At 40.0% G+C, this 144179-nt stretch overlaps 2 protein-coding genes across 5 annotated transcripts; one reads left to right on the top strand and one right to left on the bottom strand.

Moving 5' to 3' along the window:
• Window positions 1-25143: 25143 nt before the first annotated feature.
• On the bottom strand, window positions 25144-125274 carry GPAT3 (glycerol-3-phosphate acyltransferase 3). 4 transcript variants are annotated; one of them, XM_022599477.3, is made up of 13 exons: window positions 124937-125274; window positions 124064-124350; window positions 116415-116481; window positions 87141-87411; window positions 83842-83916; window positions 83222-83311; window positions 80590-80683; window positions 76062-76177; window positions 74926-74981; window positions 74292-74377; window positions 73298-73426; window positions 72727-72806; window positions 67484-68718 (listed from the first exon to the last, which is right to left on the bottom strand). In XM_022599477.3, the coding sequence occupies exons 2-13, from the start codon at window positions 124202-124204 to the stop codon at window positions 68607-68609; spliced, it is 1317 nt and encodes a 438-aa protein (XP_022455185.1). In that variant the 5' UTR covers window positions 124205-124350; window positions 124937-125274; the 3' UTR covers window positions 67484-68606. The 4 variants fall into 4 exon arrangements, with proteins under 4 accessions (XP_089768315.1, XP_022455185.1, XP_089768314.1 ...); XM_089912188.1 differs by lacking the exon at window positions 124937-125274 and adding an exon at window positions 124565-124865; XM_089912189.1 differs by lacking the exons at window positions 67484-68718; window positions 124937-125274 and adding an exon at window positions 25144-25322 and having other exon boundaries at window positions 124064-124865.
• Window positions 124806-135688, top strand: LOC149749191 (uncharacterized). The gene is made up of 2 exons (XM_089912197.1): window positions 124806-128372; window positions 128593-135688. The coding sequence occupies exon 1, from the start codon at window positions 125120-125122 to the stop codon at window positions 125477-125479; it is 360 nt and encodes a 119-aa protein (XP_089768323.1). The 5' UTR covers window positions 124806-125119; the 3' UTR covers window positions 125480-128372; window positions 128593-135688.
• Window positions 135689-144179: the final 8491 nt, after the last annotated feature.

Below are 144179 nucleotides of genomic sequence, written 5' to 3'. Positions count from 1 at the left end.
CAACCTCATCTCTAATGACATTTTGCACGGGATAATTCAGATAATTCTTTGTTGCAAGGGGTTGTGATGTGCAGTGTCTGATGTTTAGCAGCATCCCTGGTCTTGTACCCACTAGATGCTAGCAGCACCCCTTCCCAACCACAAATGTCTCCAATCATTATTGAATGTCCCCTGCAGGCAGACTAGTCACCACCACCACCCAGTTAAGAACCACAGCCCTACATCTTTTTCTAGCCATGTAACTAACACCACAAAACTACTTCTGACAACACTACCATCCAACCTTTTCAAAATGCCTAAATGGCCACAGTTTGTCTCAACTTCTGTCTTTTAGAACACCTCCCCTGCTCCGAGGAATAGGGTAATTCCTGTCCAAAAGTCTCATCTATGTGTATTCCCAAGCATGAGATATTCTGAAAAGTGTCTAAAGGAGACTCATTCCCTTAGATGTCTCATCATTCCTGAAAATATTAAGCTAGGAATGCTTAAATAGATTTTGAGGTGGGACTTATGGATGAGATATAGATAAAAATCAAAACTGACTAGAAACCTTCACCACAACTCAAAATGAATCTTGCCAAAATCCTTTTAGAAAACTAAAAAAAAAGCTTTCAGAAATCAAAACATCTTAACCCAATTTCAGTAAGAATTAAAGAGCAGGAAAATACTCCCTGTGTGTCAGACCCTATATCATAACCCTCCTAAACATTTCTATCAAAAGTGGATTCTTTCTATAAACCATTCCCAACTCTATGTGGCAAACTTGTCTGCTTTCAGTCTGACTGGAAATAATTTTCTGCCCACTTTCTCCCTGAGCCCAACACCAGCTTCGTAAATCTCAGATAGTCCTTGAGAGACTACAATGTGATTTTTAAATATCAGAAAACTTGAGACTTCAGGAAACTGATGTAAACTGTTTAATGTTTACCCCTCACTTTCAAATTTCCCAGACTGTCTAATGAGCTTCTCAGGGTGTTTCTTCCAATCACTTGCCAAGGTAAACATGGCTACACTGGAGGGAGGGAAAGAGGGGAAAGATATTTCTACAATTCTGGGTGTTTTCCACCTCTGCCACCTGATTAGGCCTGCAAATGGGGGAAACATCCATTTTGGGGGAAAGTAAGATAAATCTCCTAATTTTAAATACCATGACTATATGACCTAAGGAAGTACAATTTTTTATTATGTAAAACATAAATTCTTTTAATTATTTTAATTTAGTTAGTAAGTATCCATTGTGTTTTCCAAGGAAAAAATATAAGCAGACAAAAGTCCAAGAGCTAAAATTTCAATTCTTTGGTCTCAACTACCTATCACAAAGTATTAGTGAACAGAAGCTGAAACCGTGTGCTTAAGCCCAGACATGTATTGTTAAATGTGACATGCTCAATTTATCATTAGTTATGAAGTGAAAACGGATGAATACACATTCAATTTAGTTCAGCTGCTTTCTTCATTTATCACACTCTTTCATCATCCATCATCTTCCACCACCCTTTTGATTTGAACAAATAACACACTTTCATAAGTTTAATCTAATTAATCATAATTGTAAGGTAATGTTCCCTTAATGAACCATACATCTGATTTTATAAAGTTTGTTGCAATTTTAATAAAATGTGTTCCAGATAGAATCTACAAATGTTCTCTTTGAAGCCCATCCACCTAACCATTCCTCTGCCTAACTTATGTTTCTCAACTCTGCGTGGATGCTCATGCATGCACACAAACACACACCAGCATATTCTTCTTTCTGGGGTTGATGAAGATATAACAATACTGAGAGTCATTGGAGCATGCTGGTCTTCTACAGAATAGCAGTTTCAATAAATTGGAAAGTGTTCATTATTTTATGAGGTGAGATAGGAAGTTAAGAAAATTAATTGCAGAGTGGAGAAAAAAAGCAAGGAGGAATGGAAAGAATTCCTCCATTATTATCATTTTATTATTATTATTATTATTGTCGTTGTTATTACTACTACTACTATTATCAATATGAGTCTAGGCCTGGATGGTAACTACAAAGACCACTACAGAAATATAAAGAAGAAATTGTGGGTACTAAATTAAGCTACAAATCCCAAAACCCTCTCTTTCTAGTGTAACTCCAAAAAGAATCTCATAGGAGAGATGACAGTCTATAAACTGTTGAAAGCACATATCATTCCCCATATTTGAGCAGGGGAAATAAGATAAGCCTCCATCTGAGCCTACACAAGCTTTAGTTTAGGGGACAAAGTGTCAAAGAACAGTTAAAGCCAGAAGAAAACTTAAAGCCATTTTGCTCAAATCCCTTGCTTTAAAAATGAGGAGACTGAAGCCATGAGAAGTTAAAAGGGACTTGGCCAACGTCATGGAAGTAGGTGGCAGTAGAATGTGACTATAAGACAAGCCCACTGATTGGCATTCCCGCATTGTTTCCCACCTGATCCACATTCCTTTCCACATCAGAGAAACCTCACAAGCCTGGTCCCTGTTTGATACCAGTTGCTTTCTCTTTTATATGAAAAAATCTGGCACATTTTAGAAAGAAAAATAGAATCTCTTTAGAGCCTAGACCATAATATTCTTATGAAGTAGCAATCTCACAGCTCTTTTTAAGCCAAGTGCCACAACGATACCATCAGAGAGGAAATACAACCCTTCTATTGTCCTCTTGTGGGACACTTTGTTTCACGTGGGCATGTTGCCTCTAGCTTCACACTTTGATTTCCTGCCAGGGAAAAGTTCTTCTTGACTGACTAGCTGCTCTTTGCACTCCTTCTCATGGGCACCTGGTCTACTTCTCCTTTGCAATCACATTAGCGACACTGGCACCGTCTGCCCCGGCTCTCTCCTTGTGTTGCCGACATTCTAGCCCAGGTTAATTCTTAAATGCCCTCTCTCCATGTGGAGACAAGATGATGGCCAAACTGAAGAATCAATTAACGTAAATATAAAGAATAAGGCCTATTAGTCATTCTCTTGCCTTATGATTTAAGGGCTGCAACCATCCAACAGTCCTGACAACCGCCTTGGCAAATGCTTCTCTGCCTGAACACTGATTACAAATTTCATTCATTATGCTTTGAAGCCGATCTCATTAGAGATCAATGCACAAGAAATGATAACACACAAACAAAAACACACAGACAAGGTTAATTTCTTTTTAAATGCCAAAAAAAATGCTGATGTTGATCTTCTCACACACTGCTAGTAAAAGTGCACGCTGTCAGTAGACAAGCTGAGTGAGCAGGCGATAGAGTCATACTCATCAACAGCTGTAAATTTTTGCAGACTCTGATAGAAAAACTCCAATCCCAGTAATTATTTCTAAGTAAATAATGTATATCACAGTTTGAAAGTTTGGAACATTGTTAAAACAAAATATGGGCAGCTATATAAAATGTTGTTGTAGAATAATGTTGAAAGACCTGAAGAAATAGTCACAAAATTTATAATGTTATAAAGGCAGATTAGAAAATACTATCACGGTATTAGTTAATTTTTAAAAAAATTTTTATGACTATATTGCTTTTATAAATAGCTTGAATAAACATATACTAAAACATTACCTTTAAATCCAAGGAAGAAGGGATATATGTATATGTGCGGCTGATGCACTTTGCTGTACAACAGAAACTAACACAACATCATAAAGCAACTATACTGTGACAAAAAATTATTTTTTTAATTAAAAAATGTTGCCATTAACTATCTTCATGTGTAGGAACTATGAAATATTATATATATATGTGTGTGTATACATATATATATATTTTTTTTTTTTTTTTTTGGCCATGCCATGTGGCATGTGGGATCTTAGTTCCCTGACAGAGGATCGAACCTGGGCCCCCTGCATAGGAAGCTCAGAGTCTTAACCACTGGACTGCCAGGGAAGTCCAATTATGGAAATTATAGTTCATTAATTAACTGTGTAAATTATAACCATCTATTTAATTTCTCTCTTCTATGAAATTCTGAAAGCAGGACTTGGCCTGTCTTATTAACTCTGTTTTTCTTTCCTATGCAGTTATTTATTTTTTATTAAATTTTTCCATTGAAGCATATTTCATTTATTATATTAGTTTCAGGTATACAGTTTAGTGATTCAGTATTTCTACAGGTTATACTCCATTAAAAGTTATTACACAATAATGGCTATAATTCCCTGTGCTATAAAATATATCCTTGTTGCTTATCTATTTTATACATAGTAGTTTGTATCTCTTCTTTTTTTAACATCTTTATTGGAGTATAATTGCTTTAAAATGTTGTGTTAGTTTCTGCTGTATAACAAAGTGAATCAGCTATATGTATACATATATCCCCATATACCCTCCCTCTTGCGTCTCCTTCCCACTCTCCCTATCCCACCCCTCTAGGTGGTCACAAAGTTTTAATCTCACTCTATATGAATGCAACTGAAAATACAATGTTGACTATTACATTGTTTTGTATTAAATCATAATATTTTTAGCATCAATGAATCTAGCTTGATTTAGAATATGGTTATATAAGAGGAACCACAAATTAATTTGAAGGTTAGTAGTTAAATATATCAAAACCACAATGTTACAGACTAATAGGCCCTTCTATACTATGAATTGTCTGTGTTATTATTACTGAGACTTCTATTAGCTCTCTTCTAAGGATACTCATTTGACTGGAAAATTGGTTCGATATTAACGCATCACCTATTATGTTGTACTTTAAGGAAAGGAATGTCATACTGGTATAGGGCCATTGTGAATAATAAAGATGGAATATATGGTTTCTTATACGAAGTCTGAGGTGATGTAGAAAAATTAATTTTTCTCATATCATAAGTGAACACATTACTGAATGGTGTCCATGTGAACGACTGCTTTAGTCAAATTCACTTTAAAAAATAAAAACAAAAGCTATTTAAAATATACAATTATACATCGTGAAAGAGATTTTATTTTTTTAACATCTTTATTGGAGTATAATTGCTTTACAATGGTGTGTTAGTTTCTCCTTTATAACAAAGTGAATCAGCTATACATATACATATGTTCCCATATCTCTTCTCTCTTGCGTCTTCCTCCCTCCCACCCTCCCTATCCCACCCCTCTAGGTGGTCACAAAGCACCAAGCTGATCTCCCTGTGCTATGTGGATGCTTCCCACTAGCTATCTATTTTACATTTGGTAGTATATATAAGTCCATGCCACTCCCTCACTTCATCCCAGCTTACCCTTCCCTCACCCCGTGTCCGCAAGTCAATTCTCTACGTCTGCGACTTTATTCCTGTCCTGCCCCTTGGTTCTTCAGAACCATTTTCTCTTTTTTTTTTTAGGTTCCATATATATGTGTTAGCATACGGTATTTGTTTTTCTCTTTCTGACTTACTTCACTCTGTATGACAGACTTTAGATCCATTCACCTCACTACAAATAACTCAATTTTGTTTCTTTTTATGGCTGAGTAATATTCTATTGTATGTATGTGCCACATCTTCTTTATCCATTCATCTGTTGATGGACATTTATGTTGCTTCCATGTCCTGGCTATTGTAAAGAGAGCTGCAATGAACATTTTGGTACATGACTCTTTTTGCATTATGGTTTTCTCAGGGTATATGCCCAGTAGTGGGATTGCTGGATCATATGGTAATTCTATTTTGAGTTTTTAAAGGAACTTCCACACTGGTTCTCGATAGTGCCTGTATCAAATTACATTCCCACCAACAGTGCAAGAGGGTTGCCTTATCTCCAAACCTTCTCCATCATTTATTGTTTGCAGATTTTTTGATGAGGGCCACACCCGTCAGATGACCTGACTGGTGTGAGGTGATAACTCATTGTAGTTTTGATTTGCATTTCTCTAATGATTAGGGATTTTGAGCATCCTTTCGTGTGTTTGTTGTCAATCTGTATATCTTCTTTGGAGAAATGTCTGTTTAGGTCTTCTGCCCATTTTTGGATTGGGTTGTTTGTTTTTTTGATATTGAGCTGCATGTGCTGCTTGTATATTTTGGAGATTAATCCTTTGTCTATTGCTTCGTTTGCAAATATTTTCTCCCATTCTGAGGGTTGTCATTTCATCTTGTTTATGGTTTCCCTTGCTGTTCAAAAGCTTTTAAGTTTCATTAGGCCCCATTTGTTTACTTTTGTTTTTATTTCTGTTTCTCTAGAAGGTGGGTCAAAAAGGATCTTGCTCTGATTTATGTCATGGAATGTTCTATGTTTTATAGTGTCTGGCCTTACATTTAGGTCTTTAATCCATTTTGAGTTTATTTTTGTGTATGGTGTTAGGAAGGGTTCTAATTTCACTCTTTTACATGTAGCTGTCCAGTTTTCCCAGCACCACTTATTGAAGGGGATATCTTTTCTCCATTGTACATTCTTGCCTCCTTTCTCAAGGATAAGGTGACCATATCTGTGTGGGTTTATCTCTGGGCATTCTATCCTGTTCCATTGATCTATATTTCTGTTTCTGTGCCAGTAACATACTGTCTTGATTACTATAGCTTTGTAGTATAGTCTGAAGTCAGGGAGCCTGATTCTTCCAACTCTGTTTTTCATTCTCAAGATTCCTTTGGCTATTCGGGGTCTTTCGTGTTTCCATACAAATTGTGTGATTTTTTGTTCTAGTTCTCTGAAAAATGCCATTGGTAGTTTGATAGAGATTGCATTGAATCTGTAGAATGCTTTGTGTAGTATAGTCATTTTCACAATGCTGATTCTTCCAATCCAAGAACATGGTATATCTCCATCTATTTGTATCATCTTTAATTTCTTTCATCAGTGTCTTATAGTTTTCTGCATACAGGTATTTTGTCTCCTTAGGTAGGTGTCTTCCTAGGTATTTTATTCTTTTTGTTGCAATGGTAAATGGGAGTGATTCCTTAATTTCTCTTTCAGATTTTTCATCATTAGTGTATAGGCATGCAAGAGATTTCTGTACATTAATATTGTATCCTGCTACTTTACCAAATTCATTGATTAGCTCTAGTAGTTTTCTGGTAGCATCTTTAGGATTCTCTATGTATAGTATCATGTCATCTGCAAACAGGGACAGTTTTACTTCTTTTCCAATTTGGATTACTTATATTTCTTTTTCTTCTCTGATTGCTGTGGCTAAAACTTCCAAAACTATGTTGAATAATAGTGGTGAGAGTGGGCAACCTTGTCTTGTTACTGACCTTAGAGGAAATGGTTGCAGTTTTTCACCATTGAGAACAATGTTGGCTGTGGGTTTGTCATATATGGCCTTTATTATGTTGACATAGGTTCCCTCTATGCCTACTTTCTGGAGAGTTTTTATCATAAATAGGTGTTGAATTTTGTCAGAAGCTTTTTCTGCATCTATTGAGATGATCATATGGTTTTTCTCCTTCAATTTGCTAATAGGGTGTATCACATTGATTGATTTGTGTATATTGAAGAATCCTTGCATTCCTGGGATAAACCCCACTTGACCATGGTGTATGATCATTTAATGTGTTGTTGGATTCTGTTTGCTAGTATTTTGTTGAGGATTTTTGCATCTATGTTCATCAGTGATATTGGCCTGTAGTTTTCTTTTTTTGTGACATCTTTGTCTGGTTTTGGTTTCAGGGTGATGGTGGCCTCATAGAATGAGTTTGGGAGTGTTCTTCCCTCTGCTATATTTTGGAAGAGTTGAGGACAGGTGTTAGCTCTTCTCTAAATGTTTGATAGAATTTGCCTGTGAAGCTATCTTGTCCTGGGCTTTTGTTTGTTGGAAGATTTTATTCACAGTTTCAATTTCAGTGCTTGTGATTGGTCTGTTTATATTTTGTATTTCTTCCTGGTTCAGTCTCGGAAGTTTTTGCTTTTCTAAGAATGTGTCCATTTCTTCCAGGTTGTCCATTTTATTGGCATACAGTTGCTTGTAGTAATCTCTCATGATCCTTTGTATTTCTGCCATGTCAGTTGTTACTGCTTTTTCATTTCTAATTCTACTGATTTGAGTCTTCTCCCTTTTTTTCTTGATGAGTCTGGCTTTTGGTTTGTCAATTTTGTTTATCTTCTCAAAGAACCAACTTTTCTTTTTACTTATCTTTAAAAATAAATCTCCTTCATTTATTTTTTGTTTATTTCTGATCTGATTTTTATGATTTCTTTCCTTCTGCTAACTTTGGGGGTTTTTGTTCTTCTTTCTCTAATTGATTTAGGTGTAAGGTTAGGTTGTTTATTTGAGCTGTTTCTTGTTTCTTGAGGTAGGATTGTATTGCTATAAACTTCCCTCTTAACACTGCTTTTGCTTTATCCCATAGGTTTTGGGTCGTCATGTTTTCACTGTCATTTGTTTCTAGGTATTTTTTGATTTCCTCTTTGATTTCTTCAGCGATCTCTTGGTATTTAGTAGTGTATTGTTTAGCCTCCGTGTGTTTGTATTTTTCACATATTTTTTCTTGTTATTGATATCTAGTCTCATAGCGCTGTGGTCGGGAAAGATACTTGATTGATTTCAATTTTCTTAAATTTGCCAAGGCTTGATTTGTGACCCAAGGTATGATCCATCCTGGAGAATGTTCCATGAGCACTTGAGAAGAAAGTGTATTCTGTTGTTTTTGGATAGGATGTCCTATAAATATCAATTAAGTCCATCTTGTTTAATGTGTCATTTAAAGCTTGTGCTCCCTTATTTATTTTCATTTTGGATGATCTGTCCATTGGTGAAAGTGGAATGTTAAAGTCCCCTACTACTGTTGTGTTACTGTGGATTTCCCCTTTTACGGCTGTTAGCATTTGCCTTATGTATTGAGGTGCTCCTATGTTGGGTGCATAAATATTTACAATTGTTATATCTTCTTCTTGGATTGATCCCTTGATCATTATGTAATGTCCTTCTTTGTCTCTTCTAATAGTCTTTATTTTAAAGTCTATTTTGTCTGATATGAGTATTGCCACTCCAGCTTTCTTTTGATTTCCATTTGCATGGAATATCATTTTCCATCCCCTCACTTTCAGTCTGTATGTGTCCCTAAGTCTGAAGTGGGTCTCTTGTAGACAGCATGTATATGGGTCTTGTTTTTGTATCCATTCAGCCATCTATGTCTTTTGGTTGGAGCATTTACTCTATTTACATTTAAGGTAATTATCAATATGTATGTTCCTATTAACTTTTTCTTAATTGCTTTGGGTTTGTTTTCGTAGGTCTTTTCCTTCTCTTGTGTTTCCTGCCTAAAGAAGCTCCTGTAGCATTTGTTGTAAAGCTGGTTTCGTGGTGCTGAATTTTCTTAACTTTTGCTTGTCTGTAAAGGTTTTAATTTCTCCATCGAATCTGAATGAATTCCTTGCTGAGTAGAGTAATCTTGGTTGTAGGTTTTTCCCTTTTATCACTTTAAATATGTCCTGACACTCCCTTCTGGCTTGCAGAGTTTCTGCTGAAAGATCAGCTGTTAACTTTATGGGGATTCCCTTGTATGTTATTTGTTGCTTTTCCCTTGTTGCTTTTAATATTTTTTCTTTGAATTTAATTTTTGACAGTTTGATTAATATGTGTCTTGGCGTGTTTCTCCCTGTATTTATCCTGTATGGGACTCTCTGCACTCCCTGGAGTTGATTGACTATTTCCTTTCCCATCTTAGGGAAGTTTTCAACTATAATTTCTTCAAATATTTTCGCAGACACTTTCTTTTTCTCTTCTTCTTCTGGCATCCCTATAATTCGAATGTTCATACATTTAATGTTGTCTCAGAGGTCTCTGAGACTGTCCTCAATTCTTTTCATTCTCTTTTCTTTATGCTGCTCTGTGGTAGTTATTTCCACTATTTTATCTTCCAGGTCACTTATCCATTCTTCTACGTCAGTTATTCTGCTGTTGATTCCTTCTAGAGAATTTTTAATTTCATTTGTTGTGTTGTTCATCATTGTTTGTTTGCTCTTCTTCTAGGTCTTTTTAAAACATTTCTTGTATTCTCTCCATTCTATTTCCAAGATTTTGGATCATCTTTACTATCATTCCTCTGAATTCTTTTTCAGATAGACTGCCAATTCCTCTTCATTTGTTTGGTCTGTTGGGTTTATACTTTGCTCTTTCATCTGCTGCATATTTCCCTGTCTTCTCATTTTGTTTAACTTACTCTGCTTGAGGCCTCCTTTATGCAGGCTGTAGGTTCGCTGTTCCTGTTGTTTTTTTTGTCTGCCCTCAGTGGGTGAAGTTGGTTCAGTGACTTGTGTAGGCTTCCTGGTGGAGGGGACTGGTGCCTGTGTTCTGTTGGGTGAGGCTGGATCTTGTCTTTCTGGTAGGCAGGACCGCATCTGGTGGTGTGTTTTGGGGTGTCTGTGAACTTAGTATCATTTTAGGCAGCCTCTCTGCTAATGGGTGGTGTCGTGTTCCTGTCTTGCTAGCTGTTTGGCATGGGGCATCAGGCCCTGGAGCTTGCTGGCCATTGGGTGCAGCTGGGTCTTAGTGTTGAGATGTAAATCTCTGGGAGAGCTCTCGCTGATCGATATTATGTGGGGCTGGGAGGCCTCTGGTTGCCCAATGTCCTGGACTCAGCTCTCCCACCTTGGAGGCTCAGGCCTGACACCCAGCCAGAGCACCAAGACCCTGTCAGCCACACGGCTCATAAAGAAAGGGAGAAAGAAAGAAAGAAAAAATAGTAATAATAAAAAGTTTTTTAATTTTTAAAGAGTTATTAAAGAAAAAAAATTTTTAATTAAAAAAAAAGAAGAGAGCAACGAAACCAACAAACAAATCCGCCAATGATAACAAGTGCTAAAAACTAACCTAAGTTAAACATAAAAATTAGACAGCAAACCCCAAGTCTATAGTTGCTCCCAAAATCCACGGCATCAATTTTGTGATGATTCGTTGTCTATTCAGGTATTCCACAGATGCAGGGTACATCAAGTTGATTATGGAGATTTAATCCACTGCTCCTGAGGCTGCTGGGAGAGATTTCCCTTTCTCTTCTTTGTTCGCACAGTTCCTGGGATTCAGCTTTGGATTTGGCCCCGCCTCTGCGTGTAGGTCGCCTGAGGGCATCTGTTCTTCGCTCAGACAGGACGGGGTTAAAAGAGCAGCTGCTTCGGGTACTCTGGCTCACTCAGGCCGTGGGGAAGGAGGGGTACGGATGCGGGGCGTGCCTGCAGCGACAGAGGACGGTGTGACGTTGCACCAGCCTGAGGCGCGCCGTGCGTTCTCCCGGGGAAGTTGTCCCTGGATCCCGGGACCCTGGCAGTGGCGGGCTGCACAGGCTCCCGGGAGGGGGGTGTGGATAGTGACCTGTGCTCGCACACAGGCTTCTTGGTGGTGGCAGCAGCAGCCTTAGCATCTCATGCCCGTCTCTGGGATCCACGCTGTTAGCTGTGGCTCACGCCCGTCTCTGGAGCTCCTTTAAGTGGTGCTCTTAATCCCCTCTCCTCGAGCACCAGGCAGCTCCAGACTTTTGCCTGGCCTCCCTCCCGGCTAGCCATGGCTCACTAGCCCCCTTCAGGCAGTGTTTACGCAGCCAACCCCAGTCCTCTCCCTGGGATCTGACCTCCGAAGCCTGAGCCTCAGCTCCCAGCCCAGCCTGCCCCAGCAGGTGAGCAGACAAGCCTCTTGGGCTGGTGAGCCTTGGCCGGTCGGCCCTGATCCTCTGTGCGGGAATCTCTCCGCTTTGCCGTCTGCACCCCTGTTGCTGTGCTCTCCTCCGCGGCTCCGAAGCTGCCCTCCTCCGCCACCCACAGTCTCTGCCCGCGAAGGGGCTTCTAGTGTGTGGAAACCTTTCCTCCTTCACGGCTCCCTCCCACTGATGCAGGTCCCATCCCTATCCTTTTGTCTCTGTTTTTTCTTTTTTCTTTTGCCCTACCCAGGTACGTTGGGAGTTTCTTGCCTTTTGGGAGGTCTGAGGTCTTCTGCCAGCGTTCAGTAGGTGTTCTGTAGGAGTTCTTCCACATGTAGATGTATTTCTGTTGGATTTGTGGGGAGGAAGGTGATCTCCGCGTCTTACTCCCCCGCCATCTTGAAGGTCCCCCCTTATTTACTCATATTCCCAGTGATTTGCATGTACCTAGAGAGTCATAAGAGCTCAACAGATATATTTTGAGTGAATGATAGTGATTTTTATCTTCTTGTTTATGCTCATTTATATTTTCTCCACTGAGGATGTATTCTTTTACAATGAGAAAAGAAATAATAAATATATTTTTATTGATGTTATTTTTGTTCCCAGTGCCTACTGTTATTTCCTTCCAAAGTCTTAAGTGTGGAACACTTTCCTAAGAAACAGTCACAAAGAATGTCCTAAGGAAACTAGTGAAAACTCCATTCATCCGGATGTTAACCGAAATTAGATAAGAAGTGTACACATTTGCAAATCAGATGAGCATGCTTTAAGGTGTCTTTCTTTCAATCAGTAATTAATTAAACAGCAACCATGTACCAGGAATTCTAAAATTCTTTGGAATGGAGAGAGGAGATGAATACTGTGAAGAAGAGAGTAAAAAGAACCTCTTTGTCTCAAAAGAAACTACAAATTTTATTGGAAAACCAGAGCCAATAGGCATGTAATTCCATATAAGGCAGAATGAAATATGATACAAGACAGCTATAAATTAAATTCCATGATAGAAGAGAAAGGAGGGATTAAATGCAATTGGGGGATGGGAGGTCAGAGGAGGCTTCAAAAGAGGGGCTGACACCCTTAAAAGATCCATAGTTGAATTCTGATAGAAGGAGAAAAGGGAGGTCTTGTCTATATTTAACCTTGAATTAGAATAAAACTAATTCCCAATAGCCTGGCATTTAATCACTGCATAATCAAAAGGCCAAGCCGCCTCACTAAACATTCAGGGACATATTTTTTCTAACCCAGAGGGCATGCAGCAGCAACAACAAATTACCAACTTTGCTCCATAGTTGGATCCTTGTCCAGCCCTCACCTGCCCAGCCTGCAGAGGAACAGCAACAGGTTCTGGGCATTAATTTTTTTTTTCCAGAGCATTTATCACCACTTGATTATCATATTGTTATGTGCTCGTTATCTGTCTCTCCCAGGTAGAATGAAAGCTCCCAAAGGGCAGGGATTTTTGTCTACTTTGCTCACCACTGTATCCTTAGCACCTAGAACAGTGCCTAGGATATGGGAGGCATTCATTAAATATTTGTTGAATCAGTGAAAACCTTGTGGAGTGGTATGGCACATGCAAGGTATGCTGCACCCTGGGGACACCATCACCATCATCACTACCACTCCCAGGTGAAGGGTCAACTAAGACCCTGAATCCAAGATGCATGACCACTATAGGCATGTGGATTTGGACTGGTAGACTCAGGACACTTCAAGGATGCAGCAACTTCAGAGGTTTCACGTTCATTACCCTAGAAAAGACCTTAGAGTGCCTGGTTCATATCCCTCAGAAAGCCCATCAAATTCATTCATTTCCTTATTCATTCCTCCATGTGTTCATTTAACAAGCATTTATTGATTATTGACTTATATGAAGTATTGTTGCAGTGAAGAATTTGTCTTTGTCCCAGATTCCTGGGAGAGAGATTCAAAACACCTCTAATTCCTTGAGGGATAGGAGTGTCTTTATTATTCATCATGGGTCCTTGGATCGTTTCTGGGTTTATGCTAAGGAAATGACTCAGGATAGGGGCTGGTCGTGCCAGAAAAAACAACGATAGGATGAGAAGTTTGGGGCTTTGAGCTAGGTGATATCATCCCAACATCCACAAAGAAAAGGGTGGTTGGAGATTAAGTTCAGCCACATGGCCAATAATTCAATCAATAATACTCCAATGAAAATTCTGGATACTGATGTCTGTGTTAGCTTCCTGGTTGGTGAACACAATGATATGCTCAGAGAGTGATGTGTCTTGATTCTATGTGTCAAGGACAGTTTGGAAACCTCCCCGACTTCACCCTATGTATCCTTCATAATAAAACTAATTATAAGTACAACACTTTCCTGAGTTCTTTGAGTCATTGTAGTGAATTCTCAAACCTGAAGGGGTCATAAGAACCCCCAAATTTATAGCCAATTGGTCAAAAGTTCAGGTGGCCCAGGGACCCCCAAACTTGCGGCTGCTATCTGAAGTGAATGCAATCTTATTGGGTACTGTGCCCTTAACCTCTACCCTATGACCCAACTCAGACTTAAAAGGCTTAAGGTATTCTCCCTTATTGCCAGTAGAACAGGGTAGAAGTAGATCTTGGTGATCGATTAGTTGTATTACAAAGTAGGGAGACTCCCTCTGGCAGAAGCATGATTTCCCCTCCTGGTACCACCATACCAATAAGAGGACAGGGCACAGAGAAGCCACTCCAAGTTCACCCAAAGCCAACAACCCATGATTTGGCTTAGGGCTGCAGCTCCAGCATTCCCGTGTGCGTGTGTATGGGTGTGTGTATCTCAGGAGATATAATTATATATATATATAAAATCTCCTGCAGAAGAATTAATTGTTGTAATACTAGGGGAAATTCCAGAAACTAAAGTTTTTTCAATTGTAACTGAAGTGTTTCTCCCCATCAAAATTTGCAAGTACCCTCTTCTATGTAGAAAAGACAAAAAATGCCCTCAGAAAATTACCTGTGACAGTAATGTCAGTGCAATACAACAGACCCAGAAATTGGCATTCTTATCTTCAGTAATGATACATATGGTGCTATGTATAGATCATTAGATAAGAGAACAATTCTGACATTAATTTCTTCGATGAAACCTTAAGCAGTCTCTTTAACTTTAGGAGCCAGAGTTTTCTTGTCTGTAGAATGGGGACAACAACCCATGCCCCACATGCCTTAAAAGTTTGTTGTAAAGGAACTAGAAGCTATTGAAAAGTATGCTTACTGTCAGATGTGGGTTGTTATTATGATACATCCCAAGTAACTATTGAACTTGAGTTTGGTATAAAAAATAGTTTCTTGGGCTTCCCTGGTGGCACAGTGGTTGAGAGTCCGCCTGCTGATGCAGGGGACACGGGTTCGTGCCCTGGTCCAGGAAGATCCCACATGCCGCGGAGCGGCTGGGCCTGTGAGGCATGGCCGCTGAGCCTGCGCATCCGGAGCCTGTTGCTCCGCAACGGGAGAGGCCACAGCAGTGAGAGGCCCGTGTACCGCAAAAAAAAAAAAAAAGTTTCTTTTGGTTGGAGCATTTAATCCATTTACATTTAAGGTAGGTATCTATATGTATGTTCCTATTATCATTTTATTAATTGTTTGGGGTTCGTTATTGTAGGTCCTTTCCTTCTCTTGTGTTTCCTGCCTAGAGAGGTTCCTTTAGCATTTGTTGTAAAGCTGGTTTAGTGGTGCTGCCTTCTATAAGCTTTTGCTTGTCTGTAAAGGTTTTAATTTCTCCATCGAATCTGAATGAGATCCTTGCCAGGTAGAGTAATCTTCGTTGTAGGCTCTTCTCTGTCATCACTTTAAATATGTCCTGCCACTCCCTTCTGGCTTGCAGAGTTTCTGCTGAAAGATCAGCTGTTAACTTTATGGGGATTCCCTTGTATGTTTTTTGTTGCTTTTCCCTTGCTGCTTTTAACATTTTTTCTTTGAATTTAATTTTTGATAGTTTGATTAATATGTGTCTTGGCATGTTTCTCCTTGGATTTATCCTATATGGGACTCTCTGCACTTCCTGGAGTTGATTGACTCTTTCCTTTCCCATATTAGGGAAGTTTTCAACTATAATCACTTCAAATATTTTCTCACTCCCCTTCTTTTTCTCTTCTTCTTCTGGGACCCCTATAATTCGAGTGTTGGTTCATTTAATGTTGTCCCAGAGGTCTCTAAGACTGTCCTCAATTCTTTTCATTCTTTTATCTTTATTCTGCTCTGCAGTAGTTATTTATACTATTTTATCTTCCAAGTCACTTATCCATTCTTCTGCCTCAGTTATTCTCCTATTGATTCCTTCTAGCAAATTTTTAATTTCATTTATTGTGTTGTTCATCACTGTTTGTTTACTCTTTAGTTCTTCTAGGTCCTTGTTAAACATTTCTTGTATTTTCTCCATTCTATTTCTAAGATTTTGGATCATCTTTACTATTATTACTCTGAATTCTTTTTCAGGTAGACTGCCTATTTCCTCTTCATTTGTTTGGTCTGCTGGGTTTTTTACCTTGTTCCTTCATGTTCTGTGTGTTTTTCTGTCCTTTCATTTTGCTTAACTTACTCTGCTTGGAGTCTCCTTTTTGCAAGCTACAGGTTCATAATTCCAGTTGTTTTTTGGTGTCTGCCCCCAGTGGCTAAGCTTGGTTCAGTGGGTTGTGTAGGCTTCCTGGTGGAAAGGACTGGTGCCTGTTTTCTGGTGGATGAGGCTGGATCTTGTCTTTCTGGTGGGCAGAACTGTGTCCAGTGATGTGTTTTGGGGTGTCTGTAACCTTATTATGATTTTAGGCAGCCTCATTGCTAATGGGTGGGTTGGTAGTTCTGTATTGCTAGTTGTTTGGCATAGCGTGTCCAGCACGGTAGCTTGCTGGTTCCTGAGTGGAGCAGGATGAATGGATACAAAAAAAAGACCCATATATATGCTGTCTACAAGAGACCCACTTCAGACTTAGGGACACATGCAGACTGAAAGTGAGGGGATGGAAAATGATATTCCATGCAAATGGAAATCAAAAGAAAGCTGGAGTGGCAATACTCATATCAGACAAAATAGACTTTAAAATAAAGACTATTAGAAGAGACAAAGAAGGACACTACATAATGATCAAGGGATCAATCCAAGAAGAAGATATAACAATTGTAAATATTTATGCACCCAACATAGGAGCACCTCAATACATAAGGCAAATACTAACAGCCATAAAAGGGGAAATCCACAGTAACACAACAGTAGTAGGAGACTTTAACATCCCACTTTCACCAATGGACAGATCATCCAAAATGAAAATAAATAAGGAGCACAAGCTTTAAATGACACATTAAACAAGATGGATTTAATTGACATTTATAGGACATCCTATCCAAAAACAACAGAATACACTTTCTTCTCAAGTGCTCATGGAACATTCTCCAGGATGGATCATACCTTGGGTCACAAATCAAGCCTTGGCAAATTTAAGAAAATTGAAATCAATCAAGTATCTTTCCTGACCACAGCGCTATGAGACTAGATATCAATAACAAGAAAAAATATGTGAAAAATACAAACACACGGAGGCTAAACAAAACACTACTAAATACCAAGAGATCGCTGAAGAAATCAAAGAGGAAATCAAAAAATACCTAGAAACAAATGACAATGAAAACACGACGACCCAAAACCTATTGGATGCAGCAAAAGCCGTTCTAACAGGGAAGTTTATAGCAATACAATCCTACCTCAAGAAACAAGAAACAGCTCAAATAAACAACCTAACCTTATATCTAAAGCAATTAGAGAAAGAAGAACAAAAAAACCCCAAAGTTAGCAGAAGGAAAGAAACCATAAAGATCAGATCAGAAATAAATGAAAAAGAAATGAAGGAAAGAATAGCAAAGATCAATAAAACTAAAAGCTGGTTCTTTGAGAAGATAAACAAAATTGATAAACCATTAGCCAGACTCGTCAAGAAAAAAAGGGAGAAGACTCAAATCAGTAGAATTAGAAATGAAAAAGGAGAAGTAACAACTGACACTGCAGAAATACAAAGGATCATGAGAGATTACTACAAGCAACTATATGCCAATAAAATGGACAACCTGGAAGAAATGGACACATCCTTAGAAACACACAACCTTCCAAGACTGAACCAAGAAGAAATATAAAATATGAACAGACCAATCACAAGCACTGAAATTGAAACTGTGATTAAAAATCTTCAGCAAACAAAAGCCCGGACAAAATAGCTTCACGGCAAATTCTATCAAACATTTAGAGAAGAGCTAACACTTATACTTCTCAAACTCTTCCAAAATATAGCAGAGGGAAGAACACTCCCAAACTCATTCTACGAAGCCACCATCACCCTGATACCAAAACCAGACAAAGATGTCAAAAAGAAAGAAAACTACAGGCCAGTATCACTGATTAACATAGATGCAAAAATCCTCAACAAAATACTAGCAAACAGCACATTAAAAGGATCATACACCATGATCAAGTGGGGTTTATCCCAGGAATGCAAGGATTCTTCAATATATGTAATCAATCAATGTGATACACCATATTAACAAATTGAAGAAGAAAAACCATATCATCATCTCAATAGATGCAGAAAAAGCTTTTGACAAAATTCAGCACCCATTTATGATAAAAACCCTCCAGAAAGTAGGCATAGAGGGAACATACCTCAACATAATAAAGGCCATATATGACAAACCCACAGCCAACATCGTCCTCAATGGTGAAAAACTGAAACCATTTCCTCTAAGATCAGGAACAAACAAGGTTTTCCACTCTACAACTCTTATTCAGCAGAGTTTTGGAAGTTTTAGCCACAGCAATCAGAGAAGAAAAGGAAATAAAAGGAATCCAAATCGGAAAAGAAGAAGTAAAGCTGTCACTGTTTGCAGATGACATGATACTATACATAGAGAATCCTAAAGATGCTACCAGAAAACTACTAGAGCTAATCAATGAATTTGGTAAAGTAGCAGGATACAAAATTAATGCACAGAAATCTCTTGCATTCCTATACACTAATGATGAAATATCTGAAAGAGAAATTAAGAAAACACTCCCATTTACCATTGCAACAAAAAGAATAAAATACCTAGGAATAAACCAACCTAAGGAGACAAAAGACCTGTATGCAGAAAACTATTAGACACTGATGAAAGAAATGAAAGATGATACAAATAGATGGAGAGATATACCATGTCCTTGGATTGGAAGAATCAACATTGTGAAAATGACTATACTACCCAAAGCAATCTACGGATTCAATGCAATCCCTATCAAACTACCACTGGCATTTTTCACAGAACTAGAACAAAAAAAGTCACAATTTGTATGGAAGCAGAAAAGACCCTGAATAGCCAATGCAGTCTTGAGAAAGAAAAATGGAACTGGAGGAATCAGGCTCCCGGACATCAGACTATACTACAAGGCTACAGTATTCAAGACAGTATCATACTGGCACAAAAACAGAAATATAGATCAATGGAGCAGGATAGAAAGGCTAGAGATAAACCCACGCACATATGGTCACCTTATTTTTGATAAAGGAGATAAGAATATACAATGGAGAAAAGACAGCCTCTTTAATAGGTGGTGCTGGGAAAAGTGGACAGCTACATGTAAAAGAATGAAATTAGAACACTCCCTAACATCATACACAAAAATAAACTCAAAATGGATTAAAGACCTAAATATAAAGCCAGACACTATAAAACTCTTGGAGGAAAACATAGGCAGAACACTACATGACATAAATAACAGCAAGATACTTTTTGACCCACCACCTAGAGAAATGGAAATAAAAACAAAAATAAACAAATGGGACCTAATGAAACTTAAAAGCTTTTGCACAGCAAAGGAAACCATAAACAAGACGAAAAGACAACCCTCAGAGTGGGAGAAAATATTTTCAAATGAAGCAATGGACAAAGGATTAGTCTCCAAAATATACAGGCAGCTCATGCAGCTCAATATCAAAAGAACAAAAATCCCAATCCAAAAATGGGCAGAAGACCTAAATAGACATTTCTCCAAAGAAGATATACAGATTGGCAACAAATGCACGAAAGGATGCTCAACATCCCTAATCATTAGAGAAATGCAAATCAAAACTACGAGGTATCACCTCACAGCAGGCAGAATGGGCATCATCAAAAAATCCACAAATAATAAATGCTGGAGAGGGTGTGGAGAAAATGCAACCCCCTTGCACTGTTGGTGGGAATGTAAATTGATACAGCCACTATGGAGAACAGTATAGAGGTTCCTTAAAATACTAAAAGTAGAACTACCACATGATCCAGCAATCCCACTACTGGACATATACCCTGAGAAAACCGTAATTCAAAAAGAGTCATGTACCACAATGTTCATTGCATCACTATTTACAATAGCCAGGACATGGAAGCAACCTAAGTGTCCATCAACAGATGAATGGATAAAGAAGATATGGCACATATATACAAGGAATATTACTCAACCATAAAAAGAAGCGAAACTGAGTTATTTGCAGTGAAGTGGATGGACCTAGAGTCTGTCATACAGAGTGAAGTAAGTCAGAAAGAGAAAAACAAATACCATATGCTAACACATATATATGGAATCTCAAAAAAAATGAAAATAATTCTGAAGAACCTAGGGGCAGGAGAGGAATAAAGACGCAGACTTAGAGAATGGACTTGAGGACACGAGGAGGGGGAAGGCTAAGCTGGGATGAAATGAAAGAGTGTCATGGACATATATACACTCCCTGATGCATCAAGGGGAAGGAGAGACAAAGGGAAAGCCTGCACCCCAAGGCTCCTCCTCTTCACGGGCTGCATGCGCAGTCCCTGTCCTGTTCCCACACCACTCCCCAGAGTCATCGTCTTGTCCTGCTTGGAGGGACAGAGTGCTTAGGAGACTTGCTGAGTCTGGATTTTCCTCTGGGGCATAAATAAATCTTCAGGTTTTTTCTGTATATCTCAAAAATCATTGTCAGCTCCTATATTTGCTGCCTTTTCCTACTGGAAATGAGAAGTGAATGAACTGATGAGGGTCATGGTCATAGATAGGTTTTGTACCCTCCGTCTATTTCTTCCTGTTGCTGGGATTAAAAATCCTTAGAAAACTGAAATAGCTCTGAAGTAGATATGATGGATAGGCACTCAACATTGATTCCACCCACCTCCTAGTGTGTCTTCCTACAGTGCAAAGCCTGAAAAGCTAAAAAAGCACAATTGACAAACTAGTAACTAGAGTTCTAGATGCAATTTTGATTTGATCCATCCAATGAACTTGTGCAATATCTGGATGGTGGAAGTAAGTGGAAACTCAGCTATTGCTTTCTTCTGCAGATAAGCACATCATGGGGGTTCAGCAAAATTCCCCATAATGTGAAAAGTGGGTCCAAAATTTTCAATCATGCAAGCTGCTGTTATTACAAGATGAATGTAGTGACTGGAGCAAGCCCACATAGCTGGGAAGCTCTGAGGCTCTAGCTGCACAACTAAAATTTTTCTGTCCCACCTCAAGCTTAGCGTCAACAATGACAATTGTTTTTCCAGCTTTAATATCAATGATAATTCCAAGATAGTAGCAGCAATTTCAGAAATTTCCTGATTAGTTAGTATTCATCTTTGTCATCTCCATCCAGAGAAACTGGGTTAGGAAGAATACGAAAGACGCAGGGGTTATCCCTGTAACCACCACATTCTCAAGATACCATTTCCTGGATTTCCCTGCCTGGCCTTACCATCCCCTCATCCCTACCTGCCCCAAGAGAGAATGAAGACTTTAGCGCACTTCTATTCTCACACAGGGGTGGGTAGAGGATGACTGCCAATCACGTTATATCCATATTTTTGTTAACGTGAGCTACGTCATCATTGGTGTTATTGGATTTGGTTTTTCCATAGCTGCATTAGCAAGGGCCCTGTCACTAGCTTTATGGGACTTAAGAGGCAGGGCATGGGCACTATTTTGCTGGTGTGAATCATAGCGAGTTCAACACAGTTCTGGTACAAGAGACAGTAGCAGTGACGACCCAAGCATTGGGTAGCAGTGACAACCCAAGCATTAGGCTTCATCACCAGTTAGACCTACAGGAGATCCCCGCCTCCCTCACTGAACCACTTTCCTCACCTCTTCCCTGTTCCCCTTATTCCCACTACTTCACCAGTTTTGTTAGGATTCTTGCCCAAGGCAAGCAGCAAGGCAAACTCCTATTTCAATTGTCCCCAAAAATGGAAACATCCGTGTAGGGGTCCCTTGTTTCATTTCTAGGCCTTCTATTGGAGGAGATAGGTTTCTGGAAACATTTTCCACACATAATCACTACAATTCATGGTCATGAGTCACTCTTGGTTTTACACTTTAGTAAGGTATATTGCTTTACTTGTATATTAGGTTGAACCATATGAAGTGGCCTCTTTTGTAGGGCAAAAAGTGGTGAAACACTGGCAATTTCATGATTTAATCTAACACTTTAATAGATTTTTGTGGTCTAATCTATGAAACATGTATAATATTGTCTATATAGTTCCAAATAACTGACTTACAAAAGAATTTCTGACCAATATTGCTATACTAACTTGTAAGATGCTTCAGAGCAGCTATAGTGTTTTATGCATGTTTGTATCCCTTACAATACACACCATAATACCTTACACACTGAGTGCCTCAATAAATGTTGAGTGAAAGGAGGATGTGGCTGTTTATATCTATACCTTTTTCCTCAAAGGATATAAGGTCTCAATTTAGAGGCTAGAACCCATCCTAATAAGGACTGATAATAACCAAAAGTTATATATAATAATTTCAAAAGAAATTTTAAAAAGGAGAGATTGACATGGAACTAAACATTTAGAAAGATTTTAGTTATAATCAGTTCAAAATTCCAAGCTACTCTATCTACACAGGATGGCCTGTCAAACACCTCTACTCACTTTACTGTCCCAAGCTCTAGGGTAACCAAATTAGACTGAAATTCCCTTGTCTGTTTCCCTAGGGTTGTGGCCAATCTGGACCAACTTGCCAGGTCTCAAGAAATGAAGGACAAAGGTGGAAGACATCATTCATTCAGATTTAATTAACTTACAAAGAACTTATCAAACACTGGAAGATAGGTGGATGGATTCAAAATGCATGGATAGGTAGAAGTATGGATAGATGGATAGATGGAGAGAGAGGAAAGAAATGGATAATATGCTCACATGAGGAGTAATATGATGAATGGAAAAATATTATGCATGTCTCATTCTCTGTATACATGTATACACACTGTTGTCTCCAATCTGCACAGAGATTTCTTTAAAAATAAGAAGTATTATGTATGGTATCCATTTGCCTAGCTGAAGTACCTATGTTAAAGCATTCCTGCTTTAGCAAAGTCCAATTCTGTTGAGCACGTTCTCCTGCTAAGAAACAGGCTGAGCCCTGATGATTACTAAATAAGAACATAATTAATTATTTCTTCAACTGAATAGTCCTGAATTCTACCACAAATCAATCAGTTCTTCTAGCCTAAGAAGCTCTGACTCTATTTTAGCTCAATGAAAACAAAATCAATGAAGACCAATTATAGCCCATCTCGTTAGAGTATGCAAATGGTGTGCCATACAAATTCCCAGCCATTGCCTCCAGAGCATCAGAGGAGGCTGGGGAAGCCAACGGTGGGCTGCTGCTGGCCCCTAGCTACTCAGGCCACACAGTACAGGTATACCTGAAGTCTGTAAGTGGGAGACCAAGGGTAAGCATTCTTCATTTGTTCCTTTAACAAATAAGTATTCATAGCAAGTCTTCAGGGTACAGGGAGCAAGTCTAAGCAGATACCCCAACATTCAAGGGTATGGATCTATATTCTAGTATAATGGCATTCTGCATATGAAAGCTGATTTCCTTATAATTCATAAGCTTGCAACCTGATTATGCAATGCCACAAAATTTCTGAGCGAGGATAACATATATGTCACAAAGGACCAGGCAAGCCTCAGGGACAGACACAGGGTTGATAAGAACAGAGCACTGAAGGGATGTAAAAGAAGGCTACCTTGCTCCCCAGGATTTCCTTGACACCCACCACAACCCAGCCACAGGGCTGACATTTCTACCACTGTTATCACTCTTAGGGCTAACGCTTTGCACCTTAGAGAGATCCTATTAAAATACAAAGGCACCAGGGCTTCCCTGGTGGCACAGTGGATGAGAGTCCGCCTGCTGATGCAGGGGACACGGGTTCGTGCCCCGGTCCGGGAAGATCCCACGTGCCACGGAGCAGCTAGGCCCGTGAGCCGTGGCCGCTGAGCCTGCATGTCCGGAGCCTGTGCTCCGCGACGGGAGAGGCCACAAGAGTGAGAGGCCCACGTACCGCAAAAAAAAATATATATATATATAGATATATAGATATATATATATAAAGGCACCAGATGGAAAGAGTAGGTCACTAAGCTACTGTTTCCTATATTTCTGGTACTTTTTCACCAAATCTCCTTTCTTTCCAAATCATATTTATTTACCATATTTCATTGAATCTAAAATGCTCTGATGTTGATCTTTCTTGATTCGACCATAGGTGTCACCAGAAGGTTTACACCACTCTGAGTGCACTGCCTGACCTAGTCCACAGGCATCATAAGATGACACCAATTGTGTACTGTATCATGATTTCAGAGAGGTTAAAAAATTGGGGGGAAATTTGAATCTTTAGAATCTATGAAATAACGTGATTTTTTTCCCTAAATCAATTTTTACTTAGTAAATTGCCTTAAAAAAAAAAAAACTTTGTTTTCACGGCCTTAGAAAACCAGTAGCACTAACATAAATAAAATGGAAACGTGTAGACGAATACAATGATAATTTTAAAAATAATTTTAAATTGGAGGTAATATAATTAATCAAGGTGTACAGTTTTTACTTACTCTCCTTTCTAGTGTATATATTATACTCAATACACACACAAAAAAGACGCTCCCTGGTGGTCTAGTGGTTAGGATTCAGCGCTCTCAATACAAAAAAAAAAGTCTAAGAAATAATTTACCTCCCAAGGCTTTTAGCCTGAAGACCATAGTTGCTTTGTCAAAAGGGGAGATTAGCAATTGTTAAAAGATAAAACTTTGTTAAAACCACCAAAATGAAATTTTCCCCTTGCCTTAATTAGAAAGATTTGAGAAGAAATTAAAAAGGGAATAATTTTCACTCTATGCGATTCAATGTTATATAGTGCCACATTCATATGCCACTTAAAATGTTCTCCCTTGTACCATTAGTCCTACACGCCACTCGTTAAAGGACACTGAGGAACCGCCATTAACCCCTCTAGAAAGAGTTATCAGTGTTAATAAACTGTCAATTTGGAAAGCCAAGTAGAGGTTTCTAGATAACAGAACAAAGGAGAGGGAAGTTTTGACAAGTATGTGGGGAAGAAGAAGCCCAAGACATGAAGGGCCATCACAGAGACACCAGTCCAAGGGAAAATATTGACGTGAGTGAGGAGGAGGGTGCTGAACTGGCAGAGAGGGGCAATTTAAAAGTCCTGGGCATCTGGGAAAGAGATGTTCTAGGATGTGTACATGGAAAAAGGGGGCAATTAATGAGTAATTGGGAGAAATAAGAAGCAAATCTTACCAGTTTAGCAATTTCAGCATCACACCAGAATTCCCATTGAAATAGGTGCCTGTTTATCAATGACTCTTGTCAAATCACTGCTCTTCCACTGAATCAAGGAACAGAGGGTGCTATGACGACACGAGAAAGCAGTACGGTCAGCCCTCTGTATCCACAAGTTCCACATTCACAGATTCAGCCAACCGTGGATCCAAAAATATTCTGAAAAAAAACAAAAAAAAATCCAGAAAGTTCCAAAACACGAAACTTGAATATGCCGTACATTGGCAACTATTTAAATGGCATTTACATTGTACTAGTATTACAAGTAATCTAGAGATGACAAAGTATACGGAAGGATGTACACAGGTTATATGCAAATACACCATTTCATACAAGGGACTTGAGCATCCACAGATTTTGGTATCTAAGGCGGGGGGTCCTGGAACAAATCCCCCTCAGTTACCCAGGGACCACTGCATATGCTTAAGGACCATGGATTATTATGCTAAGGATTTGTGGGAAAAACGAGCCCTCCATTCTGGTACATAATATTGTTAGTTTAGGGGTTTTTTTGGTCTGGCTCTCGTAATACCAGTATATCCCAACTCTCTCACACTCTCCTTTGGAAAATAAGAAAAATTAGCCAGAATGGTTTTCACGATAATCCTTCTTATACATTAGCTGTCTCTTTTCTAAACAAAACAACCCACGTCCTTTAACCTGAGATATGGCTACTGAGATATCAATCACTTAAGATGCAAAGGCTGGGTGTTCCAAGTCAGTGTGACCTGGAAGTTGGTATTCTTAACCAAAATGACGTCAGAGTGGAGAATTTAACCATTTACCCCCACTGTTAGTTTTTCTCACTTATTTCTTATTCCGTTCATCATTTTGTACTTCTTTCCTTGAATCTTTTCATCTTTTAATATACAGTGACCAAGATTGGTAATTATATTCTAAATAATGGTTGATCAATGCCAAGTGTATCCTTGCCCTTTTCATGTCATACTCCTGCTAATACATCTCTCAATCGTGTTCCCTTTTTTAAATAATAGCATTACAAATTGCTGACTCATATTCAATTTATGGTACACAATACTTCAGCCAATTCTTTTAGTATCCTTGCAATGCAAATGCAAATCACCAGGATCTGCACATTTAGATACAGATCTCACTTATTTAAATGATCTTCCTCCAAGTCTTCTTTTTCACTTTTCATTCTCCTAAAGTATGCATTACCTATTTCCAGAGCCCCATTCACTTGATCATGCAGAAAGGTCTTTTAAAAAGACATTGAATGCCCCGTGGCCCTTTGATGTCATCATTGAGTCACTTGCTGTCCTATCTAATTAAAGAACAACCCTCAGCTTTAGTCTTTTGCTCCTGATAGAGTTTAAAAAAAAAAGTTCTAGTTCAATTTGGAATCTGCATTTCATTTCCGGCTTTCGTAATTCTGACCTTACTTCTACGAACCTCTCTACAGGTATTTGTCCTTGAAGGTTCAGCTTTCTCTAATTTTTTTTCCTATTTCGGAAGCTTCTGTAATTCTTTAATAAATCAATTAGATTTTTTTTAATCTTCCCAACTCTTTTAGACATGTATGTAAACCTGCTCTCCCTCTCTCCCTTGACAAAGTTCTGACGACGTATTTTACGAAATCTAATCTCATGTTTAAAGTAATTAGTTGAAAAAGAGATGAAAGGAAGGAGCCCAAGTGAGCAGTAAGTTTCTTAAGAAAACATGTTGTTGCGGGATTTTTTTCACCACTGAAAAAGACATGGTCACTTTATTTTAAATATTTTCTTCCTTTAAATACTCAGTAGTTCACTTTTCTAAAACATCTCCAAGAAAGATACTCCACATAGCTCCATTTACCCGATCCAAAATTTGTCCTTGACACTCTTTTTTTCTGCTCTTAAACTGAATTTCTTTACTTGCCATCTGAGCACATTTCCTCCAATAATGTCCACAGCACAGTAGGAATGAAAACTACATTGTTACTCTTCTTAATATTGTTACCATGGCTGTTAGCCTCGAGCTCCAACCTCCTCCTTCCTTGAGGGAATGTAAGCTGCTGAGAAGTCTTATCCTTGTCCTACAGGAAACCACCAGAAGAAAAAAACAAGAGTCCACCAGAACTGGTTAGAACCGGACAAATCCAAGATGGCGGACAACCAGACCTTCAGGAGACCCTGAGCCTCATTATACGCTCTTTGTAATACATTAGCATGCTAAGTGACACACCCACCAGCGCCATGACTGCTGACAATTACCATGACAATAACCAGAAGAGTCAATACAAGGACTGAAACGGAGTGTTTGCCTCAGTTCTGAGCAAACTATACCGCTGTTTCAGATAAGATATGAATATTCCTCCCTCTCTTTACTCAATTCCCTCCCTTTTATCTCGACCCTTCTATGTATTATATATGGTGTCTCAGCCCGAGTAGCGTTGAGAAGTTGATTTGCAAACTACGTTCTTGCTTCTCTGTTCTCTGGCCATTGAATAAAAGTTGGGCTGTTCAGCATTGGTTTTGCTATTGGCTGTGTGAATCCAAACGAAAAACAACCTTCCCCACCAAGGCAGGCAGCTTGGGCCAGGCTAGGGCCCAAATGGGGGGTTCCATTCGACAAATTCGGTAACAATATAATCCCAAATTCTATTTATTAATGTTCTGTGACCACTTCTCAACACTCACACTGCCAATGCATTAGTTCACACCACCCAGATAACTGCAATGGCCCCTGATTACTGGCCTGCTGCCATCCTTATCCCACCTATGGTCTATTCTCCATACAGTAGCAGAGGCATCTTTTAAAATATAAATCCATCATGTTGATTGATCCTCTGCTCTTAGTTTTCCATCGGCATCCCTTCACACCCAAAATAAAATCCAAACTCTTCATCATGGCCTAGAAAGCCTTGCATCATCTAACCCCTAACCACCCTCCTTCCTGCTCATTTTGGTAGCAGGGCCTTAGCACTTACTGTCCCCTGCCTGGAACACTCTTTCCCTTCACATCATTATCTGGTTAAACAATAGCCCTTATTACATTCATCTTGACCTGCTTTATTTTTCTTCATTCCAATGACCACTACCTGACATCATATTTATTATACGTGCGTACATGTGTTTAACATGTCACCTTACTAGAATGTAAGTTTTGTTTAGGCAGGAATTTTGTTCATTTTGTTCTTTGCTGTATTTCTAGCAACGAAAACAGTACCTGGCATCCATAGAGCAAGTACTCAAAAATAATTTGGGGATGGTTAATGATGAAATAATTTCTGACCTTTTTACCTGGTAATTTATCACATTCCTTCAGACACACAAATTAAACACCATGATGAGAGCATATTGCTAAGAACTCATGTCTTTCCTCCTATCAGAAATTTCATACAAAAGAAAAGTATTTGACTTTATAATGATAATGCAGCTTGAAAATGTCTATTGTGGAACACTATTCTGAGTCATTCATTGCAGTCTCTCTGGGGAAAATAATTTGCAATTTATCTACAGAGGAAAATTTTGCTTTGCCCACTGCTCTTTGCAAAGGTCAAATTGGACAGCATTGATTAGGGTACAGAGTGGGGAAAAATGCTGAGGACATAGTCATTCTGGGGTGAATTATGAAATCTAGGAAAGCATGAGAAGCATGTAAAGTACTGAAAAGAAGGCTAGAGTAAGGATGCTACTGGGAGAACTTGTTCCTTCTCTTGTGTCCACAGCTATATCTTCCAGGGAATGAAAAGCTCAAAGCATAATCACCATGTGAATTTCATTTATCATTGTGTCTATTCCGGAATAAAAGTCAGAGGGAGAAAAAAATTGTCTGTGATATATATGTACTGTTTTCATAAGCATTCTTGTTAAAAAAAAAAAAAAGAAAAGAAAGGCTGAACAATTGAACTGTGAAATCAAAAATACTTTGCCAAATCAGAAAATCTCTATTATGTTTCCCAATGTTCACCACTGTTTGAAACCAAGATGTGATCTCTTTAGCAATTATTCGTTCCTGCTTTCCACCCTTCAGTTAAGAGCTGGTCAACAAATACTTGCACACTTGCTATGTCCATGGTCCTGGGAAATAGCATCAACAGAGGTGGGAGGCATATGGTGAGGGGGTTGAAAGATGTGGTTCCCGACCTCATAGAGGTTACAAGCCATAAATAAGTAAATAAATAAATAAATAAATAAAACAAAATAGAGATTACAAGCCATTGTGTTCATCAATTAGGCTCCAAGCACTACTGCTCTATGGTGCTCTCGTTAAAAAGAGACTTGATTATGATCCAAGCATCTAGGCATGGCCAAAGGGTCTGGAGAAGAACTATTTGGGCACTTATTTGGTCACAACCACTGGAGAAGCGATGGTTTTCCAAGTGTATTACAAAATAAACAGCTCCATGAAATTCATCATTATTAAATATGCTTGTCTGTGAGTGAGAATTGGAGTTGTTAATTATTTCTTAATGAGATTTTAATGGGTATGGGTTTTTTTAAATAGATTTAAAGGACAGGGACTGCTTTTTCCAATGATATTTAAATTGTCTTTTCTCTCTAAACCTATTTGGTGTTAGCAAAGTGCCAAACTCCAAATAATTCAGGTTTGTGTTAGAGTTCACTGAAATCAGTTATGGGATCAAGATAACAGTGTGTGTTCTAAGCTTCCAAAGGCTCACGTGCCATTCTTTGCATGCACACGCAAAAACAAGCTTAACGGAGAAGAGAAAACTGAAGCCTTCCCAATTTTCCACCGTGTAAACCACTGTGGACGGATTTGCTCAACATTTATCCTAACCTGTGTCTACCATGCCTTCCTGCACTGCCAAAGCTGAAAAGACAAAAACTCCATTTCCCTGACTCATTTGAAGATGAATTTGGGCAAGAATTGGATTCCAACCTGAGTCAAGTAGGGAGGGAGATACTCATTTTGCTGGTTCAGATTTATCAGAAGATCAGGGCTCCAGAGCCAACAATGATGGAGCCAGCTTCCTGACCCCTAGATTTTGGCCCAGGTGATGTGTTTCTGAACTGACAGTCAAGGTGGTGGCACCCTGACCCCAGACTCACAGCTAAGGTAACATGACCCCAGAGCCAACAGTGGACCAACTTCCCGATTGTGCTGAAGTCTTTGTTCCTTTGCCGTGCCCGTGTGCGTTGTTCTTTTGATAGCAGCTCCTGGAGGACCAGCTGGTGCTTGCTCCTCCAATACTTCCCATGATTTTGTAAGCACACTTACTCCCTGTGTGAAATTTCCTTCTGCTTAAAATAGCTGAAGAGGTTTCTCTGACATCCAACCAAGCCCTGACTGATAGAGCCCCTTACCATAACTCCACCCAGGAATTAACTCAGCCAAAAGCACAAGCCTTGCTTTTTCCACCTGTCTATAGAAAACGTTCTCTGAGTCTTATCTAAACCCTACTTTGTGTGGCATTTTAAGGATTTTTTCTTTTATACTACTTTAATGACTCCTAAAAAAGAACATAAAATCCCTTTTATGTCTCCTTGCCCTCTCTCCTCCTCCATTTTTAGTCAGCCTCCATTTCCTGGGTCATGGTAAGCTCCTTGAAGTAGATCTGTTAATGCAAGGGTAATAAAACCAAGACGTGCCTTGAAAACGTCGGAAAGGGGCTGGGTGGGGCCGGATGGAACGGAGAAACTTCATTTTTACTTCAGTAAGAATTATTTGCTTAAAAACTTTGCACCCGAGAAACATGAAAATCTAGGATTCCATACTTCGTTTTAAAACAGAACACTAAAGATAATGTAGTCAAGCCTTCCAAAGCTGAAAAAGAGAGGCATTTAGTTCTTCTTCATAGTTTTTAAATCAAAGAACACCTTCCATCATGTGGAGCAAAATCATTAATAATAATAATAATAATAATTGTTCCCAACTGGTGAGTGTGTATGCTGTGCAAGACTCTATGCTAGATCAGTGATTACTTCCAAACCTCATATCACCCCGAGACATCATTTCCTTTCTATTGATGAAAAACTGAGGCACAGAGAGAGTAAGGAAATTGTCCAGGGTTTTAACTCTGTTTAACTCTAAAAACAGTAATCCTTCCAGTACATTCATTCCATCCATAACTGAATAAATCTCTTTTGAACGCCTCAAATTGGCCATGCTTCCCAGGGGTCCATACCCTTCATGTGCTAACATGGGAGATGCAGCTGTGAACAGGTCAGACACAGCACACTCACTTCTTGAAACAGAAGTGGCCAGTCGTGCCACTGCCATTGCTCAAGAAACTGCGTGTGACCAGCTCTCAAAGCATCAGGGACCATCTCTTTTGAAGATCACCTTGCTTTGGTTCTGACCTTTTCAGTGTTGCTCTTCCTGCCTGAGTTTGCAACCCAGCACTGCTACTTATCAGCTACGTAACCTTGGGCAAGCTATTTAAACTCTCTGAGCCTCGATTTCTTCATCCTTCAAGTGAGCATAATAAAACTGCCTACCTTATGGGGTTATCATAAGGATTAAATAGAAGATTGTAAATAGTGCACTTAGAAGAGTGCTGGCACATAGTAACACTCAGTTTGTGTTAGCTGTGGTTGTTGGTATCATTGCTGCTCTTATTTCTGTAGCACCACGCAACATTAGAAGTACACGGAGTACTTACTATTGACTAGAGTATGAGAAAATCTTAGGGTATGCTCTTCTCAGAATGAGAAGGCCACAGGAGCAGATCAGAGCTCATTCATTTCGATCTGAGTTGCTTTAAAGCTTAGTTTGAAGACACAGTCGGCCCCTGATTCCCAGATCTGAGGGTTACCACAGTTTGCTTTGATAGTCCACACTGACTTCTATCTCCCCAAACCAGAAGTACATTCCATTGGCCCCTGAAAAATTAAGTCCTTTTGAAATAGACTCTGTTATATTACCTAAATCTCAACTGCAGGACTGAAGGAATTTTCCCCCCAACTCCTGGGCATGCTGCCCTCCAAAGCCCTCAGCTCTCAGCCCTTGGGAATTGCCCTCAAGCTGGCAGAATGCAACCACCTTAGCCAAAGTCTTACCCTCTTCCCAGGGTCAACCTGCATTCGGTGACAGGTTGATGCAGGGACATGAAAACCCAGCCTCCAAGCCCCAACTGGATGTAACTCCAAAGGTCTATTGCAGACGTGGAACTCGCCATGGGGTCGGCAACATCGCCACCCAAATCCTCCTTCTGCCTGATCCCTCCCCAGCAGGTGTGGATCACAAGAGCATGCCCTAATAAACTCTTTGCATGCTAACCTCTGATTTAAAGTCAGCTTTCAGGAATCCAACTTGCAACGTCCATTCTGTAGATTTAATTTCCACATTTGCTGCATGTCAAAACTGTTGTCTTCACAGACACCCATCTCAACTCAACACAGTGGGCACCCCCCAGCTTCTGTACTTCCCCATCAGCAGCATGGCCTTATATCCCAGGAGTTCTGTCCCTCTTATGTATGCTCTATCGTTGAAGCACTTCCAGTCTGCTTACAAACCTAGTGTAAGAATTTTAGCATCATGACTCTATCAGCTTCTGTCTTATAGCTTTTTTTTTTCATTACTCTTCCATGAGGTAGAATATGGTCAAATAGTATTCCTCCCAAAACCTTACTCTGGGCTCGGTGAGGGACTGGGCTCATGAAGCCTGGTTCCTACCTCTCCTAGGGGTGAGTCCTCTCCCACGTGGCTCTCCAGCACTTTATACACATTGACTTCTATCAGCCCCACTGAAACCCAGCTACCGACACAGCTGATGCTAATGTCGCTTGCCCAGTCCATGGGCTTCACCATCAACTGCTTAATGTTGTTTACTGGTAGGAGGTGAGCATAAATATTCACCTTCTAAGCAGAGAATAGTCTCATTCAACCCAGTCTGTAGCTGTAATTTTTTTTTGGCCGCGCTGGGTCTTTGTTGCGGTGTACAGGCTCCTCTCTAGTTGTAGTGCGCGGGCTCTCTCATTGAAGCACGCAAGCTCAGTAGTTGTGGTGCACAGGCTTAGTTGCCCCGCAGCATGTGGGATCTTAGTTCCCCAACCAGGGATCAAACCCGCGTGCCCTGCATTGGAAGGCGGATTCTTTACCGCTGGACCACCAGGGAAGTCCCTGTAGCTGTAATTTTAAAAAGACTGAATTCCTAGTTCCCTTTAAAACCAAATAAATCATCTTAGTGGCAGAATTCAACCATGTGAGGGTGAATTCAGCACATTTACTATCTGACCTGTGTACAGTTTCCAGTTTCCCAATAAGGAGGATATGACATAAATTTGCTCTGCTGGCCAAGGTAGGTACTTCAAAGTGTCTCTCTTCTCCTGGAGCACAAACCTGGCCTTCATTGTATCTGCTTCCTGCTCTCATATCTGCTAGACACTTGAGGAGGATTAACCTTTGACCCCAAGATGACTTTCCCTGGCACAGAAAGTCAGTGAACTGCTGCACTAAGGGCAGAGCAGAGCACACTGGGTGGTGTGGGTTTGTGCAGGTGAGGCTGCTTCCACTGGCGGTCACATGTACGTCCTGTGCTGACAGTTATCCACAGGGTCTGCCTTCTACTTCCCATCCCGGTGGTCAGCCGAGGAGAGCAGACAGCCATTGGAGGAGAGAATAAACTATATCTCAGAGGAGTCCCAGGAAGAAACTTATTAGTTCTGATGAAATCCTGGATCAGCTGGTTTGTCACACAAGTCAAACTTTAATCCTAAGGAATTTATCCAATGGATACTTTATGCTTTCAATCTGTGTATCAGCTAGAAAAGAGTTCTCAGAATTACAGTACATATCAATAAAAGGATGATTTTAGTTCAGGAAGAAAAAATGATTGAATGATTGTATACAATGATAAGAGAAAGAAGTACCAAGTGTTATTTCCTCATGGCAAGTGAATGAGATGGCTGCCCTACTATTAATAACGACAATGTTCATAGCTACTATTTACTGGGAACTATGTACCAGGAATTGAGCTAAATTTCTTACATTACCTTATTTAATCGTAATGACTAAACTATCTTGAAGGAATTGTGCCCCTGTTCACAAATAAGATGGAGGTTTGCAGGGATTGAGTTGATTGCCCCAGGTTACACAACTAGAAAACCGTGGGGAAAGGGCTTCCAATAAAGGACTGTCTGACTCTGCCCTTAGGCTCTCCTCATCGGCCATAGGCCATTTTTCACACCTTCAAAAACCAGGATAGACATCCTGCACTCAGCCGTGCTTTCTCCTCCTTCTAATAGTAACTATAATCTGTGCCAGGGCCTGCCCATCCTCAGAATCCACCCACACACTACTTGGCTGAATTCCCGAGGCCTCCTGTCTGAAGACCCTCACCCCACCAACCTGGCTTCTCTGCAGGTAGGATGCCTATCCGACCAAGCTCACAGTGCCCTTCCCTCAAATTCAAGACCACTTCAATTTGGACACACTTCTCAGAGGTTACAGGTGTGTTTCCTCAGGCTACTACTCACCTGATATTAGAGACAAATACATAGAAGTTCCCAACTTATTTCCACCTTCAAAGTTTTCAATAAAGCCCAATAAAGCTTTTAAGAATGCCTAAGTCTCATCTTGAATTAAGGACAAACTCTTTCTTACTCAAGGACTTTACTGGCCCATTTTTATCTTCTCAGTAAACACTGAGGTTTTGCATGGCATTTCTGAGCTGTAAGTATTTTATTTCTAATTAGAAGAGGACTATCTGAGCACAGACCACCTCCATCCTGAGGAGACCATTCCCTCCTTGGACGCTCGCAGCCTGTGTATGTGCTCCTTCGGCACTTGGTTTGCACAGGCGTGACTGCCGCTATCTGGACACATGACTCCCAGCTCCTCCAGGTAGAAAGCTCATTGAGAGCAGATTTGTTTTGCTAATCACCTGTCCTTAGAAGCCCTTTACATAGGGATTGCTCAAAAATTGATGTTGAGTTGAATTTTACCTTTCTCTCATCCATGAAACAAAGTCCAGAGAAAACCCGTTCTCTAGCTTCACCAACTCATCCAGGTTTGCAAGACTTTCCTGGGTTTGGCATTGAAGGTTGTATGTCCTAGGAACTCCCTCGGTTTTAGGCAAACTGGGATGGCTGGTCACCCTATCATCCTCTCTGACATATGTACATCTATTTAAATGTCATTCCTCCCACCAGTCTGAGGGAACACTCCAAGGAAAGAACAAAATTATCATACAAACACATCTGGGCTTTTCCAAAAAACATAAAATGGAACGTAACATAGGTGTAGACCCATAATTAGCTACAAGATAAACTTTAAAAGAAAACATGATTTTAGCCCTAAAGTTACTTATTTTTCTACTTCTTTTAAAGAAATAATTATATGTATTATAACTATTGAAGATACAATAGTTGGGTATTTTAATTGAGGATGAAATATTGAGGGTGTAGTTGAGGGAAAAATGATGGCAGAAAGAAGACGCTCAATGTATACTGTCATCTCTTTGAACACCAGCGTGATGTGAACTAAATGGCACCTGTGTAATTTTAGCAGCATACTCTGCACATGGTTAAAAAAAATCAATTTTTCTTAAGAATCAATTTTTCTTAAGAGCCAAAGGGTTAAGGAGAGGTCGCAGGCACAATTGGAGAGACTAAAAGCCAGATATTATTTTTGAGAGACTATAATAGCCTGGTGATCAGTTCAAGAAAATCACAGTCATTCAAGATGATGTCTTACATGTACTGGCTTCTCTGTAAAATGAATTTACCTTTTCATTATTTACTGAGTGAGCCAGTATTTCATTTGTATGGATTTTATCCAGCAACTAGTGGGGAGAAAACACAGAAAATCTAATAAAAAGATGAAGCTGCTGTACAATATTTTGAGTCTGTGTCCTGCCTTTTGAGGTCACATTTCTGTCTTTTTTATGATGTTCGTTTTAGAAAATGAAAAAAAATGTGTACATACGCAGGTATGCATTTTATGTATTACAACTGACAGCAAATTCAACCTGACAAGTATAGAGACATACTTATCAGGAATGACAGCAATAGAATAGTGGCAAAAATAAAATCACAATGTCACAAGCGTTTATCATTTGAGTAATAATGTAGAATCTTGTCTGCCTGGTATAAGCATTTCAGTTCTACCATTTCAGGATGGGTGATGGGATATATTACAGTTAGATTTGGCATGTGGTGCCATTCTTCATAAAAAGTTGAACCTCTAGAAAAAATGTTCATTAGCAAGTCATCTCCTCTTGAAAGGGACCTTCACTAAACCCCCAACCTTTCCATTTCTCACCATCTATGGCTAATTCCTGTGTGATAGGGAGCTTCCCAATCAAACATCTTGTTTATAAGATCATTGCATCATGCTGCCATCCAGGCCAGAGTTCACTAAAAAGTATTTTAAAATTAAAATCTCTTGGGCTTCCCTGGTGGCGCAGTGGTTGAGAGTCCGCCTGCCAATGCAGGGGACAGGGGTTTGGCCCCAGTCCGGGAAGATCCCACATGCCGCGGAGCGGCTGGGCCCGTGAGCCGTGGCCGCTGGGCCTGCGCATCCGGAGCCTGTGCTCTGCAACGGGAGGGGCCGCGGCAGTGAGAGGCCCGCGTACCACACACACACACACAAAAAAAAAAAAAAATTAAAATATCTCATGCAATGATTTCCCATCCTGTGCACCCCAAGAGGCTACAGTGTCGCTATAAAGTTCTATTACTCTATTTTGGATTTTCCCAATTAATAGATACTAAAAATATAGCTACTGGAAGCAACCCAAGTGTCCAACGTCACATGAATGAATAAGCAAAATATCGTAAATACATACAGTGGAATATTATGCAGTCCTAAAAAGGAAGAAAATTATGACAAATGCTGCAACATGGATGAAACTTGAAGACATTATGCTAAGTGAAATAAACCAGTCTCAAAGACAAATATCATAAGATTCCACTTATACAAGGTACTTAGAATAGTCATATTCATAGAGACAAAAAGTAGAATGGTGATTACAAGGGGCTGAGGGGATGGAGGAATAAGGAGTATTGCTTAATGGGTACAGAATTTCAGTTTTACAAGACAAAAATAAGTTCTGGAGATGGATGGCGGTGATGGCTGCACAATATTATGAATGTATTTAATACCATGGAGCTGTACACTTTAAAAAGGTTAAGATGCTAAATTTTATGTTATGTGTATTTTAGCACAGTTTAAAAATTGGAAAAATGTATGTATATAGCTACCATCATATAAGGTTTTTGTTGTTGTTGTTGTTTGAGGGTTTTTTTGGTTTTGTTTGTTCGTTTTGGCTGCACCATGTGGCATGTGGGATGCAGGATCTTAGTTACCGGACCAGGGATCAAACCCATGCCCCCTGAAGTGAAAGCATGTAGTCTTAACCAGTGGACCACCAGGGAAGTCGCATATAAGTGTTCTTAAACTTTTTTTTTAACATCTTTATTGGAGTATAATTGCTTTACAATGGTGTGTTAGTTTCTGCTTTATAACAAAGTGAATCAGTTATACATATACATATGTTCCCATATCTCTTCCCTCTTGTGTCTCCCTCCCTCCCACCTTCCCTATCCCACCCCTCCAGGTGGTCACAAAGCACAGAGCTTAAACTTTTTAACACAGCAGAGTCCTCATACAGAAAAAGGTCAGAACCACCAGTTTGGTGGGAAAAGTATGGGTGGGAAACATAGAAGCTGAGTTTTACCATCTCTCAGGCACTAACTAGGTTTTGGAACCTAAGCAAGTCATCTGTCATCTCTATGCCACAGTCTTTACATCGGATAAATGAAAGCAGGTGAAGGAAACTTGCTGAGCAGTGTAAACCCTTCAAAGAAGATAGCTATAACTTATCCAGCCTCCTGCCCTATTGCTAGTAACCAGTACTCCAGGTATTGAATCAGCAACATTCATTTCTCGAGTAAATACCAAATCCACCTGGAAACATATTTATGACCCCAAATTCACTAATTAGTGGTATTCATTCCAGTCCTATCACTGGTTGTCAATACCTGACCATACTGTGGTTCCCTAACTCTTCAACTGCTTTGTGAGTAGTGGAAAGTTTACCTGTCATATGACATTGCTTCAGCATCCCAATACCTGAAGCGATATTCCCTTTTCATCAGTGAACCATCTGGGTGTCTGTCCCACCCAGATCCAGAGCCACAGAAGCAGTCCTGAACCTTATGGTCCATCAGGAGATAGTCAACAGTCACTCAGTCCTCACAGGCTGCCAGAGTAGAGGGAAAAGCTGAGCCACGTGAAGCTGGTTGGGGAGATGGGGCAGGTGTTGGCTTGTTTCCCCACCAACTATTACAAAACCTCCACTCTCTATACCTATTGCTTATTTCCCCTAGTTTGAGAATTGAAGCCAAATCCTAAATCTTAGCTCAAGCTGAAAATCAAAATTCAAGTTAAAAATCAACAATAAAATCTGCAGTAATTCTGAACAACTGTGGTCTTTGAAAAAACACAGCTTTTGTCCACTTTAAAGATAAGTTTCAGAAATTCAATACTAAAAACCTATCCGAAACCACAGCTCTGTGACCCATCTAGATGGATATAAAATAACATTATTGCTTGTACGAAATAACATTAAGGAGGAAAAATGGAATATGAAATGGTATTTTTAAGACAAAGCAATTGATTGATTATAACTAGGCAGAATGTTTATATGTACATTAATAAAGAGATTATTTTGAACAATAAAAATGGTTTACTATTTATTATTTTTTGGTAAATTTAAGTTTGGAAGGAAGTTAGAATGGAAGACAGAGATGTGCAGAAAGATTCAATACAACTTAAGTGGAACCAGTTTTAAACAAGGAACCTGTGATACTAACTCATAAAAAGCTCCCTTAGAAACCTCTGACATCTTTAGGATCAAATGTCCATAATCCAGTGGCCATTTCATTATCTAAATCCAGTGGGTCTAAATGTCCATTGATGGATGAATGGATAAAGAAGATGTGGTACATATATATAATGGAATATTACTCAGCCATAAAAATAAATGAAATTGGGTCATTTGTAGAGATGTTGGTGGACCTAGAGTCTGTCATACAGAGTGAAGTAAGTCAGAGAAAAACAAGTATCATATATTAATGCATATATGTGGAATCTAGAAAAATGATACAGATGAACCTATTTGCAGGGCAGGAATAGAAACGCAGACGTAGAGAATGGACATGTGGACACGGGGCAGGGAAGGGGAGGGTGGGATGAATTGGGAGATTAGGTTTGACATAAATACACTACCATGTGTAAAATAGATAGCTAGTGGGAACCTGCTGGATAGCACAGGCAGCTCAGCTCAGTGCTCTGTGATGACCTAGAGGGGTGGGATGGAGGTGCAGGGAGGTCCAAGAGGGAGAGGATATATGTATACATATAGCTGACTCACTTCATTGTACCACAGAAACTAACACAACATTGTAAAGCAATTATACTCCATAAAAATAAAAATTAAATAAATAAAAATAAATCCAGTGTGTGCCATCCTTGTCACACGCTCCACCATCACCTTTATTTTTGTTGTTTTTTGCTCTGCCCAGATAAGAAGCTGCAGGTTGTTAGAGAACCAAAAGTGCAGCCACACTGGAAGTAGGAAACACCCCGAAATATTTGTTCAGACAGTATTACCTGTCAGAGCTGGATGGACACAAAGCAGATCAGAGAGAAGGGTCTCTGCCATATGTTAATGCTGACCTTCTCAGGAGCAACGTGCTCTCTTTAGCTTCTACACATGTCTAATCACAAGGGATTTGTCTAGCTACACGAATTTTTCATATTTGTCAGCTAAGTCAGTGCTCCAAATGCACAATGCAGCACTTAGAAACATTATGTGAATTTATTAAATTCTCTGGAGGACTTTGGGTCCATAAAGCAGTAAATTGATTACAGAGAATCGAGGCCATAATATTTTCATCAGCAACAGAAGCAGTCGGGCTCCCATATTGTCCATGGCATGTGAAGAGAAACTGTTCCTCACTTAAGCCAGCAGGCTGAGCAGCAAAGGAGAAGGCTCTGGGATGCCCCAACATGATCTGTCATCTCATCAGTTTCTTTTAGAATGCCAGCTTTCCGGTTTATTAGTTACAAGAACACATGTGAGAAATATAAATGGCCTCACTCCACTCTGGATTTGCATATGAATGCTTTCAGAATTAGCCCTTGAGATCACCTGCTCATTGGCTTTACCATGAAATTGTCTATTGACATTGCCATCAAAATGAGGAGCATTGATTACTAGTGAACCAAGAGGAACCGAGGTGTCAATGGTGACGACACAATTTTGATACCAAGCATCCTTATACATTGTTTGATGACCATGTGACTAACTACCTATACCCCCTTCCAAAGAGGGAAAAGACAATCCTAACACTCAGGCTCTTAAGAGGTCCCCAGTGGAACCTATGCAATTATTATGTTGATAGAACTGTTGGGATTTCAGTAGGCTCCTAATAATCCTAATTATAATTCCTGTTTTTAAGTGAGAAAACCAAGGCTTACAGCAGTTAACTAAATTGCCCCAAATAACAGAGCTGATAAGTGGTTAAGCTGGGATCCGAACCAGGACTGTGTGTTTTCAAAGATATCTTGTTCTATGACCCATTTCAGTATAATTGCTGCTCATTTCTTCTAAAAGCTTTGACTCTTGTAAAAAGTAATTAGGTATCTTTCTGCTGCTGCATGGGACAACTTTTACCATCTTGAATCTTTCTGGATGATGAGGAGAGGATAAACCTGGGGGCAATCTTGTTAGTGTCTTAGCACAAGAGATGTCATTTTCAAGCCTTCTCCTAGAATATGACTTTGACCATTTCGCTGTGTCTTTGAACCTTCTACAGGCATCCTGGAAAAGGATATGATTATAAAATTCAGGTATGATGAGTGATAATTTTTTAAATCTATCACTAGATTTTAATAAACATCTAAAATGACCGTAGTTCTTCCCTGTTTGAAGGGTGGTAGTACAAGGGACACAATCAGAGGGTGAGCAATTCTCACTCTTCTGTAGCCTCCGACTAGAGAATGTTTCTGTATGAGAGAAGCAGGGACCTTGCTACAGAAAGGACAACGGATTTAGGGAGTATTGACCTCCTCTCCTTGCACCACAGCCCTTGGACTGAGACCTTTAGCTGTGATGGAGGAGAAGCAGAGTCTCCATAAGGCCTGAAAACAGCTGATCTAAAGGCTAACATGGAAGGAAGGGCTCTGTTTCACTAATTTGTGGATTCCCAGCGCTTGGCCGACTGCCTGGTACATAGTAGACCCCCAATAAGTGTTTATTAAATTCAATTGAAATATTAAGATAGCTCAGCAGTTTGTCAAGTTATACAATATCAGAATATTAAAAATTACTTTATGAGGTGTTTTTAAATGTAATAATTTTCAAGCATGAATGTATTTCATATGAGGTAGTTCGCAAAGCTAAGTCCAGCACTTCACAGTTCATCTTAAAGCTGTATATTTAAGCAACTCTTGACCCTACAGCAACAGCTATCCATTATATCCGAATCTTTCCTGGCATATGTGCCTGTCCAAAATAGTCTTTCAAAACTGGAATTATCCAGGCCACACCAGAGCATACAATAGACTTAGAATTAGTCATCATTTTTGTGTATTTTTTCTTCCCCATACTATTGGCTGCAGTTGTATGAATTGCAAAGATTTTATCTCCCTCTGAATTTTTTGCTTATGGAGGGGGGTGGCTGGCTTTTCTCGCCTTATTGCTTGTCTGATGCTAAAATCCTATCAATCCTTCAGAAACTAGTCTAATTCATTTTGAGATTAATGCTGTGAACTCAATACAGTCCAAACCCAAAAAGCGTCAATTGCTTCGTGAAACAGCACCACCTACTGGCAGAAGTGTCACATTGCGCCATCATATTCTCAGCCCTGAAATCCGTCCAAAATTGCTGAACTCTCTCCCTTTGGGAAATTTTGACAAGTAACTTCACAAACAGAACCGATTAGAAAGACTTAAAACTTAATAAAATTTTTACTGTATCTTACCTTCATGGAAAGTACTCCCTGCTTACAATATTTGTTAAAAAAGAGAAAAATATCTGATCTCTACCTCTTTTCATTGACCATAAAATTATAAAAGATAAAAGTTTCCTTCAAGTCTGACACCAGCATCAGATGGGTTCAAACCAAGCATTCATGTCTTTGCGTTAAATGAGTTCAGCAGTACTATCCCATGTGTAGTAAATACAAAGTACCAAAACTAGCTTTAATAATATTCATACAGTTAGTTTTTTTGCTGTGAACATTTCTTTATTCCTGATCAGAACATTCAGTCAACAAATATTTACTGACACCACAGTGAACAACCTGGGTCTTATCCCTGCCACACAGAGATTATAGCCTAGGAGAAAGAATAGAAGGGGGATTCAAGGACAACTTTCTAGCAGGCACTGCTTGTACCCCACCCATAACCCCTCAACCCACACTGAAAGTCACTGTAGCCTCAATAGATAGTTTTAGCCACACTGATGTTTTTCTACACCAAGTACTTGCATCTCCCTAACTGAGGACTTCTGTTATGTACAAAATGGACCAGCTAAAAGTGTCAGGGAATTAACACCCCCAAAGCAACCCTCAATCTGTGAGGGATGGGAGTTGGTGGATAAATATGCCAGCTTCCTTGCCCCTCAATAGATAATCCTGAAGTGTATTCCACTCAGGCTCTTAAGAGGTCCCCAGTGGAACCTATGCAATTATTATGTTGATAGAACTGTTGGGATTTCAATAGGCTCTACAAATAACATCCATCTTTTCCACAAATGATGTTAGACGATTAAGAAAAAAGATCAGGGACTTCCCTGGTGGCGCAGTGGTTAAGAATCCGCCTGCCAATACAGAGGACATGGGTTCGATCCCTGGACCGGGAAGATCCCACATGCCGCAGAGCAACTAAGTCTGTGCGCCACAAATAGTGAGCCCACGTGCTGCAAATACTGAAGCCCGCATGCTCTAGGGCCGGTACTCCACAACAAGAGAAGCCACCGCAATGAGAAGCCCGCACACCACATGGGAGAGTAGCCCCTGCTCGTGGCAACTAGGGGAAGTCCACGCGCAGCAACAAAGACCCAACGCAGACAAAAAACAAATTAAAAAAAATAAGAAAGATCAAAGAATAAGGCAAATAAGGGACTGGATATCACGTTGTTAAAACTGGAGGATGTGGCTCATCTCTTTAGGTAAGGGGATTCCATTATACTGAACCTAAGAGTTAAACTACTTCTGAGTCACAAGCACCACTGGAAAGGGACAAGCCTCACAGAGACAGGGCCTGTCCCTGATATATTTATGGGAAGGAGGATCAGAGTAGAATGCAAGCTTCCTGCAGACAGGCTCACTCCCAAGAGAAAAGGGGAGAGTCTGGACCGTAGCGTCATAGTTAATCCTTCCACATCCAGCAGTCAGATAAGAGACTCCTCATCTAGAGAGGAACAAAGGGGCCGAAAAGGCCAAACCTATTATACCAGAGGAGCTCCCTTCACACAGGATGAAACATCAACAATGGCCAGAGTGTCCCCAACACCACCAGCCGACACCACGTCCCTGTCAACAGCACTTTAACATAGTTTTGCTAGTCCCATGATTCCTCCACAACACCACTCAGTATAATAAGTAAAAACAAAGCCTTATAATTTCCACACTCCCAATACCCTTTCCAAGTGATACTGGCCCCCAATTAAGAACAGAGTAATTGATTATATGAATAGACAATGATCATTAAATCAATGGTCTCTAAGACATTAATAAATGGATTTCAGCCATGTAGTGCCTGCCTATAAAAGGTACTTAAGAAAAGATTTGCTTTTTTCTGAGTTTTGTTTTAAAAATTGATTTTTGTTTTCTGATTTTTTTTGTACCCTAACTAGGTGCTGATACCACTACACATTTATTGAACCCTCACAATAACCTTATGAGGTGAGTACTGGTATTACTCCCACTACTCAGATCAGAAGACTGAGACTTTGGTTAGAAAATGTGCTGAAAGTCAGACAATTAATAAGAGTGGAGCCAGGATTCAAACCTTGGTCAGTATAGTGCCAAAACCCATGCGCTACCCTATTCTTCTCCTCTAATCATTAAGCTAAATGTAGGGTCTTAAAATAAATCATTCAATTTGCTTTAAATTAGAAATGCCAACAGGACAATGAGCTCTGAAACTGACTAATGAATAATGTAAATTGATTCCAATATTGTTTGATGATTAATTAGCCCTCAAGTGAACAAACCAAACTCTGCTTGGAACAAAAGACTAGAAAAACTAGAAAGAGGAAGAAAATGCTTCCATCTTTTTAGACAAACCATTGCCAAGTATCTTTCACTCTGAAATTCATCCCAGTAATATCACTAACTCTTTGAGGTTCTATCAATATTTACCCCTATTCTCTGTACAAATGAGATTCTCTTATTTCAGTGGTTTTTAATTTTACATAAGCATCACTTGTGAAATGTACAGAATTCTAAAAATGCTACAAGTTGAACATATATGCAATTCATACTGCAATTACAGCCCCTTACTACGTAGTATTGTAATTATTTTTCATGTCTTTAAGTTCAGAGAAGTCAGGGACATATTCCTAGGACCTAAAATGATATCTGACAAATATTAGGGGTTCAAATAACTGCTTATTTGAATAAATGATTGAATGTCTCTGAAGTGTTTGACTTACTAAAATAAGTTTCTCAGAGGATTCTTTTCTTTTGAAAATTTTCAAAGATATGTTAAGTGAACCCAAAATAGATCAATTCAAGTGAACTGACTTTGTGGTCAAGTTTTTTTTTTTCTCCTTAATAGAAATAGATTGTTGGACCAGGAGTAGCCACTCTATCTGGACCTAAGAGGAATGCACACTGTCTAGAAATCCTAAGCTTGGTGTTGAATTCATCAACTCAATGCATCTTTGAGTTGCCTCATCTTGAAGAGGGGGTAAGTTTGTGCTGTCGCATTGTACTCAGGAAAGTTAAAGTGTTTTGGCCCTTTCAGAGTTGTGTGCACAGGGAAAGGGTATGGATGTGTGCTGGTGTCCAAGTAGTGGAATGTAGTGGGTTGGGTTGCTCCTTTAGTTTGCTCATTTGCCCAGCAAGCATTCCCACATATTCTGTCACTACGGTAACATATTCATGTTGCTAAGGTCCCTTCTCCTCCACCCCCAACCACAGGCATGATCACAGATTCAAGGTGGCTGTTCATGGTGCCCATTCCCCATGCCAATGGCACTTGGCATGTGCCCCATTTGGGTCACATGCCAAGCCTTGTGCATGATTGGTACAAGGCTTGGCATGTGACCCAAATCAGGCCAGAGTTTGTACCTCAGTCATAATGCAGAAATGATTTGAAATCTGGACCTCTGACAACACTCTTCCCTGAAGCAAGAGAGGATAAAACCGAACAGAAATGAGAAACAGAGGAGCAGGTCCTGGTCACACTGGGTCCTGGATCTAGCCTCCAAGGCCATGGCTGCTACTTCCTCAGTTCTGTGAGATAACACCTTTTCTTATTTAAGCTAGTGTGAAATAGGTATCTGTCACCTGACACTGAAAGAAACCTGATTAATATACCAGGGCTTTGCCATAGCCAGATAATGTAATCTCCCTTCATGACACTAGTTCTATGGGGAGAGTTTTCAAGTCCAGACAGCCCAAAAGTCCTCATAAACTTTTAAAACAATCTTTCTGGCAAGCTGAAATGAGTTGAATTCAATACATTCATAATACTGACCACAAGATGGCACCTAAAGCATTCTTTCAAAGACTTCTCAGCCACTCAGGATGATTGCCAATGTCTTAGGTCCTATTTATGCCCCACATAGATTTTATTAGACTGCAAAATCATTCCATTCTAGATGATTCCATATGCATTCTGGTAGTTACAGTGTACCTCACAGAGTATCTTGCACTTAATGGTCTTCAGTGGATGGTCAAATCACCAAAATGTTGAACAAATGTAAAAAGGTGAGGTTTGGTCATTTCTTTCAGGATAACAGGTCAACCTACAATGTGTTTGGGAAATTTAGTCATATCAACAAGTTGTATGACAGCTGAGATCTCCAAACCCCTATTATGCACCCATGAAATTAGCCTGATTATCTGTTCTTTCTTCATGGCAAAACACAACTTTATATTATTTTTAAATCATTTTCCCTGTTGACAACTTAGAGTCACAAGTTTATATCCCTATCTCTAAACCAGATTTAATGTCCACCAATTGGCCCAAGAAGTCTTCTTAAAGCTTGCCTTCAGGTTTCAGTTACAACCTACTACACATAAGGTCAACACAAAAATATACTACATCTTACAGAGTGTATCACTGAATTATATTTTAATGTGAGTTTATGAAAATAAAGGACAAAGCCTCTTGGATAAAATGCAGAGTTCCTACCACCAGAATGAACGTTTGAACACTCTTTACCGGGAAAAGTCCTTCTCCATTACCTCTCCTTTGATAGTAAAACACCATCACATGTTATATCCTGACCACAATCTGTAATTTTCCTTTTTAGCACTTGTGACAGTTTATAATTATACATCCCTATTTAATGATCTGCTTAATATTATTCTCCCTCTCTCTACAGTTACTATCTCCATGAGGGAGGAACTGTATCTATTCTGTACCACTATGTACTTAGCACCAATACCAATGACTGGCATTCAGTAAATATTTATTGAATGAGTAAACAAATGAGAGTGTCACAAATTTGAGTCAATTTCCTAAATACAGAGAGTTACTATAAAGCAGGTGCAATTATTTATCAGGACACGATTTATATCTTGATAAACAATGGCAGGTTCACAGAACAGTTCCAGAGTCCAACCCAAATCCCTCTATTCCTTCATTCATCATGCCTTTGTTGAGTGACTATGCTGTTTTAACTGACATTTCCCTCTAGGAAGATCTCCCTTCTCTCCCAGCAACACATGCACGCGTGCACACACACACACACACACACACACACACACACCTCTAGGCGCTGTCTTCTTGATCAAAATAGTAGTAGAAAGAGCTTCAATCTAGAAATCTGCGTCTCTTTCATCTGTAACAGCCTAATTCACATGGATCAATTAAGAGAACATATGCAAATGTGTTTACATGCATAGGAAAATAAGGTAGCATTTTTATTGTTAATAAAGTATTATTTCCAAACCATTTTCCCATTTCAGGGCTTTTCTCCCCTTTCTCCACTCCCCTTCTTCAATTCCAGAAGGCTGATGACTAATGGGGCTTTTGGGAAGGGGGGATTTGCTTGTTTTTTGTTTTTTTACTGGTAGAACAAAGAGTCTGATAACCCAAATCCCAAGAGGAAGTTACAGACTGAAAATAGTTTAATATTTTAAAATTAATATGATACTTTAATATTAAGAAGCAGGGGACATGAGGATCTGTTCTCAGGAAGGCCCCGAAATGTCTCTCTCAGTTTCAATAGCACCTTGGATATACTCTAGTACAGCACATAACACACAGCATTCCTGGTAATTGTGTCTGTCTGTCTCCCAGACTAAGCCGTGTGGTCTATTATCCTAGTGTCCACAGGAATATAGTCCGCCAGCCCTTTTTGAGCTGTCTCCTCTCAGGCTGGTTTTGTCGCGTTCACAATTCGTCCTACCTTTCTTTGTTTCACAGGCCTCAGTCCCCACTGCATGCAGAAGTGTCTTGTGCATCCCTGCCTTTCCTTTAGTAGCCACGCCCATGCAAGTCATAGTGGGTCCGGCTCATCCTCCCTCCAAGGCTTCTCCAAGTTCCTCATTGGCTCCCATTCAGTTCCACGCCCCCGTTGGTAACTGTTCTGTGGAACTGCACACGTGCACGTGGGTGAGCTGTGGGAGGAGATTCTGCCTACGCACACCACACCATTCTGCTCTTCCTCAGCTGCACCACATTACCGTGGGGCTGGAAGAGAAGGACTTCTTTCAAGGCTTGCTGCCTTCAGGCTTCTCCTGAGAAATAAGGGGCAGGTCCTCTCTGCCCTGACATCCTCCAAGACGTATTAAAAATGTCTCTCCTTTCTCATCCTCTACCTCCACCACATGGCTCAGTGTAGGACGCCCATCTCAGACACTCAGTAGCATCAACGTCTCAGTCATGTTCTCTCTGAAACTTCGCTCCCCACCAGTCACTTAGACTTTAATGCCTGTCTGATGGGGAACCACTCCCACAGCATTGCACATCCTTCTCCGGACTACAGTTAGAAAGTAAACTCAATGCTTAAGAACTCCTTTTCTCTCTCAAAAGTCTGACTCTTCCAATAGGAAGCCTGATTTTTAAAAGTCAGGCTTTTTTAAAGTCAATTCAGAAACTCAATTTTTACACTTTTTGGGGCCAAATCAGTGAATGCTACCAATAGGCAGTAGCCTATGGGGCAACAAGAAAATTTCAGGACAGAAAAGCATTGGTTATTATTTTGTAATTTTATCTTGTCACCCTAGTCTGTGTGTTATGTGAGGACTTGGAAATGAACAACGGAGGCATTTGGATATGGTTTTCTAAAGTCAAATAATGCATTAAACTAAGTCAGCAGAAGTCTTGGGAACTATATCTAGCATCATTGAAAGTCAGAGCTGGAAAGATCTGGAGAATTCATCTTTGTCTAATCCCCTCACTACAAAGGTAAGGCACTGAAGCTTCTGGGAAGCGGGGAAGAGATGGAATCAAATGATTTGCCCAAGGACATGGAAACAGACACTCCTTTTTTATTTTTAGCTACAATCTATTCAGTGCTTGCTCTGTGGCAAGCACTCTTCTGTCACTACATAGTCATTGTCTCATTCACTCCTCCCAGCACCCCTGAGAATTGGTATGATTCAGCTCATTTTACAAAGCAGTAACTGGGGCTTACAGAGGTTAATTTATTTGCCCAATGTCATATAGCTCTTAAATGGAGAGCCAGTTTTCAACGTCATGATGTTGGATGCCAGAGCCCAGGATTCTAACCTGAACCTACTGTTTCAGATACAATACAGAGAGCTGAAAATAGAAGGAAAAATAAGGTACCCTACCTGGCCCTGAGCTGCTGGATCTGCTGACAATACAAGCTACTGTTGGTTTGCTACTGTGACCTGCAGTGATATTTCTATCAGGTCAGGAACAAGGATTTCTCCTTGGAAATCTACCAGTTGCAACTACTCACTCTTAGGCAATGTCGTTTTGTGCAAAGATGACAGGCCTTAGGGTCAGAAGGTTCTGGTTCTAACCTCAACTCTGCTACCCACTCATCAGTTATGAGTCCTGTGTTAGCCTCTCTTCCCTACCTGCAAAAGCATAAAATGCCCATCCCAGTTAGCTCATAGGACTGTGGTGAATTTCAAAGAAGATTGTAGACTAGAAAGCCCTCAGCACAAGGTGAAAAATTATTGTAAATACACATCAGGAGTCACATTGCATGTTCTCCCACAAAGGTTTTCAAAACTCTTTATAAATAATTACAGTCAGTTCATGAAAATTTTGGAAAGGAAGGCACAATGTGGTTCATAGTGGGAGGGGGAGGAGGAGGAAAGAAATGAACCACAGATAAAATGAATAGCATTAGCCGTGTTCTGGCTTGTAAGTTGATTGGTGGTCCCACAGGTGTTCAAATTATTAGTATGCTTCTTAATATATATGTTATACAGACATTCTTTTCTATTAATGTATTGAAAAATAAACGTTTGAATTTTTAACAAAGAAAGGAAGGCATTACTGGAAAAAAGCTGTAAAGCAAGAGGTTAGAAATATGTGGACTCTTTTCTGAGGAACTTTTATGTTTAGGGTTCTTATATGGAGGGAGCTTAAGACCACACAGGTTTTGTGGGTAGAGGGGGGTTGAAAACAACATCCTTAACCACTGCCTTCTCTAAACTCAGACCCCACCAAGTTTCAGCCTCAGTTCAATTAGGTGCTCACTTTCCCCATTTGAATGGAGGAGACCATCTCCTCTTCCAAGAAAAAACTCTCATCTAGTCTAGAGAGATAACATATGTGTCATAACTATAAATTTATTTGGAAGAACAACTGGGCTTTACATAGGCCATCTGGAGAAGACAAATATTTCATGTAAGCATTCGGGAAATTTCACTGACAACATAGTCAGCTAAATGAACTGTCTTCAGCATTGCCAAAATGAGAAAATTCCATCACATGTGAGGAAGGTATCTCAACAATCACCTCAAAATAAATACAAATCAATCTTTTAATTTAACTAAAACATACATAAAGGGCAGCTGTATGTCTTTTCAATGTACTGACAACCAAATACACAGCCTCTGCAGAGAGATGAATTGGGTTCAACTCCACAGGGACAGCTCCGAAATCACTGCACTCATCTACTCACGTTTAAAGAAATATGTCTTCCTGCAACCTCCCCTGCTTTGCACACCTTCCACTCCTCTGAACACTGGATGTGACATCATGGAAGAGTGTTAGACAGTAGATCAGAAGTCCTAGTCCTACCCTCACTAATTCACAGAATGACCTCAAATCCTGTTGCCATTCTGTTTTAGATTATCCCCTCTAAAATAAAGAAATAATTCCTTCCCAAACAAGTTTTAAATGATACATTAAACAAGATGGACTTAATTGGTATTTATACGACATTCCATCCAAAAACAACAGATTGCACTTTCTTCTCAAGGGCTCATGGAACATTTTCCAGTATAGATCATATCTTGGGTCACAAATCAAGCCTTGGTAAATTTAAGAAAATCGAAATCATATCAAGCATCTTTTCCGAACACAATGCTATGAGACTAGATATCAATTACAGGAAAATATCTGTAAAAAATACAAACACATGGAGGCCAAACAATACACTACTAAATAACCAAGAGATCACTGAAGAAATCAAAGAGGAAATCAAAAAATACCTAGAAACAAATGACAATGAAAACACGAAGACCCAAAACCTATGGGATGCAGCAAAAGCAGTTCTAAGAGGGAAGTTTATAGCAATACCATCCTACCTCAAGAAACAAGAAACATCTCAAATAAACAACCTAACCTTACACCTAAAGCAATTAGAAAAAGGAGAACAAAAACCCCCCAAAAGTTAGCAGAAGGAAACAAACCATAAAGATCAGATCAGAAATAAATGAAAAAGAAATGAAGGAAACAGTAGCAAAAAAAATTAAAGTAAAACCTGGTTCTTTGAGAACATAAAGAAAATTGATAAACCATTAGCCAGACTCATCAAGAAAAAAAAGGAGAAGACTCAAATCAATACAATTAGAAATGAAAAAGGAGAAGTAACAATTGACACTGCAGGAATACAAAGGATCATGAGAGATTACTGCAAACAACTATATGCCAATAAAATGGACAACCTGGAAGAAATGGACACATTCTTAGAAAAGCACAACCTTCCAAGACTGAACCAGGAAGAAATACAAAATATAAACAGACCAATCACAAGCACTGAAACTGAAACTGTGATTAAAAATCTTCCAACAAACAAAAGCCCAGGACCAGACGGCTTCACAGACAAATTCTATCAAGCATTCAGAGAAGAGCTAACACCTATCCTTCTCAAACACTTCCAAAATATAGCAGAGGGAGGAACACTCCCAAACTCATTCTACGAGGCCAGCATCACCCTGATACCAAAACCAGACACACATGTCACAGAAAAAGAAAACTACAGGCCAATATCACTGGTAAACATAGATGCAAAAATCCTTAACAAAATACTAGCAAACAGCACATTAAAAGGATCATACACCATGATCAAGTGGGATTTATCCCAGGAATGCAAGGATCCTTCAATATATGTAAATCAATCAATGTGATACACCATATTAACAAATTGAAGGATAAAAACCATATGATCATCTCAATAGATGCAGGAAAGCTTTTGACAAAATTCAACACCCATTTATAATAAAAACCCTCCAGGAAGTAGGCATAGAGGGAACATAACTCAGCATAATAAAGGCCATATATGACAAACCCACAGCTAACATGGTTCTCAATGGTGAAAAACTGAAACCATTTCCTCTAAGGTCAGGAACAAGACAAGGTTGCCCACTCTCACCACTATTATTCAACATAGTTTTGGAAGTTTTAGCCACAGCAATCAGAGAAGGAAAAGAAATAAAAGAAATACAAATCAGAAAAGAAGAAGTAAAACTGTCACTGTTGCAGATGACATGATACTATACATAGAGAATCCTAAAGATGCTACCAGAAAACTACTAGAGCTAATCAATGAATTTGGTAAAGTAGCAGGATACAAAATTAATGCACAGAAGTCTCTTGCATTCCTATACACTAATGATGGAAAATCTGAAAGAGAAATTAAGGAAACACTCCCATTTACCATTGCAACAAAAAGAATAAAATACTTAGGAATAAACCTACCTAAGGAGACAAAAGACCTGTGTGCAGAAAACTATATAAGACACTGATGAAAGAAATTCAAGATGATACCAACAGATGGAGAGATATACCATGTTCTTGGATTGGAAGAATAAACATTGTGAAAATGACTCTACTACCCAAAGCAATCTACAGATTCAGTGCAATCCCTATCAAACTACCAATGGCATTTTTCACAGAACTAGAACAAAAAAATTCACAATTTGTATGGAAACACAAAAGACCCCAAATAGCCAAAGCAATCTTGAGAAAGAAAAACGGAGCTGGAGGAACCAGGCTCCCTGACTTCAGACTATACTACAAGGCTACAGTAATCAAGACAGTATGGTATGGGCACAAAAACAGAAATATAGATCAATGAAACAGGATAGAAAGCCCAGAGATAAACCCACATATCTATGGTCAACTAATCTATGACAAAGGAGGCAAGACTATACAATGGAGAAAAGACAGCCTGTTCAATAAGTGGTGCTGGAAAAACTGGACAGCTACGTGTTAAAGAATGAAATTAGAACACTCCTTAACACCATACACAGCAATAAACTCAAAATTGATTAAAGGCCTAAATGTAAGGCCAGACACTATCAAACTCTTAGAGGCAGAACACTACATGGCATAAATCACACCAAGATCTTTTTTGACCCACCTCCTAGAGAAATGGAAATAAAAACAAAAATAAACAAATGGGACCTAATGAAACTTAAAATCTTTTGCACAGCAAAGGAAAACATAAACAAGATGAAAAGACAACCCTCAGAATGGGAGAAAATATTTGCAAATCAAGCAACTGACAAAGGATTAATCTCCAAATTTTATAAGCAGCTCATGCAGCTCAATATCAAAATCACAAACAACCAAATCCAAAAATGGGCAGAAGACCTAAATAGACATTTCTCCAAAGAAGACATACAGATTGCCAACAAACACATGGAAGGATTCTCAACATCACTAATCATTAGGGCAATGCAAATCAAAACTACAATTAGGTATCATCTCACACTGGTCAGAATGGCCATCATCAAAAAATCTAGAAACAATAAATGCTGGAGAGGGTGTGGAGAAAAGGGAACACTCTTGCACTGTTGGTGGGAATATAAATTGATACAGCCACTATGGAGAACAGTATGGAGGTTCCTCAAAAAACTAAAAATAGAACTACCATACAACCCAGCAATCCCCCTACTGGGCATATACCCTGAGAAAACCATAATGCAAAAAGAGTCATGTACCACAATGTTCATTGCAGCTCTATTTACAATAGCCAGGACATGGAAGCAACATAAATGTCCATCGACAGATGAATGGATAAAGAAGATGTGGCACATATATACAATGGAATATTACTCAGCCATAAAAAGAAATGAAATTGAGTTATTTGTAGCAAGGGGGATGGACCTAGAGTCTGTTATACAGAGTGAAGTAAGTCAGAAAGAGAAAAACAACAAATACCATATGCTAACACATACATATGGAATCTAAAAAAAAAAAAGTTCTGAAGAACCTAGGGGCAGGACAGGAATAAAGACACAGACATAGAGAATGGACTTGAGGACACAGGGAGGGGTAAGGGTAAGCTGGGACGAAGTGAGAGATAGCATGGACGTATATACACTACCAAATGTAAAATAGATAGCTAGTGGGAAGCAGCCACATAGCACAGGGAGATCAGCTCGTTGCTTTGTGTTCACCTAGAGGGGTGGGATAGGGAGGGTGGGAGGGAGACCCAAGAGGGAGGAGATATGGGGATATATGTGTATGTATAGCTGATTCACTTTGTTATACAGCAGAAACTAACACACAATGGTAAAACAATTATACTCCAATAAAGGTGTTAAAAACAAAGAAATGTAATCAGGGTAAAAAAAAAAAAAAGAAAAAAGAAATAATTCCTTCCCTATTTACATCTTAGAGTTTTCTGTGAAGATACGTTTAACACCTCACGTTAGCATAATATTTTATAATTTAGTAAGTGTTTCAAACATATTATTATTTCATTCACAACAAATTTATGCCCATTTTATAGATAAGAAAATTGATGCTGTATTAGGGGGAAAGCAGGGCTATAATAAATAAGCTGTAAAACGTCAGTGGCTTAACACAATAAGGTTTGTTTCACATTCATGTAGCAGTGTAAGGCAGGTATTCCTGGACACTGATTAGCTTTCCAGCATGAGATGATTGAAGAGCCCGGGCTCCTTCTGTCTTGTGGCTCTATAAGGCCCTAGGACCTTGGAGTCTCCTGCCTCCAGCTAGCAGACAGACAAGGAGAGAGTGGAGAAACCCACCCTCTTCTAAGCAACCTCTTCCTGGCAGTGACTCAAATGAGTTCCACTCATATCTCCTAGGTGAGAACCAGTTAATGGCTCCACCTAGAAGCAAGGGGTCACTGAGCAATGTAGCTCCTGGTTGGCAGCCACTTCTCAGTTATGATGCCATTCGGTGGAAGAGAGAGCATAACTTATGGTGAATAATCATCTCTGCCATGAGAGAGAGGTTATGTATTTACCTCAAACCTGCACAACTAGTAGGTAAGTGCATTAGCTATCTATTTCTGCACAACACACTACAACAAACTCAGTAGCTTAAAGCAACACCCACTAGTTTTCTTACAGTTACTCTGGGTAAGGAATCTGATCATGGGTTAACTGGTCTCTGCTTCAGAGTCTCACTAGGCTACAGTCAAGATGTCAGTCTCGGCTGTGGGCTCATCTGGAGGCTCAACTAGGGAAGGATCCACTTTCCCACTCACATGGTTCTTAGCAGCATTTGGTCACTTCCAGCTGCAGGATTCATGGCAGCTTCCTTCTTCAAAGCCAGCAATGAAGAAAGACCCTAGAGTAAGTCAGCTAGCAAGACAGAGTGATATACAATGTAATGTAGTCATGGGAGTAAAATCTCATCACCTTTGCTATATCCTACTGGTTAGAAGCAAGTCACAGGTCCACCTACACTCAAGGGGAAGGGATTACACAAAAACATGAATATCAGGAAAGGGAACATGGGGGCTACCTTAAAATTTGTCCGTCACAAAAAGAAACTCAAGCCCAGATTTCCTGACTACGAATCTAGTGTTCCTTCTATTTAATTATGTGTCCAGCTTTGGATTCCAAAGTTATTATCTATGATAATGTGGATAATATTTGCATATAACATACCCAGTTGTTATGAGGAACAAATGAAATAGTGGATGTGAATACACTCTATAAGCTATAAAGTACTCTGTAAATTTAATGGGTATTTATTACTATTTTATCCCCTTGACTGTGATGTTTCTTTACTCTTCTTGTCTGTTTAAATCCTACTCTTCCTTCAAGGACCATCTAAATGTTACCCTATGTCTTCCACAAAGCATGTGTATCAGTTGGTACTGGGTTCAGTTTCACATAACAAAAGAACAAAATGATGGCTCAAATAACATTGAAAGCTGAGCTCATAATATAGATCCACAGAGTCACTGGAGATCCAGATTCCTTCCAGATCTCTGGTCTGCTTGGTCTAGAGTGTGGCTCTTGTCCTCAAGGTCCACGATGGTTACTAGAGCTCCAGCCAGCACAACCCCAAACTAGGCAGCTAGGAAGAAAAAATTTATTTTATAGATGCTTCCCCAGAAGTCCCACCCAATACTTGGACTGATGTCCTCTTAACAAGAACTCAGTCCCATAGCTATACCTGGTTACAACAGAGACTGAGAGTTACAGTTTTCAGTTGAGCATGCTGATATCTTGAATAAAAGTGGGCTTCTGTCAATAAGAAGGAGGAAGAAAATAAATGTGGGGACAATAAATAGTTTTTGCTGTGGGATGTTTTGGAAACATCAAGTATACACATCTACCCAGAGGAAAGACGATAAATAAGAATTTTGGTAGTTTGGAACCATATTGTGGGGAGCCTAGAATTTCAGGCTAAGGAACTGGCCTTCATTTGGCACCTAATAAGGAACAAGGACACTATGAAAAGGGTATTTTAGGAAGCTGAATCTAATGGTGACTTCATATTTGGAGAATTTTATTTCTAAGACTACTGTAATCTAGCAACAGAGTGAAAAGGTTTGAACACTCCCTGAATGGTGATGACAGAGAAGAAGAAAATAAGGGAGTGATCTTAAAGGAAGAATCCAGTTGTGTGTAGAGGGCTGGAGAGTGTAAAGAAGGTTCAGATGTTGCCAGCCAAGTTGATGGGGAGACAAAGGTGAGACCGAAGAACCAAAGGACATACAGTATCAATAAATTAGAAAAGCAATTAGAACTCCAAGGCAAACCACCAGAATTAAGGAAAACAAATGATGAGGAGGGTAGTAAATTTGAAAAGTAAAGCAGTTAAATATGTATGAGAGAAATATCTTAAATATATACCATCTCTCAAGCCGTGGGGCCTTAGATAGGCCCCCTACCCTCTGTGGACCTCACTTTTCTTCACCTGAAAATGAGGATAATAATTCTTACATTGCAGGGTTAGAGTTCCTGGTATACAGAATTCACAGTAGCAATGACACCTACTTTTTCAATTCAAAAGGTTAAGAGAGGCACATCTGGCGGGTGACCACATGCCTGGCTGTGTGGCTCAAACAGACACCTGTTGAAGCAGGTCAAGTTCCTTTCTCTTCCAGGAAATTATATGAATCCAGTGGCTTTAGTGGGAAACCCAACACGGGGGGACAAGCAAAGAGAAACACAGTCTCCCTTACCCCTGTTTGAACTCAGGAGTCTTCAAACGCCAACCACTTCCACTGGCCACTGACAAACATGTCAGTGTGTGTCGGCAACTGCCAGCATGGCTGGGGCCGCATCCAGTCCCTCCATGAGAGCACTACTAGCCAGCTCACAGGCCACGCTCCAACCACCACAATGAGAGGCTGGGGACATCTACCCCAAGACCAGAAAAAGATCTGCAGGAAACCTTAACACCTGCCCCAAGGCCACACCCACAGACCAGCAGGTGAGACACCCAACGTGGAAAATTAACATTTGTTTCTGTCCAATCAGAGGGTTGTCAGGAAAAGTTCTACTTCAGTGACCACTGAGTGAATGAATGAATCAATGACTCCAAGCTTTTGTTCAGAAAGTTGAACTATAGATATAGGACAGGTGATTAATCCACAAAGTATTTTGAACTGTCACAAGATGATCCACTCTCTCAATTTCATCTGTAAATATAATATGACAACAGCAGAACAAAATCTCCTGAATTGGAATTTATTAGGAGTTGAGAGAAGGAAGAAATTTAAGACCTTTTGGCCATGTAGCAATTTCCCATTATTTAAAAAAAAAAAAGGAAGTTGCTTATATGACATTACTTACTTCCTTAGTAGAAGACGAAGTTGAACTTTTGGCCTCAGACTTTGGCTTGTGTCTATGAAACTGGATTTTCTTCTAATGATGTAAGCAATTATTTGATGAGACCACTTTAGAAAGAAATGAGATCAGTACTAGGAAGTAAATGCTTCTTGCTCCAAAGCAAATCTCACTAGAATTCACATAACCACTTGGAAAATGCTACACTTAAAAAAAAAAAAAATCTGACTTGGTGTCATTTCAGTGATGACTATGCCTTTTGTTAGCTGAATGACTTGTGCTGCCAAGACATATGATTTCCATCCAAAACTACCTCAACGATGTGCTAAAAATAGCGAAGCAAAATGAACTGAGCACAGGCAACCAAAGCCAGACTGAGTGTTGGGGTCACAGTATAAATAGAAGAAAGAAAAGATGGAGAGAAAACAAGGTCAAAAAGAAAACCAAAATGTTTTTCTTTAGTACAGACTGAGATTCCCAGGGTACAGTGAGGAAAAGGGTTACTTGTTACATTGCTTTATGGAAAGCTGTCATGGTTTACACATTCTGAGATTTTCTGAGAGTTGTATTCCTGCAGATCAGCATTCTCTCCTAAAAATAGAGGTTTGTTTACAGAAGAAAAGCACTGATACCTGCCTTCTCACTGGTCCCCCTCAAAGTGTAACTATAGCATTGTGGAACCTCTAACTCCCAGTATTATTAAACCCCTTTGAGAGCCTATTCAATCACACCTTTTATGTTCAGGTCAGTGTTATGTTCTATGCCAAAATCTACCACTCTGCAGCATTACAAAATGTGTGTGTTTACTGTTGAACATGGGGACTTGCCTCAGGCGATAGGGGTGGAATCAGGTATAGATTAACAACGAGAGATATTCGAGGCCTCAAATGTTCTTTTTCTCCAGGTCACTCTAAAAGGGGAGAGGGAGACTTCTGGAACGTCTTCCTCTACTTCCTGTGAGTTTGTGATAACTCTGCCCTGCCTCAGACTGGCTGGCTGTCTGCCCTGGCCCTGACCAGAGATTTTGTGCTCTGCAGCTGCTGAAAGAATCCATGCCTCTGTGGCCTCCATTGTCTGGGGTAACGCCCCACACTGGCTTCTCTACCTCAGACAGGAGTTCTGCATCAAGCAGGAAGCTGCCAGAAGCTCCTGGACACAATTATCTATCTTAGCTAGACTCAGGTTTAATTACGCTAATATTTAATTAGCTCAATAGTTGATGCTGTCCAAAAAAGTACTCTGAGGGAGACATTTAAATTCTATAAACATTGTCAGCAAGGTTTATTGTACTAGCTTTATTTTATTTATTTATTTTTAATACAGCAGGTTCTTATTAGCTATCTATTTTATACATATTAGTTATATATGTCAATCCCAAACTTGCTTTATATTTAAACGATTAAAATTAGGCCCTACTTGCAACTATACCCCAATAAAAAATAAAAATAAATAAAAATTAGGCCCTACTTAATTGAAAGGGAAATTCCTTAAGAATGCATATTCAGGGGCTTCCCTGGTGGCACAGTGGTTAAGAATCCACCTGCCGATGCAGGCGACACGGGTTCAAGCCCTGGTCCGGGAAGATCCCACATGCCGCGGAGCAACTAAGCCTTTGCGCCACAACTACTGAGCCTGCGCTCTACAGCCTGTGAGCCACAACTACTGAGCCCACGAGCGACAACTACTGAAGCCCACGCGCCTAGAGCCCGTGCTCCGCAAGAGAAGCCACCGCAATGAGAAGCCCGCGCACCGCAACGAAGAGTAACCCCTGCTTGCCGCAACTAGAGAAAGCCTGCACGCAGCAACGAAGACCCAATGCAGCCAAAAATAATTTTTTAAAAAAAATGCGTATTCATTGCTCCAAGCCTGAGCTTTCCCTTTTGTCTTGCAGAGCCCTAGGGTTTCACAGGGTTGCCCCAGAATATCAATGGAGGCAAAAGGAGACCGAGTGAATGGAGCTCTGGGTATCTGGAATCCTATCCCTGATCCAATGAAAGTATTATCTTTTGAAGTTCTAAGGGCAATTTCAGTTGGGGGGAAAAAAAAGAATTCCCTAGCTAAAAAAAGAAAAGTGCTTGTGTATGTACATGTATACATATAAAATACTATACATACATTTTTATAAAACCATTTGTTTTAAGACTGTTTCATTTTCAACATACTATAGCTGTAAACTTGAACTCACTCTAAATGTGAACCCATCTAGCTTAAGTAGGAGGAAAAGATTTTATTGACTATTGTATCTGGAAATTCATAGGGTTTTCTGGCTTCAGGCATGAGTGAATGAAGGGTGTCAAACTATACCATCAGGATGGGTCTCGCTTTTTCTCTCCACTTTCCTCTATGTTCGCTTTATTCTCACAAGGTACTTTCCATGTGGCAGCAAAGAAGATCCCCAAGATCTCTAGGTCAGCATGGTTCTCTTTCTCCAATCTCAGAAAAAATAAGAAGCTATCTCTCTATATCCCTTTTGCTCTTTCAAAAGACTCTCCTTGACACTCGTAGGTCATGTGTACACCCTGGGAACAAAGGAAGTCCTCTAACTGGCCATCCTTGGGGGGATGTACCAACCTCTGTGGCAGAGGAAATCGATTGCCCTATACTGTAACATGGCAACAACAGGAAAGAATACGGGTAAAAGTAATAACATTTACCCTCTGCATCGCGGTAGTATCAGACCTCAGTTTTCAAAAGAAAGCATAGTCCTAAAACATCTTTAATATTCTTTGCTCATTAAAGCCAAATTAGAATTTATCCAGGAAAGTCACCCAGTTATTTAAAGAGACATGAAATATGTATACTTATGTATGTGTAATTTAAAGAAACATGTAAGATTGAAAGTAAAGGTTGAAAAACGATACAATATGCAACCACTAAGCAACCCCCCACCGTCCCAAAATTCAGAAAGATGGGAATGGCTCTTCTACTTCCCCTTTCTCTGCTTCTCCCTTTCCTGAACCCTTCAGTCGTAAAGCCACAGTGGTGCAGAGTAAGGTGGGCCCCATGCTGGTGGCGGGAAGCCTGCGGTGGACCAGAGCAGGTGTCAGAGCCTGTGCAGGGGCCAGAGAACGTCCATGGAGGAAGGACCCACAGGACTCATTTCAGGGGGAAGTGACATGATTCGATTATGATGCTAAAGGATCAGACCAGCTGCAGTTCATCAAATAGACTATTTTGGAGAGACGAGCAGAGGCAGATTAATCAGTTGGAAGATTCTTACTGTAGCCCAGGTGAAAGACGATGACTGCTTGGGCTCAGGTAGTAACGGTGAGAAAGAATAAATGGCTCCAAAAATAAGAAAAGGAAACGTTTCAGAGGCAAACAATTCTGTGGTTATAAACAACCCTCTCCTATTGAATTTTTTGTTTTGTTTGGGCAGGGGGAAGGGAGGGTGTGGTGCATGTAGGTGCACATGCAGAACGAGGAATCCAGTCACCTGCATTTTCCCTAATTTCATCAGAGAGCACTTACTCACCCTCTGTAGCTCGCTGCTCAAATATCCTCCCTTCCACACCCCCTTTCATCCCCTGCATTAACCACTTCTTCAGACTCCACAGCATTTTGCTCCTGGGCCAGAAAAAAAAAAAAAAAGGCCTTGCCTTGCCACTTCCTCTTGTGGTTAGTGGTGTTCGTCTTCAGGTCCAGATTCTAAGTTCCTGCAGTGTGGATTGCTGTCTTGGGCAGCACAGAGCCTCAGTACCAGCAGAGTGAATCATCATATGCATTTCATAAAGTATGTGTTAAATATCTAAACAAAATCACTGTTTAATAGAAGCATTTTCAAAAGAGAGGTATTAAACCAACGGATTTATTGGGCGAAGCTACAGCATCTCATTCGTCACTCTACTGGTTAACCAAATTACTGTAGAACCTGCTGAATAAGTCCTTCCTCTGCCCCATCCTGAACAAAATTCTGGCTCTTCAGGAACAATTTCAGAACCTGCTTTAAACAATCAGCGCTGAAAATTCCTTCCAGTTAGGAAGTTTGGAACTCTTTCACTTGTGCCTGATTTAGTAACAACCAGATGTCAGGGCTGCCTGTGTCAGCAGATGGTTGCTATAATAAGCAAGCTTTAACCAAGGTCAAACCTTCCGTCTGCTCAGCAATGAGCACTGTCAGGTGTGCATTCCATAGAGATTAGGGCCCCCCCTTCTCCCAGTCACAGAGCTCGATTGCACTGATGCTATACTCTAGCTGTAAGAGAAGTATACTTTCCTGTAAGCTCCTTCTACAGAACGCTTAGGCATTTACTATCCCAGGCTTATATATAAAAAAAAAAGATCACTCTGAATTCCTTGTGATGGTTTTGTCCAAACATGTTTCTTGATTTTTTTTGTTTTCCACCTGCTTTAGTGGATTTCCGTAAGCCCATCAACTTTGTCTTCCTTTGTCATTGCTGTGTCCCCAGACCCAGAGCAGCCACACATAGCAGTCACCAAATACAGGTGTTTTACTTTATAAAGCTTGAGAAACAGTAATGTGAATGCTTTCCCAAGAACGCTTTCGTTCCCAGTTGATTTTTACAATTGGCAAGAACTTAAGTCAAGGGACACAATTTTCAACTCTACTCAAAAAAAATTAAATTCACTTATTTTTAATAGTAATGAGTATCATATTTCACCTTGTGAAGAGACTGACTCTTTGGTCTCGGTCTTCCAGGCATCTCACACCCTAATCATAGCTTAGAGCTCAAAGGGATTCAAAATATTTTAGTTCACCAAGACAGAGTATAAATACTCTATTTTCAAAGCTATCTTGGGCATCTTTTCCAGACATAGAGCCAAGAGGCCAACAAGTAGCCAGAACTGCTATATGCTTCCTACAACAGTAGGGGGCACCCATAATGGGGATTTTTGACTCCCATGAAGGGCCATCAAAGGCTTTGATGGGACCCCAGCCCAGGCTGTAACATGGGCAGTCAGAGAACTTGCCAGTCACCCAAATATGCAGAAAATACCACTGCACCTGCTTTCAGCTGCCTTCATGTTGTTAGGTTTTAGCAGTATGGATGCTAAAAACCTCATAACTTTCCCTGTGTTGGTCCATATCTTCCTGTATATCGCTTCAACTTATAAAAAGCCTTCAGCAGAGTATTTAATTTTCAAATTAAGTTATAATTCTAAAGAAGTATTTTTGTTCTTTATATTAAAATAATGACTCAGAGAAACTATATTTCTTTTGAAAGTTGTTGCTTTCTAGAACTTTTATTTCTACCAACATGTACACACCCTCTTTCTATATGATAAAAGACAATTATTTTGATGGCTTCCATAAACTAGCAAGAGGGTTATGACCACTCAAGCCAAAGACTGAAGGAAGATAGGTTATCCCAGTAGATAAGCAGAGCAGAGAGGCCAGCTGTTGGCTTTCACCTTGAGGGTGTTGGCTGAGCCAAGCAAACTTCAGCAGTGGCTTCCAGAGCCTCAAGGACCTAAGGGACAAGAGACAAAGTTGAAGGCCAGCCCAAGGTGGGAAGTCTAACTAGAAACCCTTCTCTGAAGGGTGGGATCTCAAAGGGCTACACCCTTTAAGTAAGAAGAAAGTAGAAATCATCCATCCCTCACTCCCAGATGCCAGCCTGATAAATTGTCTGTGTCAAACCTTAGTGCTAAGTGAAAGGGAAAAATAATTCCCCCTAAGGATTTAAAACCACTTGGCAATTAAAAGGCAAAAACTACTTATAAACATAACAACATGGAAGAATCTCAAAAACATTATGCAGAGAATTCAAAGCCACCAGATGGCCTCATTTGGGTTTACAGGCTAAATTCTCACTATTTACATGGTTCAATAAATCTCAAGCCAGTAAATTAAAGTGGTCCTGGGTCGACTGTGCCCTAGAGCAGGGGTAGGCAAACTATTCCAGGTGAAGGGCCAGAGGGTGAATAGTTTAGGCTTTGTGGGCCATCCAGTCACTGTTGCAACTACTTAACTCTGCAGCTGTAGCGCAGAAGCAGACACAGACAGTGAGTGAGCAAATAAGCGTGGCTGTCTTCAATAAAATCTTACGGAAACAGGCAGAGCACAGGATTTAGCCTATGGGCTGTAGGCTGCTGATCCCTGATCTAAAGGCCTGAAGGCAGATAAAATTCCAAAGATGACATCATCATAAAAATTCTCTAACCACACAAAGAAATGACTCCATCAATGAGAAGCCACAGGGGGATAAAAAGACTCAGACTCGCAAAAGATCGAAGACTTTGGAATAGTAGGAAAAACATATAAAATCAATACACGTAAGATGCTTCAAAACTTATTGAAGAGTAAGCACTTTTGAAAAAGAATCAAATACTCAGGGAACTATATTCAATATCTTATAATAACCTGTAATGGAAAGGAATCTGAAATAGATAGCTATCTATATGTATATAGCTATACTGGGTTGGCCAAAAAGTTCATTTGGGTTTTTCTGTAAGATGTTATAGCCAACCCAATATATGAATAACTGAATCACTTTGCTATACACCTGAAACTAACACATTGTAAATCAACTGTACTTCAATTTAGGAAAAAAAAATCAAATATAACTCATAGAAATGAGATATATAAAAACTGAAATTAAAGACTCAATGATGGGACAGAACAGTAGATTAGAACTGAAGAATTTTTGAAATGGTACAATCATAAGATTGTCCAGAAAGAAGTCTAGCTAGAGGCAAAGAAATAGAAAATATAAAAAGGAGATTAAGAGACAGGTAGGATACAGTGAGAAAGTCTAATATTTGTTTAAGCAGACTTCTAGAAAGACAGGAGAGGGCAAACGGGAAAAAGACATTATTGAAAGGGATAACTGAAAATTGATGAAAAATACTAAACCACAGATGAGAAACCAACAAGTCACAAGCAAGATAAATAACAAGAAATCCACACCTAGATACATCATAGCGAAGTGGTAAAATAACAAAAACAAATAATCTTAAATACACTCAAAGAAATATTACCTTCAAAGAAGTAATATTTATGCCTGGTAGCTGACTTCTCAATAGAAACTATGGAATGACCCTTAATGTGTTTAGAGAAAAATAACTGTTGATATAAACATAAACTTCTATAACCAGCAACAACTTTCAAGAAGGTGTACAAAATAAATAAACTTTCAGAAAACAAAAACTGAATTTGCCACCAGCAGACTCTCAATAAGGAACGTGATCCCAGATGGAAGGATTGAGATAAAAGAGGTAAGGAATAAGAAAGAAAGTGGTCAACGTGTGGGTAAACGCTGACTATATAAAATAACCAAAGTGATGATGACAACGACTACGATATTTTGTGGGATTATATAAGTAATTAAAATGCATAATATCATATAAATTGGCAGGAGGAATGAATGACTGGAAGTCAAGGTCCTTGTATTATTCAGGAGTATAAGGATAGTGATCAATTTTAGACTTTGATAAGTATGCAAGTTGAAATTTATAAAGTAACCACAGAATAAAAACAAATTAAGACCATTAGACTCCAATTTAAGTAGAGAAAATGGATAAAGTAATAAATCCAGTAGAGGGCAAGAAGAAGAGAGAGATTTTTAAAAATGGAAGAAAGGGAAAGCACAAAACAAGATGAAAAATGAATCCAAATATGTTATTACACTAAATGTAAGTGTTGCTCTCATACGCTGCTGCTAGGTTGTGTAAAATGGCACAAGCTCTTTGGAAATGTTTGGCTGCTTCTATGCTAAAGGTGAAATGCTCATACCCTATCCTGGAGCAGCCTTAATTCCTACTATACAAACAACTAGGGAAACTCTTGAGCATACCTAAAAAGAGATATGCAAGCATATTTACAATAAGCTAAAAGGAACCCTACTGTCCATTGACTGTAAATGGAATAACAGTTTGTGACTTTTTCATACCTTCCAGGATCCAGTCATTTTCTACTTATTGGCCTGGTAACAAGCATGCAGGTATCTATTTTTATCACTGCCCTTAAAGTGTACCTGCACACCTTCATATACATTTGTGTGTGTTCTAGAATTTCACAATAAATAGAAAGAAGACAAGCGAGAATCAGAGAAGTAAGTTGTCAAAGGCTGAAAAAGCTGATGAGTGCTAGAGCCACAATTAGAAAATGTCTTTATGACTCTTTATCTCATCTTAACCATTACTCCAAAAAAACATCAAACACCAGTAGCATCAATTGGCTAGAAACCAGTGTTAAAAAAAGACAAAAGCAATCATATAGCTTTTGTCAAGTTCCTAATAGGGCCCCTAGTTTTCGGTACCAATCCTAGATCCCATCCTCCCCGCCAGCCTCCCAGCACAAGCTACTCAGACCCAGCAAGAAGCAGGTTAGATCTGCAGTACCACGTTTAAGAAAGTACCATATTTCAGAAACAACGACTGAGAGCAACTCTGGTCAAGAGGCAGCCCTCATGACCACAGTAACTTTTCTGTAGTCACGAGAAACCAATAGCCCTTATCATATATTTGCAGGTATCAACAGAACAACCCAAACGCAGCATGTGCACCGAGGGGATAACGGCAAATCACTAAGACAAAGTTGAGTTGGCCTTGGAAAGTCTGCTTATACAAGAAAACTTTCTTTGCCACTGTTCTTTGTCCCAGGCTGTGATCTGGGACTATTCCCCCTACACTCTGAGTGTATTTGCTGATTCAGACATGGCTGCTCTTCCAGTCCCGGAATGTGCCAGGACATTTCAGAAACCCTTGGCATTCTTGAAACTCAATGTCTATAAATGTCACCAAGACAAAGGGTAGGACTAAAAAAAGGTAACCTCAAGGCTCAGTGAATGAATCTGTACAAGGGTTAGATGAAAGTTCTTATCTAATGGGATTTTTCTACCAAATCCTGCATACCCTTGATATCCCAATACAGTTACAGAAGACTCAGGAATACACACAATATTTCGGGCACAATATTTCTAAAGTGAGTATAAAATAATATTAGGGAAGGCAAGTCCAAAGAAGGAGTATAAACTAAATCTGAGCAGTATTTGCTTTCTAAAAACATGTTTTCAGTAACACTGTAATTCCTAAAACAACCTGAAAACTACCTACAAGAAGGTTCTGATTAAAATACCATTAGATTTTCTAGTGAATACATGACAGCATTATTACTTTCACAGTGCCCTTGGAAAGATACATATTATCAGTGTCCAAACAAAACAGCTGTTAGTTGTTCTATCAGCTTTTCTGAGAACTGACCCAATTAATAAAATGGATTTATTAATTCAAGCTATATTGAATATGAAAAGGAAAACGGAAAAGGAAATCTTCTGAGAAAAAACAAATAAGATGAAGAGTCACCCCAACATACATATTTGGATTTGCTGATTTTCGGTCAAGCTCACCCTCAGGAGAGTTTTTGTTTGTTTTGGGTGGGGGCAAAGGTTAAAGCAAGAACAAAGGGAAAAGATGGGAGGAAGTGAGAAGAGAAGGGTAGCTGACCAAGATGGTCAACTGTTCCACAAATCTTCCCTTGGGATCAAACTCCTATAGCTTGATAAGAAGAATACACACTGATAGCGTTGGGGCAGGCCTACCTAGAGTCAGTTAAGAGAGAGTTGCCTGAGTTCACCTGCAAAAGAACGGAATCCAAGGGTCAGAGTCCAGACAACTAGGCTAAAAAAAAAAAAGAAAAAACACACCAAAACCAGCGGTTCATGTTTCTCATTTCCCAGATGTTCCAGCCCCAGAAAATCTAACTCTGTCATTGAAATGAAAAACAAACAATCCTTGTTTGTAATGGAAAAGAATTTAACTTACTCAAAATCAGAAGAGGGTAAGAGGGTAGAGGTGCAGGGAAAATAATGCAACAGACATTTAGAAATATAGAATTTATTTATATTCACCGTAAGACAGTGTCACATTTTGTACATGGCTACCAGAAGAGGAATAACACTCTGATTGCACTAGATTGCTATCAACATTGCTTATTCTGTGGAGTCGGGAAACACATATTTTCCCCTTTAAAAAACTTAAGGCTCAGTTTCCAAAAGGTAATTTTACCACTTATTTTCCTGTTTAAGGAACTGGGAAAGTTCTGAAATAAAGGACAAAGGGGTGGAGGAGGAAGGACAGTGCCACACACTTCACTCACTCCTACCCCCGCTGAAGACACTCAGTGTGTTCTGTGGTTTTGTCAAAGGCTCCTCCTATCTGAAATGTGTTTAGTTACAAGATCAAACAAATCAGTAGATGGGAGAGGCCTTAGGTATGTACCTATAGTAAACAAACGGGAAAACTAAAAACTTTATCACTAGTTGCTGGCTAACGTATGTTTATTTGCAAGTTGCCTGCAGATAAGTGTGCACACATAGTCATGTGGACTCACTTTCCTTTGGTAAAGCTCACCAAACAGGATGTCTCTTCTAACACACTAGTAAAAAATATTTAATTTCCTTTCAACTTTCAGATCAAGTGGCCACAAAGCTGTCCTTTCTCCTAAATACTGTCTTCCATTTTTCTTTTCAACCTTGTAGTAGAACAAAACCATGATAGTAACTCAAACTGGTGTGTAATCCCTGTTTCAGTGATTAAAGAGAGTGGGAGGAAAGAGCGTGAGAAAGCTAATCGTGAACAAAGTTTGGGGTATTTTCTTGAGAATTACCATATCAACGAGTTCCCAAAGTGTTTTAGAAGCACGTTTTCCTGTACAAATATTTCATTCAATCTACAATGACATAATCATTTTACAAAAGAGAATCTGTTCAAACTCAGTAAACTACCTTACAGTTCATGAGGCTAATGCTATAACAACAACAAAAGCCAAAAAGGGCACCGTGGGTTCTGCCTCTGGCATCAAGAGGTAGAGACAATCACTGGGTAGAAAAGATTAACAATAAAAAACAAAAATGGTAAAACAAAACAACACGCCCTCCCCTCAAAAAAATAATCCACCACATTCCATTTCTAAGGACTAGTTCTGGAAAGCCTGGGTGGCATTCAGTCTAATTCTGAGTTGAGAGATCCATTGCCCACAATCATCTTGCTGTAATTCTTCTGCTGCTCTTCCTTAAAGGTGTCCTTCACCTTGGCTCTCTTCAGCCCTCCATCCCTGAGAACAGAAAGACAAATAAATAAAAGATACTCCCAGCAGCGATTTAAAAGTGTTACCTATTAATACATGCTGCATGGGGCCATGACATTTAGCAGCTGGTCAGCGATTAGGCAAAAAACACTGGATTTGGAAGCAGAAGGAACCAGATTTCAATCTCTGCTCAGCCACTCAATCAGACCTGTGTTACTTTAAGGCAGGAACAATCTCTCTGATGTTTGATTTACATAAAACAATCTCTCTGCTCAGTTTCTTTTTATAAGTTAGGGCTGCTATATTCAATATTTGGATACTGTATTAAAACTAGGATTGTTTACCTATCTTTTTCCCCAAGGAAAGTAAAGTACTAGGTATTTTTAATCTAAATCGACCTATATCTTACTAGAAAGCCATATGGAAAATTTTAAATAAACACACAAGAAATGGCGAGGATACTGAGTATGTGTGGATAAATTCCTTAAAGAGAAATGGGTTCATCATTACTCAAATCTAATCCTATGTCTAACAAGTCATGTTTTTATTCAAACCACTATATTTCAAGTACTTATAATCTTCCATATTCCAAAACAGACTCAAAATAAAACAAGCAACAAAAACATAAACTGCATTCAACCAATAATAGTGCCTATGTAAGCAGCATTCCTTAATTCAGAGCCGGTGAATCTTTGAACTCTCTCCAGGGTGGAGAAAACAGACCTGCCCGGGTTATAAGTATTCTGTGTGCACTTCCTTCTTTAGACAACACAAAGAAACAACAAGCTGGAAGAGCTGGAAGGGGACTGGACTGTCAGGACCACTCTCTCTCTCCTAATCTCATGTTTTAGATTTTAGATTTTAACTCCTAGGAGAGCATGGACCAAGAGCTTGCTTACTTTATACTCTGCCTGTTTAATTTTAACCCAGCTAAGCATGAATGTTTACCAAGTGCTCTCTAACGATGATGAATGGATCATAGGTTAGCCAGTGAACTCAATGCCATGAAGACAGTGACCTACAAACAGATGGCCGCCTGAGACAACTGCCATGTCCTGGCCTCTGAAGTCAAAACTAAGACACGGCCCACCAGGAGGTCCTCAACTTAAAAATAGACTCCGGTCCACAAATCTTCCAGGGAGTCAGTTGTAGGAAATTTCCATGAAATAAGGTTATAAGTTGTCGTTAGGTCTCCAGAATTGTCCACAAGAGCCTCTTTTATCCACATGAGCTGCCTCTAACTATTCAGAGCATCTTTGTGAATTCTGAATAGTAAGAACTAGGGAAGGGAGGGAGAGACAGAAGAAAGGCCATTCCTCCTTTCCTGAGGTCCAGGCCAAAACAGATAAAAATTCACAGTCAGCAACATTTGTCCTTGAGCATCCTGACATTATTTTTACACAATTCTCCCTCCCAAGCATTCCAGTAAACCTCACGCTGCTCTGAGCACCCCAGCTGTGACTTGCCACCCCTAGAGACTTTAAAGTTTTACCTAATTCCCCTTTGCAATGACAGCAGATCTTAGCTCTTAAGGAGGGCAGTAGCCATATATAAAAGCCACTTTAAGATGACACAATTAAATTCTCATTTAATCTAGGGGGAAAAAAAATCTAGACATGTTAATTCATATCCAAATGACAAACACATCTAGAAAGGCAGTGAGCCTATTTTCTTTTTAAAGAAGAGGCCAGGTAATTAAAAGTAACTTTTTATTATTAAACTGCAGATGGCCTGATAAAAGGAAATTTTAAAACTCTGAGGATCATGTGTGCCATTTCGTTCAAGCCAATCTGACTGGGAGTCTGTCCTGGAGCTAACTCCCTTAGGTTATTTTTGTTTCACAAGGGTTTCTTCCTTTCCTTGGTATCTGAGACTATAGATCCAAAGCTCTAAGCTTTTTATAATGGCTTCAGGGCAGGAGCGGGGCTGGGATGTCAGGTTCAGAGGAAGGGGGATAAAGAGTAGAAAACAATGAACAAGGAAGAGGAAGCCCATTACACATATGAACATGGGTCACTAGGACACCCCTAAACTAGGACATTGGTAAGCCTGTCATTTCATGATGGTAGGATGTCTGCAATTTAGTTTCACATATTCCAGTTTAGAGAGTGTAATACAAATATTAGTCTTAACCTGTCTTAACCCTAGTCTTGACTTTAGGGCCCTAAAGTGAGTTGCCCTAAATCAAGAACTCATACTCCCAGAGTGGTCAACTAGGCATTTAATCAGAAGGCCACCCTCCAGAGGTGCCACTATAAGGTTTCAGCTATCTTGATCTCCCATCAACCTCCCAAGCTTTGTTAATTAGCATAATGAATTTTAGAAATGGGTTTTCACTGTAGAAATTAGTAGTTTGTTCATTAGCATGACAGATGCCAGAGACAGGCTTTCCTAGGTGAAATTAGTTGTGTTCAAGCTATGTGAATGGATAAAATATTTTAGAGACATTCCCCACCCTTGCATTAAAGGGTATATAAGAATCTAGCCAGCCCTTCTTCCAGAGGCTTAATCCCTAAACAGTCCTATGTTCCTCTGCGGGTTCAGAAGGCTTTGGTTGCCTGGCTGACAGTCTGACTTGGTGAGCCACATCCTGCTCCTACAACATTGCCAAAATTGCCTCCGATGAATTTTTCAAACACCAAAAAGACAGCAGGACTTTATTACACTTACAGGACTTGAAGTATGGACTATTTTGTGCCAGTTTGCAAATCCTATGTCTGTGTGTGTGTGTAAGAATCAATCTCCTATTATAACCTTCACTGATACAGACTAAATGTTTGTGTGCCCCCCAATATTCATGTACTGAAGCCCTAACTCCTAATAATATGGCATTTGGAGATGGAGCTTTTGGGAGCTAATTAGGTTTCGATGAGGTCATCAGGGTTGGGCCCTCAAGATGGGAATAGTACCCTTATAAGAAGACACACCAGGGCTTCCCTGGTGGCACAGTGGTTAAGAATCTGCCTGCCAATGCAGGGGACAAGGGTTCGAGCCCTGGTCCGGGAGGATCCCACATTCCGCGGAGCAACTAAGCCCGCATGCCACAACTACTGAGCCTGTACTCTAGAGCCCGTGAGCCAAAACTACTGAGCCCATGTGCCACAACTACTGAAGCCCGCACGCCTAGAGCCCATGCTCCGCAACAAGAGAAGCCACCGCAACGAAGAGCAGCCCCCGCTCGCTGCAACTAAAGAGAAAAGCCCGTGTGCAGCAACGAAGACCCAACGCAGCCAAAAATAAATAAATTAACTAATTAATTTTTTAAAAAAGACACAACAGAGAACTTCCAGCCTTCAGAACTGTGACAAAATAAATTTCTGTTGTTTAAGCCACCCAGTCTATAGTAGCTTGTTATGGCAGCCTGAGCAGACTAATACTCCCACCTACATTCAATCTTGCTCAAAGAAACAAAAAACTGAAGCCATAGATATCCATACCTAAAATATTTCGCTTATTTCCTGTCAAGTTTTTAAGTTTTCTTTAATATAGTTATAGCTGGAGTTAAATATGAACAAGTCTGTAAGTTGCCCCTTGCCTCCCAGGGCCCATTCCTCCAAATCCATTCTCACTTTCTTCTTCAGTGAAAGTTTGACACGTGGCCATGCAGAACAAAGACTACATTTCCCAGATTCCTTTGCAGCAAGGTGTCAGTTCAAACAGATACAAGTGGAAGTGGCTTGTCCAACTTCCAGCCTGTGCTCTTAAAGACATGAATGTGTCCTTCTTGTTTTAGTTCTTCCCTGCTAGCCATTTTGCTGTACTCACTGGGTAGAGGTGGAGCAGCCATCTTGGACCATAAAGTAGAAGCACACCAAGGATGGTAGACCAATACAGAATGAGCTGTTGTAGCAGTCTAGACTGCCTATGTTTATGTATGGGAGATGAAATTCTATCTTAGTTAAGCCATCGTTATGCTGTATAAGCCACTGTCAGTGTCAGCTAAACCTCCAGCTAACAAGCATAATAAATGACATTATTAAAATTGAGTTTTTTTAATTTAAAAAAAAGTGATAGTACTTCTGAAAAATTTCTTACCAGGGAAGCTCAGTCAACCCTCCTTGTATGGCAATAGCAGACTTAACCCGGTTAGCAAACTGGACTGCATCTTCTCCTTCCTAGAAAAAAACAATCACAAGTACTTTCTTAAGACAGAGTTTTCAAATAATGCTTTCAAATGTCTCACAATCATTTAGATTTGTTTTAAAGTATAAGATTCATATTTTAGCTCAAATATGCTCTATTCTGAATCATAGCAAATATCATTTGTTCTATTAAGAAAATGTACTGTTTAATATTTTTATCACGTGTATATATGTTTATTATGCTCTATATTAGCCTTATTCAAGATACAAAATTCTACAATACCTGCAGGTTCAAGAAACCAATGGCAGTTGTAAAAACTATTATGGAAAAGAGTCTCTGAATATAAAACCAGCTTGATTTTGAAGGAGCTAGGTATATATACTTTTTAATGACTAATGCTGAGAAAGCAGAAAGTCCAACTGTAGCTAATGTGAGGAAGGCAGACACCCAGGTTTTCAGGTAAAGGTTTTCTTGCCTTTATCTGACTAGATAAAGCACCAAAGACCAGCTGTCTATGGCATACCTCTCTGGTCACGGGGGGCATGTACCACACATCACAGACAATTGCCCAGCTGGTCATCATTCGAAGCAGGTAGCTCACCATGTTGTATTTACTACTGTTCCAAAATGCATCACCAAACTGAGGATTATACTGAGAAAAGAGAAAAGAAAATGCATTCCAGTTAGGAATTAAGTGGCAGTTTCTCTTATCCATGTCAATGGATGATAAGCCAAACATCTCTATCAGACCCCCCAAAAAAGAGAAGCTACTTCACTTGACAGAAAGGATCCAAAGAGCAAACTAGATGTAGAAAACAAATTTATGGTTACCAGGGGGTAAGAGGGGGAGAGAGAAATTGGAAGATTGGGGTTGACACATATGCACTACTGTATATAAAAGAGTTAACTAATAAGGACCTACTGTATAGCACCAGGAACTCTACTCAATACTCTGTAATGACCTATATGGGAAAGGAATCTAAAAAAGAGTGGATATGTGTATTTGTATAACTGATTCACTTTGCTATACACCTGAAACTAACACAACATTGTAAATCAACTATACTCCAATAAAAATTAAAAGAACAATTTAAAAAACTACACTCCATTAAAAATTTAAAAAACAAACAAACAAACAAAAAACCCAAAGAGCAAACCAGGCCATATAACTCACCTGACTAGAGCCAGAGAGCACTGATACAGGAGGGTTATTGACATGACTCTTAAATATCTGTCTTCCCACTTAACTGGAAGGTGGGTGAAAGAAGGAACAGTATCTGTTTTGCTTATCACGGCATCCTCAGTACTCAGACACTGGCCTGGCACACAGTACCACCCCACATATCTATATACATAACTCAGTAGAGAGAAAAAGTGATCAAGCAAATGGGGCAATTGGTCAATCTGAGTAAAGAGTCCACAAGTATTCCTTATTCTTGCAAATTTTAAGTTTGAAATTATATCAAAATGACATTACCAAGTCACTGCCCTCTTTTGGGGGGGTGAGGGTGTTTTACCTTAATGGCAACTGGATATATGGTTCCTCCAATTTCAAAGCTTCCCTTTTTAAACATCATGACTGAAGTATTGTTGATGCAAGTTCCTATAAGGAAATGGGAGTAGAGGGTGAATATTTTTTAAAGCAGTCATTTTTAAAATGAATCATTTTGATATAAAATAATTTAAAATATTCAAGTCATATCAAATTACAGATTTTTTTTAAAAAGAAAAAAATATTACAGATATTTTATTATCATTTTACAAATCAATTCCTGCTTAAGTAGTAGTAATTCGACAGTTCTAAGCAGGTTTAATAACGAACTTTTACTTTATTATTGGCTACTCTAAAGATACAATTTCCTCATGACAGGTGACAATTTCAGCACATCTTAAAATAAGGACTTTAAAAAGTTATGGACAATACCTTTCTAAGTTCATTACCCAGAAACAACTTCTAAGGTCAAAAAGGTACCAGGACTTCCATCAGATCTCAAAAGAAAGCAGGGAATTACTAGCTCAGAGGCCGTCCCATCCCTACAGGACAGCATAGATCTGAACTAAGAATGCCAATTCTAGAACAATCCAATTCCTCATATACTTTCGGTACTTGTTAGCAACTATAGCTTGGTAATAAGCACTGTCCCTTCTTACCTTCAGGAAAGATTAATATGGGTAATTTTTTCTTATCAGCAATATGTTCTCTTAGTCTGTGAAGAAACAAAAAGGATCAAAATTATACCATAAAAAAGAGAGAGGTGGGAATACTTTTTGGTATTCTTTACTCTCTACTAACAAAGATATACTTGAAAAGCAATAAGGAGGAAAGAAATAAGATACAAGTAAAGAAAATAAACTCAAGTTGGTCCCTTTCTAAAAAATGTGTAAAGGTTGGTAAAGCTGAGATAGATTACAGCTGCCAGAGTATATACTGCTGCTCAGTAATCTCAAGATGGGGAACAGTTTTCTAACCTTAAAGAGATTTCAACAGGTACTTTCCATTTTACTTTTAAAAGCATGGCCCAGGGCTTCCTTGGTGGCACAGTGGTTGAGAGTCCGCCTGCCGATGCAGGGGACACGGGTTCGTGCCCCGGTCTGGGAAGATCCCACATGCCGCGGAGCTGCCGGGCCCGTGAGCCATGGCCGCTGAGCCTGCGCGTCCGGAGCCTGTGCCCCACAGTGGGAGAGGCCACAACAGTGAGAGGCCCGCGTACAGCAAAAAAAAAAAAAAAAAAAAAAAAAAGAAAGAAAAGCATGGCCCACCTTCATCTTTACAGCAATGATCAGAGTGCCTTCAGTTAAAGGCCTCAGGTAAAAGCTGTTTCCAAACAAAGGTTTCTGGTAAGCAACTGTACCCCAAGCCCCAGGAGTTCCTTCTCCTGTTCCATAAATAGCATTAGCTCTGTCTGTCTCTACATGGATTTAAGTGATAACGGTCATTCAGCAAACACTTAATCCACCATCTATTTATTCAGCCAATGGTTACCAATTATTACCTTCAAGGTAGTAATTTTCAACTTTAAAAATTCAGTGACTGAACTACATCTAAGTCATGGCAATGTAAATGTATGGGCCTTCTAATCTCATCATGTATCCCACTATGACTACAGAATTCAAAAATTTTTAAATCTAGTTAAGACAGGTGATTCACCAGAAAAGGCCAACCACAAATAGAGCTCCATATGTTTTAGTTTTAACCTTTAGTACTGCTCTGCCTTCTTTGGCAGGAAGACCAAGGCTTGAAAGATTTTATGCTACCCCAATGGATACTGTGTAATGATGCTGCTTACCTTTTAGTAACCAGGTGTCGGTCCTTCATTTCTGAGCGTTCAAACCAGACATGTGGACAAGCCTTGGCCATAGCTCTCTGAATAATTCCCATCAATCCACCATGAACCTGGCCAACCTAGAAGGACCATGAGAAAAAAATGCAAAGGCATAGCTGTCCAAAGAAAGCCTTTTTTTCTTTTTAGTACCAGTAAGTTCCTATTCCCCACTCAGAGAAAAGATTGGCCTTCTTCTACTGATTGAAGTTCTTAGTCTGTTCAAAGGACATGACTGGCCAAATATAAGCACAAAGTATTCTTTAGTAGCGCCTTTGAATTTTAAGCTATGTTGCTATACTAGCTTTACTCTAGCTTTAAAAAGTAGAGGTCTTTCAACTCAGTCAAGATAAGGGAAATACAAATTAAAACTACACTGAGGGACTTCCCTGGTGGCACAGTGGTTAAGACTTCACGTTCCCAAGGCAGGGGGCCCAGGTTCGATCCCTGGTCAGGGAACTAGATCCCACATGCATGCCTCAACCAAGAGTTCGCATGCGACAACTAAGGAGCCCAAGTGCTGCAACTAAGGAGCCCACTTGCTGCAACTAAGACCCAGCACTACCAAATAAATAAATAAATATTAAAAAAAAAAAAAACTACACTGAAATACGATTTCTGACCATTCAAATCAACAAAGATTCAAAAGCTTGACAATGCGCTCTGAGCCAAGGCTGTGGGAAACAGGCACTCTCACACATTGCTTGGGATGAGGAGATTATAACACTCATAGCAGAAAATTTGGCAAATTTATCAAAACTACATATACATTTATCCTTCAACGCAATAATTCCAGTTCTAGGAATTTACCCTGAAGATATAGCTCCAACAAAATGGAAATATATATGCACAAAGTTATAACTGCATTATTTGTAATTGCGACATATTGGAAAATACCTAAATGTCCAAACATAAGAACTTAGATGAATAAACCATGGTACATGCACACAATGGAGTACTATACAGCTAGGAAAAGAATAAGGTTGATCTCTATGACTGATAAGGAGTGATTTCTAGGAGATACTGTTAAGTGAAAAAAGCAATTGCAAAAGAGCAAATAAAGTATGCCACTTTTTGTGTTAGATGGAAGGGGAAATATACACATGTATTTGTTTACCTCTACAAAAAGAAAACATACGCAAAACCAATGTAGTTGGAAACCTACAAGGATAGTAGGGAATGGGGTAGAATGGACATGGGTGGAGTGACTTCTATGAGTGTAGTTTTTTGTCTAGTTTTGACATTTCAAAGCATATTAATGTCTCACAAATTTAAAAAATAAATCAACAAGGATGCAACTAGCAAAGTGAAAGTAAATTTAAACAAATGAACCCAACTGTATTTCAAATGAATAAAAGAACACTGAAGGAAGGGGGAGGAAAAAAAAATCTAAGAAATTTACAAAGATAGTATTTGACCACATCTGCTCCATCTTGGGTGGGGTTCCAAGAAATGCAAAATACCCTGAATTCTTTTTACAACATATTTTTCTTTTTGTAGTAAAACAGGTGAAGCAATTCTGAAGCAATTTTAGATGTATTATAGGATTGATAAAATGAGTAAACATGTTGATATTGTTGGGAAAAAGGGTATTCACTGTGAAGAAAAGGGAGATATAAATATAGGTTGCAGAAAACTAAGAAAGAACTTGATGAATTGAATGAATTGTTACAGACTCAGATTTCTAATATTATATTAGTATTACACATAAATATGACATATAAACATAATAAAAGTAGTAATATTTTACACACATTTTTACATAGAGAGAGAGAAAGCAGCACATGAAAATGTAAATAATAAAGCATGGCACAAAATGTTACCAACAGGTATATGTGGATAAAGGGCATATGGATGTTCCATGCAACATTCTTATTATTACAATTTCTCTCTGAGTTAGAAAATATTTCTAGATTTTAAAAAAAAGTAGAGAGCTTTGTTTAGGAAGAAAAAAAAAAAACTCTGACAAGTCACTAAGAAGAGATCTTGATGTATAGTTTATATTTAGCCAAAAGAGGACAAATACAACCTCTGGAGGTTAGCTGTACAGCTCCTCCCACTTCTGCCCTCTGCTGCCTCTGATTTAAATCTGGTTGGCTTAGAAAGGATGGAGACGGGGGGAGGGGGTTGTGGGACAAAATAGTTGAAGAGGATTAAGAGGTACAAACTTTCAATTATAAAATAAATAAGTAATGGTATGTAATGTACAGCATAGAGAATATAGTCAATAATGTTGCAATAACTTTATATGGTGGCAGATGGTTACTAAACTTATAGTGGTGATTAATTCATAATGTATATGTGTTGAATCACTATGTTGCACCCCTGGAACTAACATGACATTGTACTCAAATACAATTAAAAAATTAAAACTAAAAAAATAAATAAAGAAATCCAACTGGCTTTTGGTTTCTATCACTCAACCCATCAGAAAGTTCGCAGGTTCTATGCTTTTCTAAGCCTTGGCTAATACTGTAAATTATACAATTGTATACTGCACCTGTAATTGCAGTTATATATGATCAAGAAGCATGGAAAATGCTAACAAAATTCTGAGGCCTTCAGTCACAAATGAGTTATACTCAACTCTTGTTGACCAGGACAGGGAATGAATATTGTATCAGAAACACAAAATCATGATTAGGCAAGTTGGTTAAGACGCTTGAACCTCTGCTTTCTCAACTACAACATCTCAGCCCTAACCCCTTTGGATTAACAGGGAAGGTCAAACACAATGGATGTGAACGTGCTTGTCCACATAAATGCAAGGAATTATTATATACACCCAGAAATGGGTGGGGTCTATCCAGGATTGTTAACATGAGGGTTTCTGGACGGGCTTTCTGGCGTCTCTGGATGGGCTTTCTGGGATCCATAAACATCTTGAAATTATACACAAAATTTTGTTTGTATGATGCAAATGTATGTTGTTGTTTTTCTAATAAAAGGATACATAAATATTAACTGATTGCTAACCTAAAAAAGGTTAAGAACTACCAATTCCCATTAAGTCTTTTCAGAGTGGTGGTTAAAGCTTCCTTAAATTCAGAAAGAGCTCCACAACTTAGAGAAATTTAATAATGTGTTAAAATGTGTTTGCCCAAGAGTTATATATCTGAACTTGTGTCTTAGATTAAATATCTGGCAGTGAGCTAGGAGCTTTTACAAAGGTCTTCAAACCCCCCTCAATGACTGTATAAGCCACAGATTGTCAGCTACCAACACACATGCCAGCACTCCCTACTTGCCTATCTGCAGCAGACACTTAAATCAACAGTGGCTCCCTTCATATGCCTTCCTTTCCAGGAATGCACACCAGACCACGAGTATCAGTCATAGGAGGAGGGGACTCAGAGGTACAAACTACTATGTAGAAAATAAATAAGCTACAGAGATACGTTGTACAGCACAGGGAATATAGCCAATATTTTATAATAACTATAAATGGAGTATAACGTTTAAAAATTGTGAATCACTATGCTGTACACCCGAAACTTATATAATACTGTACATCAACTATACCTCAAAATAAATAAATAAAATAATGGCTCCCTTCAAATGCCTTCCCAGGAAAGCATACCAGACCATGACTAACAGTCACTAGAGCTGACACGTGAAATAAAATCCACCTGTTCTCTCTGAAGCCCAAGCCACCACCATGAGATATGAAAAGAAGATTCCCCAGGATTCCTCTCTCATTATTCTATTCACACACCAGCTTAGGGCATATTTACCACCAGCAGGAAAGAACATCTTTAGTGATCCTCCAAATTTTACTTGACATATACATAAAAGAGAGGAAGAAAATCTTGACAAGTTCTTCAGGGTGACAGAAAACACCCTTTGAATTGAAAACATGCCAGAAATGCCACAAAAAGGTCTTTTGAGGTGTCTGATTTTTACTGTGGACTTTGTGGTTCGTTGATGGGTTTTTTTCCTTTTCTTTTCTTTTGCGGCTGTAGGCAAGAACTGAGAAAGGCAATGTGGTATATATATCTGCCTTCCTTGCTTGACCTTCATTAAAGGGACAGGGTTTTTTTCTTTAATTGCATATGACTCCCTGAAGGGAGACAGAACTAATTGGCTGGTGAGGGATTTGTACAGCTCTAAGGAGGAAGACTTTAACATCTCAAAGTGTCATTAAACATTGCAGGGATTTTTTTTTTTAAACTTTTTTTATTGCTTGTTAAACATTGCAGGGATTTTACAAGCAAGATGGTATCAACTTTATAAAGTCCAATCATGCTCAAGTATGTCTACATTTCATTAAGTTAATTTCTTACTACCTTAAATATAATGGCTGTTTTCCTTCTTTTTCTTGCACTATATATTCCTCATGTAAATATATTAATATTGATAACTTAAATACTTACATAGTATAACACCATCACTTTCTAATATAAAACTAACTTTCTAATTTGTGCCAAAATAAAACAAAAGTTTGAACAATCCACAACACATGCAATTACTTGAAATATCAACGCGTTGTTCTTACCATAGCATAGCACCCATCCGTTGTCAAGATCAAAACATCTATCGGTGAAGTATGGTTGGCAACACAAATGCCTCCTTTCTGGGGTCTGTACTGCCTGCAATTACAAACAACGGTTAATACTAAATCTTGAAAAATGGGCACTATTTTGCAGAACAGCATGTAGAAATTCACACTATTTTGTTTTTAAAAGTACACTAAAAAAATAAAGTTTCAAAGTATACGGGTTCATCTTAAAAAGGTTGTCTCCAGGCAGTATGATGGGAGGGGGCTAAGAGTATAGGAGGAGGGGCCCATGATTTTCCCTTTACATACATTTATATCACTTTTCTGTAATGATCATATTGTCCTTTTATGATGAAAAAATAATTTTAAAACATTAGAGTGAATTACAAAGATTCCATAACTTTAATAAACTTTGTGATATGTAAGTTTTACTTATTTTACCATAAGTATTTTCACATTATTTCAATCTTCATAAGTATCACTTTCAGTGGCTTCAGGATGATCCAGAGTAAATTCACTGTAGTTTCCTCCTTCCTATCCCCCTAAAACAGAGGTTGGCAAACTCTTCTTATCACAGGCCAGAGAGTAAATACTTTAGGCTTTGCAAGCCAGCCAATCCCTGTCAAAACTCCTGGACTCTGCGGTTTTGGCACAAAGGCAGTAACAGATAATACATAAATGAATGAGCATGGCTGTGTTCCAATAAAACTTTATTTACAAAAATCAGATGGCAGGTCACATTTCGCCTACAAGCCCATAGTTTAGTGTGCCAACCTCTGTCCTAAAGTTCAAATGGTATTTCACACTAATGAAGCAAAGTGGTTTTCTCTGGACCCATACAGAGAAGAAAGGGAACCAAATGCATAACAACGTTAGTATGTTTTCCTTAAAATTAGAAGCAATTCTACAATAGGTTGTGAACTCCTCTCCGTGTAATTAAAGCTCTTTTTCTGTAGAAGATGTTTCCTCTAATCATACTTTTAACAAAACATTTTCTTCTAATCCTCACCCCAAAACTCACAGCCCAATCACAAATCCTGTAATTTTAGAAATTTAAGGGGCCTTTTATGTTGGTAACACATGGTAAAGCCAAATGATGAAATGTTTCCCTTCTAGAAAAAAGACACAAACATCCAGTCACACAGATATAGAGAGCAAACGAGTGGTTAAAAGTGTGTGTTGGGCTTCCCTGGTGGCACAGTGGTTGAGAGTCCGCCTGCCGATGCAGGGGACGTGGGTTCGTGCCCCGGTCTGGGAAGATCCCACATGCCGCGGAGCGGCTGGGCCCATGAGTCATGGCCGCTGAGCCTGCGCGTCCGGAGCCTGTGCTCCGCAACGGGAGAGGCCACAACAGTGAGAGGCCCGCGTACCGCAAAAAAAAAAAAAAAAAAAAAAGTGTGTGTGGCAGGGGCATCACAGGGGTGGAGAGTGGGAGGTGCAAACTACTGGGCAAAAGACAGGCTCAAGGATGTGCTGTACAACACGGGGAATATGGCCCATATTTTATAATGACTGTAAGTGGCAAGTTACCTTTAAAAGTTGTATAAAAATTTTTAAATTTTTTTTAAAAGATCCAGTCAGTAAAAAAAAGAGACGCTTGTCCTAGAACTTTTTAAATAATGATATGAAATATAAAAAAATAAAATTTAGTTTCCAGAAATGTAATTCAAAAACAATCAAAATGACCTCCATGTAGCTAATAACTTCACTTACTACCTTTCTCCTCTCTGATGAGGGGTGAGGTAAGCAGAATGCTGGGTTCTGTTTTAAGGCTCAGTTGTGGGATTTTAGAAGTGGCAGAGCTGAGACTAGAAACCAGACTCAGGATTCCCAAGTCTAGTCCTCTTTCCACCATTCTGCAGGCCTGTCACCTTCACCATTTAAAAATTTTTACATGGATCCAGTTTAAAACCTGACTCTCCCACGTGAACCTAGACAAGCAAACCCAGAGCTTCCATTTCTTCACCCCGTAAAACAGGATAACACAGCGCCTTCTCAAAGGGATGACCTATGAGAAGTACGGGCCTGGCCTGCACACCATAAATGCCAATTTATTAAGGTCATTACATATTTATTACTATATTCCCTCTGCAAATGGATTGCTTTTGAAAAGTAGGGGGTTTTTTTGTTTGTTTTTTAAACATCTTTATTGGAGTATAATTGCTTTACAATGGTGTGTTAGTTTCTGCTGTAAAACAAAGCGAATCAGCTATACATATACATATATCCCCATATCCCCTCCCTCTTGCGTCTCCCTCCCACACTCCCTATCCCACCCCTCTAGGTGGTCACAAAGCACCGAGCTGATCTCCCTGTGCGATGCAACTGCTTCCCACTAGCTATCTATTTTACATTTGGTAGTGTATATATGTCCATGCCACTCTCTCACTTCGTCCCAGAATGTCCTCAAGTCCATTCTCTACGTCTGCGTCTTTATTCCTGTCCTGGCCCTAGGTTCTTCACAACGTTGAAAAGTGTTTTTGTGCACTGTTATGTCTGTGACGCTCTAAGCTGTAGGGATGAACACACTGAAAATACTCTTATTTCACCTGCTTCCTCCCACCCACTACTGTCAATCACATGCTGATTTACCTAGAGAAAGGCTGGCAGGAAGCCAGCAAATACTCACTTGTTATGATAATGAATGGTACCAGAGAGCGCGCGAACACAGATCCTGCAGCAAGTCAGGTGGACCAGTTCACTCAGCCGGTTTCTGAGACTGAAGGAAAGAGAAAACATTTTATTGTGCAGCTCTGGGCACTCCTAAGAAACAATACAATAAAAGCTTCAATGTGCTCCTTGACAGCAGCATACAGTTCAATTCTCACTGTCTCGCTGAGGTATTTAGGACAAAACTCTAATGGAAAATAGCTTCCACCCTGACCAATGATAAATCCTGACCAAGGACTAGCATGATAAAATTCCTGCCCAAGAAAGCTGAAGCTTCTTTGGTCTCAGCCTCATTAGCTTGACAATACTACAAGACTCTCTTGCTTTCCTTGAGTCCCTCAGTCCATTTGCTTCCTTCTCTTCATTTCCCCTTTTGAAAAGCAACTTCTGTCAATTTAAATGTAAGCATCATGGGAAATCAAATAAGTACTATGAAGATGAAGTGAGTGGCGTTTTAATACGCGTGCTGAGGCCATAAATTTGACGCAGTACATAGGAATCACACAAATATTCTCTTTGTGGACACAGCTAAGAAAACGGACAATCCTATTAATGGCTGGGAGGAAGGAAACAGTTCACCTGCTTTCTGGCAGCTGTCCAACCAGGGTAGTTCCTATAACCAAAAAACTGATCCCAATGAAAGCCAAGGTAACCCTGAAAAGGAAAAGAAACAGTAATGCAAAACCTAGTTGAACAGTAGGGGGAAAAGGGAAGGAATATAAAGTTCATAAAAAATTAAACTGTAAATAACTTGAGGAGCATCTACGCTATGCAATATGATGCAGCCATTCAAAGAATCGGGCAAATCTACAGATTCTGACATGGAAGAATGGTTCTTTGTACATTTTGAGAAAAAAAAAAAGAGCAAACTTCAAAATAATGTGTAGAGTATGATACCATTTTCAAAATAACACCAAGCACATAACCAGTCTTATAGATGCATATAGCAGGCCTGGAGATTTGTTCACAAAACTGCCACGTTCAATCTATGCAATCATCAAAGGGTTAAGTGGGCTAGTGAAGAGAATAAAAGTCTTGCCCTTCTGCTTTTCTGAAGTATTTTTAAAAATTTTTTTAAATATACACATATTAACTTTTTTTTTTTTTTTTTAATGCAGTATGCAGGCATCTCACTGTTGTGGCCTCTCCCGCTGTGGAGCACAGGCTCCAGACGCGCAGGCCCAGAGGCCATGGCTCACGGGCCCAACCGCTCCGCGGCATGTGGGATCTTCCCGAACCAGTGTCCCCTGCATCGGCAGGCGGACTCTCAACCACTGCGCCACCAGGGAAGCCCTTAACTTCTTATATAATAAAAGAGTTTTATGCTATATAAAGGAGTCATTTCAGGTTGAAAGTAGTTAACTTACTTTGTTTGAGATACTTTGGTGTGGCACGGTGAGGTTGTAAAAGGAAAATAGCTTGCAAAGGTCTGAAAATAACTTGTTTTTCTACGCTTTTTAATGATGGGGGGAAAAGGGCACAACTCAAATTTTTCTCAAAGAAATTTATAGCAAATGACGAGAAAGTTTTACTTAAAGGCTCTTTCATAATAAGAGCACCAAGTTATATCACCATGTAGGAATCCTTCCATGCAAATCTAAGTGTGGTTCCTTTGTGTGGTTCTAGATAGCTCAGAAGTTAGTAAACAAGGTGACAGACAATATCTCTCATTTCCACAGACACTTTCTCATTTTTGAAAAGTGCTTTTACTTCCAAAAGGAAAGAGTCATTCTTAGAAATGTAAATAGAATTACTCAAAAAGAAAAAGCTGAGATTTTATACCTTTCAAAATAAATGGGGCTTCCTTATAAAGGCCTTGTTAAGTTGTTAAACCTTGTTAAAGTCTTGGTTTAACACCTTTTGACACAGCGATTTGAAGGTCTGATTCAGTTTTTCTTTGGATGCCATATTTTCATGTCAGTCACTAATGCAATAACTAAATGACTGCTTAACCTCATCCATCGATTACACAAAAGTTTTAAAATAATGTTGTGCCATCTTGTCCTAATGAGAATCACTTGTTCCTACACATTAAATCAGAAGAGGTTATATATTTTAACATGTTTAACAACTGGGTTCAAAACTATTGAACATTTTTATTTGCTAAATTAACAGAAAATTGTTTTCCAGTCTCAGTGAGCCAACATGAGAGTTCTCACAGATGACACAAGTTTTCTGCCACAATCTGTGTTGCTTAAGAGCTTTACTGAGATACAATTCACATGTCATACAATTCACCACTTAAAGTGGCAGTTCAATAGTTTTTGCCACATTCACAGAGTTATTCAACCATCAACACAATTTTAGCACAATCTGTTTTTTAAATGCTCACTTTGTAGCAACTGCTTCTTTTAAAAAGCATTTACAAAGCAATTCTTTCCCATGAAGAGTATGTACTAAGAGTAGGAGCCTCAATTCTGCCATTTTCTTCTTGTTCTTGGCTGCTTATATTACTGGATTATCCTAAATCTGTGGTTTCTTTGCAAGAATCTTTTATGTCACATATCTATTTCATGAGCATTAATTTAAACTAGATAATAGAATCATATCACTATTTGGTGGGTACCCCCAGCAAGTGAAAGCTAACCAACATATGAGGGCATCTCAAGTACTGTGGGCTGTAAAATCCTCACTCTTTCTTCAGGTTGCCTTGGATATGGTGCCTGACCCATGGACCAAGTGAAGATGTAAGAGCTCATCTATATATTCAACTTTACTGAAATTTCATTTCTTTATAAGAATAAAAATAAAATCAATGGAAGCACTAATTATAAATAGACTAGAAACTTCTAATAAATAAAAGCTGAAACATTTCCCAAACACAACAATGGATAATCTTGTGCATCCCCAGAGTGAATGAACCCCACTTTGGGAACACTGGCTTAATGGTCAAGCAAGTGTGTCCTAATTTCACTTTGTTATCACAGCTGAAATGATTCTCCAAAGACATACCCCAACATGTACACAGTGGCAACATGAGCACGAGAAAAGAGAAAGAGCTTCTTAGAAATGTGCCTTTGCCTACACTTAAGCAATCTCTTCCCGCATAATAAATCGGAATGAGGCAAGGATAGGCCACCCTAGGGATGGTAAAGAGGTTTCAACTGATGTGCCAATTTTAGTCAGCTGGAAGCAACTGCCTGGAAAGCTGTATTGAGAGCACACCAAGGCCATGTCCAGGGAAATGAAGCAAGACAATCAACAGCAATATCATGCCTGGCACCCGTGCTACTACCTGCCATCACCACGCTAAACAGACCATAACCACTTCATCCCACTGCCCAGTGTCACCTCTTTAACTCACAATCCACACTGTGGCTCCAGTAAACTGGGCTTTGAGGCTACTTCCTCATGAGGGAGTACGCAAACTCAGAACCAAAACGGGGCCCAACTGGTGAACTTTTAATAAGAAAAGTGAGTGATCAAAATTGAACTAGGTGGAACAAATTCACCGTTCCAAATATCCCTCTCCTGTGTGGTAACCACTCTGAGGAATTTTTTTTCTCCTGTGCAGCTATGAATGGCTACAGACCAGCCAAGAGAGGCAGTCACAGTTTGGATGACACTCTGGTGAATGTGAAACTGTAAATACTCTCTCTTCTTTTTTCTAACTTCCTTTTTCTATCCATCCTCAAATTTTCCATGACTGAAAGAGCAACATGGATGCAGTTAATATATACTGGATTCTGAATACACACTTCCATTTGGGAAAAATGTGAGAGAATAAATATGTTTTTGTGGCGGTCACGTCTAGTGGTGTTTTCTAAATGGGAAGGGGTGGGTTAGTATCATTAAGACTCTCATGTGGCCATTACATACATGATTTAAAAAGAAAGCTGAACCAATTGTACCATCAAGTTACTGGGCAGGAGACGTACCTCAGAGGTAGTAGGACACAGTAGCGCACTATGACGCCCAGCACCCACACCATGGTGAGCTTCGGACTGATGTACTGGAAATTTACATTTGTCCTTGTGAGGAGATTCCATGACACTAGCTCCTCTGAGGAGAACCTCTGGGTCACTTCGTCTTCCACAATGGCTTCCAATCCCTTCTTGGAGAAATAAAACACGTCAGACAGCTCAAAGTCCCTTCCTCGCAGACCAGACAGCCCTTTTTCCATGGGTGACTCATCTCTTTGGATAATACCTTAAAAGAAAGCATCAGGACATGAGAAAATGCCATAGGACAGAAGAACAACTGATCAAAGAGGTTACTTTAACTGTGCAGAAGACAAATAAATCTAATGGGTAACATGAAGCAGATTTCAGAAATAAAAGACAAGCAACTGAGGTGGGAAAAGAGGTAAAAATCCCTGAGTCTGCATGAAATGGCTTCTACCCAATGATTTCAATTCATTACAGAGGAATTTGGTCCTCAATAACCCTTTTGCTTGCATCTTCTCCCTACGAATCATTAGCAAAAGAACTCACAGAAACAAACTCTCCCCAAGTATAAATCTAGACTGTGTAGAAACAAAATTTATGTTTTTCCCAGATAAAAACTATAAAGCCATAAAGCAAGCAAAATGGCAGAAGGTATTACCACAAATAGCAAAAGTTTGATGTTTTTAATATGTAAAAATTATTTAATAAGAAAAACATAGGCTCCTGCAAAAAAGTAAGCAAAGTTCATGAACTGAATTCATAGAAAAAAGATAAATAGTTAATAAATATTTCAAAGCCTTTTTACTAGTAATCAAAGAAACATGAATCAGACAAAGAGTGGCCTATTTGCATGATCAAATCAGCAACATGTTTCTTTAATGATAAAGTTCAAAGACAGAAATGACACAGGTACTCTCATACTCAATTTGTACGAGTGTGGAACTGGGAGCAATTTTGTCAAAATCTGTTTGGCATGAAGAAACTAAAAATAGTTTTGCTGATGAGTCAATAATTCCAATTCTAGGAACCTGTCATAAGAAAATAATCAGAAACGCAGGCAAGAGTGTTCACTGTAGCGTTTTCATTATAATAGATCCAGACAGGGACTTCCCTGGTGGCACAGTGGTTAAGAATCCGCCTGCCAATGCAGGGAACATGGGTTCGAGCCCTGGTCCGGGAAGATCCCCCATGTCGTGGAGCAACTAAGCCCAAGCACCAAAACTACTGAGCCTGTGCTCTAGAGCCCGTGAGCCACAGCTACTGAAGCCCGCATGCCTAGAGCCCGTGCTCCACAACAAGAGAAACCAACGCAATGAGAAGCCCTTGCTCGCTGCAACTAGAGAAAGCCCGCTCGCAGCAACGAAGACCCAACGCAGCCAAAAGTTAATTAATTAATTTTAAAAAATAGACCCAGACAATGAGATATAGTATATCCATTAATAAAAACTATAATGTTAAGTGAAAAAAGTCAGGATCTAAAACTATGGTTTGCTCTTAACTCTATGAAATATATATATAGTAAAAATGTCCAGAAGGAAACATTAAGTGGTTATCTCTAGGCAATAGGACTAGGTTTTCCTCTTTATACTGTTATTGTATTTTCCATAAAGAAAATAATTCAAAGATTTTTTAAAGTAGCATAAGTTTAGTAGATTGAAAAATGACTACTGCCACCCAGTTCTACCCACTGAATAAAAATAATAGATGAGAAGATCTTCAAAATAAAAAGTAGCTATATACACAGTGACATGGCTATCCATTTGTCCCTATGGGGCATATCACAAATGAATTTACTTCTTACATTAATTAGAAAAGTCAAGACTTAAGACGTTAAGTTCCCTGAAAGAAGATCCCCTTTGATTTTCTCATTTTTCAGTTTACTAGGAAATCAATGAGGAAAGTGGAGACAGCTATGTTATCTACCCTCTGGAGAACTTGGATGTGCATCTGTAGGAGGAGCTGTAATATACCCATTTTTTGAAGGAATGGCAGCATAATGCACTGGAGTAGAAAGTGAAGAGGATCTGGAATCCAAAGTCAAGTTCTGTTAGGACAACCACCAGCTTGCTCTATGACCAGGGGTAACCAATAAGTCACCTCACTTGGTGTCCTCCTTTATAAAATGGGGGGCAGGGGGCTGGGAAAGTCCTTACAAAGGCTAAAGTTTTCTGATTTTACTTTTGAGTTTTTTGGTGGGTTTTGTTTGGTTTTGCCCACATGCAAAGCTAATACCTAACCACCTTAAGAATGACAGCACTAAAGTAAGTTCTTGAATGATCATTAGATTATCTTTTTCAGTAGCATACTCCAAGTGGTTTAATCTCTCCTCATCTCTGCAAAGGGTTTAATCAGTATTAGAAAATGAACCAAATAGTTTTGCTACTGAATTACCCTCTTGCTCTGTAGGTACTGCAGTACCACTGAGAGCAGGTTACTCAATCCGAGCACTGGCCAATATTTAGCAGTGCAAGAGTTTCATTATTTAGCAATGTATAGACTTTTTTTTATTAAGTCTAGAAGGGAAGAGATTAACAGTTACTTGGGAAATCGCTGAATGAAATATACTGGAGACAGGAGACTGCCCTTCTAAAAAAATAACCTTTTTCAGAAGGACCAGAGATAAAAATACAAGTTCAAGTTGCCTCATATTATTTAACTGAGCCAGGAGAGAAGAGATCTGTAAACAGAAGCCAACCCCTTAGCCACTACACATTTGATGTGCAATGTTTTCTCTGCCCTCTGACCTACTTTATTCTGCGTAACTCAAATAAAATATAACTCAATTTTATATTTTCCTTAAGCCTCTTTTGAAAAGTATGTGGGTAACTGCAATGTGGGTAACTGACAAAGGATTCATTTCCAGAATATATTAACATACAAAAAATTAATAAGAAAAAGTCAAAGAACTCAGTTAAAAAATGCTTAAGTATATGGCAAGGAATTCATAAAAAGAGTAAGCCTTAATGACTGACTTACTTTTAAATAAACATTTAAAACGATGTTCAGCTTCCCTATAATCAGAGAAATGCAAAAACCACAATGAGATACTATTTCATACCCATGAAGACCGATAGAAATTTTTAATTGAATAATATCAAGTGTTGGTAAAGACCTGGGACAATGGAATGTAATTAGCACAACCACACTAGAAAACAATTTGGCACTGTCTAGTAAACTTAAAGATATTCACAGCCCAAGACCCAGCAACTCTACTTCTAGGTACACCGCAGGAAGATCTGCGTTTAATAATTGCAAATATACAGAAAAACTGCAGTGATGGTTCACTTTACCCAGATCCACGAACTGCCAACGTTTTGTCACATTTGCTTTACTGTCGTATCTCTGTATGCATAAAACAATACTATTTTCTGAACCACCTGAGAATAAATTGCAGACATCATGCCCCTTACCCCCAAATATTTCAGCATAGATTTACTTAGGACATGGAGCTTCACTTATTTAACCACAGTACTTTTTTTTTTTTTGGCCTTGCCACGGCGCTTGCGGGATCTTGATTCCCCAACCAGAGATTGAACCAGGGCCATGGCAGTGAAAGCACCAAGTCCTAACTGCTGGACCACCAGGGAACTCCCATAACCACTGTACAATTATCAAAATGAGGAAAGTTGACATTACTGCAACACGAGTATCTACAGACCTTATTCAAATTCTAACAATGGTACCAATATCTTTCACAGCATTTTTTTCCTGGTCCAGGATTCAACCCAGGATTGTACAATACCTTTACATGTCGTCTCTGTAGTTTCCTATTATATGAAAAGTTTCCTCAGCCTTTCTTTGTTTTTCAAGATACTGACATTTCTTAAGAGCACAAGCCATTTATTTTGTAGAATGTCTCAATCTGGGTTAACGTGATGTCTCTTCATGCTTAGATGCAGGTTGTACACTTTGGGCAGGAATACTATGTAAGTGATGCTGTATCCTTCTCAGTGCATCCCATGGGGAGGCACTGATGTCAGTTTGTCCCATGATTTGTGACGTTTAATTTTGACCACTTGGTTTAAGGTAGTCAGTGCTTACAGGGTTCCCCCACTGTGAAGTTACTATTTTTCTCTTTTTGATTAATAAGTGTATAATTATTACCTATAAGTATCTATAAAAGGGAGATGCTTTGAAACTACAGAAATATCCTGCTCCTCACACTTTCACCCCAAATAAATTGGTATTATGTGTCTTTTTTTTTTTTTTTTTTTTTTTTTTTTTTTGCGATACGCGGGCCTCTCACTGCTGTGGCCTCTCCCGTTGCGGAGCACAGGCTCCGGACGCGCAGGCTCAGCGGCCATGGCTCACACGCCCAGCCGCTCTGCGGCATGTGGGATCTTCCCGGACCGGGGCACGAACCCGCGTCCCATGCATCGGCAGGCGGACTCTCAACCACTGCGCCACCAGGGAAGCCCTATGTGTCTTTTAAAATAGTATTTTCTCTCTCCTTCATTCCTTCCACATTTATTATTTGGTATTTCACTTTAAGGAAGAGCTTTTTCCTTATATTCTAGAGAGCTTCTTATAAAATTGTGCACAAACAGGCATATATAAGAACATCTTGCCACATTGTTTATAATAGCAAAATAGTGGAATCAATACGAAGGTTCATTCAATAGGTGGATATACAGCAATGTATACAAATATCGGGACTTCCCTGAAGGTCCAGTGGTTAAGACTCTGCGCTTCCACTGCAGGGGGCACAGGTTTGATCCCTGGTTGGGGAACTAAGATCCCACATGCCACCCACATGGCGTGGCCAAGAAAAATTTAATTTAATTTAATTTTAAAAAAATATATACAAATATCGAATCATTATGTTGTACACCTGAAACTAATATAATGTTATATGTCAATTATACGTAAATAAATGGAAGCTCATATTTTTTAAAATGGATGTATGAAGTATATACTACACAGCAGTTAAAAGAAATTAACTAAAATTTACCAAATTAGATAATTTGCAAATATCAGAAGGAACAAACATTTCAGAGTAATATGTGAAAGGTGATATTTTTATAGAGTTTGAATAATGCAAAACAATAAATACTATGTATTGTTTAAGAATACATACATGTATAGGGGAAGTATGAAAATATGCATAAAAATAATAAACATCAAAATCAGAGTAGTAGTTTCAGGTTTGGCAGGGCAATGGAATCAGGGAGGGATAAACAGGAGAATTTGTTTTGTAAAGCTTTATTTATTAAATTAGGTGGTGGCTACACACGTGCTATAACCAAGAAAAAGAAAAAAAAAAAGTTACATGGAACTGACAATTGCTCCCAAGATGAAGCTCTATATTGTAAGAGAGCAGGTACTAGCTTAAGAGCTCTTTAATAAGGCACACAAAATCTGAAATTAGGTATTATAAAATTAGATGTCAAAAGAAGCACTACTGAATTTATAACGTTACTTCCTTCCTAAATATTGACTACTGGAGGGTCAGAAATACTGACTGAATTCTCCCTAAGTATGAACTTCTAACAGGAAAAAATATTCAATTCACTCCACGTATAGGGGATACTCACTATGTATCAGGCATCAAAATACACCTTAGAAAAAGAGGAAATATTTCTTTTGACACCAAAAACTGATCATAAGTAGACCAAAAGTCTTCAAAATATAGATATAAGTACATATCAGATTTAACTAGCACAGACAGTTTCTATACTGGTTTTACTGTCATTAAGGAAACCTCGTTATTATTAATAAATTAATCCTGATCCTTCAGAGCAACCCACAGATCTTAAATTGGTAAAACCCTGATTCTAGAAAATATTTCCTTTTGTTTTGCAAGTTAACCTCAAAAAGGGAAAGCCATAAACATTTGAACTTTGTCCTTAACCAGTGCTTTGGCCAACTCGACAAGGTTCATGCTTGGATGAAAATAAAATTAGAACAATTATATCTAATGCAAGAGATGAATTGCACAAGCTGCCTGTGCCACCTGCCTTGAGCAAGTCACTGGTACATAAATAATACCAGCTATGAAAGGCCTGTTAAAAGAAATGGAGGCTGAAGTTAAAACCATCTCAAATATAATTAACTCTAAATTAGCTGAGTGAACTCTTGGAATAACTGCCCATTTATAAATCACACTAGTTTTTCCATCTTCCAGCTGTAAAGTATGCTTTCTAGGTCAGCAATTATGGAAAATCAGGGTCCACCACAGACCAAAGGTGGATACAGCAGGCTTATGTATAGAAGTTGATCCTTAACCTACCAATAGGCTATATTCCAAAAGTCAGAAGCTCAGAGTTTAAAACACACTCTCTCATGGAAACTTTGAATTAGTCTGTTGAGCTAGAGTCCTATCCAATCATAAGCCTAATTAACCCAAAATATACGTGATCATATAGTAGCAGTACCATGAAACAGAAATCTCCTTTAGCACTATTTCCACAGGAAATTTAAAAATTAAATCTGGCTTGGAATCAACAAAAACAAAACAAAAAACTTCCTTGTCTTGTAGTGACTTAGAGGGGGCGTTGGGGCACTTTCTGGGACACTGTTAATGTTCTATTTCTTGATCTAGATGAGAGGTCCATGAGTACATTTACTTTGGGAAATCCATCAAGTTGTACATTTATAATTTTATACTCTTGTCTATGTATATTATGCTTCAATTTTGTAAAAATTGTACTTGAGATCTGCTGTACAGTATGGCCTATAGTTAACAATACTGTACTGTACACTTAAAATTTTGTTGAGGGTAGATCTTATGTGAAGTGTTTTTACCACAAGTTTAGAAAAAAAAGAATTGAAGGAGACAATATCTGTTAATCCCCTATTTCCATGATTTACCTATTATAGGATTAAATAAATACTAAATAGTATTAAATAAATACTTAAATAAATACGTCCCTTAAAAACAAAAAAAAGTTTACTCTATATCCCCCTACTCAATTATTAAGCAATTGGGCAGGAAGGAGTTTACCTGTCCCAGCTCCAACTAGTGGTGGCAAGGTCCTTTTTCTACTATGAGAATCTCCTCTGAGGGTCTCCGGTTCTTGGCAAGAAAGCCAGGCCTACATTCTTCCCTCCCATGCCCCAATATCCTTCCTGATCCATAAATGTGATTGGCCTGATTAAAGAGACCAGGGTAAAGTAGCTGTAAAGATTAATTGTATGTGGGCTTCCCTGGTGGCGCAGTGGTTGACGGTCCTCCTGCCAATGCAGGGGACATGGGTTCGAGCCCTGGTGCAAGAAGATCCCACATGCTGCGGAGTAACTAAGCCCGTGCACCACAACTACTGACCCTGTGCTCTAGAGCCTGCAAGCCACAACTACTGAGCCCATGCACCACAACTACTGAAGCCCGTGCACCTAGAGCCCATGCTCTGCAACAAGAGAAGCCACTGCAATGAGAAGTCCACGCACCACAAGGAAGAGTAGCCCCCGCTCACCGCAACTAGAGAAAGCCAGCACGCAGCAACGAAGACTCAACGCAGCCAAAAATAAGTAAATAAATTTATTTTTTAAAAAAAGATTAACTGTATGCGGTTGGGGCTGGGGAGTGGGGTGGATCAGAGCAGCTGGGATTAAAGAGCGGAAATATTCAGTGCCAGCCTCCGGAGAGATAAGACCCATGTTCAATCCCTTAGGCATAGTTCAAGGTCCTTATACAATTCTAACAAGCCAGAGCGAAGGACAGATCCCTGAACAGACCACTGAGCTCTGTCCTCATTCTTCTCCAGTTCATTAATCATCATAGATATTAACACACTAATGAGCGCATCAACTACGCTGTCCCCCAACTACACAGGTTTCCAGTCCACTTTTTGCCAACTTTTTTCAAAATAATTTACCATCGCAAGGCTAAGCTTGAGATATACCATGTGCAAAAAATTCCCTGGGCCGTTAGTCAAGTTACAATTTCCAGCACATAAATTAGGCGATTTGACTATGCTTATTTCACAGTGAATCCTTCGTGTTCCTGACTACCACTGTTCTCCTTCCTAAGTACTTTTTAAAAATCCAGTTTACTGTTATTAACTTAGTTAAGTGTAATAATGGTATCCAGATTATGTTTTTAAAAAGTCAGATTTTTGAGATGCATACTAAGGTACTTAGAGGCAAAATGACATAACATCTAGTTTTAAAATACTCCCACAAAAGGACATTCATCAAGGCGAGAGTACGGGGGATGGGGGTATGGGATGAATTGGGAGATTGGGGTTGACATATAACACTATTGATACTATGTATAAAATAGATAACTAATGAGAACCTACTGTACAGCACAAGGAGCTCTACTCAGTGCTCTCTGGGTACCTAAATGGGAAGGAAATCCAAAAAAGAGGGGATATATGTATATGTATAGCTGATTCACTTTGCTGTACAGTAGAAACTAACACAACATTGTAAAGCAACTATACTCCAATAAAAATTTTTAAAATGAGTCACTACAATTATACATTAAAATACATGACAGCACACACACAAAAAAAAGTGAGAATACAATGTTTCTGATTGCTTCTCTGTATTCTCTGATTTTCCACATTGCTCACATACTACCTCTGTAATTAAACTTTTAATTAAATAAAATACTTCCACAAAGAAAAAACTGAAAAAAAGGATAGATAAAGCAAATTCTTGTTGAATTAGGGTGATGGCTATAAGGGAATTAACTGTACTATTCTCTTTACTTTTTAAAACTGAATACTGTATTTTCTTTTTAATCTGTTTAAGAAACTCATTTGAAATGTCAGTTTAGCTGGGAATCAATTTCCTCATCTAAATCTCATTCATTCGTTCATTCAGTCATTACAGAGAGAGTTCCAGGCCAGGCACTAAAATATTCAATACACAGATGGGAGAGGGAAAAAAAGGAATTGAACTAACTCAGTAATTCTCAAGCATGGCTGCACATTAGAATATCTTTGGAATCTATAAAAGTAAAGACATCAGGGTCCAACCCCAAATCAACTAAATTAAAATAACTACACTTTTTAAAATATATAGGAATGGGAGAAAAACTATAAGGAAAGATATCAAAATATTAGGTCTTTTCTGGGTAATAGGATTTCATATGGGTAACTTTTAATTTTCTTATACATCTGCAACGTCTAATTTTTCAGTAAAGTATATGTATTATTTTACATAGTGAGAGAAAAGTACTAAAAATGCTATTTTTAAAAAACAAAACGAGGGCTTCCCTGGTGGCACAGTGGTTGAGAGTCCGCCTGCCGATGCAGGGGACACGGGTTCGTGCCCCGGTCCAGGAGGATCCCACATGCCGCGGAGCGGCTGGGCCCGTGAGCCATGGCCGCTGAGCCTGCGCGTCCGGAGCCTGTGCTCCGCAACAGGAGGGGCCACAACAGTGAGAGGCCCGCGTACCGCAAAAAAAAACAAAAAACAAAAAACCCCAAAATGAGATATGTACTACTACTTACCCACCACATGGCTATAATTAAAAGGGCCAAAACTACCAAGCACTGAAGGGGCTATAGAATGCAGACACAGCTCTGAGAGTGTACAACCATTTTGGAATACCATTTAGCAGTTTCCAACAGTTAAACACACTTGTTTACCCTATGACCTGGCAATTCCGCTTCAAGGTATGTACCCAAGAAAAACAAGTAAACAGGTTCACAACAATGGTCATAGCAGCTTTATTCCTAACAGCTAAAAACTGTAAAATAACCCAAATGTCAATCAACACAATAATGGGTAAACAAATTTTTATGTATTTGTATAAAGAAATACTCCACAACAATTAAAAAAAAATCCACTGATTCATGTAACATGGAGAAATCGCATAAACATTATGCTGCTTGAAAAAAACACAAAAGAGCCCATTCTATATGATTTCATTTATGTGAATTTCAAAAAAAATAGGAAAAACTAATTGATAGTGACAGAAATCAAAAGAGAGCTTACAATGAGGACTGAGGGATGAGTCACACCTACTAGGCAGGACCTGAGAGAACTGTGAGATCATGAATATGTTCAGCTGAATCTGGGTGGTAGTCACATTGGTTTACAAGTATGTAAAAATTCATCTTGTTGAACAGTTGATATTTGTGCAGTTTAATGTATGTTAATTATGCCTCAATTTTGGGGGGAATCAGAAAACTGTTACAGGGACTTCCCTGGTGGTCCGGTGGGTAAGACTCCACGCTCCCAATGCAGGGGACCCAGGTTCAATCCCTGGTCAGGGAACTAGATCCTGCATGCTGCAACTAAGAGTCTGCCTGACGCAACAAAGATCCCGTGAGCCGCAACGAAGACCCAGTGCAGCCTAAATAAATAAATTTTTTTTTTAAAGAAAACTGTTACATTTAAGAGTCTTCACAACTTTTAGCTATAATTCCAATTAGAGGCTCTAGCCAATCATACCTACCCTTCCCACGAATAATTTTTGTCTTCCTTCCTAAACTAAAAAGACAACTGACATTTATTGAATGCTTCCTGATGCCAGACTGTCTGCTAAACCCTTGACATGTACACTCATGTAATCCCCATAATCCTATGAGGTATTGTCTATTATCCCCATTTTACAGACTAGGAAACTAAGGCTCAGGATGATTGGGTAACTTACCTGGAGCCATGGGGAGAGAAAGGAATAGAACCAGCATTTGAAACCAAGTCTGTGACTCCAAAACCAAATGTTCTCTCATATTCTAAACCTTCAAATTCCATGTCACTCTGTCCAACAGTTGCTCTTTGACAAACCTCAAAGATGTAAGATCTTTCCCATCAACTCCACATCAGCCCCAGTTCTTCCTTGCTAAAGAGAAGCCCTGAGTAGCACTTCTACTGAGTATCTGTCCTACCTTTGAAGGAAGAAATGGAACTTTGATATGGGAAAACCTATAAGTGGCCTCCATCTGTCATTAATCTGGACACGCACTTGTCGCTGACTAACTTAGGCTTAATCATGCCTCCCAGGAAGCAGGAACTCAAGTCACTGGTTTATTTTTTTCATCTGGGGCAGGAATCTTTTACAGCCTGGAGCACACCCCATTAGGTCTTCCTACAATAAGCCCAATAGAAAACAGCCCCCTGGGCAGTGGTCCATTTAATACTCCCTCAGTTTGTAGTTCAGCCAGGTCCGAGTTGCCCAAGGAGGCTGTTCTGTCCAATCTGTGATTCAGCACACAGATGTCCTGCCGGTATCCTTCCTCTTCAAGTCCTCTCTGAGGCAGAAGCAGCTGCCCCAGGCATCTTGCAGGCTAGTCAAGGTTTAGAAAGGATAATCACCCTTGACGTTTTATTGTTGTCACTGTTAGGGTTTATTCTAAAGTCATTTACCTCTGTTATATCCTCATTAACCTGGACTGTCACCCAGCCAAGGTTTGTAGAAAACAGCCTCTATACAACCTGCTATATCCTCAGCCATGACTCTACATTGAGTTCAAGGTCTCTGAGCCAAAGACAGATTGACTGTAAAACTAAGAAGGTTAAGCTTCAGTCTCCTCACCTGCACGGCCCCTTCCAAGCTCCCACACCTAATTTTGTGTATTCTTTTTCTTAAAGAGAGTCTCCAAATTGTATAAGCTTCAGGCCCCCAGAACCTGGATTGGTCCCCACCTCTGAATCAAAATATCATTTTGTTGCTACAAGCGACAGATCTATGTTAACCCCTCACCCTACAACCTAAAATGATTTAGAAGAAGAAATACTTAGGATGAGAGAAACATGTTATTACCAGCAAGTATTAGAACACTGAGAGTTCACAGACACACATTAACATCTTTCTGCTTAGTTTCACCTATTATTGATAATATTTTATCTATTTGATTGTCAAATTAGCAATATACTTGTAAGAGGGGTTGCTGTTGGCTAGGTCATTTTTTGGTTGCTGTTTTAAGGTTTGAAGTTTATCTCTTCTTGGAAGTAGAGAGATCGGTAAGGATGAAAAACAAAAATATGAATACAATGCAAACTGAAGGAAAAAAAACCTCACTACATAAAAGTTTCACAAGTATCCCTGCTTTAGAATGAGACTTGTATGTACCATAAAAAAACAAGGGGTCCATAAAAAGAAAAGGGGGCAAAATCAGCAGAACTATCATGACCCATGATACACATGAAATGTGCTCAAAATAAATGCTGACTTAGCATCTCCTTTGGTTCCCTAAGAGCTACTCAATCATGATTGCCTAGTTTTTAAAAAAGCTTTAGAGTTATGAAACTACTCGTGCTCCCCCCCCCCCGCAGTAATGCTTCCCCAGTTGGCACATTTAAGAGTCACATTCAACTTTTTTTTTTTTCACATGAAAAGGGTAAAGTTTACTTTAAACACCTACACATCCCACTAGTTAATCCAAGTAAGAAAAACAAAATAAGGACAGGGGTGAAAGTCCACATATAATACAAAATAAGAATTTACAAAGAAGAAATAACATAAACAGAAAAGTATAAAAATCATAAGAAACAACATTGCACAAAGTCCTATGCAAATGAATATAATAAAAAGCTAGTCAAAATGGATAGCTTTCTAACTAAGAAAACATTACTAATACTGACACCAAGAGATGAACGCTCTAAACGATGGGGGGGACGGTTCAGGCGGTAATGTGAGTGCTGGGGAGCAGCAGATGAAGCTTTGCGCGACCACCACTCATTTCTTGCTGTGCAGCCCAATTCCTACCAGGCCTCATACCCGGGGATTGGGGACCCCTGCTCTAAAGAGAACCATTTTCACAAATGCAGTAATGTTGTGAGGAGTAAGGAAACTTTACCTGTCCCAGACCCGAACCGTTTTACAAGGAATTTTAGCAAACCTTTAAATCTGAGAAGAAAGGGCATAAAGGGGGAAGGAGGGAAGTAAGTAGGTAGGTAATACACTAATCTCAAATATAAAGATCAATTGCAAAAATCCTAACTCCAATTTTGGCACAGTTTCCAGCACCATATTATGACTAAGCAATGTTTAGTCCACAAAGATGACTCTAATATTAAGCTATTAATGTAATTTACCATAATATGCCTAAGGGGGTGGGGGGAATACTCATCACCAAATATGCTGAAAAGCACGACAAATTCAACATTCATTCTTGATTTACAAAACAAGCATCAAGAAGTATTTCCCATAAGATGGAAAACTAGATCAAAGCCAACCCGGCGCTTACAGGGAAGACGCTGCAGGCACTACAGCCTGTCCCCAGCAGGAACAGCAACTAACACCACTGCTAGTCCATGCTATATTGGGGTAGCAGGCAGCACAATTAGACAAGGGAAAGAAATGAAGTATAAACTGGTAAAGAAATAAAATACAAACTAAAGTTGAATACGAAGTGGTAAAACTAGCACTACTAAGATAAAATAGCTGCATGCCTGAAAAAAAAAAAAAGGAAATCTGAAACCTACATAAGTAGAACTCTTACTTTTTTATATCCTCCTGCCTTACTAAAATCAAAGCTTTCCAATATACAAACAACAATCAGTTAGAAGATAAGATGGAAGAAGAGACTTCATTTATAATATCTACTGGAATTATAAACTTAAGAGGAAATGGACACTGTCTAAGGAAAACTTTCAAACACCTCTGGAGGGTACAAAGAAACACCTAAACAAATGGAAAGATGTAACGTTCTTGGAGAAGAAGACTCAACACAGATACGGTCAAACCACCCTCAGTAAACTTATAAATTTACCACAATGCCAATAAAAATAGATAGTGGTATTTCCTCTGGAACATAGACAAGCTGAATGTCAAGACCATACGGATCATAAGCAAGAATTCACAAGACAGTTCTGTAAGGAAAAGCAATGAGAACAATGATCCCTGCCAGATATTAAAATGTCAATAATTAAAACAACGTACCAGTACATGAGAAGACAAGTAAACATTGCAGAATAGAAAGTTCAGGAATAGATCAAAAACTATACTAGAATTCAGGAAATTATTAAGGTTGCATCACAAATCATCTGGGTAGAGATGGGCTTTTTAATAGACAGTGTTGCAACATCTGGATAGCCATCTGGACAAATACACCAGAATAAAAGGATCAAATATTTAAATTGTTTTTTTTAAAGCCATAAAAGTAGTCAAAGAAAACACTGGAGAATTCCCTTAAGACTTGGCAGAGGGAAGATTTTTCTACTAAAAAAACTAAAAATCCAGAAGCTATAAAAAGAAAATATTGATAAATTTGACTACATAAAGATGAAAAATATCGGACTTCCCTGGAGGCTCAGTGGTTAAGAATCCGCCTGCCAATGCAGGGGACACGGGTTTGAGCCCTGGTCCCCGGAGATCCCACATGCTGTGGAGCAAATAAGCCTGTGCGCCACAACTACTGAGCCTGTGCTCTAGAGCCTGCGAGCCACAACTACTGAGTCCGCGTGCCACAACTACTGAAGCTTGCATGCCCAGAGCCCTGCTCCACAACAAGAGAAACCACTGCAATGAGAAACCCGCGCACCGCAATGAAGAGTAGCCCCCGCTCGCCGCAACTAGAGAAAGCCTGTGCGCAGCAACGAAGACCCAACGCAGCTAAAAATAAATAAATAAATTTATTAAAAGAAGAAAATATCTGCATAGTAAGAAGCATGATAAGCAAAGGGGAAAATACAATTGCAAACTGAAAGCAGTATTTTTATCTCAGCACAGACAAAAGCTAATTAATCACTTTAATATATGAGAAGGTCCCAGAAATCAAAGTGAAACAGAAATCAAGAGAGAGAAAAATGGGCAAAAGAAAAGAAAAATTGCCAAAAGACAGTTTCCAGAAAAAGAAATACAAATGGCCCTTAAATATAAAATGTGTACCAAATCACACTCTCTATAAAAGAGATGCAAATTAAGAGTAGCATGAGTTTCCACTTCTCACCCATCAGACTGGTACAAACCCAAAAGTCTGACATACATTTACAGCATTGGTGAAGCTGTGGGGAAAGAGGCACTTCCATACACCCCTAGTGGAAGTACAAATAGTACAACCATTAATGAAGGGTGATTTGGCCATCAATCAAAATTACAAATGCTCTCTGACAGAGCAATCCCATTCATGTCACAGATTTATGTTACACATATTTCATGTTACAAATAGTGTGAATCGCCACATATTTTTTGATAGCAAGAGGTGGAGAACTACAGGTAAGAAACCATTTGCATTGATGTAATGAAATTTCTTGTAGCTGTTAAAAAAAAAGAAACTTTCTGAGTAATAATATGGAAAGGACTATAGGCTATAAGTGAAAAACTGGCTCAGAGTAGTGTTTACTGTACATCATCTTTGGTATTAGCAACTGAAGAAAATAACAAACATTTCCATTATAATAGCACGTTTGAGGTCACATAAAGAACCACTGGAACATCCAGAAGACACTAACATGGCATAGAGGTAGAAAGTAACGGCTGGAAGCTACACGTATCAAAGCACATGTTTTTAAATTGCTATGATTTTTGTACCATGTGAATGTAAGTACTACCTATGCCAGAAAGTTTTTAAAAGATGCGTAAACCCAAATTTAAAATGTTTACACAAGAACCTGCACACACATATCCTTTGTGTGTCATCTGCTGGCTCTCCCAGAATCCCATCAGTCTGATGGTTCAGCCTATGCAGAACTGCAAAGATGCAACAAAGTGAAACCGTACTACGATCACTTTCCACATAAACCAGTGTCATCCCTGCATTTCAAATCTTACCCTAAAATACGTAATTTCTACGTTAGCTTTAGAAGTCCCTAATAACCCCACCACCACCTCACATGTGTAGACACTCACAGAAAAGCAGTTTACAGATAAGGTATTCACTGTTTTTATTTCTGAAAAAGAGTTGATAGAAAACATCTATTGAAAAATATAGCACAAAAGAGTATCAGTGGACAGAGGAATGAGGAGAGAGAAAATATAGAGTTAGAACTCTCTCTCCCTTCTGAGTTTCCACTCTCTCTCTTTTCCCTGGTTGATCTTCATCTGGTTCATTTATCTCTTCCTGCCCCCCTTTTTTCTCTAGCCTCTATAAATGTCTTTCACTCAGTGAGTTCATTCAATCTACCATTTCAACTTCCACCCTCTGCAAATAATTCCCAAATGTACATCTATAGTCCTGACTTCTTCCCCAAGGCTCACATGTGGTTTTTTTTGTTTTGGTTTTTTTTTTTTTTTGCGGTACGCGGGCCTCTCACTGCTGTGGCCTCTCCCGTTGCGGAGCACAGGCTCCGGACGCGCAGGCTCAGCAGCCATGACTCACGGGCCCAGCCACTCCGCAGCATGTGGGATCTTCCCGGACCGGGGCACGAACCCACGTCCCCTGCATCGGCAGGCGGACTCTCAACCACTGCGCCACCAGGGAAGCCCCAAGGCTCACATTTTTATATGGCTGCACAGGCCCTCCACCTCTGCACCAGCCCCATGGCTCTGGTTCAAGGCCCCAATACCTTCCAGAATGGCTTTCCATCTACCACCCTCCTTTCTCCACTTTCCCCACCCTCTTCCTAACCCTGCTTCCAAAAAGCTACCAGATTTGTCCTGAATTTAATTAAGTAATTTCTTGGCTTGGAATTCAAGGCTTTTTAGGATTGAAATATCCAATCTCGACACTTTGCACCTCCAACTCATCTTCACTCATCCTAGCTCCAACCAGACTAAATCAGTTCTTGGGCCCCTAATATCTCTTAGGCTCTCCTACTCTCCTGCCTTTGCTTACAATTTCTTCCACCTGATACCCTTTTTCTAAAATTACTCAAGATTCTTCACATCAGCAGACCTCCATTTTTCCCCTTTTTCATTTTCCTTGAGCCCATGAACCACCAACCCCATTCACTATATGATGCAGGAATTGTTTTAACTGATTATCAGCAAAGACAGAGAAAAAAGTCCATGTTACATCAAACTTACAAAATATCACTTATGAGTTTCTAAAATTAAATCAGGCTTACACTAAAAGACAGAATGGATGACTTGTCCTATGAGGGTGAGGGTGAAATGGCAAGGCAATGCCCTCCGTTAAAAAAAAAAAAAAAAAAAGATGTTAGTTCTTTTTTGTTGATTACAAAATGCCTGTTTTTCTCTTGTACACATACCCTGATACACATGCCTCTGTATTGATTAGCAATCTTGGGCACAGGCTCATTGAGATAAGCATCAGAGGCTGAGCACCGTCACACGCTGGGATTTCACAATGCCTGCTGGCATCACACACAACGTCTGTTGTCAAGGGTCATGTGGGTTGACCACTGACTGGCAAGGAAATTCACTGTTTAGAACATGAGTCACTGAAAATGAGGACATTCATTTGGTCAAGTAAATTTGTGCTAATGCTGTTGCAGAAGCAGGAAGAGGAAAGGATTCATCTGCATGATACACTAACAGATACCAACTTAATTTAATAAACAAAAAAGCTTACCACACTTTGAAAAAAAGAACATACACCTACCCTTTGCAAAGGCTTGGAGTACTTTACATAGTCTACCAAGCAGGTGAACGCTTGAATTAATCACACATAGCCAACGTCTGTACTCTCTATCCAATCTTAATCTCATTTTCTCTCTCTCTTCTTTTTTTTAAGGGATGGTCTCTGGAATTCATTATCAACTTCCCCTCTGCTAGTTAGCTATTTATTTATGTATGTATGTATGTTTGTTTGTTTGTTTGTTTATTTGGCTGCACCGGATCTTAGTTGTGGCACGCAGGATCTTCATTGCTGTGTGCGGGATCTTTAGTTGCGGCATGCGGGATCTTTTAGTTGCGATGTGCGTGCTCTTAGTTGTGGCATGTGGGATCTAGTTCCCCAGGGATCGAACCCGGGCCCCCTGCATTGGGAGCACGGAGTCTTAACCACTGGACCACCAAGGAAGTCCCTCCCCCCTGCTTAAATCAAGAGAATGCCACTGGTTTCAAAGGGATACCTGAAATCACTGCCCTTAATGCTGTTTTCTCTTGCAACTTGAAGAAGGTTGTCATTTGCTATGTATATGCACTGTCTCCAGAGTACCTTAAATTTTGTAAAGGCCTGAAGCCATGTTCCTCCAAGTTGCTGTCCTCTGCATACAATGCATTTTTCCAGGTATCCAAAGATAATAAGGCCAAATGATCCACTGACAAAGTTTGTCCATGGCATCCCCTGCACCCTCAGGCATCAGGGTCCACTTCTATTTCCCAGGTGAAATTAGCAGGTGCAGGCTGCCCAGTGCTCAACACCAGAGAAGCACAGAGGCAAATCCTGTTTCCAGAGAGAAACACCTGGAAAGGAAGAAGGCTCTAAAGCCCTAACAGAAAAGCGTCCCGTTCTTTACTCTCGTTCACCAGGTATCCCAGAAGTTACAGGAGACATAAGGGGTCTACTGGTTCTGCTTCAGAAGATGGGCTAGGGCTCCAGGGTATAGAAGCTCTTCTCTAGCCAGCCCAAGCTTTGGGGGAAACAGAGCTTTTGAGGAAGAGAAGCAGAGATACCAGGCACCTGACCTAGAAAAGCGAGGGAAGGGGTCCAGAGTAGAGCTTTTCATCACACTGTTCTGAGGTTGGCACACCAAGGAGGAGGGCCCTGCCTAAGAGTTTTGCTCACCCCCAGGGCATCCAGACATCACTGGCTTCTTCCTACCCCAACCCATGAAAAAAACTGTCTAATCACAAGTCCAGTGGGATCTCTCCTTCCTCTGAGCCCAAGAGCCTATTCTCAACAAACGTAGAACCCACACTATCTCCTCCCTATCTCCCCCACCTTGCGTGTACGAGGCATGTTTTGGTGCCCTCGCCCCTCACTTTCTTGTTTGTTCGAAAACTTATGCTGCCCCAAGTGCTTCAGCAAAAAAACAGAAAATTGGGAAATGCTATTACAAAATCTCTTGAAGAAAGGAGAAAAGGTGAAGAGGGCTTGAGGAGCTGTTGCTACTTTCTGGCAGAATAAAAGAACTGATGAAGAGCTTTCTCTACCCATAGAGCCAGTGACCCACAAGCAGACACCGATGTTACAGAGATAAGCACCACATAAAGACAGACTGAAAACTGAAATACTTAAAATATTTATAGGGAATTTGTTACAACCAAGACAAAAAGGCACTGCTAAAAAATGAAAAGAGTTTTGTTATATAATTTATACCTCTCCCAAAATTCTCAATTATCTATCCAATTTGCAAAAAATCTCTATGTAATCTACCTGCTAGTCTGGTCCAGTTTTCATATCCTTTTTTGCTAACGAGAAGTTCTTTCTTACATCTATCAATTTTTTTACTTCAATTTAAGCCAATCTTTTTATTCCATCTTTTATGGATATGGAGGAAAAGTGGGATGGCTTCCTCCTTCTAATAATTAACCAACTGAAAAATGTATAATCCCTCAGCTTTTTTTTTTCTTTTTCTAAATTCAATAATCAACCCTCACAGATCTCATTAAACCCTTTATACAGGCTTCAGAATTTCCTCTTTACCACCCTTAATACAAACAGTAAACCTCGACTTACCTGTGCCTTTATATCACATCTAAACTGCTTTGCATTTGAGGCCCTTCATAACCTAATCTTATTTCTATCTTTTGTCTCTTCTATAAACTAAGCTCACTCCCGCTGCTATTTAAATGATTCCCTCATTTTCCCAGTTTAGAAAGCCATCACCTTAGTTAACCTCAATCCACCTCCACATGGCCAGTTCAACACCAAACATCCACAAAAAACCGTCTCTGATGTCCCCCATCCAAAACGATCTCCTTTCATGCTATGCTCATTAAGTTTCTTCCTCAAATTAATTATATTTCTATGTTTCTGGACTTCAATAACACCAGTGCTGCCTGATTCTCAACTGCCACATGGATATCCGGATCTTGGTGATATCTCCTTAACTAGGCTAAGGGTTGCTTGTGGGCATAGTTCCGAATATAACGTAGGCACACGGAAGACACGCAGGAATCACTGTTCATGGCCAAGACCAGGGCTAGTGATTCAAAGCACCGCATCACTGTGTAGTTAAACATGCTGGCTCTTTTATGCACTGCAGCATCAGTCTAGGTTCTGTGCCCTGCTTTCCACTGCCTGCTTATCTAAAACTCTGCCTGTGGCTTTCTGAAGGGGCCAGTTCCTATCATGTATGTAACCAAGCCTGGTTTCTTATCCCATTTTGGAGCATCCTCCTTGGGTAAAGGATCTTGAATGTTTTCCTTCTCTCTGGTGGCTCATTCATCAAAACCATCAAGGTTACTTTAAACTCTATTCCTGTTTCCTAGGCTGTTTAAAACCTGACTAATTTAAGAGCATTCAGTCCACCATACTGCACTTCAATGATGTCAAAGTCATCAACGTAACCTCAAACAATACAACCAAATCTAAGCCAAACCCAATTACTCAACAGGTTCCCTTCCTTTCAGTTAGTGTCCTCTGATGAGCAGTGTGAGAAGCCCCATCTAATCTCCAGATCAGGAGTGTGACAAGGTTTCATCAGGAAGGCCAACCCCAGGTCAGTTGATAGTGAGAAGCTGTCTGCAGATTTGTGCTAAAGAGGACTTTTGAGGCCACATCTTGGTTCAGTGACAAAGACATCATCAATTAGTGATGTCTGTCAGGGCCATGGGAAGGGTAACAGGTAGAATGGATTTGTTGACTGTGTTATTTGGGATTAAGATAAAAGCAAAAGCTTTACTGAAATAAAGCTTCTATTTTCCTGATTTCTACATGGTTTATATATCTATAATAGAATAATTTGCCTTTTTTGTATTGTGAGTAATTTTCTATTAGTGTCTCTCAGTTATCAAGACTAAAAGTACTAAGCTAGAAGTACTGGAGATGTACTTTTAGTCTCTTGAGAAAGGTGGATGAGAAAATCTACCTTCTTTTTCATCATTATTTACCCCAGTTAGTTCTCCAGAAACTTATAAAATAATCAATGCTGATTATAAAATGGGAGGATTTTAGCCCCAGATATAAATACTAATCACAGAATTAAATATGTGTGTATATCCATTTTAAAGCATAAGTGGGGTGGAAGTATGGACATTGCAATCAGTTGCCAATCAACACTGCAGAGAAACCAACAGGCATTTCGAATAACAGGCAGAGTTTCATTTTAACAATTAACATTTTAACATCTCATTCAATACACTGTTGACCCATATCTTGACTCACATCCACATTAACTTCGTTTATTTGGACATAAGTAGTCTGATTAAACAAGAAATCCCACAACACAGAAGAGTCCATAAACTTCATCATCAAATGAACCATCAATTCAATTAAAATGTCAACCTTATGGTTTGGCATTTATGTACAGTATCTTTGATCATAATGCTGGATAGTCTTAATGGATTTGTTTTCTTTAAAATTTCTGTTGATGATTTAGGATTGAAATGTTATGAGTTTCCTAGGATGTGACAAAGCCAACACTCAGCAGAGGAGATTCCATTTGTGGAAAAGTCACTTCAACCTTCAAAGGGAGAATTAGAAGACACTGGCCAGAGGGGCTGGTAAGGAAGGCATGGTTTAGGGTAGGAAGTGGTGGTGAGGGATTCTGAGTAGGAAAGACAAATTGGGATTCCTTTTCAGGCTACCTTTGACTAGCGATGTGATCTGAAGCAAGTTATTTGACCTTCCTCACCTGTAGTTTTCTCACCAGTAAAATGAGGATTAACAAGATGTTATCCTCATGTAAATAATGTAAATTAATTTTGCACAGTGGAGTTGGTGTATAAGAAATAGTGGTGATTATTATTATTATTGATAGGTTCTTATCTATAAGGCAGAAACAAAATGGAGAAGCTCTGGAGTTTTGATCAGGGTTTTCTCTGTGGGGTAGGGTGGCCAGAAGCGGTATGGTGAATGGGAGGTTGGTTTTGGGAACACTTTTTTATTTATTTATTTATCTATCTATCTATCTATTTATTTATTTATTTATTTTTGGCTGCGTTGGGTCTTGGTTGCTGTGCACAGGCTTTCTCTAGTTGCGGCGAGCAGGGGCTACTCTTCATTGTGGTGTGCGGGCCTCTCACTGCAGTGGCTTCTCTTGTTGCGGAGCACGGGCTCTAGGAGCACGGGCTTCAGGAGTTGTGGCGTGCGGGCTCAGTAGCTGTGGCTCATGCGCTCTAGAGCGCAGGCTCACTAGCTGTGGCGCACGGGCTTAGTTGCTCCACGGCATGTGGGATCTTCCCGGACCCATGTGCCCTGCATTGGCGGGCAGATTCTTAACCACTGCGCCACCAGGGAAGTCCCTGGGAACACTTCTAAAATGACAAACTGGATTTTGAATTTGATGGGCACCTGAGGAGATGTCTGCTCCTCCCAACAGTAAAGACAACTCTAAATAAACAGGGGATGTGTTCTCAAGTTGACTGTCCTATCATCTGATCCTATTATCTTTTCACTCTCAAAGAATCCTTGTGTCTTAGTTTTCACCCAGCTTTTTCAAACCTCCACAGTTCTGAGATGAAGGTACCTTCTTCTAAACTACTGAGGTATTTGGGATTAAGAGAGCTAAATCACCAACAAGATCCCCAACTAGTTACTGCTGAGGATAGAAAGATTTAAAACCTGTTTATATTAGGTACATTTTTTAAAAAACTAATTTCACAGAAAATAGGGACAGGGCAAGTCATCCACTTTGTTACAGCTGTATGAAAAGAAAAACAATCTGAAAAACAGTAGAGAGTATGTTTTATGGGCTAAAATATACCGGAAAACCTGGTTTATTAGCATGGGAGCCTTTCTTTCTGTGACTTACCACTTAAATTGCTCTTTCTCCACCCATCCCTCACAATGCAGTTAAAAGTATTAGTCTGCTCTGACATTCTGCCTTCCTCTTTCCTGCCAGAACCACTCCATCTCGCTTACTCATTGTTGGCCAAAATTACATGCTAAGTCATCTACTTTCAGAGGTGAGAGCACATACTCATATGCAAGTCTCTAACCCACTCTAAAGTAAAGTTTCTCCTAAAGAAGCAGTCTATTTTCCTCGGATTACGAGGTGAAGTTTGAAGTTTGTCTCACCTCTACCTTTCCTTAAGGAACATGCCTCCTTTGCCACCATCCAGAGACCCTGTTAACACTGTGATTCCCATGCCTTACCTTGCATTCTATCTTCCCCCAAACCAGCCACCAAAAACTGTAGAAATCAAGTTCTGCTCCTTCAAGGGGCTATTAGTTAGAAAGCTAGAATAAATTATGCATAATTAGGCCAGTGAGAGTGGCATAATAGATTAATGCATTATTCACTAAGAGAGGTGGTTCCCAAAGGAATGGTCCCAAAGGGGGGGGGGGGTGGGAAAGAGGAGGGTTTTGCCCCCAGGGGACAGTTGGCAATATCTGGAGACACTGTTCTTTGTCACATTAGGGGTGTGCTACTGTCATCTAGTGAGTAGAGACCCAGGACACTGCTAAGCATCTTACAACACATAGGACCTCTCCCTGTGACAAAGAATTATTCTGCCCAAAATGTCAGTAGTACTGAGGTTGTGAAACCCAGCTCTAAGAGGTAATATATTTCAGTTAACAACGCCTTTGTTCCACAGGTTTAAGTTTCTATTCCAGGCACTAGGCATGCTGACTAGAGATGTATTTTGGAGCATGTAAGCATCAATCACACCCCTGAGACAGGTACCTATGTTCTATTCATATGAAACTAGTTCCATTTATCAGACTACAGACTCTAGCTGAAGGCTTAATGATATTTTATTTGGTTGGTTTTCTTAATGTTTATGTTTAAAATACAAGTTTAACCAAAAAATATGAGTTCAACAAAGAAAAAATTCCATTGTCATATCTGCTTCAGATATTTTTGAAGAAAAAATTTGTAGGTACAGTTAAAGCCCACCTCCCCATCTATTCTCCTCCCTCCTAGCAGATATATCATTTCCACATGTATTTTATACTTATCTACATACATCTACATAAATATATAGTTATCTGTTTAAGGTACTAAATTTTAAATGAATGTTATTATACTATACATTTCTTCTCTCTCAATGTTTGTCCATTTTGTTTTCTTCACGTAAATCCAGTTAGTTCATTTTGATCACTGTACAGTACAAATAAAGCAGCTTACATAATTTTCCTCCTAAGGAGTGACTGGGTCGTCTCCACATTGCCACTATTTGTATGCACGTGTAACACGTCTCCTAACACACACATGCTGAGAGTTTGGGTAGGTCTGGTATCTTAGGAGAAGTGGAATTGTGGGGTTACAGTGCTACGAATCGCCAAATTGCTCTCCAAAGTGTCCCTGAACTAAGTTTTCATTATACTGCACTTAGAAATGCAGATGACTGATCTTACAGTTTTAAAACAAGCAAACAAAAAAGAATCAAACCTTTGCCTTCTGCAGAACTATATTAACATATGAGGATTAAAATACATGGTATGCTAGTGAATTTTTCCAGAAACACCTTCTATCAAGTAATTTTTGTTCCAAGAAGAGAAACTGTACTCCATATGTCCAATAAAGGCAGTGTCAATAAATAAATAAGCAAACGTATTTGTGGACCATGACTGAATGTCAAATCAAACAATCAGTTATCAAACCATTTTGAAACTGTTAGAGAAATTTATATATGGACTATGTATTAGATGATATTAAGAAAATATTAAGCTTGTAAAAGGGATAAAAGCATTGTGGTTCTTTATTAAAGTCCTTTTTAAAAAAATGTATAAAAAGATGAAATCTTATATCTGCACTGAATACTTTAGCAAAAACTGAGGAGTGATAGATGAATCAAGTGTGGGAAAATCTTGACAAAAGTTGGCTATATGGGTTATCACACTAAGTGAAGTAAGTCAGAAAAAGACAATTATATGACATCACTTATATGTGGAATCTAAAAAAATAGCACAAATGAACTTATTTACAAAACAGAAACAGACTCACAGACATAGAAAACAAACTTATGGTTTACCAAAGGGGAAGCCAGCGAGTGGTGGGAGGATAAATTAGGAGTATGGGATTAACAGATACACACTACTGTATACAAAATAGATAAACAACAAGGACCTATTGTATAACACAGGGAACTATATTCAGTATTCTGTAATAACCTACAGTGGAAAAGAATCAAAGCAAAAACGGATAGAGATATATACATATATACATGTATAACCAAATCACTTTGCTATACACCTGAAATTAACACAATACTGTAAATCAACTGTACTTAAATTAAACAAACAAAAAACAAAAATAAGTTGGCTATATGGGTCTCATTATACTATTTTTCTACTTTTGCTTACGTTTGAAAATTGTCATCATCATCATCGTCACCATCAGGCAGATAGACTAATAAAAGCAGGTAGACATTTGGCTGTGATAAAGAAAATCTCAACCTATAACCCTTCCATATCCCGTAACTGGATTATTTTTCTCTCTGCAAGTAGTCAGACACGTTCTAGGATTTTATGAGCAAGATAACCCTATTAAATGCATTATAGTCCATATCCTTGAGGACAGCAGACACTGATTTATATTCAGAGAACTTACACCAAGACAATAGTACGAAATCAACTTAGCTGATTTAAACAGACTATCAAAAACGGCCCGCCCAAGAGAAAATGAGTATAGAACATGACACTCCTCAAATTTCTGTTACAACGTTATTATCCCACATTTTCTGTGAAGTTCACAGATCTACTTAATATTGATGCAACTAATATTGTATTGGCATCAACATGGCTAGTCAATTCTCACAAAAGAATCCCAAATGTAGGGCTTCCCTGGTGGCGCAGTGGTTGAGAGTCCGCCTGCCGATGCAGGGGACATGGGTTCGTGCCCCGGTCCGGGAGGATCCCACATGCCGCGGAGCGGCTGGGCCCGTGAGCCATGGCCGCTGAGCCTGCGCGTCCGGAGCCTGTGCTCCGCAACTGGAGAGGCCACAACAGTGAGAGGCCCATGTACCAAAAAAAAAAAAAAAAAGAATCCCAAATGTAAAAGTAGAGAGAAACGTTAGGCAGCCTGAATTCTCTCTGGACAGGTACAACATCAAAGGCTTCACCGTAGCATTTTGTCCTTTGTGTGTGTTTGAGGGGAGGAAGAGGTGGAGGGGGCTGAGGGCAAGAGATACTGGGCAGAAGAGAAACTTAGCCCAGGGGCTTAATTAACGGTGGGCCAGGTGACCCCAAATCCTTGCTGGGACAGGGCAATGTGGAGGACCTGAGGAAGCAAGTGCATTTCCCACTGGCAACAATGCCGAGTCCGGCCAGCAACACACCCCAGGGAAAAACGCCGAAAGGACTGAGCCACAGCCTCTACTTATCTGTATTGTTTAGGACTCACTCCCCAGGCAAGGGCACCTTCAGGCCTTAACTCCTGCCTGTCGACATATAGTCGCTAATCACTGTGATGTCCTAGCATCGTAATGCAATTACAGTGGCATTAATCCTGAGTCATGAAAATGACATAATTAATTACATTCATTTCAATTAAAATTACTGACTCATTCAAGTCTGACAGCATAAGTTCTGGAAATCAGGTACCCAAAGAGCGAGACTGGTGGCTTCTTAGAGTCAAACAGTCCCTTGAACTAGTTACAGCAGAGTAAAATGAAAGCTGCTAAAATCTCCATCAGACCACAAGCCAGGGTCTGAGAAGATGCATTTGTTCTATGGCTAGAGTGGTAAAAGTACAGCTGATGCAAAGCAAAAGACCCAATACCCTTCTCTCTTCTTGTTTTACCACACAGTTCTCAGGGAACAAAAACTAGGGTAGAGGGTAACTCTGTATTCTCCACTGAAGTTGAATGCTTACCTATAACACAGTTACTTGAAGGGAGAAGAAAATTTATATTCACCACTGCATTAACAATGAGAAAAAGTCCTTAAACCCAGAAGAGGAAGGTACAATGATAGAGCTTCTTAAAGAGCTTTTATTCATGATCATATCTGAAGCTCAATGAGCTGGACAGTGTTTTAACAGAAGACATGGTAGAGTACAGCCAAGGATAGCACAGAAGTATTTAAGCACAAAGATATTAATTCCTGAGGTTCAGCTTTCAGTTGGCTTATTCAATAAAAGCACAGAAGAAGTACAACACAAGAAGGGTTTAACTGGAGAGGGAGGTTTGAAAACTGTTTCCAGAAATGTGCTTCACCAAGTAAAAGAGCAGCAAAAGGAATTTTCTGGTGCAGAAAATAAACATAACTCTTGTCCCTCTTTACCTCGTCTCTCCCTCTCAATTCCCTAAACCTATCATCAGCACTGTATCATTCAGACATCTCAAAATTGCACCCACACCCCTGGGACCCGTGGCCTGCCAGTGACCCTTGCCTAAGGCTCAACATTGACTTGTGCTTTGGCCGGCTCAACATTGACTTGTGCTCAGTTGGCTGAGGTACAGAGACACGATACTCTGAGGGCAGGCGACTGCACCAGCCAGGCACACAGGTGCTCAGTGTTTCATCACCCTCTCCCTCTGTCTAGGACTGTGATACTACCTCTTGGGCTGACTCTAAACACCAGAATGTACCGGTGTTTAGAGTCAGCTGAGACTGACTCTCAACAGGGCACACACCCTGCCACAGGGCGACTCAAGCAGGATGTAAGTCAGGATGGGAGTAGAGGTGCATACCATGCACAGTTGAGGTATTAATACAGATGAAAGCAGCACATAGCAGAGCCTAAATGAGATCTCACCTCATCCTTTGCTTATGCCACTATTTTAGCATTTATCACAGTGGCCTATCAGATGCCTGTCTCCCCACAGGAGCCATGTCTTAATCATCTTGGGATCCCCTGTCAACCTCACAGGTAGCAAATGCTCAGTAACTACAATAGTCAATTCCCAACTGCACAGGCTAAAAGGGAGAGCAGCCACTCTGAATGAAATATGATAAATTCTGTAGGCATTAGCCACACTCTAAACCATTATTATATATATTTTCTCCTCTTACTCACTTCCACTCTTTCCTGGAGGTACCAAGAAAAAGGCAAAGACCAAAAATAGAAAAGACAGATGCATGATTAAAAAAAAAAAAAATCCAACAAGTGGAAATATTCACTCTCATTAGGCTGAAAAGCCTAAAACAACGCTACAAACACCCTCAGCTAGTGGTTTTTTAATCCTCTTAACCTACCAAATTGAAACACTTTGTGCCCTTTTAAATTCATGGCCCAAGACATGTGCCACCACCACCCCAACCTGTAGGGTCCCATAGAATTTCACCCAAGAACAATGACAGCCCAAAATCTCACCAAGTACAACAAAAAATCAGCAATAAAGTTTGTTCTCTCCTTAAATCACAAGGGCACACATTTAAAAAGAACCCAGAAAAAAAATTTAGTAGATCTGCTACACCTGAGAGAAGGTATCTCTCAGGTCAATAAGAAGAGGGCCAAGTAGAGCCAGAAATATCCAATCTTGGTTAACATGTTATTGGTGCTAACCCTTTGGTGTTTAAGTGGACACCATGAAGCTCTACTAGTTGCTTTAATCATTTGAACATAACAATCTAATTACACAAAAATGCACAGATGTTTTCACTCAGATTCTTTATTTCCTAAATGCACTATAGCATATAATTTCTACAATTCCTCTTAGACAAGCCTTCAGAAGATAAATTCCTTCTAGTGAAGTGTTTGACATTTTGACCATCTTTAACCCTAAATCAGATGGGCACAAAATTGTTTCTATATTATTTTTGAAAAACACATAAAGCCTTAATCTTTTAATTAAATCAAGGGTTTATTTCTCCTTAATCTCACAGCCAGCACTTCCACAGAATTCTACTCCCCTTTGAACCCAGTGTCTTAAAAATTCTTAAAATTCTTAACCCAAGTGAAAGGGTTTATTGGGACAAAGGCAAAGCACACATATAGAAGCAGGGACTGCTTAGCTCGGTTGACTTGTTAACTCACTTCTAACAAAAATTAAGTGAGTTTCTTTACTACAGGACTTTTCTGAGCCTTTGTTACTATACATTATTAGTCTCCAAAAGGAATGTGTAGCATGTGGTGATTCCCAAGCTTATTTCACACGGGAGTTATTTTTTTATTTCATGCATTACTAATTAGTTTTTAGCAGGAAAGAATATTTTGAGGAACATACTTTGAGAACCACAAGTTATAAGGTGCTAATGAAACCTCAAACACAGGTTTAACTTAACACCAGATAGTCCGATTAGCCTTTTTTTTCTTAAGACCATTAACTACCATGGGCAACCACCTTTAAATACATACCTTTAGAAATACCCTATAAGAACACATAGATGAACCAGCACATATTACATCTTTACAGTAAAAACTCATCCAAAGGTCAGAAGGCGGCTATTTTGCATAAAGGTCAGAATTATGAACAATCCAAGGCCCATAAAATGTACTACTCTATGCATATTTGAAGTTCAAACTGCGTAGATACATCTACCCAATTTGGATACTTTAACCATTAAAATGAAAAGGAAGACTTACCAACAGAAGCTGAGCTTTTAAGAACTGATTCCTTTGAGACTCCTTTTTCAATTCGTAACGTGGCCCACTGTTCAAAAACAACAAGTATTAATGTAAACTGTGCCACAGACACAATGCAAGATATTTAAACCATGCTTATATAGACATGAAATTAATCATTAAGCCCTGGTGTTATGCGAATTGAAGAGATACCCCACTGAATCTCTGATATAATAGTATTCCAAATCCCAGGTATACTCTTATACTAGTTACTGGTAATGCCCAAATAAAAGGAGGAAAAGATCATGTTTACCCTATTAAAAAACCCTCACACACACCTGGTACCCCAATAAATTACTCCTTGGAAAGGTCAGAAAGCATGAAGGGCAAGAGCATAGACTATGGCATCAAGTCTATCTGGGTTTAAAATTACTTAATCCCTCTCAGCCTCAGTTTCCTCATCTGTAAAATGAGGATAATAGTTCCTATTCCATAGGGTTGCTATGAAGATTAAATGAGATTAACACATGTAAAGACATAAACACAGGGCACAAAGAATATTATTTTCATAAGAAATTAGGCATTCAAGGATGAGACACACTCAAAGATGCCTAATTGCCTGTATCAGACAAAAGCTTTCAAAAGGAGCAGTGTGAGACTTGGAAAGCTGGAAAGGAATCCATGAAATCACTAACTAAAAAGACTTCTGCCAGGAGACTGGGATTGACATATACACACTACTATATATAAAATAGATAACTAATAAGGACCTACGTATAGGACAGGGAACTCTACTTAACACTCTGTAATGGCCTATGTGGGAAAAGAATCTAAACAAGAGTGGATATATATATATTACTGATTCACTTTGCTGTACAGCAGAAACTAACACAATATTGTAAATCAATGATACTCCAATAAAAGTTTTAAAAACAAACGAACAAAAAGTTAAAAAGAGATGTGGGGGCTTCCCTGGTGGCACAGTTGAGAATCCGCCTGCCAATGCAGGGGACACGGGTTCAAGCTCTGGTCCAGGAAGATCCCACATGCCGTGGAGCAACTAAGCCCGAGCGCCACAACTACTGAGCCTGTGCTCTAGAGCCCACGAGCCACAACTACTGAGCCCACGTCCTGCAACTACTGAAGCCCGCACGCCTAGAGGCTGTATTCCGCAACAAGAGAAGCCACCGCAATGAGAAGCCTGCACACCACAACAAAGAGTAACCCCCACTCGCCTCAACTAGAAAAACCCGCGCACAGCAATAAAGACCCAACGCAGCCAAAAATAAATAAATAAATAACTTAATTTTTAAAATCTCTCTATATATTATCTAGATGACTACAATTCTAGAAGCTAACAATGTCTAAATTGACCTTATTTGGGGAGGTGGGAGAAGAGCAAAACAAGAGGTAAAAGGCACTATAATTATAATTACGACTTAGGCACTCTTGAAGGGGCAAAAAGACAGAATTTATTAAATATGTCAAGGCAAAAACCTCAGTTGTTGCTGGGCTTGAAGGGCTCAAGCAGAGAGGTAAACATTTTTTCTCAAATAAATAAGAAAATAAGTAGTAGAGAATAAATAACCTAAAACATGTACACGAAGGTCAAGGAGCAAAGCATGATCTGACTACGTCAGGACCCCTGCACAACATCCCAAAGAGCAAAGTAGGAACATGCCATGGGTGCTTAGAAAACAGCCTATGAATAGAGGCTTAATCTTCCCAGCTTCAAGTGGCAAGTCACAAATGATAATAGGCTCAGAGTCTTAATCTGGTTGCGTCCTTTTCTCTTCCTTGCTGATCTAGGCAGGAATTCTCAAACTCCGGACTTTACCTCCCATCTCTTCTCAATAGAGGTAAAGGTTTATTTCCACAGTTTTTCACGTTAAAGCCTTGTTACCTATTATCAGTTGTAAGGAGACCTAAGACATGATTAAAATAAAACTTTGTCAACAATCAATCATCCTTATCCTGGAGCTCACTTTTTTCATTGTGGGCATGTGATTTTATATTTTATATAAATGGTAATTACCTTAGACTAGAACAATTAGTCCATGCTTATAAGATGGAAAACATTAGTATTCTTTGGCTATTATGGGCTGAATTGTGTCCCACACAAAGCGCCCCAAAAATTCATGTGTTGAAGCCCTAACGCCCAGTGCCTCAAAATGTGACTATATTTGGAAACTGGGCCTTTAAAGAGGTGACTCAGTTAAAATGAGGCCCTTAGGGTGAGGCCCTAATCCGGTATGACTGGTGTCCTTATAACAAGAGGAAAAGAACCAGGGTCATGTACAGAGAAGACAGACCATGTGAGGTCACAGCAAGACAGCACCATCTAAATCTAAGGAGAGAGCCCTCAGAAGAAACCAAAGCTGCTGACACCTTAATTTTGGACTTCTATCCTCCAACACTGTGAGAAAATAAATTTCCATGGTTTAAGCCACCCAGTCTATGGGACTTTGTTATGGCAGCAAACTAATATGGGGCATTCCTCCAATAACATGATGTGCTCCAAAGAGCTCCCTGTGCCATCATCAGAAGTTTCAGAAGACAGACCCTCTCCTGAAATGCTAACTCTGAGGTCTATCCTCCAAAATGTAGTTACAATGTTCAAGATTAGCAAGTTTTAAGGTTGGAGGAGAAGTCACTTAATGCCAAAAGGAATTTGTGCTGGAAAGTGGTTTTCTTCTTTGGGCTAACTCTCCAGTGAAAATGACCAAGTGCCTATGCTCTGCAGCTGGACAGACAGAAGTACACGTGAACTGCAGTTCTGTCACTTCCTTGCTGTAATCATCTCAGACAAGACTTTAACCTCCTGGGGTCTAAGTTTCATCATCTCTGAACAATACCAAGGGTTGTTGTAAAGATTAAAGGAGATAATCTATCCAATGACCATCACACAATCGGCCACAAGGTAGAAAAACATTGGCTTTCTCCTCCCTCCCTACATCTATATAGGTGCCAAAATGATCAGTTTGTTTTCCAGACCATCAGTGCATCTCCCAATAAATAGCTATTTCTCTTTCACTACGCCAGCTTCTCTAGCTGATCAGGTAAGCCCATATACAGAGGAAGAATATCTCTTCAGAGGTTCTAAATCTCTTGAGGTATCTCAGGACATATCTACCTCAAGGCACCAGGAAAGACGCAGCTCTGTCTGCAAAGGGCCCTGAAGATAGCAGCTTCGAACAATCCTGGCTACCACTCCCCATCTCACTACCCCTACCAAGAAGGGTGACAACTTTCAATCTGGTTTTCACCCCCACTTAATTTCAAAATCCTCTTGGAAGAAAATAAGTAGCTGTCCACAATTCACCAAAATAAAGGGTTAAGTATAATTTTTAAAGCTTAGGCCAAAAGCTTGCAAAAACGAGACACTGTCACCTAGACAATTCAACTTTCAGTTTTCCCACTAAAAAGACATTTAAGAATTGACTAAATAGAGGGAAAGGAAAAATGTATAAAATTATATAAAAATTCAAAATATTAGGCTTACTCAAATAATAGCTGGCCATCATCTGTAGCAAAACAAAAGTCTCTCAGCAGAGTCTGTCATTTTAGCAGAGTAGAACTCAGGCTCTAGATTCAGATTAAAATCCTGATTCTACCACTGACAGCTGTATGCCACTGGCCAGACAAATCACCTCTCTGAACCTCCATTCTCCAGTCTATCAATGGGAATAATAACAGACCCTAACCCAGAGAGGTGCTGCAGAATTAAGTTATCTGAAAAGCATATTGCTTTGGTAGCTTTTCTTTATTATTACTTTCTGTCATAAAGAGTCATGGCCTTCTAGCAGATTTATTATATTTCCAACACCAGGGATAATACCTGAGTGTTATAATAAGAGGTGTTTATCATCTGAAAATTATTGACCTGCCTTTTTAAAATGACAGAAAACTAATTGGTAGATGGGGGAAATGGTAAGGGAAAGAATAATAACTAAAATAAAAGGCAGGAGTAGGCTGTTCTGAGTATGTATGTGTGCTGACCCATCAAAGATCTGAAGGTAGGTTAAATCTTAGCCACACAGGAGCAAAAAAAACCCCAAAAAAACACAACCAAAGAGTGTTCCAATTCAAACTCCACTAAGATTTGAGCACCTACTATGTATCAAGTGCTTTTATTCACCTCTCTTCATTTAATCTGCACAATAACTCTGTGAGGCATATTCCTGTATACACATGTAGAAACTAAGGTGGAGATGTTGAGTGATTTGCCCAAGGTTACAATGCCAGAAATTTGGAGTAAGTTGTTCATGCATCCAACTTATTCCTCAAAAGCTGAGGGAAAAATCAGTCCATTAACATTTATCTTCTCTGTCTATTGTTTGTATTATCTGGTTAGATTAGATAATTTACATATCATTCCCCTGCCTTCTTCTTCTCCATCAATCCTATATTCTCTTCCCATTCTTTATTTCCCTCTATGAACCTTAGGCCAATGAATAGCAATCCTTAGGTCAATGAATAGGAAGCATCATTAACCTTGCAGGGTTGAGAACAGCATATTTCAACCTTTAATCCATGCTCCTGTTTGACAAACATAAAAAATTCACACACACTCTCCCAGAGATTCAGATATATACATCCCACCATGCAGATGGACTACCCTCTACAAATCCTCTCAGCCAAAAGTTTTACTTTTCATGGTTTGTATTCCTAAAACAATTTTCCCTAATATACTGCTACCATATTGGCATATATACTCCTAAGAAATTGTTATATACCCCTTGAAAATCACTGGTTTAGAGAATCACTACACTTACTCTAGGCTAAGAATTCAAGCCTTACCCTCAAGCAGCTTGCCATATCAGGGACCTATGAACACATCTAGAGATATTCAGCAATGCAGAAGGCAGCATTCAGTAGGTACTCAATAAATAATTATTACCTGAACTGATGAGCTAAGAAAGGGCCCAAGAAGAGCATATAGCTGGCTGAGTTACTTGACAATTAGCAGTTACCACAGTCAGCTATTCTGAAGGTACCCCACACACATTGCAACTTCCAGAATTTGAGTTTATGATCACAAAAAATCTAACCATTGTCAAGAAAACTTATCAAAGTAAACACATCATGTACCAAACTAAATGACCTTTTAAAATGGTGTGTAAATTGTGACCAAGGAAACCTGTGAAATAGCTAATTCCAATCAAAGAGCCCAAAGAATATTCTTGGGACTGGAATGCAAAAGAAAGAAAGAAGCAAATCAGTTGAGAACATACTAAAGAATAATGAGTAGCAGAAGGGCGGGGCCTTGAATGGACTCTACAAAAAGGCAGGGTATGTTTCCAGATCTAAAGATGTTCTAATATTAAACAACCAGCACACTTTTTAAGAGAATTATCCCCATAGTTGGCAAAAAAAAGCAATCCACTGTACCAACCTCTGCCTAACAGAAATGTCTCTGAAACATCTAACGCTGTTCTGGTTAGAGGATGGAAAACCCTGGGTTGCCATCTCCCTCTTCTGTGCCTAAAGCAGATATCGCTATGGAATGATAGCTCTTTCCTGAGGGTCCCAGCTGCTTCCAAACACAGGCACTCCAGGCAGCTACCACCAAGTCAGAGTTGGCTCACAAAATGAATCCCCATTCTAATTCCATATATGCCAAGCATCTCTCTGACCTAATAACTTTGGTCTGAGCTAAGAGGATGGTTCCTTATGCTGCCATCTACCTGGTTTCCAAGCTAGGTGGTGTATCTCCCACTATAATTAGAAAACTAGCATTCTTGAGAGTTTGATTAACAAGGAGTGCAACTCTAAGTCTCTTCAAGTCTAGATGGACAAAAATTAAAACTTGAGGCCCTGCCACACTGAAGCCAGACCCTGGACTGGAGACATCCCTTCAAAGTATAATAGTTATTCGCCAGGCTAACAGCAACTAGCAGGCCTCTCTCCTTGACATTTCTTTAGCTGTATCCTGACTTACTCAAGCAAGCATATAGGAGTCAGCACCTGGAAGACAGGGTGTGCAACTTACTTTACTCTATCCTCACTTGGGGTATCAATTCCAAAAGACATTGCTACATGGGAGAACAGTTCAATCATTTCAGTTCCGAGAAAGAGTGAACACCAGCTGAAGAGAATCAACTGCTATGGGGACAGTATTCTGAAGATCTAACAGTAAGAGGTAGCTAAGAAATTCACAGTAGAGTGTGACCAAGTTCAGAGTGTGACATCGACAAGATAAGTTCAAGACTGTGAAATATCTCCCAAGTAGAAACAACAGAACTTTTAAAACATGAGGGCTGAGGATGAAGAATCAAATATAACTTCAAAGACTAGACAGAAAAATAGCCACAAAGAGAAGTACAACAAAAATGTGGGGTAAAACAGGAGATAAGCAGCTAGAATAGATTTGCAGGAGATTAGCTGGTGGGAGATCTGCTGGTAATCTCCAGGTAAGAGATAAAAGATTAGAGATGTATATCTGGGAGCCACCCTCCTGCCTGAGGGAGAAGAGCAAATAAAGCCACGCCTGGGGGCAGACATAGAATAAGGGCAGAAAACTGCGAACCTTATTAGAAGGTACTTTAGTAGCTACAGAAACAAGGATGCTAGAATCTAAGTAATAATATTATTACTTTATTAATAATAAGAATAATATTATTCTTTTAATAGTAGCAAACACATACAGATACCATTCTAGGATGCTTGACATATTTTAACTCACTTAAACAACCCTATGGAAATAGTTGTTATTGTTACTCCTATTTTATAGATGAGGCAAATGAAGCACAAGAAGTAGGTGACTTCCCTATGGTCATATACTGAGAAGCAGAGCTGGGATTTTGGTACCAAATCAAAGCAAATCTGCATCCAAAGTCTGCACTATTAACCAATAGCTGCAGGCCCTCTCCTCAGTTTAGACTCCTGTCTCCACCACTTAATTCAAGCAAACCACTGAACTTCTCAGAGTCTCAGTTTCCTTACCTGTAAAAGGGGGAATAACACTTGCTCTCCCTACCTTCCAAGGCTTTGGGGAGCATCTGATGAGGGGGTTAACAGGGAACCCTCTGTGATTTAATAAAGCCCTGTATTAAGGGTAAGCTGTAGTTGTTCCCCATCAGGCCCACTTAGAGTTGAGGTCAAGGAATATAGATTTTCAATGACATTTCAAGTGCCATTGGTTAGATTAAATTTCCATGACTCCGTTAAAATATAATCAGACTTCTTTCTACCATCCAGCAATTGGTTTCTTATATTGAGCATACACTAGAACGTGATGCCTTTCTGGACAGGATGCCTTAGTCCACGAAAGGACCTCTGAAACCTGGGGCTGGAAAAACTAAGGACACTGAGGTGACAGCTGCCCCGCAGAAAGGATATAAAGAAATTCGGTGATAGAAAAGGTGGTTGCATTGATATTCTGATCAGTAAAAATCATAATAACAACAGCAGGGGGTGTAGGTAATTCTGCCTCCAACCACAGCAACAACAGGGTGGTCCAGTGGTTTTAGTCCGAATCCCTCCAGCTCTGCGGGAGAGGAGGGATGCAGCCGCGAATAAACTAAAACGCACACCCCTCCAGACCACTGACTTTCCCCACTGGTCCCCTCGCGTCTACTCGTCTTTCAGCTCTACCTTCGTTTCGCATCGCCCCGGGATCTCCCTAAAGTCCTCGGAGGAGGGGCCGCGGCATGCCCCCATGCACTCACCTCTAAAGTTTTCACCAGGATCTTCATGTAGAGCTCGGAGATGCCCAAAGACAACCCAAAGGCCGAAGGCAGGAGTATGAAGCCGAGCACCAGAGTCAGCCAGGTGTAAACGATCTTCCCGGCCAGCTCCGCGCTATCCATGGCTCGGCGCACCCAGAAGGGGTCCACGGAGGAGGTCCGAGCGCGACAGCTTTCCCTGTCCCCAGCTAGTCGGTTGGCAGCTCCAGGAGCAGAGGTGCGGGGCCCGGCTCCCCGGAGTCAGCGCCGCCGCCGCCTGCCACTCACCTCTGCAGGGAAAACAAGAGAGGACGGGAAAAACTTTCAGGAGGACAGCAATTTCCTTCCTCTTCGGGCTCCACCTCGCCGCGGCCGGCTGACTCTTTCTGAGCTGGAGGCCCAGGTCCCCTGCTGCCGCTTGCGCAGACCTGGTAGCGCCCGCCAGGCGACCAGGGCTGGGGGTGAGCGTGGAGACACGCGAGCGCAGCGGGGAACGTGTCCCACCCTGTGCCTGATTTCAGTTGGGTGGTGATTGGGGCAACTCAGCGTTGAGTCACGGAGGCCCTCCCGGAACGAGGATCCCTGCGGCGCCGTGCACCGCACCACCTCACACCAGCCGCTGGCGGAACTGACGCCTGGTCCAGGACTGCGCTGCTGGTGGGCTGGCTCGGACGCCCAGCGCCCAATTTCTGCACCCTGCCCTCGCCCCACCTCCTCCGCCACCCAACGGGGAGCTTCTAGTAGGGATCTGCACGGAAAGCGCCGCAGCCTCCCGGGCGGCCTCCAGTCTTCCCCGCGCCCCGCCTCGCCAGCACTCCCAGCGGAGGTTCTTCAGGGAACAGAGTTTTCATCTGCAACACGTTAGAATTTTCTCACCCCCGGAATGAACTACTGACGTGTCCGGAACGCTTGAGAAGGTCCTGCTTGTGTGGGTATAAAACGACCTCTCGGCAGGGCTGTCAAGGAGAGGGAAATGCCCGCGGCGCTGCTGAGCTGCGGCTTCCTCCGCTTCCAGGTCTCCCACTCCCTCTTCTCCCTCCTCCTTCCCCTCCCTACTCTATGGGGCTGCCGGGCGAGATCTTGCTCTTCCTGAAAGTGGAAAGTTTTCTCCACGAGTCGCCTTCCCGGCTCAGCCGCCGTTCCCTTGGCACAGAAATCCTTCCGCCGAGGGTCGCTCTCTTCCTGGGGCAAGATTCCAACTACAGCTTCCCCTACCTTTCACCCAACACGATTCTCACAGGAGCGACAGAAAAACACCAGGCCCCCGCAAGCTTCATCCAGCTGACGCGCGCTTCCAGGGAATTCAGTGCCCGCATCGCTGCCTCGTTAGCCCTTCTTAGAACAGTAAAGGGCAAAAAGCTTGTACGGGTGTTTACTTCACTGCGGTTCATGCCTCTTAGAAACCTGATCTGTTTTTAAGAGTAAGCATAAGAAGGGATGTTGAGATGTAGTAGATAAGAAAATCAGGCTCCCAGCGTTTCCAGATCGTCACTGAATGGGACCAAAATCTCGTACAGGTCTCTTTCGGGTGTAATTTCAAGCTAGAAAAACTGGGACGGCAAGCAAACTGAATTCAAAGAGTGTTGACAACAAATACTGCGAAAGAGGCTGCCTCGGCCCAGGGTGTGGAGGAAATGGAGAGCGGAAGAGAGGAGAACCCCCTGCAAAGAATGTAAATATTTGGCTTCTGCACCTCCTGCAAGGCAGGTATCACAACTCCTTACCCCACTAGGAAGGGAAAAAAACTGTAACTTGGTCCTAAAAACCAAGCTGAGAATGAAGAAGTTTCAGGCGCTTGGCTTCTCAAAATTAAACCTCTTCATAGTCTGCCATTTTACGAAAACAACAACAACAAAAAACCACACATGCCAAAATTCGTCCAAAGTCTTTGCTGGAAACAAACAAATATTTAGCACAAAACTTCAAAGGTTATATTGACTCATTTAACACCATACATTCAGGCAAAGTTCTTACCCTCCTTTTATTTCCTCAAAGGAAGATGACTAAGGAATGCTGAATGATTGTACCAAAGTTTACCCAACAAGTCTCAGTGCAGGTAATTTCGTTTAAGGATGGCCTTTTTCTGCCCATCCAGACAGAGGAGCTGAGTGCCCACAGTCTCCAATGATTTCTTGTTGCTCATAACCAAATTTCATGAACGAGGTTTACTTCTTTGGTTTTGGTTTATTCTTTATGTAAGAATTATTGTCCCATAAGGGACTTCCCTTGTGGCACAGTGGTTAAGAATCCGCCTGCCAATGCAGGGGACACGGGTTTGAGCCCTGGTCTGGGAAGATCCCACATGCTGCGGAGCAACTAAGCCCGTGCACCACAACTACTCAGCCTGTGCTCTAGAGCCCGCGAGCCACAGCTACTGAGCCCATGTGCCACAACTACTGAAGCCCGCATGCCTAGAGCCCGTGCTCCGCAACAAGAGAAGCCACAGCAATGAGAAGTCCACACACTGCAACGAAGAGTAGCCCCTGCTCGCTGCAAGTAGAGGAAGGCCGCGCCAGCAATGAAGACCCAATGCAGCCAAAAAATAAATAAATGAATAAAAATTTTAAAAAGAAAAGAATTATTGTCCCATAACGGAATGGTGGAATGGTAATAACGTGGAGTCTGAAGTCTTAGACTGACTCCAGACTGACACAGACACTTGTAAGTTTGAACAATTCGTTTAGTCTTCTGTGCTTCAGCTTTCTCATGAGTAAAATGGATTCTTTTTAGTGTCAAATGTGATTATGAGTTTGAAATTGCTCTGTTAAGGACAAAGCTGTGTGCAAACATCGAAGGCAGCTTGGTGCAAGTGTAAAAGCTCTCCACCTTCTTTTTTTTTTTTTTTGGCTGCGTTGGGTCTTCATTGTTGCACATGGGCTTTCTCTATGGGGAGCAGGGGCCACTCCTCATTGCCGTGTGCGGGCCTCTCACTGCGGTGGCCTCCCCCGTCACAGATCACAGGCTCCAGTCACTCGGGCCTCAGTAGTTGCGGTGTATGGGCTTCAATAGTTGCGGCTTTCAGACTCTAGATCACAGGCTCAACAGCTGTGGCACACGGGCCTAGTTGCTCCTTAGCATGTGGGATCTTCCCGGACCAGGGCTCGAACCCATGTCCCCCGCATTGGCGGGCAGACCCTGAACCACTGCGCCACCAGAGAAGCCCAAGCTCTCCATCTTTATCTCACCTAAAACACAGGAGAGCCAAGATAGGTTCATCTCTGCAGTGATGAGGGAGGGAGAGGGAAGAAGTAATGGTGGTGGTCCCCAGGCTCCCTTTCACTCACCTCACCTGCCCTTTTTTGCACACCTTAAGGCTCTTTCATTTAAACCTAGGAAGGATCCTCCCTCCCTTCCTGCACTTACAACTCCCTTCACTATATTAGTTTCCTAGGGCTGCCATAACAAATTACCACAAACTTAGTGACTTTAAACAACACAAATTGATTCTCTCAGTTCTAGGAGCCAAAAGTCTGAAATGGAGGTGCCTACAGGGCCAAGCTCCCTCCAAAGGTTCTAGGGGTGAATCTGTCCTTGCTTCTTACAGCTTCTTGGGTAGCTACCAGTGTTGCTTGGCTTGTGGCAGCATACTCACTGCCTCAGTCTTCACATGGCCTTTTCTTCTTTTATCTTATGAAGACACTTATCACCCTGGATTTAGGGCCCATTCTAATGCAGGATGATTTCATCTTTAGATTTTTCACTTAATTATACTTAATCTGCAAAGAATTTTTTTTTTCCAAATGAGGTCACATTGGCAGGTTAGGAGTTGGGCATATCTTTTAGGAGGCTACAATTCAACCCCCCTACTCTTACCATATCTGTAAACTGGGGATAATAACACCTACCTGGAGAGGTTGTTATTGGGACTTGAGATTATACATTTAAACTTTAGCTGATAGTATATACTCAGTAATGAGGTTGTTCGAGACAATCCTGTTTTTCACCTGTTGTCCTGGCATATGTGTGTGTGTGTGTATATATATATATATTTTGTTTTGTTTTTTGGCTGCATTGGGTCTTTGTTGCTGTGTGCAGGCTTTCTCTAGTTGCAGCGAGCAGGGGCTACTCTTCGTTGTGGTGTGCGGGCTTCTCATTGCAGTGGCTTCTCTTGTTGCAGGGCACGGGCTCTAGGCACACGGGCTTCAGTAATTGTGGCACACAGGCTCAGTAGCTGTGGCTCGCAGGCTCAGCAGTTGTGGCTCGTGGGCTCTAGAGCACAGGCTCAGTAGTTGTGGTGCCCGGGCTTAGGTGCTCCATGGCATGTGGGATCTTCCAGGACCAGGGATCGAACCCATGTCTCCTGCATTAGCAGGTGGATTCTTTTTTTTTTTTTTGCGGCACACGGGCCTCTCACTGTTGTGGCCTCTCCCGTTGCAGAGCACAGGCTCCGGACGCGCAGGCCCTGCAGCCATGGCCCACGGACCCAGCTGCTCCCCGGCATGTGGGATCTTCCCGGACCGGGGCACGAACCCATGTCCCCTGCATCGGCAGGCGGACTCTCAACCTCTGCGCCACCAGGGAAGCCCCAGCAGGTGGATTCTTAATCACTGAGCTACCAGAGAAGTCCCTGGCATATATTTTTAATGACGCTTCCTTTCACTCTCAAAAATGTCCTGGTTTGAGTGAAAAATCACATGGTTCCCTTATTCTTACATAATTTCTAAGATCCCTTCCAGTCTTAAAATGTTAGACTTTTGATAAAACTGTCAAGTCCATGCATGACCCCTTGTTAACATCTGAGGCCAAATGAAGTTGTATAGGAGAATGAAGAAGAGGGATTAGCAGGTAGTCCAGAGCTTCTCAAACTTTAAAGTGGGTAGGAATCCCTGGGGCTCCTGGGATTAAAGATTCTTCCTAGGGCTAGGATGGGGCCTGAGATTCTGCCTTTCTAAGAGCTCCCAGGTGATGCTGATGTCGTTGATGTACAGACACACCTTGAGTAGCAAGCCCTTAGAGTTCGGACAAGAGGGGAGTTTTATATTTAACTAATGACAAAAGGCCATGGGAAAAACAAACCTACGGTTACCAAAGGGGAAAGGTGGGAGGAGGGATATATTAGGAGTTTGGGATTAACAGATACACACTACTATATATAAAATAGATAAACAGCAAGGACCTACTGTATACCACAGGGAACTATATTCAATGTCTTGTAATAACCTATAATGGAAAAGAATATGAAAATAGAATATGAAAAAATATATATATATTACTGAAACACTTTGCTCTACACCTGAAACTAACACAACATTGTTAGTTACTTCATGAATAAAACTAAATAAATAAATAAACAGGAAAAGACCGTGGGAGTCCAGGTAATTCTCCAGGAGCCAACGCAAGAAGAATTGATTCTGAAGAGCTCCTCCTTACCTGAGGACTTGTTGTATTATCTGCATCTTTTTCCATACCCCTGCTTTGACAGCAATTGTGAACAGAGGAGTTTAGGCTACAAAGCTTTGAGCAAATGTCAATACTCTCATGAATAGATGCCTATGGCAAATAAGATGTCATAGTTGGAGCCAAATGGCAGATATTGATTTAATTTAAGAAGGAGGAATCCGCACTGGCAAAGGAGAAATCTGGGGGTGTAGCAGATTGCTGAAGCATTTTTTGAACAGACAAGTCTTGCATTTCTTGTCTGCAGTCTCTGTGTGAGACCTCTCTTTTCTCTCATTTCACACCTTTCTTGGGACTTCATCATACCCCACCTTGATTTGTGTATTTGCTTCATCATCCCACTGTAAACTGCTTAATACCAGGAACTGTGTCATTTATCTGTAGTTCCTTCCCACTCTTCTGCCCCTTCCACCTGCACAGAGTTTTACTTCATGCCACACTCTTGTTCAAAGCCAGCAGTGACTCCCTAATGGTCACAAATTAAAGTCCAAATATATCAAATATCTTAGGCTGGATCTTAAAGCACTCCAACTTTAACTCCCTGACATTCCAGCAAAACCTTTCTCACCTTCCCCTGGTTTCTGCAGAGCTTCTTATCTGGTTGCTTGATCACATCACAGTGCCCCAGCCCCACTCTCATCCTCCCACACCCTGCCTTTTGCACACCACTCTCCTGACCTCTCATCCAAATCTCTCACTCCACAAGTTTGGGATCCAACATGGGGATCCTGCCTGTTACTGAGTATGTCTATTCCAATTATGCATCCCAGAACTGGGGAAATAGCCACAGGATGGATTCGGGAATTCATTGGGCCCAGTGTTAGATGCACCTGAGCTAAAACACCATTGTTCACCTGACATCCACAAGCTCCTATTTTCACTGATAGACCAGAGTGACATTTTGGGTCTCTAGCAGTTAGTGTCACTTCAGAAATAGTGTCCAGTAATCCCTGAAAAGTCTGATTATTTCCCTTTCTTCAAAGAGCAGTCACCCTGATAAATGGCCTTAGGTCCCTTTGTAGAAGACTGGGAAACAGAATAACATTATAAAACTTTGGCAGTCTTCAAGGGGACCCGGCCTCCCCTTCTTTCAAGTGGTTCTGGGTCTGTAAACTGGCTAAAGTTTGTGAATTAATCAAGAGATTGTGACTCTTTGGGGATTTGAGTTAGACATCTGTTGACTAACCTAGAACTTTTCCACTTATACAACTGAGAATTTAGTTGATTGCCATCTATTTCTTTTGATCAGTTATTCAACGCCACAGGTTTCTTTGAGTCAGACTATTCTGATTACTCTATACTTTGACTCTGCTGCCCATTACAATCGTACTCACTTTGTCTTTGGTAATCAAATACAGCCACTTGGTACCTGGCTTCTTGGAGTCCTGCTATCCTCATTGCATTTAGGGACACTAGTTGAATAGTAGCAGTTCCCACTGTAAATTCTGACCTACAGAGAAGAGCAACCACCGAGCTCTTCAAAGATTCTGGGGCTCCTCTCACAAACACGTTTCTCAAAGCTGAGGTAAAAGGTATGTCTTTGGGCCTTCCCAGGGTGAATGATCAGGTCTTACATGATAAACCCACTCTAACATTCCATCTCCCTAAGCCTTTGGATGCTTCCTCTACAGTATACCAACACAATTCTGGCATTTGAACTTATTCAGTGTAGACCACTTATGGATCCATGTTTCAATAACAAATCAAACTGTTAGAGTTCTTTCTAACCCCTTGAGCTAAAACACGAAATCTAGAATTTCTGCTTAGTGGGTCCATCTCAATAAATTCCACCTGATCCAACTTTCTATTCCTCCCACCATGCTCTCACACCCTTAATATCCATTTCCATGCAGAGTCCCTAGATTTCTGCCTGTATAAACTGGAAAAATCATTCAGTTCTTTTGGAGCATAGCTCACCTTCTCATGGAGGTACCTCATACTTTGTACCTCACCTTTCAGGGCCTGCCGGGACTTGAGTTTAATTACAGTTCTAGAAGCAAAGAGTGACAGAGTTAGGTCCTGAGGAGGATCAGCAGTGTCTTGCAGGGCAAGTACTTCAGGGGAGGCCATTACAGGTTCTTTGGACAGAGGTAGAAAGCTGCTTCTACTGGCAAAGATGACTCAGCAGAATTTAGGGGAGGAGTTCTGTGTTCCTAGTTTCATCAAGATCTGCCCATAGATGTCCCCATGCCAATTTTCAGGATCCTGTTTCTTCCCAATCAATGCCCTCACTTTTGTGTTGTAGTTCAGCCACTGAAGGATGAGACTCTAGGTTTGGTTTTCAGAAATCTTGGCCAGTATCTATAGGAGATAAGGATTTCCTTCTGGGCAGATATAGAAGCTTTCAGACCATTTATGTGAAGTTCAACCTGATAATTTGAAGGCTTTTTCTCTTCCCTGCTGAAGGGCAGTTAGGAGCAACTAGCCAATTTCATCATATTCCTCAGTTTGACTAAAATGTTCTAAAATAGCTAATACATGGTCACCCAGAACTTTGCCTTCTCCTGCTATTGATTAGAAGTATCCAATGGCCATATTTTGGGTATCTCTTACATATTATGAAATGGACTACCAGTGCCCTTTCTAGCACTGAAAATAGAGGCATTAGTGTCTTTAAGTCTAGTTAAATTAGAAAATGAACTCCAGAAAACTCATTCTTGAGATTCTGTTCTTCTTTAACCAGGCCCACCCAGGTTATCTAGGATAATCTCGCCTACTTAAAGTCAGCTATGTACTTTAATCACTTATAAAAAATAATGTCACAGCAGCACCTTGATTAGTGTTTGATTAAGTAACTGAGGAGCCTGACCAGGTGTACACATCAAAAAGACCGTCAATCACACATGTGAGAAAATAAGAGTAAAAAAGTAAAATAACCTCTAAATATTACTATAAAAGCAGTTGTGACTTCATGCCCTGTAGGGGTTCAAGGACTTCCGGAGTCCCTGAGCTATCCTTTGAGAATTACTGACCTACATAAAAGTATTTCTCCAACAAAAACATGACAGTGCATGGAGGCACATTACTTAAAGTGAAGCTGCCTAATACCTCATGCCGTACTTTATGTCTCATTTAATTTATTTGAATTAAATTTTATGACTAAAATAATGAGAAGAGCCAAAATTGAATAGTAGGTAACATGTTCAGATGAGGAACATAAATCTGCTTTTCCTTCTGAAGTTCTCAGTTCCTGGGAGGTCTCTAAAAGTGTGAACATTTCCTCCACTGACTGTGATTCTGGTGTTTAATGCTAGAGTGCATGTTTTTAAGAGCTTAGCCCTGAAAGTCAAGCAACTAGTTCATCTGTGCTCAGTCCAGGAAACAGTGAACCTATTCCAGTACTGAAGGAAAAACTGACACGGTGATAGAGTCTATCAGTCTCCATGATGGAGCATTCCCAGGTAACTTTTCAAGGATAATTTTGACATACCCAACTTTTTCTTTATGGATGGCCTTAGAACCTAATTCTTGGATCCAGGATGTGACCCTCTGAATTCTAATCTACAGTCTGATTGGGAACCACTGTGATAGGACGTGATATCTGAACATACAAATGTTCAGATCAAGTCTCCAAAGTAAGAACCAATGACGAAAATGTTTCATCCCAGGGCACACTGTTATGATATAGTGATATACTCAATGCACACTTGCTAAATTGAACAGAATGCCCCAAAAGGGCAAGAGTGTGGCTTCAAGGATTATGTACACTGACAGAAAAAAGTCTCTGACAAGAAAGCCCAGGCTCTCCTCTTCCCAATCCATTTATTCACTGGTTATATGTAAATCAGCAGTCAGAAACCAGAGGGCCTTTACAATGATCCATACAATGTTTTTTAGAAAATTTGAATTGATTGCCCACATATTAAAATATTCACACTAAGATTAGAATTTCTGGATTCTCTTAGAATCAGGCAGCACTGAGCTCCCATTCCTATAGGACATAACCTCTCCTGTGTACTCTATGTCCATCCCCCTTGTGGTCTTTTGTCATCACCATGGCACTGATGTATTTCTTATAGTAGAGTGGACTTAAGGAGAAAATGACATGTACTTTTTACTTAAGTACTCATCAAAATTTTTCTTAATCCCAGCCTACTTCCTCATTTTCATTACCTGCCCAGCTTCTTTCAGTAGTTATTTAAATTTGAATATAGTTAAATTTCAGCTAGTCCTGATTAGACAGAATTTCTTCCACCAGGAATTCTATTACCCCATCACCACCAAAGCTTTAGATTCCATTATTTAGATTTCAGTATTCATCATTATTTAGATTTCATTATTCATCATTATTTAGATTTCATTATTTGTTTTTCTTTTCTCTTCTTTCTTCCTTTCTTTCTTATTTTATTTTTTGTTAGAAAGATTAGAGAAGGAGTTTGATGGCCAAGTGCCCTGTGTCTCCAGAACAATATTAAGACAGAAGACCTCACCATAGATTTTGGCACCTCTGGGGAAGGGGAGAGAGATGATAACAAAGGAAAATAAAAGTGGAGGATAATAAGAATGTTGGCAAAATTTTCCATTAAGAAATGGTTCACTTAGGGAGGGTCTTCTTCCTCAGACAGTTGTAATCACTTTTATCCCCAGTAGTATCCATAACTTATCAATCTTCCCAAAATATGGCTCCAATTTTGTAAGGATCATTACATTATTATAATAACCACTAAAACCTTTAACAGATTTTTTTAATTGGCTTTATATTTGAATTTTCTGGATAATAACAACATTTTGCTCAGATGCTGATACATCATCTAGCTACTCTCTAGAGAGAGTGGGTAAAGTACTCATCTCTCTGGTGAAAGTATTGCACCGTATCTACATGCACACACATATATGCGTGTACATAGGTCTTGCTTGTTTGGTGATTCCAGGCATGGTTTCATGATGTATAATTCTCTAATGGTCTAATCAATCCCACACTGAAATTCATTCATGACTGGAAAACTTGTCATAGAGATTGATTTTCTGTCTCTTTCCTTAAAGTATTCACATGTCAGGGAAAATTTTTTAAACTTTTAAAAATAAAAAATTTAAAAGACCAAAGGCAGCTCTGAATTATATATTTGGGCAAGTGGTAATAAATGGAAACTAGTATTTTAAATATTATTCAGGAACATACCTTCCCTTCACTAAGGCAGAATAAAAATAAGTAGGTTAGTAGTTAAACAGTCAATCTTATCCCAGAATTAGTCTTGGAGTCTTCCATTCTGCATGTTCATAAGTTAAAACCTTTTCAAATCAGGAACGTTTCCTTTAATTAATGGATGGCTGTCACCACCCTGTAATATATAGTGCTAAAGTTCACCTCTGCATTTTGAGCAGAGAGCAACTGGCTGACAAAAGACAATAAAAAAGAAAACAACCTGCTGACTAACTAATAGCTTCAATGCACTCTGGCCTCTGTTAAAAATAAAATCTTTTCAACTACCATGATGACTGTTATAACACAGTCTGATTATTTATAATGCTTCACCCACTACTCTTTATCTGTCCCCTCCCTGGGGTCCTGAAGAAAAACACGACCCTTATCAAATCAGAGTTTAGTTGAGCAACGCTTGATAGAGATAACGGTGCCAAGCACTTCCTGATTGATTTCTAGGCTTCAATAATCTCCACAATTCTTATTGTTATTTTAACAAACCAAAACGTTTTTGTTTTATTTACATTTTAGTCTGTCACATATTGCTCTCATTAAAAGACTAACAACACATTGGGCAGAACTTCAACCTAAATGCAAAGAAAACTGGTCACCCAACTTTGTCCATGAGTAAACAATCAGGTGAAAACCATCATCTCCCCAGTGCTTCTCAAAATGGAGTCCCTGGAACCCACAGGGGACACAGACATATTCTCAGGGGTCCATAAGTCCTCTGTGAGTAAGTAGTGGCCATCCACTTTTTTTTTTAAATTAATTTATTTATGTATTTATTTTTGGCAGCGTTGGGTCTTCATTGCTGCGGGCTTTCTCTAGCTGCGGCGAGCGAGGGCTACTCTTTGTTGTGGTGCGCGGGCTTCTCATTACGGTGGCTTGTCCTTGCGGAGCATGGGCCCTAGGCATGCAGGTTTCAGTAGCTGTGGCATGTGGGCTCCGCTCTGCTATTGGAGCAGTCATTTTGAAAGCAGTCATCAGCATATTTGGGGTTATGCAGTCTTAGAGTCGTGTGTATGGTATCAGCATTCCAGCACAGATAAGGTTGTACTAAGTCCAGGCCTCTTCCCCATTACTGTCTCCTCTAGCATAAGGTGAAGGCTCTGGCTCTTTGGCCCTGGGACAAAAGCTCTGGATCTTCTGCAAGCAATTCTTGAATAAGCCCACACCCACCTCCTCAAGGGAAAGCCCCCTTTGCTGTAACCATCAACTCTAGGTATAAATAAAATCAAGAAACATTTCTCACCACAGAAGCAGATGAGTCTCAGTATGCAGTAATGATTCAACTATCTACAACTATTTAGAGTCCAAGCACTGACTAAGACTTCCGTCTAAAACATCTACGTCCTTGTTTTTCTTTCAGTTCTCTCCTAAAAGCAAAGGGTAAGTACTTGCTTTACATTTGTGTAATCAAAGGGTTCATTCAGGTGATATCCCAGAATAAAGAAACATTTCACAGTTGAGTCAAAATAAGATTCCAAAATATATATTAGTTTTCTCTCTCAACTCAGGTAACCCTTTCGCCAAGTTTTGGTCAGGACTTCCACACCCCTGACGTTCCTTTGCCTGAGCACTGGTTCTTTCCCCGGCCCCTTTCCTTCCAAACTTTTAGGTCCTTGAGAAGACTTTTCCTGATCCCAACACTAGGGGGAGTAGGTACCTTAGCTATCCTTGCCTCTAGCTTTCTATATTTTTCCTACAAAGTGTTGATCAGAATTGTAATTATGTCATCATATAAGATTATGTCTATAATGTTTCCGTCTCCAGCTAGATTATAAATTACATTGGAGCAGACACCATATCTATTTTATTATTCAATGTACCTTCAGTAGCTAGCAGGGTACCTGATTTAAAGCAGGTATTCATTAGGAGTGAATTCATGAATACAAAGAAAGTATAAGGCAAGATTCTTGCCCTCAAAGAACTTAGAATCTTTCTGAAGGAAGAAAAAAATCCAAGAAACACCTAACTAGCCCAACAGTCAATAATTAAGAACCAAATTGTACTCATTCCTCAAATATTTATTTAGTGTCAACTTTGATCTGGGCCTATTCTAGGGATTGAAAATAAAGTGGGAGTTTGGGGAGAGATAAATAATCTCTATTTGTATGATGTTCACATTTTAGAAAAATGGTTGATATTGATAAAAAAAAATCTATAGGAGCAAAAATAACTTTCTACAATGGAGAAACTAGAACGCCAATAGGTGGAACGTAGATTTATAGAAAAGCGAGAAGACATGAAAGGGATTGCTGTGGCCTGAATGTTTGTGTGTGTGTCCCCCCACCACTCATAGTTTTAGTCCTAACCCCCAGGTGATGGTACTAGAATTGGGGTTTTTGGGAGCTGATTGAGTCAGGAGAGCAGAGCCCTCAAGACTGAGATTAGTGTCCTTACAAAAGAGACCCCAGAAAGGCAACACATCTCTTCTGCCATGGGAGGGTACAGTGAGAAGAAGCCCTCATCAGACACCAAATCTGCTGGCACTATAATCTTGGACTTCCCAGCCTCTGGAACTGTAAGAAATAAATGTTGTTAATAAACTCCCTAGTTTATTGTATTTTTGTTACAGCAGCCTAAACAGACTAAAGCAGGGATATAAGAAAATAATGTTATAGAGAAAGGGCATGATCTTGGTGGAGAGTGGAGAAGAGGTTGTGGTTTAGGGTGGTAGAAGATTAGGTGTATTACACAGTGAGGCTTTTAAACAGCAGAATAATCTTCTGCTTTAGGAAATGAATTAATATGCTAGGACTGCCTTAACAAATTACCTCAAACCAGTTGGCTTAGATACCAGAAACTCACTGTCTCACAGTTCTGGAGGCTAAAAGTGCAAACTCAGCAGGGCAGGGCTGGTTCCTTCTGAGAGCCAGGAGGGAGACTCTGTCCTGTGCCCCTTTCCTGGCTTCTGGTGGTGTCAGGGGAAACGCTGACGGAAACTGCCCGCCCTGGCCAGGCCCAATAGTAACCACTTACGTGAGTTCTCTTAGAACAGGAGGTCCTGGTAAGGAACGCGGAGCTAACAAGCTACCACCAGCCAGAAGAATTCGGAAAAGGCCAAAAGGAGAGAGGAGACGCCAGTCCATATGTCCTACCAACCTCCCAGAACCCTCCCTGCTGGGATCCATGTTGGCTGAGCCATGCGTGCACCACCAGGAAGGACCCTGACTCAGACTGATTGGCCAGAGACAACCCAGAAACTAATCCCATTCCCATAAAACCCGAGACTGTGAGCCACGTGGCAGTGCAGTTCTCCTGGGTTCCCTTACCCTGCTGCTCTCCGCCTGGGGTCCCCTTCCCAATAACGTCTCTTGCTTTGTCAGTACGCGTGTCTCCTCGGACAATTTATTTCTGAGTGTTAGACAAGAGCCCACTCTCGGGCCCTGGAAGGGGTCCCCATTCCTGTAACAGTGGTTTGCCTGCAACCTGACATTATTTGGCCTGTATTTGCATCACCCCATTCCTGCCTTCATGTTCACAGGGCATTCTCCCTGTGTGCATATCTGTCTCTTTACATGGCACTCTTTTGACAATAAATATAAATCTTAGGTGATTCTTAAGTGATTTGAGAGCCACTGATGTGGGAACCTATTAGCAGTACACCTCACTCATAAGTGCTTCAAAACATTTTCTGTGGTTATGAATCATATATTGTATTTAGTTAATTCATGTTGATAAAAGCAAAGATTTACATTTGTTTTCTCCCTACTTCATTTCTTCCTCAGTTCTGATATATTTGTAGTATGAAACGGGTTCCCAGGAATGAAATTCCAATTTACAACATTGCGTCTCTAGGAAATAAGGACTTGGTTGACTAAAACTTTTGAGAACTGAAAAAACTCTTGGCTTGAATACTCCATTCAATCCCCTGCAGTAGGAAACACCACCAAACTTTTACACAGCTTCTAGCAGCCTAAGCCCACTCCCTGAGGCCATCCAGGCCCCTACTGAGTTACTATATAAAAAAGTTCAAGGCTGCCAAAAGATTTACTGTTTGTTCCAGAGAAAGACAAATACCGTATGATCTTATATATAGAATTTTATATGTAGAATCTAAAAAAGTTGAACTCAGAAACAGAGAGTAGAATGGTGGTTTTCAAGGGTTGAGGGGTGGAGAAAATGGGGAGATGTTTGTCAAAGGGTACAAATTTTGAGTTACAAGATGAATAAGTGTGGGGATCTAATGTACAACATGGTAACTATAGTTAATAATACTGTATTGTATACTTGAAATTGGTAGGAGAGAAAACCTTAAATGTTCTCACCCCACACACACAAAATGACAACTATGTGAGGTGATGGACGTATTAACTAACTTTATTGTGGTAATCATTTCACTATATATATATATATATATATATATATATATATATATATGAAATCATCACATTGTACACCTTAAATTTATATAATTTTGTTTTTAAATTATACTTCAATAAAGCTGGAAAAAAAAACCTGAGAATGATTTTGTTTCGACCTGTAAAATGATCAACATGAATATTCATGTTGGATCAGTGATTGGAGATTATTTTTTAAACTGGCACAAATTTGAAACTGTGATCTTTATGGCTCAGAAAAACCTTCATAGGTGTATGAAAACACAGGTACTCTGTCCTTGTGGGTCCTTCTGCTGAGAAGCAGACACAAAGATAGGATTAAATGTGTAAGAGACACATTGGGGAAAATGCCCGTGAAAGATAAATGGGGAGAGAGAGTGAGAGTAAGCGGGCAGAGGCTTCAGAATGCCAGCTCTCTGACACCTGGGAAAGAGAAACGGAAGGAAAGAAGACAGTGGAGGAGGAGTCTCAGGCTGCAGGGCAAGCTAAGAAAATCTCTACCAGGCTGACGGGGAGTCCTTGAGCCACAATCCCCTGTTGAAGGACTCTGGTATCTCTTAAGAATGGGCCTACATTAGTTCCTCCAACATCTCATGGATTGATTCGAAGCAGTCAGGATGGGGGTGGGGGCAGGATGGCCACAGAATCCACAGGGGCTGCAGGTGGAGGCTTTCCACCAACTGTACTCCCGCAGTGGGTTCTCTTGAAGAAGATGGAGCACATCTATGGCCATCACACACTCCATTCATTTTGAAGAAACTATATAAATAATGATATGCTGTTAAGATAACTTATTTTTTCCTTTATGATACTCATTTATTTTTATGCATATTTGTTCAAAATTTGATGTCACAAGTGCAATCATTGCTTTCCATATTCCTGCTATGATCCTGCTATGAGAAAAATAGATGTCTAAAAATGCAAATAGAAAGGTAAAAAAATGCAGTCTTTCCCTGAAATGATTTGAGTTTTCATTAACTCATCTATTTAAAATGCCACAGATATTTAACAGAGATGAATACTATTGGATCCCAATTTAAGCAAGCAAGCACATACCTCTGAAGCATCAAACCTATAACTAACATGATTCTAATAACACAGCTAAAGTGTCTCCCTATTTTTATTGTTATTCTTTGTGCTGGCTTTATTTGACTACTAGGTCAATAACTTACATTGTTCCTAAAATTGTTATATTGTAGTGAACATAAATCCCTGGGTTTCATAGGAATTCCAAACAGAATGAGACTATACCTCATTACTTATGTCCCTGGTGGAAAAACTGTAATATTACTATTGATTATTACATAGACCAATGTGTAGATATGAGTTTCTCCCATTGCAAAAAAAAAAATAATAATACATCAGTGGAATTAAAAAGTATTAATCTACTATTTTGTCTTTTTCTGTACTCTAATATTTATTTTATTATTAATTTGATGTTTATTTACTTATTTTTCCTAGAATAATTATACATACAGTTCAATTTTTAAAAAAGTTTCAATGTTTGCAATTCTTTTCTGGACTTTATCATTATTTACTTCATTTTGTGATTATTACTGATAATAATTTTGTTGTATAGAGGAAGGAATGTTAAAAAAAAAAACAACATACTTGCTCCAGATGTCAGTTACACTAGACTCACCATTGGGAGTTTGCATGCTGGTCCAGATTATATCATCAGCCTGGCAATCCCAGTTTAGCTCTCTCAGACTCAAAATGGTACTTTAAGAAAAATTAAGAAATAATTGGCTTTTCTTGGGACTAATTCAGAGACCTTTCACTTAAGTAGCATATTAGGAGTTTACTCTTGGTTACAATTAAACAAAGGTAAAAAGAGAATATATAAAGGAGGAGACAAGATGGGAGGAAGAAAGATAGTCTAGGAATAGTGGGCTCTATTTTTTTTTACTTAAGTCATCTGATTGACTGGAAAGCATCCTTGAGGGCCTGTCTAGGAGTCCACCCTGGGGCATGCTGACTGAGTCCTGAGGGAAAACAATTTCAGTTACTTGCAGATTGTCTTGAATAGCAGCTCTCAAATGTTAGTGCAGGCACTTGGAGAGGTTGTTGAGACACTGAGTGCTGTGCTCCACCACCTGAATTTCCGATTTCTTAGGTTTGGGGTGGAGCTGGAGAATTTGCATATCTAACAGCTTCCCAGATGCTGCTGCTCCAGGAATCACGTTAGGAGAATGATTGCTCTGAAAAGTCATGAGAGTGTTATCTGTAGTGTGTAATGTCTGCCTTTGTTCTTCTGTTGGCACCTCTATCTTTGTTAAACCAGGATTATACCCCTTTCCTCACCAGAGATTCTCAGTTCCACCCTTTTGGTCAATGTCGGCTCCTAAATGAACCAAGTTGTCCATAACGGCTGCTTTTTTTTTTTTTTAATATTTATTTACTTATTTTATTTTTGGCTGCGTCGGTCTTAGTTGCGGCCCGTGGGATCTTCTTCGCAGTGCACGGGCTCTTCGTTGTGGCGCGGGCTCAGTAGCTGTGGCAAGCGGACTCCAGAGTGTGTGGGCTCTGTAGTTGCGGCACGCAGGCTCTAGTTGTGGCTCACGTGCTCAGTAGTTGCAGTGCACTGGCTTAGTTGCCCCGTGGCATGTGGGATCTTAGTTCCCCGACCAGGGATATAACCTGCATCCCCTGCATTGGAAGGCAGATTCTTAACCACTGGACCTCCAGGGAAGTCCCAGGGCTGCTTTTTTTTTTTTTTTTTTTTGCGGTACGTGGGCCTCTCACTGTTGTGGCTTCTCCCGTTGCGGAGCACAGGCTCCGGACACGCAGGCTCAGCGGCCATGGCTCACGGGCCCAGCCGCTCCGCGGCATGTGGGACCCTCCCGGACCGGGGCACGAACCCACGTCCCCTGCATTGGCAGGCGGACTCCCAACCACTGCGCCACCAGCGAAGCCCAGGGCTGCTTTTTTGACACAGTATTTTTAATTGGAATTGCCTTGGGATAACGACTTCATAGCAACATTAAGTGCCTGAATGTCAAACAATGGAGAAAGGCAAAAAGTGCAGTGACAATCACCAATATCATAAGAAATATTCTGAACCTATTTTTATATCCAATTCTTTAGCCAGCCTAGGACTAGCCAATTTGGATCATAGTCAGGGTTAAATTATGTATCACAGATTTTTGTTCAAGAACTTGTAGTCAGGTCAAAAATCCTTGCACAAACCAGTGACATGCAGCGTCTTAGACCTCCCCTGGTAATTTATCATCTTAATAAAATATGAGCAACTGATGGGTTTATTTTGAATATTTGGAAAGTACAACTGACCACTGGTGCATGTTGTGTTCTTTGAAAGCCGCCGCTGAGATGGAATTTTGCCTGTAGGGCATTTATTAAGGACCAATGAAACCGAGCAGGACCCTGCGGGGCCTTCTTGGGTACAAAAGCCCCTCCATGTGCCCCACTTCTTGTTTGTAGAAAACTTTTAGCCTCCTAGGACTTCCCCAAGTTCCAAAGAGCAGACTCAAGCAGTTAATAATTAGAGAAGCAAGGAAATACAGAAACAAAGGAAAAGCAGTCAAGAAACAACAATTCAGTCATAAAGCAGAGTCACAGGACTCCTAGTTCCTCCTGAAGGGACAGACATAATAATCTGAGGCATATCTTTGAGTTGTTCTGCAGAAAATAAGACCCCCCACCCTGTGGAGGATGGTGACTACAAGCTGACCACAAGCACGTAGACCACAGACCGGTGGAAAGCAGAAGATTAATGGTTAAGATTCCCAAAACATCACCACAAATTAATCAGAAGAATGCCCACAAGCTGATCAGATACCCTGTGACCCATTGTTGCCTTTAAAAATCCTTTCCTGGGACTTCCCTGGTGGTCCAGTGGTTAAGAACCTGCCTTCCAATGCAGGGGACGTGGGTTCGATCCCTGGTCGGGGAACTAAGGTCCCACGTGCCACGGGGCAACTAAGTCCATGCACCGCAACTACTGAGCCCTCACGCCACAACTAGAGAGAAGCCTGAACTCCACAAGGAAATAGCCCACGTGCCGCAACTAAGACCCAACACAGTCAAAAATAAACAAATAAATTTAAAAAAAAACAATCTTTCCTAAAAGCCATCGGGGAGCTTGGGTCTTTTGAACACTGGCTTTCCATTATCCCTGCTTGGTGCCCTGCAAAAAATGCTGCACCTTCCTTCACCATAAGCCAGTGTCAGTAGATTAAATTTACTGCATGTCAGGTAAGGGGACTCAAGTTTGGTTCAGTAACACCAACACCTGGGAGGCTGGGGAGTGGTGTGGCGGAATAGGATTAGGCAGAAGGTGAAATCCAAGAGTCATGCAAGCCTGGCAAAGCCTCAGCCAAACCAAATCCATAGGAAGCTCTGGGACATATATGACTCACAAGAGTTGTCCCTCATTGGGCCAAAATGGCCAGGCCTTTATACCCCTGCACGATCAGTTAGATGTCAGCCACTCTAGAAAGGGCAGGTCCTTGGACAAGGTCCTGGAGCTAAGAGAAACCTTGGCAGCTGAAACAGTAAATCTTGTTCACCAGAATCATGTCTAAATTACAAGTTGCATTTTGATGAGGTAATCACAGGAAGAACTGTCCCAGGGATTCTCTCATTCAGGAGACAAAAATGTACAGTTTAAAGTATCAGTTGCTGTCTGAATTTTGTTGGTCTGATTGTGGAGGACAAATGCCCTGAATTGCATTAAATAAGTCACATAATCGTTTCTATATGCCTTGGTGAGAAAATAATTAGATAACAGCTTCCATTATTACTCCCTTGTCTCTTTCTATTCTTGATGTCTCTTGGGTTTCTTTAAGGCTCTGGAAGATAATAGTAATAGCAGCTAATTATTGGAGGCCTAGAGCACACTTGACCATGTAGATATGTTGCAGTTGATAATATTCCAGAGGGTTCCAGGGTCAGTTAATCCAATAGTTGCAAAGTCCAATGGTTGGAAAGTCCAATCCTTAGAAAGATTTGCAGTCACTTTGATTGTTTGAAAATCATATTTAGGGATTTTAAAGTCCATCATCAGATCATAGATCTTGATCCAAAGGTTGTGGGAGAAAGATGTTTGTACTGAGAACTGCAAAAACTCTTGGCACAAAAGACTCCATCCAAACCCATGCACTAAGAGACTTGATCAAACTAAATGGCTTCTAGCAGATTAAGGTCATGTCCCTGGGATGACCCTGCTGCCCGTTGAATTTCTGTCTTGAAAAGCTGAAGACTGCCAAAAGAATTT

This window comes from Delphinapterus leucas, chromosome 5, assembly GCF_059928025.1.
Source record: "Delphinapterus leucas isolate spDelLeu-1000000601 "Yukka" chromosome 5, BTC_Dleu_Yukka2, whole genome shotgun sequence".
In the NCBI taxonomy this organism is placed as follows: Eukaryota; Metazoa; Chordata; class Mammalia; order Artiodactyla; family Monodontidae; genus Delphinapterus; species Delphinapterus leucas.
The sequence above is the reverse complement of the archived record's forward strand: the minus strand, read 5'-3'. Positions and strand labels throughout refer to the sequence as shown.

Excerpts from the sequence above, each read along its gene's own strand:
- GPAT3 (XM_022599477.3), bottom strand. The coding sequence starts at position 124,204 with ATGGATAGCGCGGAGCTGGCCGGGAAGATCGTTTACACCTGGCTGACT. Across the intron at positions 80,684-83,221 it reads ACCATTCATTATCATAACAA|GCAGTACAGACCCCAGAAAG; the intron begins GTGAGTATTTGC and ends TTGTAATTGCAG. Across the intron at positions 76,178-80,589 it reads CGGATGGGTGCTATGCTATG|GTTGGCCAGGTTCATGGTGG; the intron begins GTAAGAACAACG and ends TGGTCCTTCTAG.
- LOC149749191 (XM_089912197.1), top strand. The coding sequence starts at position 125,120 with ATGGGGCTGCCGGGCGAGATCTTGCTCTTCCTGAAAGTGGAAAGTTTT.